Here is a 129,981-nt window from a genome sequence, read left to right as displayed (position 1 = left end):
ATGGGCTTTGGAGCCATATTCTAATCTCAGCTCTGCTGCTCACTAGCTATGTGACTTTGGGCAAGTTACTTAAGCACTATGAATGTCAGTGTCATCATCTATAAAAATAGGACTAGTACCACCTACCTTTCAAGGTTGTGCTAAGAATTAAATAAGCTCGGATGCCTGGGTGGCTCAGTCGGTTAAGCGTCTGCCTTCGGCTCAGGTCATGATCCCAGGGTCCTGGGATGAAGCCCCGCATCGGGCTCCCTGCTCAGCGGGGAGCCTGCTTCTCGCTCTGTCTGCCACTCCCCCTGCTTGTGCTCACTCTCTCTCTCTCTCTGATAAATAAAGAAAAGTCTTTAAAAAAAAAAAAAAAGAATTAAAGGAGCTCATATATATGAAGTGCTCAGGATGGCACCTAACACGGTAGGCATTTGACATGTGTCACTGCCCCTCCTTAGGCTCTGATTCAAAGTACATCACTTGATTTCTTCATGCCTCGACGTGTCTGACCTGCAAAACTGGCGAAATGTAATAAAGCCTGTGAATGCCGTTAGGATAAGTAAAATTATGTGGGAAACTTATAACACAAAACACAAACCAAAGAACTTTCATAACATTCTGCATTAGTGCCTGCTGGAGTGTGGTGAGCTTAAGGCCTGCCGTGGACCACCTATGAATACTATCAAAAGTGTGTGATCTGTGATAAACATTTTTCTAAAGTGAGACAAAAGTATGTATTTGATATGAAGAAAAGCAAAAGCCAGAGAGAGGAAATGAGTGAAGAGGTAGGAGACAAAAAATAAGGAATGGGCAGAATGGGGGCAGACTGCAGGGGGAGGGTGTGCTGCAGGCCCATTTAGGGGTTGGCAGAGGAGGGACAGGGGAGCTGAGGGCTGAAGACATCTATCTGTACCTCACAACATTCAGACTTTTTTTGAGTGTGTGGGTCCTCTCACTGGTGAATGCCACCAGGACTGTGCTCTACTTGCCCTGTATCCCAGCAGTAGGCTCTTGTGCATCTAGGTTTCTTCCTCCAAATTATCAGGTATGGTCTAAAATAGGACCCCACTATTGCCAACCGGTCACCGCTCCTGGTAAAGACCCTTTCATCATATTTAGTAATTTCTGAAGTGAAATATATTTTTCAAGGCAGCATAATAATACCAGTCAAAGTGAATTATGTTTCTTTGTTTCTTGATGTCGGGGCGGGGGGAGGCATCTGCCCACAGAAAAGACTAGTTTCTTTTCAGAGGTTTTCCTGTTTTAAAAAAATGCTTGGGTTAAAAAAAAAAAAAGTGTGTGACATCTGCTCAGTTTCTCCTATAGGAATTAATCGGAAAGGGACTCAGGGTCCAGAGCTGCTAGATAGGAAGGAAGACTAAGTCTCTAGGGCTGGAAAAGGTAACCTGCCTGAAATGCTCAGAGATTCCAGTCTGAGACTATGTGGTAGGTCTGATGCGTGTGGGGCCAAGGAGCTTCTTGGAGCAAAATGTTAACCCACAGACAAGGGTACTGCTTACACTCTCTGTTCATCCTTCCTTCAGCTGGCCTGGCCCCACACACGGTTCTTGGCAAGAGGTGATGGACATAAAAGGGTGTATTGCTGAGTCCTCACTGCAATGCACGCTCCATCAGGTCCTTCCCCCACCAGACCCCCTCACCAGCCCCTCCATCCCCCTCTTCTCCGGGCAAGTTCTACCCACCATGTCTGTGGGAAAGACTATCACTGAACTTGGGCCAAGGGAGGGCTGAGGTCACAGCACAGGCGGACGCAGAGCTGGCCGCAACCTTGGACAGCCAGCATAGGTCAGGTCCGCGCGTCTCCACCTCCGCCGGCCTCCTCAATTCCCCGCCCCGCAGGCAGATTGGCTCGCTAAGCAGTTTTCTCTAAGTAAGGGTTCAATCGGGCTTTCCGAGTTCTCCACGTACCCCCCATACCTTTGCAACCAATAAATCCTCTTACAAACCTGAGGCGGCCAAGTAAAAGCCAGCGGCCGGCCTGGATCGCTGCCGCTGGGGAGAGTCACTTCCTGGTGCGCGCGGCGGCTCGACTCCCGACGCACACGCAGCCAGCCCGGGGCAGGCGCGACGGGACGCGGGGCTCCTCCCAGGCGCGGGTCAGCCGGGCCTGCCCGGGACAGCCAGTTTCGGGGAGCCCTCCTCCCTACCCTAACCGGGCGCTTCTCTAGACACCTTCCTCCAAATCACTCAACGCCCTATTGCCCCCTTCCCCGCCCACAAGGTCCCCTTTCCTCCCCTCCTAGCGACCCCGCCCACCGCCTGCTCTTCTCCCCGTCCCATTGGTGGATCTGGATAAGCCTCAAAAATCACAAAGAAATTTGAACTACAGCGTGAATAGTGCTACCCATCGCAGGGTTGCTTGCGATTTAACCCAACCAAAATTATAGGCTCAGATCCATGATGGCTTGGAAGATTGGGAGATGAAGGGTAGGGTGGTGTCTTCAAATCGCAACTTTTTGTAAAAGTCGGCCCTTTTTGGAGCCCTAGGGTTTTTCAGGCGTTCGTTCTCCCTCTATTTTATATTGCTTCAGGAAAGTGTTACGTTCTTATGACAAGGTAAACCTGTTTGGTTTTTTTTAAAGATTTTATTTATTTATTTGACAGAACACAAGCAGGGGGAGTGGGAGAGGGGGAAGCAAGCTTCCCGCGGAGCAGGGAGCCCGATGCGGGGCTCGATCCCACCTGGGATCATGACCCCAGCCGAAGGCAGACGCTTAACGACTAAGCCACCCAGGCGCCCCATAAACCTGGTTTCTTAAGTGGATCCCACGCAGGGCTGCTAAATCCTCAGGGCAAGAATTGGTTTTCAACTTCAAAAGACAGAAGGAGGCTAGATACTGACGTGGGAAAGAAAGGCAGAAGGAAACGTAGATAAAATTAAATGTCCTTATAACCTGCAGCCCAATGACAAAGCTCCCAACTGTCTTAAAGTTAATGCCTTGCTAGAGGGAAAAACAACCTTAGTTTGACAGTAGCAAGACCTCCAGTATCTTGTGAGTCTTCTTTAGCATATGAAAATCCTTTTGGAACTTCCCTTATCTTTACTTCCCTGAACCCCAAAGTATATATAATCAGTTGCTCCTCACAATCCCGAGGCTACAGCAGCTCTTTCTGCCCATGGGTCCTGTCCTGTGCTTTAATAAAACCACCTTTTTGCACCGAAGACATCTCAAGAATTCTCTCTTGGCCATTGGCTCCGGACCCCACCAACACAACAACACTACTCCAAAAATACATCAGATACCACTAATTCATCTACCAGCTCCTGGACTACATTCAGTGATTCCTCTAATTTTTAGAGGGGTCAGGAGCCCAGCCAAATGAATAAGAGAATGTTGAAGTATGCACACATGTGTGTGCTGTAAAAAAAAAAAAAAAGTTTTTAATAAAATTAAAATAGTAAGTCCACATTTAATGACACTTAATTTTTATATTTAATAGTAATTGGACTTTAGTGGAAAGCACTTTATAGCTAACATTTCAGTTATTTATTTATTCAAAGTATAACATGCCTATTATGTGCAAGGCAGTGCATTAGTACAGCAGTAGGTTAAACATGGCCAAATACCACAAATAACAGCAAATATTAAGTCAGCCAGACCAAAGTTCAAAGCCCAGACCTGCCAGATATAAGCTGTGTGAACTTGGGCAACTTACTTAATTGCTTAGTGCCTCAGTTTCCTCATCTGAAAAAAATGTCCATAATAATTGCACCTACCTCACAGGGTTGTGATAAAGAGTAAATAAGTTAATATATGTAAAGTACTTAGAACAGAGTAAGCACACACTCATTGTTAGCTATTATCATCCAAAAATAATTTTATATACTGTATATGTACACATACATGTACACACATGCATATACACCCTTTAAAAAAAGAGAGAGATCTTTTAATCCCCATTCCAAAGGCTTGAGCAGGTAAAGGTTTGCCTCAATTCAGGGCCTTTCCTAGCCACTCTAACGGTTCTTAAGCATTATTTGAACTAAAACCATTGCTTCAGGTTTCTAGGCTTGCACATTGCTATCAAGTGAGACCAGGCTGGAGAATGCACCTTTGGTTCTCTTCTCCCTTTCTTTTCTTTTTTTTAGTCCCCTTTTATGCAGATAGCCAGCTCTAGTCCTTTCTCCACCTCTTCTTCCCTTTTCTTCTCCTTCCCATGCTCTTCGGCTCCATTATCATTTCTCATCTTGGCATTTATTGTTGTGCCTAGCACAGAGCCTGGTGCCCTAATGGGGCTCAATGAATATTTGATGAATTGAATTGAATCCTCCCCTGGTCTACTTGAAAGGGAAAGGGCATATTTTCACTCACCCCCACCCCCACCTGTTCTGAGCATCCAAGTGAACTCCTTTAAAGCAAGTTTGTCATTTGAGAAGGCAGAACCCTGAAGGGTAAAGAGAGAAAAGAAATTAAGGAAGCTATAATGTAATTATTTAGCCATTAACCCTTTTATATTTATTTAATCTGATAAAGCATGTTCTTCTATAAAACAGAAATCACCACATTTGTAAGAGGGACAAGAAATATCCCATAATAAATAAAAGGTTAGACTCTTCAACTGGAAAAGTCAATAAATGGACATGTCAGAGGTGACAAGCAATATTGTTAAATTAAATAAGAGCTGAAGCCAAGATAACTTTTGCTTAACTTGGTTAGCAGCAAACCAAATCACAACGTGAAGTTTCTAGAAATTTGTCATTCTCACTTTGGTCCAGAGGAGATTTCTGAGAGGCTACAGCATTAGCTTTCAGAAATAACATGTATTAAAATCACTTCCATTAACCACATTCTTCAGGTGTGACTGCGTTAGAGGCTGAGAGGAATAGATGCACAGACCACGCCCTCTAAATTGTGTGACCCCATGGGAAGACTCACAACGAAAGAATACGCAATAATGGGCTTTGGTAATTCTAACAAAGCAGTGAAAATCCGGATAGTGAGGGAAGGAAAAGAATGTGAGAATTGAGTTGAATGCTTAGGATTTGAATAACCTGAGAAGAGGTAGGAGCTGCAGCAGGAAAACAAGAATGAGCAATTTGTGTCCAAGGCCCAGGAGGAGGCAGGCCGGGCTAGATGGGAGGGCTGTACGGAAGTTGTTAGCTTTCTGGCCTATTAGGTCACTAGGTCAGGAAAGATAATGAAGGGCCTGGAGCGCTGGATGAGGGGCTTGATCTAGTTTCCTTAACAATAGGCAGCTAATGAAGAGTTTTTCATGAGATGTTTCTGGAGCAGAACTCTAGATGCTGTGTGTAGGATAGATTTTAGGGTGTAGTGGCCTGGAAGTTGAGGGAGACTGCTACAGTCATCCAGATGGGAGGCACTAAGTCTCTGTACTAAGGCAGGTTACACTGCATTCTGTAAGAATTTCTCAAAATGTGGGCTGCGCCTGGGTGGCTCAGTCCCTTAAGCGTCTGCCTTCGGCTCAGGTCATGATCCCTGAGTCCTGGGATAGAGTCCTGTGTGGGGCTCCCTGCTCAGCAGGGAGTCTGCTTCTCCCTCTCCCTCTGACCCTCCCCGCTGCTCATGCTCTCTCTCTCAAATAAATAAATAAAATCTTTAAGAAAAAGAATTTCTTAAAAATGGATAAGGGCCCATCTGCAATGTAATCAGCTGGGGTGATTGTAACAAATGCAGGTTCGTGAACCCCACCCCATACCTACAGAATCAAAATCTCAGGGGGATAGAGTTCAGAAATATTTGAGTTTTTAACAAGCACTGATAGTGATGTCCATTAAAATTTGAGACCTACCACCATGCATCAACTGAAATACTAGATGATTAGTTGAAAGTTCAAAAAAATCAAATCGAAAAAGCCCTAAAATAGAATATAGATAATTATGCATCTGAAATTTGGACATAGGAGGACTTTCTAAACTGAAAACCAGTAGGGAAAAAAAACACCAAGTAGGTCGAGTTTACTACATAAACCCTAAGAATTTCTATATGACAAAGATATAATTAACAAATTAAATAATACATATCAAAGAAAAAAGATATACAAGTATGGCAAAGGGTCATTATCTTTATTGTATAAAGAACTTGTATAAACAGATAAGAAAAACACAGTGACCCTAATAGAGACCTTGGCAAAGGTTTGAAGAAATAATTCACAGGAAAAGAAATATAATTGGTCAAATAGTGTTTTGTTCTACCTCACTAGTAATAACAGAACATGCAAAGTATATAGATTGGCAAAGATTTAAAAAGATCTGTTATTCCTCGACGTAGACCATGGACAGTGAGGCAGATGCTCTTGCACATTGCTGGTGGGATTGTAAATTGATATAAAGTTCCTGGAAAGCAATTAGAATCAAGAATCTTTTGGGGTTCCTGGGTGGCTCAATCGTTGGGCGTCTGCCTTCGGCTCGGGTCGTGATCCTGGGGTCCTGGGATCGAGCCCTGCATGGGGTTCCCTGCTCCGCGGGAAGCCTGCTTCTCCCTCTCCCACTCCCCCTGCTCGTGTCCCCTCTCTTGCTGTGTCTCTCTCTGTCAAATAAATAAATAAAATCTTTTAAAAAAAGAATCTTTTAAAATATCACACCATTTGCCCTGAAATTCCACCTCAGGAAGTTTATTCTAAGGAGATAGAGATGTGAAAGGTCTTACAGTTAAAAATTAAAAAAGCATCGGGGCGCCTGGGTGGCTGTCAGTTAAGCATCTGCCTTCAGCTCAGGTCATGATCCCAGGGTCCTGGGATCGAGCCCCACATCAGGCTTCCTGCTCTGCGGGAAGCCTGCTTCTCCCTCTCCTTTCTGCTTGTGCTCTCTCTAGCTATCTCTGTCTCTCTCTCTCAAATAAATAAATAAAAATTAAATTAAATTAAATTAAAAAGCATCTTTAAGGTCCAACATTGGGAAAATAGGGAATGGTTATTACATAAAATATGGTCTGTCCATAGACTACTGCAGAGACACTAAAAATGACACTCACGGTATGGTGTTAGAATTCAGAAGGGTGTTACCTTTAGGGTGTGGGGAGCGGCTGGCAGGGGGAATGAGGGGGCTTCTGAGGTGCTGATAATATTCTATTTCTTCATCTGGGTGCTGGTTATAGAGGTGTATTCACTTGGCAAAAATGGATCAGTCTGTACTCTTGATATGTGCACTTTTCTGTATTTATGTTACACTTGAGGAAAAATTTAACTTAAAATTGTGTCTTTGAAAAGTTCGTAATGGCATGGAAATATGTGTAGAAGGCAACCTTAAATGAAAAAGGCAGGATAAAGAATTATGCATTCAGTACGATCCTGTACGTATAAAGCAAAAAATGCATTGGAAAGCAATACAACAACTCTTTACAATTGTTGCCTCTAGATAGCAGGCTTAGGAATGAATCATTTGTCAGCTTATTTTTCACTTCTGTACTTTTCAAATTTTTTTTACAATGGACAGGCATTACATTGATAATAAGGAAAAATAGTAAAATATCAGAGAAAAAAAGTGAATTGACGCATCTTGGTAAAGCCCGCATAGTCCAGACTGAAACTGAGAACTAGATTTTATCAGTTCCTGTGGAGGTGATTTAGACTCTGAGGGACTAACTTACATGTAGCAGATTTATAGGCTACTGGCTTACAAGCCAGTTTCTAGTGACCGAAATATTCTTATTTCCTATCTAGGGTTATACCTACCAGCTATTTATGTACTGGAGAAACCAAACTAGCAATCAGAAGGTTACTTGCAATTTAAACAGAGATGAATGGTTTCGAGAGAGGTCTTTGGGTTAATTGTAACATGCTTTCCAGACCAGCGTTCCTGTTACTTGAAGAGTGTTGGATAAACACTGACTCTCCACTGTTCTTTTTTCCATCACCTCTAACTACTCACCAGAATTTTCTGTCATTACAATATTACCTGCCTCCTATCCTCATGTCACAGTTGCCAAGGTAACAGCTCATCTTACATGAATTACATTCTGGGTTGGGTGCTCCCAGGTGAGATATTGGGAAGCATCTTAATCTCATCTGCAGTATATCTACAAATTATATTTACAAGAAGTTGCTTCAGGGAAGAGTCACAGATGGCTAGTTTCATTCACTGTGAGCTTTTTTAAAAAATTTTTTTTCAATTGAAGAGTCTATCATTTCCTGATTTATGTTTCTAATTTTTTCTAAACTGTATCTCTTAGGTTTGGAGATACATATTACTTTTGGGGCCCTTCAGTTCCCTGATAAACATCAAGGGTTTTTGAAGAGAGTACTTAGGAGAATGGCATTGGCACTTACAAAAATAAGGAAGTCAGAAAGAGAGATTTTTGAGAGAGAGAGATGATAGTGGAACACTGAGTGAGGGTCCAGTGGGCTTATAGAGAAAGAGTTAACATAATAGGAAAGCTCTCATGTTGTATGTGGGAGGAATTACCCTGGAAACTGTCACCAAACTACCTAGCTACCTTTATGTTCTGGTTTCTAAGGTAACACAGATATTTACTACCTCGCATTTACATGGCTGGTGCTGATGTTCACTTTCTCACTTAAGGTCCCAACCCTTTGCTTTTTATAGTGTTGAAATTTGCAATTCAATATTAATAGCATTCCAACACTGGCATCTCTTCCCTCAGAGCTAGATGTAGAGAAATAACAGGGGGACACCTCTCCCATGTCCTGGTCCACATTGGAATGCCATCAGTACCTGAACCTCAGCTTCATGCCTGGGACTCAGCCCAAGGGCACAAATTCTGCAACAACCTAGAGGCTACAATTTCCATCATCTCCAAATCACCATCCCCAGCAAATCTTCAATACTAATGACGCTCATCTCTACTTTCTTTTCCTGATGCTATGCACCTGGATTTCTTTTAAGAGCCATTACCAGGTTGAATGGAATGGTAGGACTAGATTGTTTTTAAGATGTCCCCCTATGCTTTTATGTTCCATGATTCTGTGAAGAAATGTAAGTGAAATACTTTCTGCCCTGTCCCCACTGAGTTGTTTAAGATATTTTGTTTGGTTTCTGATCTTGTAATTAGGATCTTTTCCAAAGGAATCCAATTATGTTGGAAATAAAAGTGATTATCCAGAACAGCCCTAATAATAGTAATAAAATAATAATAATAATAAGTATTCAGCATGTATTGAATCCTTATTTTGTGCCTCACTCTGTGCTTGGCGCTCTATGTGCATTATCCCATGTAAGTACCTATTTTACAGGTAAGAAAACTGGTAGCTGTATTTTACAGATGAGGTAACTGACATTTAGTGAGGGATCAATAACTTGCCCAAGGTCATGCAGGAAGTGGTGGAACCAGAACTTGAACTCAGCCGTCTGATGCTTGTGTCTCCACTTTTAATCTTTCAGCTTTTCATTGGTGGTTCTCAAATTTTAGTGTGCCTCCAAATTCCCTGGAGGACTTGATAGAACAGATTGCTGGGGCCCCTTTCCAGAGCTTCTGATTCAGTGGGTATAGGGTACGGCCAGAAAATTTGCATTTCCATCAAGTTCCCGAGTGATGCTGTTGTTGCTGGAGCGGAGGACCTGTACTCTGTACTCTATCGCCTTCCGTCAAGGACAGAAGAGCCTCTAGCTGTAAGAACATGAGAAAGCTTACACTCTCCTCATGGCTCAGTGCTCAGGGACCCTGGGGATGTTCTGAACTGCAGGTTCCAGTCACTGCCTCTGCCTCTCCAGGAAGACCAGACAAGAGATTCCACCCTGGGGGAGAACACAGTGCAGGGGCTGTGCTCACAGAACACAAGATTGCTGCATATGGACACAGCCTGGGTTAGGCTCAGTTTCTAACCTGGCTCTGACAGCTGGTTCTTTTGTGGAAGTAACTCAAAGAGTTAAAATCGAAGAGCAGTATTTGCCGAGTATAGCTACCTGTCAGTTGGGATTTTGATAAAACTGACACATTCAGTCCAATGCTGTAGAGGGTCTCGATTAGCACTATTTGTGAAGCTCAGGAAAGAGCCATTACTGTGCAAGCTGTCCTCAGAGCTTGCTGTTCACACCTACCTCATAAAGAACATATGTAGGCAGAGGCACTCACCCCACCATAACCTTGTTTCTCTTTTCACTTTTCACTCTTTTCCCACCATGTGCCTTGTGTTTCCCTGAGATACCGCTGAGGTCGCTGAGTTTTGAGGCAACAGAGTCCAGGGTTCATTAGCGTGGTCGCACATTAGAATCAGTTGGAAAGTTTTTTTGAAAATACCAGCGCTGGGGACCCACCCCAGACCAATTAAATCAAAATCTCTGCAGATGGGCCTTGCTTATATGCCTTAAAAGGAAATTTCCAGGTGATTCTAAGGCCAGCCAAGGTTAAAAACCAATAGTGGTCCAAAAAAATAGGCTCTGCTGTTAGGCAGACTCTATTTCTAGCTCTGCCACTCATGAGAAGATGACCTTGGGCAAATGACCTCACCTCTTTGAGCCTCAATTTCCCCATCTGTAAAAATTGGCCTAATAATAGAACTCACTAAACAGAATTTTCAGAGCATTCAGGGACCACTATACAAAAAACTTAGTATCTGTTGCCTAATATCTCATGGGATTTACATGAACTCTTCATCCTCTGTGAGCATGTGAGTTCAGGACCCCTGGTGTAGTCACCACCCAGAGACCTCTACAGGTGGAGCAAAAACCTACAAATATGCAAATGAGAGGATGTAAGGAATGGTACGGATCAAGAATAGAATTTCTCGGGGCGCCTGGGTGGCTCCTTCGGTTGGGCATCCGACTCTTGGTTTCTGCTCAGGTCATGATCTCAGGATTCTAGGATCAAGCCCCACGTTGGGCTCCATGCTCAGCGAGGAGTCTGCTGGAGATTCTCTCGCTCTCTCCCCCTACCCTTCCTCTCTCCCTCTCCCTCTCTCTCTAAAAATAAATAAATAGATCTTAAAAAAGAGAATAGAACTTCTCATGCCCTAAGAGACAGCAAGGAGGGCCACCTCTTTGTAGGAACCAGGCACTGGATCTCAGGTCAGTTTCAAGTTCAAGTTTAAAAATCCAGTGTTCTATTTTGCCTCCAGAGCCAAATAAAGATAAGAATCATCTCAAACCAACAGCTAACATTATGATAAATGATAAAATAAAAGTTAGCATGATGTAGCAGTTAATAAAATGGACTTTTTTCAGACATACCTGGGTTTCAAATCCCAGCTCAGTAACATACAGACATGTGACTTTGAGCAAGTTACTTAACCAAACAAAGCCCAGTAATGATGGCTCCTATTTTGGGGTGTTGCTGTAAGGAATGAATGAGATAATGTATGTAAAGCACTTATAATGGCATTTGACACATGGTAACCCCTCAGTAAATGATAACTCTTTATTACTAAAAGCATTCTTACTAGGATTGAAGACAAAGCTAGACTGTTGCCATTTAAAAGTGCTTAGAAATGTTCCAAGCAACCAGTACTATTCTCAGACCTGGGCAAGAGGGGCTTCTGTTCTGGCACCCACAGTTTAGAGGATCCCTCATATTACAAACACATAAAAATAAATTTATTAAAGAAGACATGGCCATCTGTGTCACTCAGGATCCAGTGCTCAGTGTGGCACAACACATAACCCTAACCCTCTGCTCTCATAATTAACATCCTTCAAATGCAAGGGGAATACTTCCTATCGCTTGCCCTGTGTGCTTGAAACAAAAGGCAAATGCATCTGAATGCCTTGAAAGTTTGTGAGTTATGCTGCTGCTGATATCAGACACTGCTTTAGTGTGCAGGGAGAATTTGAGCAGCAGAAGTGCTTAGTAAGAGAAAAGATAAATCAACCTGTCAAGTCCTTCCTCTCTCAATAGCAATAGATTCTTCCATAACAATGATTGTTTCCCAGTAGTAACAAGCATTGGCTTTCTGGCTTCTCTTTGTGTTCCAATTCACGGTTCCTTGACATGTGGTAAGTGGACCTCCATTTGTACTCTTGCCCCAGGCCAGGCAAATCTTAGAAGCTGGCCTGTAGCTAGCACGGTAAGATGTGAAAAAGGAATGAGGTATAACTATTGGAAAAGGAAACAAAAACCATCATTATTTGTAGCTGATTCATTTGTCACTCCAGAGAACACCCAAGGGAATCAGTTGAAACACTCAGATGTAACTCAGAAAAAAGAGTTCAGGAAAGAGTTCAACAAAGTGGCTGAATAGCAATCAATAGTTTTCCTATAAGCCAGCAACAACCAGTTAGAAGATATAATGGAGAAAAAAAAATCCATTTGTGATGATGACAAAAAATAGCAGAGAATCCCTAGAAATAACTTTTTTTTTAAGTTTTTATTTATTTATTTGACAGAAAGAGATTCCAAGCAGGGGGAGCAGCAGGGAGAGGGAGAAGCAGACTCCCGCTGAGCAGAGAGCCTGGCGTGGGGCTCGATCCCAGAACCCTGCTTGATCCCAGGACCCTGGGATCATGACCAAGCCAAAAAGAAGACACCCAACCGACTGAGCCACCCAGGCACCCCTAAAAATAACATTTTTTAAAAGGCATATGCTCTACACAAAGAAAACAAGGATATTTGTATATCTCTCAGTAACTAGGATTTGAATAAATGGAAATTGATGCCATATTTCTAGATGGGAAAGCTAAATTTTGTAAGATGACTGCTTTTAAAAATTAATCATATGTTTAATTTAATCCAGTCAAGATTCAAAGTTATTTACCATGATAAAGTGATTAGTGATTCTAAGTTCACCTAAAAGAATAAATAAGGAAAATAGCAAAGAAATTTTCAAAGAAAGAATAATAATGATGGGATACTTGGCTTATGAGATATTAAAATGTATACATAAGTTATAATATTTAAAACATTATAGTATTGTCACAAGAATCAACAAACAAATCAGTGGAATAGAAGCCTTGAGACTGACCTAGTAAAAAGATAAGAACCCAATATACAATAAAGGAAGCATCACAAACCAACAAGGACAGAATTCATCAACATATAAAATGTAAAAAAAAAATGAAAGCATAAAAAAGCTTTAAAAAGTATAAGCAAATGTTAAATTTTGAGATTGGGAAGAATTTTCTAAGCGAAAAAGCAATGGAAAAGTCATAACAGTATTGCTAGACTTGACTCCGTTAAATTTATTGGCAAAAACAAAGTGGGAAAGATATTTTTTTATTTTTTTAAAGATTTTGTTTATTTCTTTATTTGACAGAGAGAGAGGGAACACAAGCAGGGGGAGTGGAAGAACGCGGGGCTCGATCCCAGAACCCTGGGATCATGAGCTGAGCTGAAGGCAGACACTTAAAGACTGAGCCACCCAGGCACCTCTGGGAAAGATATTTAAAACATAATTGATGTCAGTATGATATAAAGAGCTCTTATGAATCCATCAAAAACACCAACACTCAAAATAAAAATGGAAAAAGACATAAACAGAAAGTATACATATGACCAACAAATATATGAAAAAATGTTCTAACACACCAATAATCCACAAAATACAAATTTTTATGAATGAAATTGGTGAAGATGAAAAACACTGAAATCCTCAATGCAGAAAGATTGTGTTTTTGAAGAAAGTTTAATGATACAGAAAAATGCTAACCATTGAAAAAAAAAGCAGGGTATAAAACTGACTCTATAGTAGGATCAAATTTTGAAAAACAAATTTATATGTGTTTTGTACATAGAGAAATATTTAAGAAAAAGGTCAATTAGAATATTGACCAGTCGGGGTGCCTGGGTGGGCTCAGTTGGTTAAGCATCTGTCTTCAGCTCAGGTCATAATCTCAGGGTCCTGGGATAGAGCCCTGTATCTGCATCTGCATCAGGCTCCCTATTCATTGGGAATCTGCTTCTCCCTCTCCCTCTGCCCCCCCCCCCCCCCCCCGCTCATGCTCTGTCTCTTTCTCTCTCTCAAATAAAGAAATAAAATTTTTTTTTAAAAAAGAAAACATTGAAAAGAAAAAAAGGCAGGAAAAAAAAGAAGGCAAGGAACTTGTCAAAGATGATTATTTTTAAAAAAAGAAGAAGAATATTGACCAATCAGAATAACAATGTTCATCTCAGCATGTTGGGATCATGAGTTATTTTTTCCATATATTTATTATTAGTATTATTATTATTCAGTATTTTGTACATTTTATAATTAATATTATTATTCCCATTATCATGTAATTTGAAAGCAAAATGGTATATAATTCCTACAGTGCCTAATTCACTTGTATGTGCATTGTACAACTCAGTAATTTATAGGTCTAATCATAATCACGAAAGCCTGAAATTCTTCCACAATAAGATGTAACTGATTCCTAAACCTTAAAGCGTTAACCACTCCCAGGGATAATATGTGCATTTAAATTCATCAGTTTCCCCCACCCCCAAGGAAAATTTGTTAGGATCTGGTGCACAAAAAGTATTGTTCTAGGTACTGTGGGGGATATACAGAAGTTGTTCCTACCTTTGAAATGCTTATAAGCTACACTAACTGTGGAGTAGATTAGGAAGACAAAAGAAGCAAAAAGGGAACTACATCATTATATGTTAGACACTGTGCTAGGCAATTTACTTATATCGAATTCTTACAACAAACTTTTGAGGCTGAATTTTCATAGACATTTTATAAATGTGGAAATAGAGGCTCGGAGAAGTTAAGTGACAAGTTCCCAGAGTTAGTGGCAGAGCTGGCTTTTAAGCCCTGGACCTTCTGGACCTGACTCCACACTATTATCTCTCTTAATGAACACTGCCTCATGAAAAAGGTGTGTGTGTATGTGTGTGTGTGTAATTACAGTGCAAAGCAGAATCAGGTCAGTGCCATACTTATGATGCAGAGTATGAAGTATATGGAGAGGCAATAGAGCAATGGTTAAGAACCTGGGCTCTTTTTTTTTTTTAAGATTTTATTTATTTATCTGACAGAGAGAGCGCCCAAGCAGGGGGCGCGGCGGAGGGAGAGGGAGAAGCAGGCCTTCCACCGAGCAGGGATCCCGAGGCAGGACCATTGGATCACTACCCGAGCCGAAGGCAGCCGCCCAAAGACTGAGTCACCCAGGTGCCCAAGAACCTGGGCTCCTAACCCAGGTTAAAACTGCTTAGGTTTGGGGGCGCCTGGGTGGCTCAGTCGTTAAGCGTCTGCCTTTGGCTCAGGTCATGATCCCAGGGTCCTGGGATTGAGCCCTGCATCGGGCTCCCTGCTTCGTGGGAAGCCTGCGTCTCCCTCTCCCACTCCCCTGCTTGTGTTCCCTCTCTCGCTGTGTCTCTCTCTGTCAAATAAATAAAATCTTTAAAAAAAGACTGCCTAGGTTTGAATTCTGGCTCTCCACTTGCCAGCAGGTACTCTTGGGCAAGTTACTTATTTCCCTGTGCCTCAACAATGGTCCATCCATAAAGTGGGAGCTCATACCTAGCTTGCAGTGTTGCTGTAAAGCTAATGAGTTAATACAAGTAAAGGGTGGTTGTCTAGCACTAAGTAAACAGTAAACAGATATTGGTTATTATTTCAGGAAATCAGAGGAGGGAGAAGCCATATCCAGCTGGGACTGGATCAGGAAAGGCTTTGCGGAGATGACATTGAAGAAAAGGTTGAATGTTAAGGAATAGTGATGGAGTAGGGAAAGGGAATGTAGGGGAGGTGGGAAAGCTCAGGTTGTATGGGGCCCTGAGTAGATAGGAGAGGAGGGGAGGCATGGGAGCTATTGGAAGATAAACTTCCAAAGAGAGGCAGAGGTCAAAATGCCAAATCTAAAACTCTGGCGTTAACGACTGGACAATGGGAGCCATTAAAGGTTTTCCAGGCAGAGAAAAATAAACCTTTCTTCAGGAGCAACGGAGCCTGACAACTTTGCAGTTTTATCCTTGAGTGTTACCCACTGCAGAAACAAATAAACTGAGGACCGCTGTTTCGACTGAGGGAAAGGGAAAGGGGAGAGAAGGAGGGAGGTTGCAAAAAGGGAGTGAATAACTAGAGGACTATAGAGATGAAAAGTGCGCCTGGTGGGAAGTGGTGGGCAGGAGGTCTCCCCTGATTCCTCCTTCCAGAGGCAGCCCAGGAACTGACCTCAAAGCATAACCTACTTTCCTCCCATTTTAAGACGTGAAGTATCCACCTCAGTTTAGGTCTTTAACTTCCAGACTATGCTTTTGGCCAGGAGTAAGCGTAGGGCATTAGGACCCAGAGATTGTTGTAGTGAGAGAGGTTGAATCTCGATCTCTCAATTTTTCTCTCGAGCTCCCTCCTCTCCCTCTCTTTGTCATTCTAGCTGCCTGCTGCCTCCGCAGCGTCCCTCTAGCTCTCTCTGTGCTAACTGCCTGCGCCTTAGACAGACGGGGTGCGCCCAGCGGAAGGATTAGTTGGGACCTGCCTCGGTGACCCCATGGCATCCCCCAGAACCATAACTGTCGTGGCCCTCTCAGTGGCCCTGGGACTCTTCTTTGTTTTCATGGGAACTATCAAGTTGACCCCCAGGCTCAGCAAGGATGCCTACACTGAGATGGTAAGTGAAGCAAACGGGTGACGAGGGACGCACCCCCAAGGGATTGTGAGTACCTCTCCCCTTCTTTCCTTCCCAGTCCATGGTCCGGTCCCCTTAACCCCTACCCCCACCCCGGACCATACCTTCTCCCCAACAACTTTGCGGCTCTGAAGGAGCAGCTGGACAAGAGCGATTTCATTTGTGGGCTATGCTGGGAGCAACTGTTTTGGAGCCACTGGATGCCAGTTGGGGGAGGGGTCGCCCAGCGAGTACACCCCACCTCCAAGTAAACCAGAAGGCTGAGACCTGCGTAACACCTGTCACTGGCAGGAATCCTTCCCTCCTTCTAGCACACCCGAAGTCCGGGCAACCAGTCTGCAAGTCTGATTCCTTCCCTTGGAGCTAAGAGTTTAGCAAGCTGGAGAGTTTATTTATCTTAGGGAAGAACAAAGGGGAAGGAGGGAAAGATCTGGAGGAGAACGGGCTACTAAAACAAGCGATTCCTAGGGGCAGGAAAGGTATTCCTCATCCCTGGTGGAGAGCTGATCCCCTAGCCGCCTTGCTGTGTCTGTATCCTTGAGACAAAGCAGTCTTGGCCCAAATAAAGGTCATTGAGCGCCTGCTTCTGCCCCTTCTCTCAAGGGAGACCTGGGTGTTTTGTTTTGTTTTGTTTTGTTTTGTTTTGTTTTGTTTTGTTTGTGGGCTAACGTGCAAAGTCTGCCTCCTTTTTCCTGCAAAATAGTCCATAATTCCCACCTTGCCTCCTGTGGATGCCCGGGGTCAGGTCCTCTGCAGGTTTTCCCCTCTGCAGAGTTGGAATCACCGAAGGTGACTGGCCAAAACATTTCCTCTGCAACCTGGGGGCTGGGCTGCTCTCCCCAGTTGGGCGTGAAGAGGACTTGTTCCTATGCTGTGGAGTGTGAGGAGATGGCAGGGGATGTTTCCAGCACTTTCGGTCTCTCGTCTTTCGTCTCTCCCCCTGTCACTTTGCCTCTTCATTTCCCCGCCCCAGCTGAAGAGAACCTGCTTCTCACTGCCTTTGCCTGACTGCCTGTAATGGGAGGGAACCCATTACTGGGCTCTCAAGGTCAAGAAGGAAAGGAGCTTAGGGGAGGAACAGGAAGGGGGAGAGAAAAGAGGCAAGAGGGTCTCCCCGTTAGGGCTGAGGCAAGGAGGTCTAGCCCCACATGTTGGCAGGAATAAATAGCGCTCTCCTGGAGCCCACTGCGGAGCCTTCCAGAGCCCCTCAACGTGAGCTGCAAATAGATGGAGACTGGCAGATTGTAGATGCTCAGAAAATGTTTGCAGGCAGCCCTGGCTTCTGTCTCAGGGTTTGAGCTGGTGCTTTCCATGTCTCTCTCACCACAGGATCACCCTGGGGTGGGGGAGGGTGGCTAGGACTCAAGGGCCTAGGTCTAGCCCCAGTGGCAAATACTAATGTATTTCTCCTTCTCCCTTCCCCTCCTCCCAGCATGTTTGACCAGATGGAATTGAAATCAGGTCAAAATGAGTATCCAAGGCAGCCTGCACTGGGGAGGGGAGGGGAGGTGGGGTAGCAGAAGCCACCAAAGGCAGACGGACAGTGTGGAGGTGAAATGCCACTATATTTTTGTCTTGGTGGTAGTAGTTTAGTATTAGATTACAAGTAAATGAATATGCTATTGCTTTTCTTTACTTTTCATATATACATGTATTAATATGTTTGTGTGTGCACCTTAGGTATTTTTGACTTTTCCTTTTCCTTAGGACATAGTATCCTTCTTCAGTATACTCCCTGGCCCCCAGGCCCTCCTCAGCTGTTTTAGAGGCCCCCCCACCCCACGCTGCACCCTAAATACAATGTTAGGCTCTGCAGGCAATCCAACTAAGATGGAGTCACCGGGAATCTTCCTACCAGCTTGGCAGGAGCTCACAAGGAGGACCAGCCACAAATGGGTTTATAGTAGGTTTCTTCCTAGGGAGTGGAGCTGTCTATTGCAGTCTACTGAAAAGCAGAAGAAACCAATATCAAGATTTCATATCACAAAGGAACATATTTAAATAGGTATAAGCTAATACAGCAGTATAGAACTATTGTGCGTGCGCGCGCGTGTGTGTGTATGTGTGTGTACACACAATTCTGTGCTTATGTGTTCGGGGGCATGGAAGAACTATGTCTAGCTGGGAGGTAGACTTCACAGTAGTATGAAGCTTGAGGAGGATTTTCAGATTGCCTTTTCCAGGGTCCCTTCCTGCATTGAACATTGGCCCCAGGCTGGGGATGGCTATTCAGCACAGGACCCACGGCACCAGTCCTGGGCTGGCCAAGCTTTATTCTTAAGTCCATAGGAAATGGGAAAAACTCAGTTCTAGTACAAAGAAGGGGCTCAATTTATATTTGTTGAATGGATGAGTGAATGAATGAGTCATTGGAGCATTGTCTCGGCTGGTCACCACCCTTCAGAGTTCTCTGGTTGGATCTTGATTATGTAGTTCAGGAGGCATTTCTTGCTCTTAGAAGGGGGTATGGCCCCTTAGGACCCCAACTCTAGATCAGCTAGGTTGATTATCTGGGATTTTCTGTTTTCCATTTAGGAGTAATTCCTCTGCTTTGACAGTCATGCATTGCCTGCAGTAGCTTTTCTTACAAGATCTCAAAGTGTTGTTGTTTAAAGATTATTTGCTCTTTAAAACATATCAGTGAGGTAAATTCATTTTATTAGTTATTCTTATTTTACTGATGGATCAAACTGATCCAGTATCATAGGATAAGCTGTTGTGGGAGCAGAGATTAGAAACCAAGCCCGTGACTGAATATTCTCAGTAGAGGAGTCATTAATGATTACAACTGCCTTTTTGGATGTCAGAACTTGCAACTGATTCTTGAAAATATCTGGCATATTTTTGCTTCTTTTTCGTAACAGCTCAACTACACCAATCCATATTTTTACTTTGAAACCAATTTCAAATTTAGATTTTTGGTTTTTTTCTTTTCTGCCACTTTTTTATTTCTTGTTCTAAAACCATTAGCGTTATGCTTAGGTGTTGTCCCCTCCATAAAGAATCATTGCTAAAAACCAAACAGACAAATGACTAGTAGCTTCTTTCCTGTACTGCAGAAGCCAGGAATGGTTAATGTAAAGAACACAGGCTTTCAGTCGTATAGGTTTGTGCTTGAGTCCTGACATTCCTACTGCCTCAGTTTCCTCATCTGTAAAATGAGGATAATAATTCTTCCCTTAGTAGGTTGTTGTAAATATTAATTGAGATTATATATGGAAGCATCTGGTACAGTGTTTACATATAGCAAATGTTCAAGAAATGCTCTGGGTGAAGTGATGGTGATAATTGATTCCACATCATGCAGTGGCTTCCTGACTAATTTGAATGGTCAGTTTAAGGGATTGAAATCAGGCATTTAGGGGCGCCTGGGTGGCTCAGTCGTTAAGCGTCTGCCTTCGGCTCAGGTCATGGTCCCAGGGTCCTGGGATCAAGCCCCGCATCGGGCTCCCTGCTCCACGGGAAGCCTGCTTCTCCCTCTCCCACTCCCCCTGCTTGTGTTCCCTCTCTTGCTGTGTCTCTCTCTGTCAAATAAATAAATTAAATCTTAAAAAAAAAAAAAGAAATCAGGCATTTAGAAGAGCAAGATGCTATTTTCATGTGCCCTGGTGAACAGACCTTTATGCAATTAGCTAATTTTGAAAACTCCACACTTGCTGCCGGTTAATGCACAGTGGATTCCATGCAGAACTTCCAGATGTCACTCTGAATTGCCCATTTGGTGTGTGTCGCCCCATACCTCCTCCAGATTTAGCAAGTGTCATTATAGAGTACTCTAAAGCCCACATGAATTCAACATGACTGATCACTCCCTTGACTAAATGCCTTCATTAATTCACTTGAAATTGGGAGACAGCACTTACAAATGCTGCTAAGCAGTTTTCTGTGCAGTGATGGGGAACATACAAAAGGTTGACTTGCTCTAAATTTGTTATCCAGCTCTTTGTAGCAGTGGTTCCGTTCTGTAATCAAAAGGGGCCACATGTAGAATGGTGAGAAAATACCCAAAAATCCTGTCGCAATGAAGCCAAGGGATTTTGGCCCCAAGGAAAACAGGGCAAGTCTCTGCTTCTTCGCATCCCCTCAGAGAGAAGCTTTGTTGATTTGGTTGATTGGCTTATCTATAGTTAAATGCTGTCCAGTTTGTACAACCCTGGGGAAACACTCCAGATACGTTTGGGCAGTTTATTTAACGTCCTTAGGTAATCTTTTATGCTTCCAATCACCGCCATTAATTGCTTTCCAGCTAGGTGATAAGATAGTGATTCACTGATGCTTAGACTGCTCTCTGAGGGGGTACAATACTTTTATTCCCTCAGAGAGGAAACTGCCTCTGAGTTGTGAAGTGACTTTGCCTTAGTTCATACAGCCAACCATCCCAAGCTAAACTCTACTGGAGCTGATGCCGGGGCATTGGAGCCTTTAAGGTCTCAATGGCCAACAGCTATGCTTGTTACAGAGCTACCTTTGGGCCTCAAATGCAATCTGGGAAGGATCCAGTTTGGTTAGTAGGACCAGGTTTACCAGCTTCCCCTGTAGGTAGGTACTATATGACAGTGGGAAGTAGAATTGCTTAAAATGTGTTTATCATTCACATGGATATTTGGCAATTAAACACGTGATGGCTTTTTATTGCATTTAAGAAATAATCGATAACTCACATGTGGCTTTTTCCCCTACAAAAATGCAGGAAAATCATACTGGAGTCAGTAAACTTTGCAGAAGTTATGTAGCCTTTATGGTCTAAGATAGCAATGAGGCTGAGAATTTTAGCCAAAATGTATTTTTGTCCGTGCCCTCTTTCGCTTTCATAGTTTTTTTTTCTCTCTGTAAATTTTAGTGAAGTGTGACATACATTCTGAAATGTGCATCTAACATAAATGTACAGTTCAAGGAATTTTCAGAATACTCCTGTGTAACCAGCACCCATATCGAGAACACAGAACATCAGCTCCCCAGAAACCCCCCTCATGGCCCCTTCCAGTTACTACCTCCCCAAGAGTTATTATTTTCTGACTTCTAACAATATAGGTTAGTTTTACCTGTTTTTGAACTTTATATAAATGGAATTCACAGTAGATTAACCTTTTTTTTCTTTTACCCAACTGGCATAAGTATACTGAAGTGGACCAAACCACTTGGTCTCTGTTCCCATTTTGTCCTGTTAGCTGACTTGGATCAGTTATTAATTGTAATTGAAGATAAATGTAATTAGACAGTTTTGAGTTCTTCAAATAAATGTCATTAATATGAGATCATGGACCCTGGGGTGTTGTGAAGAGTAAATGACAAAAAGAAAAAAGGTATGATTAAAGAAAGGCTCCATATGCTTTTGACTCATGTCTGAATCATATCTTCTCATACCATAAGAAAGGACCTGTTTGATTCACCACTATTATCATTAAAATAATCACTGTGGCTTGCTTGCAAACACATGGACTTCTCATTATTGTATGGTTCATTAATAATGAAATGTGTGTGTGTGTGTGTGGCCCTTGTTTGATGCCATGATGCTATGTTTTTTTTTTTACTAAATCTCCAAAATGTTCATTTAATTTACAAAAAGGGGAAACCCAGATAATAAAATGCTTAGTAATTTTCTCCAAGCAACTTAGGGGCAAAACTAAAATTGAAATTTAGCTTAAGAATCTCAGCCCAAGGATACTGTTGGATGATTGCTTTCGATTAAAGGGATTTGAAACATTTGACTGAACACTCCTCTTCCCTGCTTCCCTGCCCTATAAAGAAACTAAGGTTACAGGGTCTGGGTCATTGCAATGGAAGGGAAACAGACCCAACAAAGTGAATTGTGAGAGCCTTTTGGGAGAGTGACTCAGTCAACTCTCTTTATTCTTACTATCAGAACAATTAAAGTCTTTAGAGCTCTAGTTACTATAGATTCAAGACATGTGAACCTTCTATTGTTAGAACTGAGGTGGCCCAGACCAAACATTGATGCGGCTGGCAATAGTAGGATTCTTCTGATGTCTCCATCCTACTCCACAGGAGAAAGAATAAAGGGCTTCCTATAATGTCAAGACTCCATCCAAGCTTAGTCCCATTTCTAACATTCCCTGTCTGGAGTCCTGGAGAATAGATGCTATCTATACCTACTCAGCTTTGAACTAAAGATTTGATGAGATGGCTTATCCATGTGCAGTTTCCTCTGGAGAAAGGAAAGGGAAAAAAAGAGGCAACAGCTGCATAAAAGAGCCACAGCTGTAGTTTAAGAAGTTAGATAAACAACTGAAAAAGTAAAATGAAGTTACACCAAATGTAAAGAAAAAAAATCACCCAAGTTCTAGGAACTTGATTTAAAGACGTGGAATTTGGCCCCAGGCTACAGATTCCACTGTAGTATAGTTAAGAATCTATTCTTGAATGATGGGTGGTTAGCCTTAGCCAAAAAAGGAGCGTTTCCAGAAGCCACTCAGCCAGCATCTGGAAGTCTTGGCTCTGAACTGACTGTGGGAAACTCATCTTGCCTCCTGCGCTCATCATGTCAAAAGCTTACATTTAGGGTTTAGGAACTGCCTCTTGGGAAGCTTTGTGCTGTTAATTAGAAATAGTCCTCACTTACGAGTGTTAAGGAAGCCTCTTGTGTCTAGATTTCTTTCCCTAATGTTGCCCTGTTACTGTTACCAGAGTGCAGAGGGGGAGAGAGTGGGCAGGTGGCATCTAGTTTAATAGTGAGAGGAAACGGGTACACTTTTCCCCACCACCAGGTGCCCTAACCCTCATCTCTGCTCTGCTCCATGTGGGTCTGGCTCAGTTCAGCCCGGAGTTTTACTCTGCCGACTAGTCAACGTCTCTACTAATTTCTCTGAAAGTCCCTGATTTAACCTAAAATGGGAAGAGGGAGGAAGAATGACTAACACTCTGTGTTTCCTTTACATGCTCAGGAACAGGATAGGGACTAGGGTGAGGTGAAATTTTAAAGACAGGATCTGACAGGGCCAGGATTGGGAAGAGATAAGGCAGGGTTGTATAAGTGCAGAGCTGGATCTTGCATTATGTAAAAGCTTTGATATTTTGCTCATTAATGATATTATCTACCTTAATCAAGAAATGTTTTTGGTGCCCTCTTAAATTTTGCATTCAAGGCAAATAGCCTGGCTCATTTCACTTTAGTCTTAACCCTGCTCAGGAAAATGACGCTCAGAGAGGTCAAATAATTTGCCTATGGACACCCAACTAGAAAGTGACAGAGATGGGATTTAAAGCCAAGTCTGTTTGAATCAAAACCCATGTTTGTTTGTTTTTTTTCACTAAACCATTGGTCTTTTAACAGTCCTCATAGAGGATTATCTTGTGCCACTCATGATAATTAATCCATGAAATAAGGTGCATTCACTTATCCAAAAGTGAGAGAAATGACTTCACATTTGTTCCAAACTTAGAGTGTGTGAACACTATTCTAAGTGCCAGATGCTTCTAAGAGGTCAAGTTGGCTTTCTGCCTGATTCTTATGATACTTGCCTCGCATCTGGAACTTTTGACTATTCTCTTCTTGAAAACCTTGGGCCCCATGACCCTGTCTCTCTTGGTTTTCCCCCTACTTTTCTGACCACACTCTCTTCTGTCTACTTTGTGGACTATCTTTCTCTTTCCATTTCTTAAATGTCTGTCACACAATTTTTCCCACTGTATATATACATTCTACCTGGGATACTGATGACTATCCATTCTATATCTTTATTCCAGACCTCTCTTACTGAGCTGCCTACCAGACATCTCCACTTAGATGTCTTAGAGACACTTCAACTAAAAAACCCAAATTGAGTCCCTTACTCCTTCTTACCCTTTGCCCCACCCCCAACCTGTTCTTTCAGGTGCATGCCCAAACCTGGAGAATGGTAACACCCTTCTACCCAGGTACCCAAGCCAGAGACCAGAGAATCTTTCTTTACTTATCCCTTACCCTCAGGTTCCACTTCCAGTATAACACTAAATTCTGTTGATTTTGCATTAAAGGTATCCTTGACTCATTCCCCTTCCCTATATCCCTACTGTCATTACTCTAGGTCTCTTACTTGGTCTCCTTGCTTCCAGGCATACCTCTCCCAATCCATCCTCCACACTTTTTCCAGAGGGACCTTCCTCAAAAGCAAATTATGTTGCTCCCCCTGGCTTATAGGATAAAATCCACCTCCACAACACAACATATATAGTTCCCCATGATCTCATAGTGACACATATATAGACATATATAAGAGGACATATATAGTTCTCATGATTCATGATTCATATCTATCTCCCCTGTCTCATGTCTCACTGTCACCCCTCCCTCTCCCAACCTATGCTGAACTGGGGTGGTGTTTGAAACACCCAAGTCTGTTTTGTGCTTCAGGGCCTTTGCTTATCCAGTTTCCTCTGCCTGCAATGCCCTTCCCTTATTGATCTTGCAAACACCTGGTCTTCCTTTAATATTCCACTCTAGCTTTTCTCCATTTCCATCTAGGGAAACTTGACCACTCTGGTGTGGCTCCACTGTATCTGCTGCATAATTTTGTTCAGCACCCATAACTTTTCTTCATATAAACTCAAGCTTCAGGAAGGCAGGGCCTTTGAATGATTGACATCTGTACCCAAAGTACCTAGTACAGTGCCTAGCGCAAGGAAGCACTTAATAAATATTGAATGAATTAATGGGTACTTACTGAAAACAAAGCAGTGGGCCGACATAATAAGACACTTGATAAAATCTCATCGATTTACTACAGGCCAATCTGAATACAGTGAAAAATATGATTATCTATTACCCTAAGGTCAATATAATCTTATTACTTTGTAATATATCCAGTGACTCCCTCCTCTGTTCTATGATGTCTCCCTTTGGGCTACAATTAGACCTTGTACAGACGTCTATTATGTGTCACTAACCATGTTGCTTTATACTGGTGTTTTGTGTATCTGTTTCCCCCCACTGGATCAAGAGCTTCTTGACCCTGTCTTATTTACCTTTTTATCTCCATTGCATAATCCATAGTAGGTGTTCAATACATATTTGTTGAATTAAAATTAGTGAACTTGCACCAGGCTAATCAAAGTAGTGTCTTGTAAAGGCCTGGGACTTTATCTCATTGACCATGAGAATGATTTTTATCTTACTATATTTTAAAGATATATAAGGGGCTAACATTTGCACACATTTTTATTTTTCTATTTACTTAGTACTCACTTTTAATTTTTGCAGATTCCACAAATATAAACTCCTGCTCAGTTTTTTTCTGAATTATCACAGATTCCAAATTAAGGAAGTCCGAATTAGTGAGGCTTTATCATACTGTGCCTTGCCTTGTTTCATTTTTGTTGGTATTTGTACACATCTGGGTTTGGACGAGGCAGGCACTAGAAAATGTGGTTGTGGCTAATCTGTACCAGACTTCATGGGCCCAATAAATTTTCTTATAAATCCTTTTAGTGTTGTTTATGATTTATAATCAGAAAATAATTTTTAACTATAAAGCCAAATTCTCTTTGGTGCTGTTACTAAGTCTTATTTATTTTTAAAGATTTTATCTATTTATTTTAGAGAGAGAAAGAGAGCGCAAGTGGGGGGGGAGCAGAGGGAGAGGGACAAGCAGACTCCATGCTGAACGCAGAGCCCAGCCCCACAGTCATGCATGACCTGAGCTGAAATCACGTGTCAGACCCTCAACAAACTGAGCCACCAGGCACCCTGCTGTTACTAAGGTTTAAATCACAGGGACCTCAGAAGATTGCTTGTTTTTTTCATATCTTAATTACAAGGCTTTTATTTAGGGGCCGCAGTAAAAAAAAAAAAAAAAAAAAAAAAAAAAAAAAAAAATGGGACCTGGTGGGGACATGGAAAGGGAATGGTGGGGAAGGAGGCCCTTGCTTGTGTGTTCTTCATTCTAATTTTAAAATCATGGTTAATGTGGCATTCCTTGTGGTATTTCACTCTAGAAACGTGCTTATAAGAGCTATGTCCGAGCCCTCCCTCTGCTGAAGAAAATGGGGATCAATTCCATTCTCCTCCGCAAAAGCATTGGTGCTCTTGAGGTGGCCTGTGGCATTGTCATGACCCTTGTGCCTGGGCGTCCCAAAGATGTGGCCAACTTCTTCCTACTCTTGCTGGTGTTGGCTGTGCTCTTCTTCCATCAACTAGTCGGTGATCCTCTCAAACGCTACGCCCATGCTCTGGTGTTTGGAATCCTGCTCACCTGCCGCCTGCTGATTGCCCGCAAGCCTGAAGACCGGTCTTCTGAGAAGAAGCCCTTGCCACCACCAGGGCAAGCAGGGAATGCCGGGAACGCGGAGGAGCAGCCCTCTTTATATGAGAAGGCCCCTCAGGGCAAAATGAAGTTGTCATAGGAAAGCAGAAGTGCAAAAAGTGAACCTTCCAGGCAGTTGCCTCCATGACACCCAGGAAGATGTCAGTGTGTTTTTCATTTGATTTATTTATCTTGAAGGAAAGGGAAAAAATATAATCTGCAAGTTAATGGTCCTATTGGCTTGTGTACACCTATACCCTAAAATGACCTCCCCACATAGACATATGTGCACCACCTTTAATCACTTTGGGGCAACTCTCACATCTTGCTGCATGTACATGTATACGGCTAACTGTTGAAGTGTATTTGTGAGATGGACTCCAGCAAGCATGTGACTATAAGATTATGTGTGGGAAAATGTATTTACTGTCCGTGTGTGTGTGTTTGTGTGTGTGTGTGTGTGTGTGCACGCACGCAGGTGCGAGGAGAAGGCTCTGATCTTGAACTAATCCTGCGGAGGTATCCTTCCCTTTATAGACTGATTCTAGTGAGGGCAGAATAAAATAAACCTCCTCTAAAGAGAATCCTACTTACTTCTGGTATAAATCAAGTGATGTATTCCTGTGGGATGAGGGAAATTAAGTTGAAAACTTAAATTTACCACTTTAGAAGAAAGTTCCTTCAATTTGAGACATTGAGTTATACTGATTAGCCTCCACTGTAACAGTTGTTGAAATTTTAAATACTCCATATTGAGTTTAATTAAAATAAGGGATATATGCAGTCAACACATAATCTAATTCTTCAAGTGATAAAATTGGAATTTTACCTTGCCTTTGCCCCAAACCAACCTACTAAGCTCCTTTGCTCACAGTTTGAAATTGAAGCAGTAAACTTGTTACCAGACATCTCTTTTTTTTTGGGGGGGGGTTCTTAAGCCAAAAGCTGCCTCACTTCCTACTATTCTCAGCAGAGAATCCCAACCAGGATTCGGCAGCTGCTCTACTGTTGGGTTGAGGGAGCAGGGATTAGTCCCGTTAGAAGTCTGTGAATCTCAAACTCTAGCTGTTCTCTTCAATCATCTGAGACTTGACAGAGGAGCTCTATCCAGGGTTTCCCTGCCAGACAGATTCATTACTCCTATTGACTCTTCACTGAACTTTGCTAGTGTAAGCAGAGATCCAAGTTACTCCTTTGGTTGTCTCCTCTACACCTCTTTATCATTATGGTGGCTGGAGTTCAGCAGGGGGAAGGACATTTGATATGGATTGGTTGGATTGAGCAGTATGAAACTTTGCTTTCTTCATTCCATACTGCTGTTTCTCCTTGTGAGATGTGCTTTGATGGTTTTAATATTATTGTGCCAGGGATGGGGAGAGGGGTGGGGGCATTGTGTGTGGGGGGAGTACAAATTATTGTATTTTCTTCAGTGTCATTGTTCTTGTTAATTGATACCTCTGTCTTATTTCTCTCATTCTTTCAAAATAAAAATTTTTGAAATTTGGAGGAAACTGTCTGGACAGATAATGAAAATCTGGGACGAAAGGGTCATATGAAGCAATTCTGGCTCTTTAATTTTTGATTCTGGATGAGGGAGAAGAAAGAAAAGGAACAATATAATCACTTAGTATACTAACGAGGTTACCACACTTCGGTAACATCAGCACATAAGACAGAAAGCCAGAGAATTAGGATCAATACAATTTTCAGGTTTGGGAAGTTCTGCTTCACTAGGTGATGCCAAGGGAAGGTGGAAGAATGAGTTCAGAGAAAATTGCAGGTGTATGAAACAAAGGAGAACCAGTGCTCTCTCACTATGTGTATCCATAAAGTGGCACACGTTCCAGTGCCACAGACTTGTCATGTTAGGCAAGTTATTTCACCACTCAGAGCCCCAGTTTCATCATCTACAAAAGAGAAGGGGATTGAAGGTTTAAAATCCATTCCAATTCACAGTTGAGTCTATGAAATCATTAAGAGTATGAAAAATGACTCGAGAAACTTTCAGTTTTCCTAGATAAGAGCAGTTTATGTACTAGATAAAATATCACTCAATTCTCATGCATGATTAAACAAGAGTTCGTGAAAGTACTCTGAAAATCATATAAGATGTGGTAAATAGTAATTTCTGGTGTAGTCTTTCCCAAATATATCAACTTAATCTTTGATTCTTCATTTCTCCCTAAGATTGCAGTTCCCTCCTACAGTTTTGCCCAGTTTGTGGATATGTTTTGGCCTCAAAAACACAGTGAGAGCCATTTAATTTACCTTTCCTCTTTAATTCCTACTCTAGTAAGAGATTAAACTAGGGACTAGGCTCAGGTCTCAAACTAAACCCTTGCTGCTGTTTCAGCCAGTTTCTTTAAGACTCACCAAAGTTAGAAATCTGTACGTGTTGCCTGGCGGGTTACGTGCAAGGTGCCACATCTAGCTTAGGACCCAGGTTTTTGGCAAACCCTGGAAGATATGAATGCCCACCCTCGGTAAAAGGAGGGCAGATCCAGCCGTCCTTTCCTCCCACCCCAGAGCTTCGCCTGGGAAAAGCGACAGCTTCAGAAGTCATAGACTCAATAACCTAAGTCTCTTGTCCAGCAAGGTTCATATTTTCCCTATAGATTCAAAGTCCCGACACTTGCGGGTCAATCTGGGCAAAATTATCACTATAATTACTCTTGTTAAATTCAGGAATCAGGACACTAATTGTCGAGTTTTACGCAAAATGACGAATGCGAACATTATCAGGACAGTGGGAACGGCAGCCAATCAGCTAGTTCCAGCAGCAACGGCCCACAAGGCGCGGGTCCCCTACCCGGGGCGGGCGGGCGGGGCAAGTGGTTCTCGGGATTGGGTCTGCGTCAGCGTCGGCGCGCGTGCCTCCTCGCGCCGTTGAGGTGCAACCCAACCAATCAGGCTTCAGCAAAGCGCGCTGCTCTGCCTACTGCAGCCTGGGTCTCTGCAGAAGCGCATGCGCGGGGCGGGGCCCGTCCTTTTGAATCCGGGAGGCGGTGTTGGGATTCCGGAGGCTTTCCGACTGAGGAGTGTGTTAGGTGAGGTACTTTTACTTTTAAGACCGGGCAAAATGGGGGCTCTCAGAGCGGAGGGAATCTCCTGATTTCTGAGCAGGATTCTCCTGCAAGGTGTGGCTGGGGTCGGGTTTTTCCCCAGCTCAGGAATCTGTCCAGTGGGTCGGTCGTCGTGGCCGAGTTCGCTCTCTGCCGTGGCAGTCTGTGAGGGGCTGGCTTCCTGAGAAGCAATGGGACGGTTCAACTGGATGGGGTTAGAATCTGCTCTCCCGCGCTGCTTTTTTAGGACCCTAGGAAACTACCAGAACTCGGAACCTCCCAGTGGGTTAGATAGACATATCGCTTTCCTGCTCTGGCCTCATATGTTCTTAGGGAGGTGGGGTCGAGTAACGGTCATTCCAACGATTTCCTTAGTTTTTCCCATTTGAAGCCAAAACTTAAAAGTCTTTCTGGGTTCCTCTCTTTCCTTTTCCCTGCATCCAGTTCTTTTATCACGGCCTTGCCCAGTCTATCTCCAAAACATATCAGTCATTTTCTACCTCTTCCCCTGCTATCTTAGGCCTAGTTCAGACTACAGTTATATTTCTTCTGGACTCGAAGGCTTTTTTAAAAATTCGTCTGTTTTCACTCCTTGACCCCTCACATTCTGTTCTCCACACTGCAGCTAAAACGGTCTTAAATCAGATGGTATCGCTCCCCTCTCTCACACTCCTTCCCACCCTACCCCCATAAGTTTCACGAGAGCAGAGACCTTGGCTGTTTTATTTTATCCCTAGTAAGTACAACTGTGCTTTGCATATAGATGATGTTCAACAATTATTTACTGAATAAATGAATTACTTAATAGGGAACAATTCTGTTGTGAGAATCCTTAGTTTGGTCACCAGTTTGACTTTGGAACCATGCCGCTTTAACTTAGCACTCAGGAAGTGGAGAGCATAAAAGATTAAAAGCAAAATCAAGGTGGGGGGGGGTGGAGAAAAATAGTGGAAAAAGTAAGACTGAATGTAGGAGATGGATTAGTTTTGGATTTGATTATGTGATAGAGCCATTTTAAGAGGACTTGCTATGTTGCTCGTACTCAGTTTTTTTTCCACAAGAAGTCCAGTTCAACTGGTAAATGTTACCCTGGAGAGTTGTTTCTCCCTATTCCTGTTTAAGTCAAGGGCTTCTGTGAAAGTTAACCTTTTTGTTGCCTGAATCATTGTCAGGGTTTGTGTGTGTGTGTGTGTACTGTTTGTATGCTAGGTATTGTGTACTAAATGTTGGGAATACAAAGCAGATATGGTTCCTGTCTTTGTGGAGTAAAAAGGGATGGTTTGTTTAATGGTAACTGGACACTTGTTTCTGTATAGAATATGTGTAATAATGTCATCTCAAAAGAGAGTGAAGGACTCTCAGGCTCAAAAGAGGACTTCACAAGTTAGTGATACTTATGAGACTAATCTCCTGGCCGGGGAAGAAAAAGAGGACCTGAATGACTCAAAGCGCAGCTTGAAACATGGACAAAACAATACAGCGGACGATTATGGACATGCTGATGATCAAGGAGAAGATGCTCTGCAAATAGCAGTGAGATACTTTGAGAAAGGTAAGACAGATAATTTTCCTTACGAAAGTTCTATTTCTGTAAAAATGTCTTAGACTTTTTCTTATGGATTTTTAAAGGAAAGCATATTTTTGCTCATTCATGCTTTTGTTTATTTGATAGGCATTTATTGAGCGCTTCCTAATATCACTATGCTGGGTACTAGGGATACAACAACAAAGAAAATTCTTGGCAGGGTGGTTTCCAAGCTGTTACACATTGGGGTTATCTGTGAATCTTTAAAAAACCTGATGCCTGGCATCCACTCTAAGACATTCTGATTGTATTGGCATGGAATGCAGTCTGGGCATCAGGATTTTTAAAAGGCTCCTCTGGGTGATTCCGATTTGCAGAAGAGTTTGGGAACTACTATCCTAGTATTGAATCTGCTTATAGTCTAAGTTCAGTGCTTTTAGTTAGTTTAGAGCAGAGATGCCAGGGCATGATTCAGTTTTCCTCACTGAAGGTGCTGTTGCTCTATTGCTGTTAAATATTCTAGAATTTTAAAGGCTTTGAAAGGTTTGGGGGAAGACATTTTTAACATAGAGCTATTTGTTTAGGAGCACCTGGGCTCAGTTGGTTAAGCATCTGGCTCTCGATCTCAGCACAGGTCTTGATCTCAGGATTGTGAGTTCAAGCTCCATGGTGGGCGTGGAGCCTACTTAAAAAAAAAAAAAAAAAAAAAAAAAAAAACGCTATTTCTTTCAAGTATCCCAAGTTGTAACTGTTGGGGTTGAGGACTGAGAGAATTTTAAAGGTCCCACTATTTAATATTGTTCCTTTTTCCAGGTCCTATTGAAACTTCACAGAGTAAAGATAAAATCTTGGAAAAACACTTGAAAACTGTGGAAAATGTGGCTTGGAAGAATGGGTTAGCTCCAGAAGGAATTGACATTCTCTTAAATGTGGCACTCAGTGGCAAATTTGGTATGTTGAGGGGATACATTTGTCATCAGTTTGCTATTAGTTTTGCCTTCCAGACTTTGAAATAGATTGCTTATTGGAATCAGTTGCAGTTCTTTATTTGTACCAAATTCTTCATAAAACCAATCTGGTAAGATGATAAAATGGGCCTTTCTTATGTTTAAGCTACCTTATGAACCAAAAGTTTCTATGTACATATGCTGAGAATGGTTAGTTATTACATACATGTCTTTACAAATAGAATGTATAGGCTCTTGTCACCAAATACATGGGAGTCATTTTTAGTATTTCTCTTAAGAAACATAGATAAGGCAGCTTAAGAGATCATTTAGTCTACTTCATTGCTTTTAGGTTCACTTACCTATGGCAAATTCCTTTTGAAACTGTCTCCATTCCAGTGTGTATGACAGTCAAGAGGCTTTCTCTTTTGTGATAATGCTTCCTTTCCTGTTCTAAGTGCATTTCAAATGGAGGGGGAGAGGTTCTTAGAAGGAAGGAACACCTGGCCAGTATTCTTTTTTTTGGCCAGTATTCTTTTTGCTTGAGAAGAATCTTTTAACCTACTCTCACCCAAATTCAGACTCAGAAGGTATTTTAGGCCTTGAACATCCTCATTTTAAAGGCGAGGAAACTGAGACGCAGAGTGGTTAAAGAAACTTATTTAATGTCAGAGCTAGAACTGGGGAACTCAGATCTCCTAACTCCCCTTGTAGTGTTTATACTGTACCATACTACTACTGGGTTTTCTACTGTTTTTTTTTTTTTTTTTTGAAATACTAAGACATCTATCAAAACTGGATGCTTTATATACTATTTCCTGGCCCTTGCATATTGGATTCCTTTGTGTATGCCCTAGCATCATGTTTTGCAGGGGTGTTGTTTTAAAGCAACAACACATTACTAGCCAAATTCAAAATATGACTCTCAGGTATTTTAGTTCTCTACTTTTACTTGATTAGTTCTCTGTGTTTTCCTACGAAGCGAAATTTGACCTGATAAAATTGGCTCTTCTTCTTTTAAGTGGTTCCATATTGTTTGGTTCTAATATCTTTCCAGGAACCCATGTTTAACTGATGAGTGTCTATTGAGAATTCTCTCTCTCTCCCTTCTCCTCTTAAAACATGTATGGGATGTACAGGTGTTTTCTGTTTTGGAATTTCTCTTTTTTGATATCTCAGAAATTAATGGTTAAAAGGTTTTCATGATGTTTGCCAGGTCTTGTGACAAATGCATGCCTCAGCCTTGGAAACTTGTATGTAACAATTTTAAACACAATCTCTGGCTTTCTATTCTAACTTTTCATTTTTCCCTTAAGCTGGAATTGGTGATGTCAAATATGGCCTCCTTAATTGTTTGTCTCCTTTTAGTTATTTCTGTGATACCCTCCATCACTACTGTATCTTTACCTGTAGCTCTTTTGCTAAGTTGAAATTCATATTCAGGGGCAGGTGTGCTTGCAGTGTCATAATTAAGTATAAAAGGACTTCAGACACTTTAGAAATTAAAAAGTTGCTGGGAAGTAAGTATTGAGCCTGTACTGAATTGACCCTTTGAATTTGGGACATGTGTGAAGTGTTAGGGTCGGACTGTTTTAAACTTTAGAAGGGTTAGGGGATGGGAGTGGGGGAGAAAAGAAAATGAAAACAAGAAACCATAGTGGAATACAGAAATTTTTATTCTTATGATTCATCACCTGCCCTCACTGCTTCCTTCTCCACAGAATGATGGGGTAGAAATTGAGAATTTATGTAGCATGAATAAATTCAGAGATCTAATATACAGCATGATGATTATAGGTAATAATATTGAATACTAGAAATTCGGTAAGAGTAGATTTCAGGTGCCCTCACCACACACAAAAAATGATAACAACATGAGATAATATGTAAATTAGCGTGGCTGTAGTAATCATTTCCACTATGTATTTGAATATCATATCATCATATACATCTGAAATATACACACCTTTTTTTTTTTTTTTTTAGGATTTTATTTATGGTCAGAGAGAGCACGAGCATGCACAAGCAGGGGGAGCAGCAGGCAGTCCTAGGTTTATGACCTGAGCTGAAGGCAAACGCTTATCCTACTGAGCCACACAGGCATCCCTACACACTTTTTATTTTAAAAATAAAAAAATAAAGAGAGGTCTTCACCCTCAGGAAAAAAAAAAAAAGATGTCCATAAGATGTTTCTGAGAATGCTACTTGCAGGCAAAGTTAAGATCAGTGATATTTCTGAATGGATGTGATCATCATGCTATAATACATATAAAACAGTGTTTAAAGACACATATAAGATGTTTCTAAGAATGCTACTTGCAGAAGTTGAGAACAGTATGATTATAGTGAATGGATGTGATCAGCACACTGTAATGCATGTAAAACAGTGGTTAAAGACACATGGATCCAAGATGTTTTTGAGAATTCTATTTGCATGAGAAGTTAAGAACAGTGTTTTTTCCGTGAGTGGTTGTGATCACCACATTATAATGCAAGTGAAACAATGTTTACATACCCCCAAAATTGATGAGATATACATTTAATTCTTGAAGCCTTAATAAGCAGAAATTGATATAGGGTATATGCAAAGGTATTTGCAACATCACTTATATTACCAGATGGGAGAATACCATGGGAGCCCAGAGCGTATGATGGAAAGATTGGACCAGTATAGAATATTACTGCTAGCTAATTCCAAGAACAGCTATTCCATTCTGCTATCCTCCCCACTTTTTGGGAGGGATGGAGAACACAAATATATTTATTTAATTTATTTATTCTTAAATGAAGCAGCTCATGCAAGATGTCTGTCAATAGTTTTAAATAAGTCAGAATCTGTTGTGCTATTAAAAAATAATAACAAAATAAAAAATAATCTTGGGGTGCCTGGGTGGCTCAGTCTGTTAAGCGTCCAACTCTTGGTTTTGGCTTAGGTCATGATCTCAGGATCTTGGAATTGAGCCCCCTGTCAGGCTCTGTGCTCAGCAGGGAGTCAGCTTGAGGATTTTTCTCCCTCTCCCTCTGCCCCTGCCCTGCTCAGGTGCTCGCTCTCTCTCTCTCAAATAAGTAAATAAATCTTTAAAAAAAAATCTCTGAAATTTTCCTAAGACTTTTTTGAAGTATATTCACATACCATAGAATTCACTCTTTTATTTTTATTTATTTATTTTTGAAGATTGTACTTATTTGAGAGAGAGCGAGCAAGAGAGAGTATGAGCAGGAGGGGGAGGGGCAGAGGGAGAGGAAGAAGCAGGCTCCCCACTGAGCAGGGAGCCCAACATGGGGCTCGATCCTAGGACCCTGGGCTCATGACCTGAGGTGAAGGCAAACGCTTAATCGACTGAGCCACCCAGATGCCCCAAATTCACTCTTGAAGCATGCAGTTCAGGATTTTTTTTTTTAGCATATTCACAGAGTTGTACAACCATCACCATTCTCTAATTCCCAAATATTTTCATCACCCCAAAAAGAAACCCTGTAGGCATCCTTCCTTTTTAAATAGAAATACAGAGCCAGAGAATTTGCTTTATAGTTATATTAGAACTTAAAGTTACATTTTTGTTTGAAACTATGTTTTGTAATGATGATAAGGGATATATCAAATATTACTTTTTTATTGCCTTCAGTATAAAGTGAAATTTTTAGGACTAAGAGTGAATAATAGTAAAGGAACAATCAGGATTCTAAAATGTAGTTTAATTTGGAGTTTGTCTGCTTTCTAGGGAGTGCTGTAAACACTCGGATATTGAAGTGTATGATTCCAACAACTCTAATACCAGAAGATTCTGTGGTTAAGGCAGTCTCCTGGCTTTGTGTTGGCAAGTGTTCTGGTAGCACCAAGGTAATCTTTTTAAACAGTTTGATGATAAGTCCTTCAGAACCACTTAAGGGCTGGCAAGGAAGAGCCACTTACGGAGTAATAGCAGTGGCCTTTTGTGCAAAGCCTGTAGTTTTGGAACAATATAGCTTGATGCAGGGACTTTGCTCAAGCAGAAATTTTTACTGAGAAATAAAATCTATTATCCTACTTTGTGCTAGAAGCTTCTAAAACAGCCCTGAGTGGGGAATTAAGCTCTCTCCTGTGCCAGTTATATTTCTCTAAAGATAAGCATTTTGTCTTGCAATAGGTACTTTTTTATCGTTGGCTGGTTGCAATGTTTGACTTCATTGATCACAAGGATCAAATTAACTTGCTCTATGGCTTCTTTTTTGCTTCATTGCAAGATGACGCACTGGTAAGTAAAAATTGGACAATGTCATGCATCAATCAAATGGTACGCTCTCTTGTATGTTGATGCACCAGGTGTGCTTCAAAGAGCTACACAATGCGTTTTTCCTTATTTTAAAATACATCAAATGTATAGAAAAGTAGAAAGCATAACATAACAAACACCCTTGCACTTGTCTTTCATATTAACAAATACAACATTTCTACCATATTTGATTTATATCTTCTTTTAAGGAAATAAAAATGTTATAGATAGAATTGACTCCACATTGGAGTCTCTGCTAATTTAAAGCAGTGATTGCTATCTTTTCCCTTTAAAACCACTTCAGCAGGGTCCTATGGGTCACTTATTCTACATTTTTTTGATTAACACTGCAAAAACCTCATCAGAACTAATGAGAAAGAGAGGATTGCTTTTGATGAGATGCCAGTGGACTGATTTTGATTAAATAGCATAATTATTCCCATTGAAAACATTAATAACTCTAAGAAGTCAATCTACTGTCCACCCGGAAGACTTTCAAGGACCATCAGTAGTTCATAGTCCCTGTGAATCATTCATCTAAACCAAATTCCTCTTACCTTTGGAAAGGGAATTCATTCATTGATTTCATTTTTAAAAATTGATGTTTTCACTGTCTTTGTTACGTTGTACTAGGCACTGTAGAAGACTCAAAGTTTTGGGGCGCCTGGGTAGCTTAGTTGGTTAAATGTCTTAACTCTTTTTTTTTTTTTTTTAAAGATTTTATTTATTTATTTGAGACAGAGAGAATGAGAGAGAGAGAGCACATGAGAGGGGGGGAGGGTCAGAGGGAGAAGCAGGCTCCCTGCCGAGCAGGGAGCCCGATGCGGGACTCGATCCAGGGACTCCAGGATCATGACCTGAGCCGAAGGCAGTCGCTTAACCAACTGAGCTACCCAGGCGCCCCGAATGTCTTAACTCTTAACTCTTGAACTCAGGGTTGTGAGTTCAAGCCCCACATTGGGCTCCACACCGGGTGTGGAGTGTATTTAAAAAAAAAAATTGGGGCGCCTGGGTGGCTCAGTCGATTAAGCGTCTGCCTTCGGCTCAGGTCATGATCTCAGGGTCCTGGGATCGAGCCCCGCATCGGGCTCCCTGCTTGGCGGGAAGCCTGCTTCTCCCTCTCCCGCCCCCCCCTGCTTGTGTTCCCTCTCTCACTGTGTCTCTCTCTGTCAAATAAATAAAATCTTTAAAAAAAAAAAATTTAGCAGAGAGTTTCTGTATTCCAGGGATTTATAATCCAGTTGGGGGATTAAGGAAAGCATGTAAAGTTAAATAAACAACTCAGGAGTTAAATTATCAAAGACAGTATATGATAATGTGAGGATAATAATTGTGATATTTCCAGGAAGGAAGAGAGCACTGTAAACCAGTGATTAAAAAAAGGATCATAAATAATTTGGGCATCAAGCTAGGCCTTGAAGGTGGAATAGGATTTGAGATTTGATAAAAGGAAATAATATTTCATATGACAGGAACATTTCATGCAAAGTTATGAGCTGTGTAAATTTTGTTTCCAGAGACCTTAAATAGATCAGACTGACTTAATTACAGTTGTGTCAGGGAGTGGTGGAAGGTAAGGCTGAAAAAGTTGGATGAGGAAAAATTGTAGAGGTCTTTGAAGGTGATGCTAGGCAATTTGAATTTTATCCTCTATCCAGTAGGCAGGAAATCACTGATAATTTTTGGGCAGAACCTGTTGAAAGCGGAATTACAAGAAGTTGTGTTTAGTAATGCCAAGCAATATGAATAAGGAGAGAGACTACTGTTGGGAAAACTAGTTAGGAGACTAACATGATAATCCAGGTATAACATGATGAAGTCCTAGACTAGCAATTCTCAAATTTGATCTGTGGGCCCCTTGAGGCTCCCTGATCCAGGAGTTCTGAGAGGTCAAAATTATTTTCATAGCAATATCAAGCTGTTATCTGGTATTTTCATTGAGTTGACATTTGCACTGATGGTGCTAAAGTAATGGTGACTAAAACTGCTCGTGCCTTAGCAAGAATCAGGGTAGTGGGGCCAAACTATTAATGGTCATTTTATTCTTCACTATAGTAAAAAAAAAAAATGCTAGTTTCTCTCAATGTCCCAAATGAAGCAGTAAAAATTAATTCATTAATTTTATTAAATTTCAGCCTTTGAGACATGTCTTTAATAGTCTTTGTGATGAAGTGGGAAGTACAAATAAATCCCTTCTGTATACTGAACTGCAGTTGTCCTTAGGAAAAGCACTTGCGACATTGAGTTGTGGGCTAAACTAGCTGCTTTCTTCATGGAATACCATTTTTACTTGAAAGAATGACTGACATATAAACTATGGTTATCCAGAATGGGTATTTGGCAGATGTTTTTTCAAAAACAAAAAGCCAGCCTGTCATTTCAAAGAAAACAACTCACAGTATTTGCTGCCAATGATAGGATTTGAGCTTTCAAGTGAAAATTATGAGTTTGGAAAATTTGTATCTAGCACTGTGAACTTGACAGCTTCCCAGTACTTAAACTTTTCTGATGAGATTGGTAACAGTATTAATGAATGTGATTTTTAGATATTGTATAATGAAATTTGTCAATATTTGGAAGGTTGGTATAACTCATTGAACCAGTATTTTCCAGATGACCAAGTATGATGTTGTAAAATTATGCATGGGTAAAAGCTCCATTCAAAATGTAAGATATATCAATGAATTTTATGTTTATATGTATGTATTTAACATTTTTTCAATAGACTTTAATTTTATATAGCAATGAATTGTAATGGAACAGTACAAAGAGAATTCATTGGTAAGGTTTCAGATTCCACATTGCAGCTAACTCTTAAGAGACTACCATTTATCAAGACTAATATACAGTTTTCTGAAAAGGCTACTAAAATAGTGCTTTCTTTTCCAACTACATATATCTATGTGAGGCTGGATTTTCTTCATGTACTTCAATTAAAAGAACATAACAGGTTTAGTGCTGAAGCAGAGAATCCAGTTGTATTCTATTAAGTCAAAAACATTAAATAGAATTTAGAAGTGTAAAACTATGTCACTAGTCTTTTTTTTGGAAAATATAGTTGTTTTTCATAAAATCTGTCATTTATGTTAGCATGTAATGGGTTTATTATTTTTTTAATGGATTAATAAACATTTTTAAGTTTCTCAGTTTTTATTTCTAATATGGTGAATATCAATAGATATAATCCAGATAAACAAAAGCTCTGTGGGATCCTCTAATTTTAAGAATGTGAAGAGTCCTGATACCAAAAAGTTTGAGAATTACTGTCCTAGTCTAAGGAGGTGGCAGTGGGAGTGAAAAATTGAAAGGGCAAATTGGAGGGGAAATTATAAAGGAAGAATTGACAGGATCTGATCCCTAAACTGGATTAAGGGAAGGGTAAGGAGATAAAGATCTGAGGTTTTTAAGTCAGCATGGCTCAGAATGATGATATCTTTGACCATAAAAGGAAGTTTGTGAGAAGAAGGTAGTTTTGGAAGGCATATAATATATTTGGATTTAGATGTACAAAGGTGACAAGCCGTCCTGTAGAAGTTCACTTAATGAACATTTATTAACTATATACTATGCCAGACATTGAATTTAGTATCGGGAATACAAATATGAATAAGACATAATAGTTAATTTATGTGAGGCCTGTATGCCAGGTACTAGGTGCTTTATATACACAGTTATTTTATCAACTCTAAGATGCCATCATGGTAAGATGCATCTTTATTTTATGAACCACTACAAAATAATACTGTCATTAAAACTGTCAGATGACATCAATTATAAGATTATTCCTGTTTTCAGAGATGTTAAAATGTAAAAAAAAAAGTTAGACTATGTAAAGTATTTTTTTTTCTGGTCCTGGGGTTCTGAAAGTTCTTTGTATTCTGACATCAGTATTCCTTAAAAAATATTTATTGAGGTTCTCCTGGCTGGCTCGGTCAGTAGAACATGAGACTCTTGATCTTGGGGTCATGGGTTCAAGTCCCATGTTAGGGTCTTGAAGTAAGTAGAGCTTACTTTTTAAAAAATATTTATTGAGCACCTATTTTCTGTACTTGAGCTGTCCAGTATGGTAGCCATTAATCTCATGTGACTAGTGAACAATGGAAATGTGGCTGGGCCAAACTGGAATGTGCTGTAAGTATAAAATACATACCTGATAAAATGTAGTTTTAACCCATTTAAACCTCTTGACAACCTTACAAGGCATACATTTCTATCCCTATTTTATTTTATTTTTTAAAGATTTTATTTATTTATTTGACAGAAAGAGCACAAGCAAGGGGAACGGCAGGCAGAGGGAGAGGGGAGCCAGGCTCTCTGCTCAGCAGGGAACCTGATGTGGTGCCCGACCCCAGGACCCTGGGATCATGACCTCAGTGAAGGTAGACCCTTAAACAACTGAGCCACCCACGCACCCCATTTTTATCCCTATTTTAGAGATGAGGAGTCTCAAGGCACAGAGAAGTCAAATAATTACCCAGGGTCACATGACCAGAGCCAGGATTTACGGTAAATTATATCATTCCCATTTTAGAGAAGAGACACCTGAGGCATGAAAAAGTTAAGTAACTTTGCTGAGGTAAGCTACCTAGTAAGAGACTTAACCTGGAAGATCTTTAAATGTAGTAAGGGAGAAGATAAGTATAGTGTGATAAATCCTATTATAGTATACATAGGGTTCTGTGAGCGTACAGAGGAGAGGTAGCAAAATAAGACTAGGAATCAGAGTTAAAATTACAGGAATTTGCTTTCTATAGGAAAAGAGATACCTCTCCTTACAAGCAAAAAGGATGTGTGTTGTTGGATAAAATATTATATTTGAGGAGACAGTATAAATTTTGAAATAGCTCCTGATGGAAATGGGAATAGGAGGTGATTAAAGACAGAAGTTTTGAAGGCCCAGATGGGGTTAGAGAGCATGGATATGTGATGTTACTAATATGCAAGGACAGGCAGTTTCTCCAGGGTTGGACAAGGATGCATGAGAGTGATTGAGCTGTTGGACCAGGGAGTTGAGACAGAAAAGGGAAGAAGGTGAAGACAGAAGAGGGCAGATTGGGAACATACACACACAGCTGAGGTTTGGGATGCCTTGGTGATAGTCAAGATATGTAGTGGGATTAAAAGCTGGACTAATAGGAAATTGTAGCATTCGAGTTTAAGATTTCAGGAGGGGATGGTTCAATGTGATGACAAGATTCAGAGTGACCATGGGGTGAGAGCTGTTAAACTTTGAGTGAGAGAATGAAGGTTATTGGAATTGAAATTTTGTTTCCTTACGGATTTGTTGTTGTTGCTGCCCATCTACGGGTTACTGAATGAAAATGTTGAAAATCTCCCACTGTGAAGGCAAATTTGTCAGTTTTTCTTGAAAGCTCTGTCAATTTTTGCTTTATATATTTTGAATCTGTTATTAGGTGTATATACAATTATAGTTTTCTTATTCTGATGAATCAAACCTGTTATGGAGTAACTCTTTGTTAGAAATGCTTTTTGTTTTAGTCTATTTTGTATGAGATTGACATTGCTACTCTGGCTTTGTTTTGGCTGGTAGTTGCTTGGTATATTTCCATCTTTTGGGGTTTTATTTAATCTTTTTTTGTCCTCATGTCTTAGATGTCTTTTTTATTTTTTATTTTATTTTATTAAAGATTTTATTTATTTATTTGACAGAGAGAGATAGCAAGAGAGGGAACACAAGCAGGGGGAGTGGGAGAGGGAGAAGCAAGCTTCCTGCAGAGCAGGGAGCCCGATGCGGGGCTCGATCCCAGGACCCTGGGACCATGACCTGAGCCGAAGGCAGACACTTAACGACTGAGCCACCCAGGTGCCCCTAGATGTCTCTTTTAAATAGCATATAACTAGATTTTATTTTTACATCCTGTTTGAGGATTTTTCTTTAACCTGGAGAATTAGTTTATTTACCTATGTAGTGATTATTGATATAATAGGAATAAATTCAAATATCTTATTTTGAGCTTTCTAAATGATCTGCTTTTTTTCTGCTTTTTTCCTTCTTTCTCTCTTATTTTGGATTGATTGTGGTTTTCCCCCTATTCTAGTTTGGAAGTTAGTTATACATTCTGTGTATGTTCTTTTAGGTGTTATTGTGCCTATTTTAACATGCATACTTAATGTAAAAATGTACAACAATGTCACTCTTCTTACTATTTTTCTTTTGGCAGATATAGTTATTTTTCATAGAATATGTCATTTATGCTAGCATGTAATGGGTATATTATTTTTAAATGAATTAACAAACATTTAAATTTTTCTCAGTTTTAATTTCTAATATGGTTTTTCTTAGAGCCTAAAGGTAACCAGTATCTTTACCTTCATCTTAAATGAGGCAAGGACTTTAGAATGCTTTGGCTCTGGTCACAGCCCTCGCAGATGATATGCTATTTATCTGGTTTTAGTTCTAGCTTGTTCTTCTCCATCCGTCTCCACATACGTGTGAAGTAGGCATCATTATTATCTTCACAGTTGATGTTTGTTTTGATTTGCCCACATATTTACCAATATCTTTGCTCACCATTTATTTTTGCATCTCAGACCTTCAATCTGAGATCATTTTCCTGTGTAGAAATATATACTTTCGAATATTCTTTCAGTGAGAATCTTTTGATAGTAAATTGTCTTTGTCTGAAAATGTCTTTACAATGCCCTTGTTCTTGAAAGTTGGTTTTGCTGTGTGTAGAACTCTAGGGTAACAGTTAAATTCTCTCAGGACATTGACAGTATTATTCCACTGGCTCCTTTCCATTGTTTTTGGGTCAGTCTAATTGTAATCTGTCATTTATTCTTTTCTCTCTGGATACTTTTTAAGAACAACTTCATTGAAATATAATTCACATATGATACAATCCACCCACTCAAGGTATACAAACATGAAAACATGGTTTTCAGTATGTTCACAGATAATGTGCAACCATGAGAATAGTCAATTTTAGGACATTTTCATCACCTCAAAAACCCCATACCCTTTATCATTCCCCCATCTCCCTATTCAGGGGTTCCTAAAAACTCCTAATGTGTTTTCTGTCTTTAAAGATTTGCCTATTTTTAATCTATTTTCTGTCTCAGATTTGCCTATCCTGGACATTTCATATAAATGAAATCATATGTGGTCTTTTATGACTGGGTTCTTTTACTTAGCATAATGTTTTTCAAGGTTCATCCATGTTGTAGCACGTATCAGTGCTTCATTTTTTAACCTGTTACAGTTTTTCATAACTTAAAATTTACCACTTTACTATTTTGAGTGTGTCATTTGTTGGCATTCACTGCATCACTACTGTTTCCAAAATTTTTTCATTACCCTAAACAGAAACTCTACTCATTAAGCAGCAACTATACATTCCTCCTCCCTCCAGCCCCTGGTAACTGCCTGTCTACTTTCTGTCTCTGTGAATTTGCTTGTTCTAGGTACCTCATATAAGCAGAATCATATAATTTTTGTGTCTGGCTTCTTTCTCTTAGCATAATGTCTTCAAGTTTCATCCAACTTATAGCATGTTTCAAATTTTCATTCATTTTTATGACTGAATAATATTCCATTGTATGTATATACCACATTTTGTTTATCTGTTCACTCGCTGGTGGACTCTTGGGTTGTTTCCACCTTTTGGCTAACATGAATAATGCTGCAGTGAATGTTGGCATACAAGTAACTGTCCAAGTCCTGCTTTCAGTTCTTTGGATATATACCTAGGAGTGGAGTTGCTGTATTATATGTTAATTCTGTTTTTAGAACTTTGAGGAATCACCAAACTGTTTTCCACAGTTTGGACCATTTTACATTCCCATTAGCAGTGTCCTCGGATCGAGGGAGAGGGAGAGGGAGAAACAGGCTCCCCACTGAGTAGGGAACCCAATGCAGGGCTCGATCCCAGGACCCTGCTCGATCCCAGGACCCATTAGCAGTGTATGAGGGTTCCAATTTTATCCCATCCTCATGAACACATGGTTTTGGTTTGCATTTCTCTAATGATTAGTGACATTGAACATCTTCTCATGTGCTTATTGGCCATTTATATATCTTTTTTGGAGAAATGTCTATTCAGGTCCTTTGCCTATTTTTCTAATTGGGTTGTCTTTTTATTAATGGGTTTTAAGTGTTCTTTCTGTATTTTAGGTACAAGTCCCTTATCAGATATATGGTTTTTCTGGGAAGTACAACTAAGCTGCAGCCACTCTAAATTCTTCACTTCAGGTTTTCCAGGTCATACCACTAGTGTTAAGTCCAAACTGCAGGCCTATATAGGACTGGTTTGTGGTTGCATATTCTTTGGAGAGGCTTTATTTTCCTTTTACCCAAACCCAAGGCCAAGACAGCCAAGTTTACTTGCTGTCCTTTTCAGCACAGTGGGGTGTGTTTTTATTTCACACCCATACACTTAGGGTGTAGCTCTTGAAGTTCCCAGTTTTTTAAAGATTTTATTTATTTATTTGAGAGAGAGAAATGGCAAGAGAGAGCACAAGTGTGGGGGAGGGGCAGAGGGAGAGGGAGAAACAGGCTCCCCACTGAGTAGGGAGCCCAATGCAGGGCTCGATCCCAGGACCCTGGGATCATGCCCTGAGCTGAAGGCAGTCGCTTAACCAACTGGGCCACCCAGGCGCCACTGTTCCCAGGGTGGGCCCTAAGCTTTACCATCTGCTACCCCGCTCCTACCTCCCTTTGTAGCTATTAAAGCTCAAAGTTCAAGATTTTTAAGGTTTGGCAGAAATCTTGGGGAGAGAGCTTGTTCAGTATTCAGTGTTTCCTCTTAAACTTTGTGTTTGGGAACTGCAGTTTCTTTGCTTTCATGCCAGCTCAGAAATGTACTTAAACAGCTAGATACAAGCAGGCGGGTTTATTCAGGGTATCTAATATACAGCATTTCTATAAATGGTAATCAGGTCATTAGAATTGAGAAGGTCAATAAGCTCTAAGGCCAAGGTGATTTGTTGATATAGACACTAAAATCTTCTGGCATGTTATTGGGATTAGGGTTAGAGTGGAAGACTGGATCAGATGTCTAAGTCCTCTGCTCTATGAGCTTTTGGAAGTTACTAAGAGGCCAGCAGTGAATAGATAGGGTATAGGTAAGTTGGAGGAAATGAGGTTGGGTGGACTAAGTGTCAAGGAAGTCTCTCATATAAGAATGAAAGAGTAGTACCTTGAAGTAGCAAGAGAAAGTAAGAATGCTCATTCCTCCCGCTTACCCTGTGGTACACAGGAGTGGATGAATGATGAGTAGTATGTGATTGACTCCTCCTTACCTTTGACATCTCTCTTGACCTCATGTTTTTCTTTTCAGATTATTTATTTATTTATTTTTAAGATTTTATTTATTCATTTGAGAGAGAGAGCACAAGCAGGAGGAAAGGCAGAGGGAGAGGGAGAAGCAGACTCCCCACTGAGCCGGGAACCTGATGCAGGGCTCGATCCTAGGACCCGGAGATCATGACCTGAGACAAAGGCAGATGCCTAACCATCTGAGCCACCCAGGCGCCCCTAAGATTTTTTATTTAATTGAGGGAGAGAGAGAGAGAGCGCAGGAGCAGGGGGAGGGGCAGAGAGAGAGGGAGAAGCAGACTCCCTGCTGAGTAGGGAGCCCGATGTGGTAGTGTGAACCCAGGACCCCAGGATCATAACTTGAGCCGAAGGCAGATGCTTAACTGACTGAGCCACCCAGTTGCCCCTCATACTGTTTTTATTCATAAACTAACCAAATTGCAAAACAAATGAATTTTGTGTTTAAGCATACTTTGTAAAGAGTGAGAAATACTAAAGCATGCTTTCCTTTTCTTGTAATAGCTTAATAGACTGAGACTGAGTTCTTCTAGGCAGGGACTGAGCCTTTATAACCCAAGAATTTAGTAACACTATTCATGGCACATAGAATATAAACTTCATAAGATCAGGCCTTTTTGTCTGTTTTAGTCACTGCTTAATAATTTTTGTTTCATGAATGAATGAATGAGTGAATGAACAGAAGATACTCATAAATGTCAAATCAATTGCAGTATACTTGAATAGTTTTCATGATGTTGATGAGTTTCTTGCTCAGCTTGGCAAGCAGGAAGGAGACCTACTTTTTTTTTCTTTTCCCTTTTTCTGTCTCTTAAAAATATTTATTGACGTATGATATATGTAGAGAAAATAGCTTGTATCATAGGTGATCAGCTCATTTAATTTTCATAAACTGAATACATTTGTGTAAATATCACCCCGATCAAGAAATAGGGAACCTAACTTTTAAAAGTGTTACTTCTGAAAGTCATTTGCATATAATTTGGTGGGAGCCTGACTCTTTAGTGACTCAGAGGCAGTGGTTACTATTTGTCAGAAAGGCAATTGTAAAGTTTTAGATGTATACGATGTGATTAAAAGGGGACGTCAGACTTACTATAATGCTGGAACCTAGAGCAAGTGATTGTGTGACACTCATTTCGTACACAGCATGACAAATTGTGTTGCTAATGGTTTATATCCTAGGGATGTGAGGTTGTGCGTTTTTACTGAAAGTTACTGTATTTTGTGTAAGATATATCAGACTTGGTCATAGTATTATGTTCTCTTAAAAAAAATCCTGTATCTAAATTCATGCTTTTTACAAGTATGTCCAGACTCTGAACCCATTTCTAAGTAGAGGATAGGCAATATAGAATGCTGTACTTCAGACTTTAAATGATACAAATTTGTTTAAAGAAAGTCTTTGCTTTCATTGTATTCTCTAGTTCCATTACGTAATTTACTTTTTTGATTTACTAACATCTAAAGCAAGTGTTGGCGAATTTTTCCTTAATGTGCCATGTAGTAAATATTCAGGTGTAAGGGCCATACTGTCTCTCACAACTACTTACTCCGCTGGTGTAGTGTGAAAGGAGCTATAGACAATACATAAACAACTGTGGCAGTGTTCCAATAAAACTATATTTATAATAACCAGTGGTGGGCTGGATTTGACCCGCGGGTTGTTGTTTACTCATCCCTGCAATAGATTATGTCCTTATCTGATAAACAGATGTTCTTAATTTAATGATCTCCCATTTATGGAGGCTTTTTCTTTTATGTTTTATTTTGTGGCTATCATTTTATTTTCTTTTCTGAAAGAGAAAAACTGCCACCCTCTGGTCATAAAGATTTTCTCCTCTGTTTTCTTCTAGAACAGGTAGTGGTAAACTTTTCCTGTAAAGGGCCAGATAATAAATATTTTTGGCTTTGTGGGCCATAGAGTCTCTGTCAAAACTACTCAGCTCTGCTGTTGTAGCGAGAAAGCAGCTATAGATGATTCATAAATGAATGTGTGTGGCTATGTTCTAGTAAAACTTGATTTACTAAAACATGTGAACTGTAGTTTGCTGACCCCTGGTCTAGAATAAAACCTCAAGAAGTGGACCCTCAAAATGAAATGGTACAAAGGAACCAATCATTCAGCAACTGAAGTAACAGATTTATTGAGTGTATGTTATTTGCCAAACAGAACTAAATGGTTAATTAAGTTATAGTATGTCCACTCCCTGGAATGTTAACATCATTGAAAATGATCATTTGAAGACCAAACAACATGGGAAAATGCTTTTTTTTTTAAAGATTTTATTTATCTGACACAGAGAGAGAACAAACAGGGAGGAGGAGCAGAGCGAGAGGGAGAAGCAGACTCCCTGCTGAGCAGGGAGCCTGACACAGGGCACGATCCCAGGACCGTGGGATCATGACCTGAGCCGAAGGCAGACATTTAACCGACTGAGCCACCCAGGTGCCCCAGGAAAATGCTTTTGAGTGGGGAATCAAGATAAAAGTTTTAACTTTGTATCTTAATAAATATGGACTACTGGAAGGAATACATGAACTTTTGTTAGGAGGATCTTTTTCTGTTTTTCAAATTGTCTGCAGTGTTTCTATATTCCAAAAGTAACTTAAAAATGGTATAATGAGGTACCAATTAACACTATTGGCTTTTACCACTATGTTGTAGTATGAAAAAGGGAAGCTTTTAGAATTATTGTTCAACAAAATCCTGAGGCCTTTTTACTTAATCAGAAGATTGACATTTGAGGAAAATGTGTTGCCACTCTGTTCAAGATATATTGTCATTTCTCTTTTTAAATTTTTTATATTTTAACAGTGCCCTTATGTCTGCCATTTGTTATATCTACTTACCAGAAAAGAGAATGGTGAGTATTTTCATTCCAGTTGTATTACATTTACTCTGTGGAATTAGCATTTGTATTGGCCTTTATAAAGTTAACTAGTAGCATAGTTCTATGCCAAGATTTTGTGGGAATTGTTTTTTAGTACTTTTATCTTAGAGCATCTGCTTACTGGTTTAACTGAACAGGGTGTTTGTATTTTTGATGTGTTGTAAGAAGATGACACTGTATGAGCCACATGGTTTATTTTTATTCTGAACCCCATTCATTGTACTTTTCTTTACCTTTTCTAGTTAAACCATTTCGCGTGAGAAAACTGCTTGATCTTCAGGCCAAAATGGTGAGTACCAAAAAGCCCTAAAATTGGCCAGTGTACTCTGTGTGTTACTGGGCTTTGGGGATATAAAATTGAATGAGTCATGGTCTTCAAGGAACTTACTGTCTGAGGAGCTTAGTCAACAGAATAAAAATTCAGAGTAGTACTGGAGTCAAGGAGGAGTGGTGATGCTTGAGAGAAATTTTAAGGGATTAATATGATTTAACTAGGCCAAGGAGGAAGAGAAAGGCAGAGGGAACAACATAAGCAAAAACACATAGGTGGCAAACAGCAAAACTGTTTAGGGAACTGGGTTGCTACGGCTGGAAAACAAGTGTCAGGGAGTAGTCAAAAACTACTCCTCTATTAAAGTAAAATGTCTGGTTTATTTGTTTGGTTATGTTTTTGTGGATGTGATCTAGGAAAGCATTCCTTTCTGGACACATAAACTTCAGTATATTCCCTGACCGTTATCTCTTGTCCTTACAGCTCTCTTGCATTGTTATTTCAACTACACTTGTCAGGTAACAGAAGTCTGTGAAGCTTTGGATATGAAACAGTAGGAAGTTGTAGTGTCTATCCTAACTGCTGGAGCCTGCATAACCTACCTGAAGGCATTCAAATTTAATGAAAAACACAAACACATGTGCATATTCATTCTCCAGTGCACATAACATGCTTTCCTGTTAGTACAATTCAATGATCGTTCTTGTTTCATAGCTCCCTGTTTTGGTTCTATCAGTGCAATATCTTCTCTTAGCTCTCTGAAGATATCAGTGATAATGTTTCTGTCCAAATTGAATTTTATTTCACAGTATTATGAATGGTGAAAAAGTTGTACATTTTTCCATGTGAACAGCAAAGCATTTCAGGAGAATACCAAAAATCCTTAGCATAACTAAGATCTTATCGATTTGTATTAACTGAAACAACAGCATATGTTCAAGTTTAGAAAATGATTTAGTACATGATTGTGTAAAAATTTTAAACCCAGACATTAAATGTATGGCTTCATTAATAACATTTTATACAGTACATTATTAAATTATTCCATTATCAATGCCCATTTATAAAGATGCATTTTTTAAAGATTTTTTGTTCATTTGAGAGAGAGAGCAAGAGCATGAGCAAAGGGGAAGGTCAGAGGGAGTGGGAGAAGCAGACTCCCTGCGGAGCAGGGAGCCTGACGCGGGGCTCCATCCCAGGACCCTAGGATCATGACCTGAGCCAAAGGCAGACGCTTAACCAACTGAGCCACCCAGGTGCCCCTATAAAGATGCATTTATAATTGTTTTGATTAGCTGAATTTTGGTGAATTTGGCCAAGTCCAACAATATCAAACCAAGAAGGCATAGTGTGCTCACATGTAACCCAACATGTATAGTGGTTGCAAGCATAATCTGCAGGTTGGAGCAAATAAATTGAATATGTGAATTTCTGACACCTGCAAGGGCATGTACCCCCTCTATACCCATTCATTCCCTATAATTCCCGATCCATGAAGGAAACAAAATACAGAAATTGTCTTTCTTGTGGCAAGCATGAATGGTGGGAAGTGGAGCAGGCATGTAGTTATCACACACACACCAGGCCCTGTTGCGACCAATCTTTGGAACATGGGTGGGAGTTAGGTCTCATCCTAAGGGTTGGTAAGGATGGTTTTTAGGATTCTCCAGAGGGGAGAATGAGCGGCATGAGCCTATGTGACTTGGGCTATGATTTTTTTTTTCCTATTTCCAGCTTTTTCTCTGCTTCCTCAGAATTCCTTTCTTTAGTTAGTTTGGTCTTTCACAGTAGAGGCCTTTCTCAAATGCCTGGCAAACCTTGTTTGTCCATATTTAATAGTAAAGAACTAAAATGGTGATTGGAAACTTTTGTATGTGAGCAGGACTTGTTCATTGTTGGATCTTGATGTTTCGTTGGGGAGCCCCACAGATGGCTGTGTCACTTTTCCCAGAGAGGAATTTTCTTGTTTCCTACCTAGGGGTTGTATTAGGCTTCTCTAGAGAAACAGAACCAATAGGATGCATGTATAGATATACAGAAGGATATTTATTATAAGGAATTGGCTTGCATGATTATGAAGCTAGCAAGTCCATAATCTGCAGGGGGGCCAGCAGGCTGGAGACCCTGGAGAGCTGATGTTTCAGTTTGAGTCCAAAGGCAGTCTGCTGTAGAACCAGAAAGAGCTGGTGTTACAGATGGTCTTGTAAGTAGGCTGCTGGAGAATTCCTTCTTGCTTGGGGGAGGCTGGTCTTTTTGTTCTATAAGGGCCTTCAACTGATTGAATGAGGGCCACACAATTATGGAGGGCAGTCTACTCAAAGTCCGCTAATTTAAGTATTAATCTCATCTAAAAACACTCTCACAGAAGCACTCAAAATAATGTTTGACTAAATATCTGGGCACTCTGGGGCCCACCCAAGTTGACACCTAAAATTAACTATCACAGGTTATAAACTTGGCTACTAGCACTCTGGGATGTAAGCAGTGGAAGGGGGTGAGGAAGGGTCCTGGTACCCTCCCTCAGCTGTGCCTGTTGTCTAAACTCAGTTTCATCTTCAGAGAGTAAAACCTTGATGTTTGTTAGTGTGGTGAAGGAATTTGGGGCTCTAACTGCTTCTTAGGTTTTCAACCAATCCTCCTGTTTTCTGCCCCTCTTGCACTTCTACTATCTCCGCTTTTCAGAGGTATCTGGTCCCTCAAATTCCTGAGCCTTTTTGAGAGTTCTCAAACCTGAATCTGCTGCTTTTGAGCCTTTTTCTGTTCTACTTTAGGTTTTGTTTTCTCTCTTTTGCTAAGTTGGTTACTCTTTGTCCATTTTCATTCTAGGTTCCAAAATCTTGTTGGGATCTCTCATTTGCTGTTGTGTCCTCTCTTGTTCTCTTTGAACTTGTGCTTTATGCCTTTTTCATTCCTTTAGTTTTCAGTGGGGCTTTGGGAGGACCCAGAGTTAAATCCATATGTTCAATATGCCATGTTTAACTGGAATTCTTTTTAAAAAAAGAGTGTCAACTTTTTAACAACCAAGATATGTTTAGTTAACTAGATGATAAATTCTAAAGGTCTCTCCTCCACTAAATATACGCTCTATCAAAAACCATTCCAACTCAAAGCAAATACTGATACTAATTGACAATGAGTACAGAGATTGGAAGGTATTTCAGCATAGATAAACTGGATTATTTTGGTTTTGTTATAACAAATTTAATTTCAAGAAGCTGTTATAAAAATAGGAATACTGTATTTCTAAGCCCCATTTTCTGCCTTCCTTATTTTGTACACTATTTGATTCAACAAAATTGTAATATAATAAAACAGTTTGGTTATTTCCTTGTAATTCATTTTAGTGGTATGATTTCTCTGGGTAGCCAGATCTATCTAACACAGGTATCCAGCAGTAATGACTTTTGTCATTATAAAATTAATGTTTTTATTAAGACTTGTTTTAGTTCTATCAAGCTGCTTGACTACTGCATACCAGTTGTTGGATTTCCTAGTGAATTTTCCAGTAATTATGATAAGGTTTTAATATTTTCTTTACCCTGTTTTCTTGGCTTCCCACCTTTCTGTCTAAATCAAAAATGAATCAACTTTGAGTCCTGAGTATGCTACCAGTGAAAGTAAGCCATGCTAGCAGGTATGACTGGTAGAACTAAGGCATGGACAGAGAAGAAGAGAGAAAATATAAAGAAGTAAAGCAGGAGAAAAGGTCATAAAAGACAAGTCCACAGGCTGGCGAGGGTAGTTTTGTGACTGTTGATTTAAATGTCTGGTTATCTATTCTTTGATTTTCAATAGCATCTTCCTATAGCCATATCACATAGTAAAATTAGGGTCTGAATATACGCTTAATCTGTTTACTTTATCGTTACTTTTTTTCCTTATGCCATAGGATTGAAAATTGAAAACTCTTATTTCATTTCAGGGAATGCAGCCTCATCTCCAGGCTTTGTTGTCACTGTATAAGTTCTTTGCTCCTACTTTGATTTCTGTATCTTTGCCTGCAAGGAAGAAGGTAAGGGATTAAGGAGTGGAAAATCATATTGAGATTGAAATATGTTATTTTGATTAAGTTAATTTGCAGATTTGAACTGAAATGTTCACAGCATACTGATTTAAGATCTAGTATTGCGGCACTGTTTCTGGAAAGTTTTTTTTAGGGATTGGCACTTTGTTTTGATTCTATTTGATGTATTTAATAGGTTCTTGATCAGAAAAAAAAACCTAAATGGATTTGCATGGCTTCAAAATGTTTCATAATTAATATACTTTCAATTAATGAAGAGTTTGGGATTTTATATTGCTTTGGGTTATGGGTACCTGCTCATGTACTTTAATCCAATTTTTTAGATCTATTTTAAGAATTCAGAGAATCTGTGGAAGGCAGCTCTATTTGCTGTGAGGCAAAGGAATCAGGGACCCCCTCCTGAACCTCTAAAGTTGATGTTAGGTCCAGCTCAGGTCCATCCTGTAAAAAGAGTAAGTATCTAAAACCCCAAATGATTTGTGCAGCTTTCTTAAATCCAAACAATAACCATTCGGATGTTTGAAGAGATTATAGATATTTAAATACATTTTAATTGCCCAGGATTCTATGCAAACCACATTCAGACTTCATTAATTGAACCACCTCAACAATTGCTTTTACGTTTAGTTTGTAGTCTGTTTAGTCTATTGACAGATTGTTTTATTGTCTTCCTTCTTTAGAAATGGAATTCTTGCTCAGTTATACCAGTGCTAAATTCTAGTAGCTGCAGTAAAGAATGCGGGAAAAAAGGGATGACTCTTTCTGATTATCTCAGTAGCAATGGATCGTTTCCACTAGAACAGCTTAAAAGCTTCCCTCAACTCTTACAGAACATCCACTGCTTAGAGGTATGTGACTGGACCATGTGCTTATCTGCATTTTCCATTTGATCTTTATACCCTTTTATTTTTGTTATATATTTGCTTTCTGATGATTTCCTCGTTGCTATAACCTACTTTTCATATACTTAACAGTTTACTGATTGATATCTCTTTGCAGCTGCCTTCCCAGATGGGTGCAGTGTTGAACAACTCTCTGTTACTTCACTATATTAACTGTGTCAAAGACGAGTCTATCTTACTGAGACTCTATCACTGGTTGAGTCAAACATTACAAGAAGGTAAAAATTGTTACTTAAAAGCATTGGGTGAATGAGGAAGGAACAAGATAGTTCATATCTTTTATAAGGGTGACAAATTCTAAATAGGAGGAGCCTTCATATGCCGTAACTGTTTCTCTGATGATCATATATTCAGAGCCGGTATGCTTCCCTTGTTGTAATTTTAGAAGACAGTAAGAAAGGAGGTGTGTTAAGGAAACATTGCTGGATGGCCACCTAAACTCACTGGGTGGCTCCATTTTGATGACCATCACAGTCCAAAGCCTCTTCATCTATGTATGTCCAGAAACTTGCTGTTCAGGCCCCAGAATCATCAGATTAATGCTAACCACACTCAGAGAAGACTAATATATAAGTCAGAATATCAACTTACTATTTCATAATAGAAGTAATTCTTTTTGGTGACCAAAATGTTCATGTCTGCCAACAATAGTATCTCCTCTCTGCTATCAGTATAGATGGGAGCCAAATTAGTCATTAGAAGATTTCTTAATTACAGAATTGAAGGAAAGAGCAGTAAGGGAGTTTTTCATCCAGGCCATAGTAAATAAAGCCTGATCATTTCATTCCTCCAAGGGGGTCAGTTTTTCTAGAGATCATATTTCTGTTGACCAGATTGTTTCTTTCCTGGGTAAGCAACTCCTAACTCTTCAAGTATTTAAAGTTGGTTTTAGTTGGTTCCAGGCTAACTCTCCTTTTCCTGCCCAGTTTTTCTTTAGATAGGATATGATATAATTAGATTACCACTTACTATAGTTCTACCACTCTGAGATTATCCCCAGCTCACCCTAGTTGAAGTTTGGGGTGTTCTTAAACTTTTAATTCATACATGTATAGTCTCTTGGACTACTATGTGACTTAAGCTAATCACATTTATTATATGTCAATTTTACTAGTTTATTTTTTCACTATAAGCTTTCCCTATATCATTAAGTTCTTGAGGATCATTTCACTATCACTTCCACATACATGTTACAGTCTGCAGTGCAAGTTGGTTAGGGTATATAAGACTGATTACTTGTTTATATTTGTCATGTCACTTTAGAGTAGTGGTAATTATGTTTTGTATAGTTTTTATTGTCATGTACCCATATACTTATGCTTAATATTTCTGCTCCAGAGTGTATTTGGTACAAGATGAATAATTATGAACATGGAAAAGAATTTACCAACTTCCTGGACACTATCATCAGGGCAGAGTGCTTCTTACAAGTAAGATTCCACTTTTTTCATATACACTCCACCACTTCTTACTAAAATTTATTTCGATATCCATTGAATATCTTTTCTTTAGTGCTCGGCATCATTTGTAAACAGTATTTGCACAATTCAAAACTCGTTATAAATAGAGTTGAGTTGAATTGACGTTTATCTCTGTACTGTTGGATTTGAGGAAAGAATTTGTTAAATTATGCAAATAAGAGAGAAAGGCCTGTAAGAGAACAAACTGAAGGTGTAATTGAATGCATTCAACTAATTGAATTAGCTGCTAACATAGATCTCATAGGGTTACTGTGTTCTCATAATCAACAAATATTTTTTAATGTTCTAGCCAATTAATTATTTGGCATACGTAAGTAACCCTAGTTGTACTTTAAGCTGCAGCTCAGTTATCAGCACCATCAGGAAGCCTATACTCATCACCCTCATCTGGTTTAGATGTTTGTTTTATATGCTTCTTTAGATCACTGTGTTTACCTGTATCATGGCACTTTCAGATCTGTTTTTCCACATATTATGAGCTCCCAGCTGGTGGGAACCATGTCTAACTTTTCTTCATGTACAAGTATTTAGCTTGGTACCTGGTACAAAAAAGATGCACAATGTGTTGACTAAATCTTAAGGATTTGATGTGAAACCATTGAATTGGAAGTTGGATGTGGAGTATGGTGGTGAGGATAAAGGGATACATTTCGGTTGACTTTTAGGTTTCCTGCTTGGGAGGTAAGAAAGGGGATGTAGAAGGAACAGGCTTGGAAGGAAAGAAATCTGACTTGTTTTTTGAAGATTTTATTTATTTATTTGAGAGAGAGAACACGAGCAGGGGTACGGGCAGGGGACAAGCAGACTCCCCTCTGAGTCGGGAGCCCAATACGGGGCTCAATCCTAGGACTCTGGGATCATGACGTGAGCCAAAGTCAGACGCTTAGCCGACTGAGCCACCTAGGTGCCCCAGAAATTTGACTTAAAAGATGCCTGTGGGATATCTAAAAGGTCATATCCAGTAGTTAGGTAATGAGTCTAGAGCTGAGGAATGAGATTTGAGCTAGAGATATAGCTTTAGGACTCCTCATGATATAGGTGGTGGTTTTAGCTATGTTATAGATGAGATTGTCCAGATAATTCATGTCATGAGAAGAAAGTCTAGGATGGAGTCCTGGTGCATGCCATTATTTACACAGGGGGAAAAAAAAAGGAAAGCTCTGGATCTTCGGTGAAAGCATAAGCAGTCTACACACTCAAGTGTTCCTTCAGATGGAGCTGCCCAGAGTTTGGATTTGGTCTATGGCCTCTAGAGAAATTATAGCCCTATTATAACATTGTATACATTTTTTAAAAGATTTCATTTATTTATTTGCAAGAGAGTGAGTTGAGCAGGGGGAGGAGCAGAGGGAGAGGGACAAGCAGACTCCCCTCTGAGTGCAGAGCCCTACACAGGGCTTGATCCCATGATCCTGAGATCATGACCTAAGCCGAAATCAAGAGTTGGACACTTAACTGACTGAGCCACCCAGGCGCCCAAACATTGTATACATTTTATTGACTGCGCAAGAGACTGTATATACTCCAGAGTAGTACAATTTCATTTATCTTTAAAAATATTCCATTACTTGACTTTTTACCTTCTTTCCACTTGATATTTTATGGTATTTGAGAAGTATGTTGATGAAGCTGGTAATGTGTCTAAACATTAATTATCTGGTCCTTTTTATGAGGAACTCTGGCACCTAACCCAAGGCTTTTATTATACTGATGACAAAAAATTTAGTCTAAAACAACTATAGCACAGAATAAACTGGTTGTTTAGAGAGTAGTTATGGACTGAGGAGTTTCATATGAGTTTTTACTGTTGACTTTTGTTATAGGAGGGGTTTTATTCCTGTGAAACATTCCTGTACAAGAGCCTTCCTCTCTGGGATGGCTTCTGTTGTCGATCACAGTTCCTTCAACTTGTGAGCTGGATTCCTTTTAGTAGCTTCTCTGGTATGTATCATGAAAATTTGGGGTCCTTTAATTCAGTGTAATATTAATTAAAATAATCTTGAATAATCTTTTTTTTTTAATTCCTAGAGCTGAAACCACTTCTTTTTGACCATCTAGCACAGCTCTTCTTTACATCAACCATTTATTTCAAGGTAAAAAAAACTGTCTTGCTTAGACTGAATAGGAAGTACTGTTTTATGGCCAGTGGTACATGATTCCAAACCCATACTGAAGCGGTGGTTTTCCAGCAGGATTCCCTTGGACCTGGACTTGAGGTGCTGCATTACTCAGATCAAAGTTAATGCATAGAATATTCTGTTTTAAAGATTTTGTTGCGTACAATTTTCCTGAACTGTTCCACTTGTAGCAGATGACAAAGTGAATGAACAGGTGGCAAATTAGTGTTAATAAAAACAAAGTGGGAAATGCTTAACCATACTTAGTTTGATTGTTGTGGTTGATATTTTTATAGATAGACTTATTTTACAAATATTTATTGAGAACCTACCATGTACTAGATGCCCTTCTTAACACTGGGAATACAATAATGGCCAAAGCAAACAAAATCCCTTTGACATTCATATTGTATATTTAGAACATACTCATTTTCTGCTAATAAAATTGTTCCAACCTTATATGATAAAATTAAAATGTGTTACTATTTTGGGGTATTCCCCAAAAAGACCACTGTGGTTTCCAAGAGTTTTACCCAAGTGAGTTTGAGAACCACTTTGTATAGAATGGTTATTCCTATTCCAGAAGAATGACGATAAAAGCAGTGTTTCTTTTGTAACATTGTTTTCCCCTTAAATCACTTACTGTTGGCCACATTTACAGGAAAATGTTTTGTCCTGGTTAGTGTTTGTCATATTCAAATGGCACTTTATTAATTACCTGTCACAATAACTTGGATTTGAGGTTTATTTATATTATTTGTGCTTACTACCTGACCAATATCATCATTCACGTGACAGTACATACCACTTCTCCCAGCTAATGCATTTTTAGGGACTTCATTTTGCAGCCTTTTGTGATTTTCTTCCTCTCTTATAATTGGGTTATTTTTTATCTTTTCTCTTATTCCACCAATCTAGAGAGCTGTTTATCTATAAATACTAGGTTGAACCATACGAAATTGCCATTTTTATAGGTCAAAGATGTTTGATCAATGGCAATTTCATATGGTCTAACCTAATAAATATGCATACATTTATACACACATACATATATTTATATTTGAGAATGGGAGTCTGCGGAGAAAAAGGGATACAGGAAAGGAAACGGTGGGCCAAGGACAGAACTCAGGGGAATACTCAGTATTCTTAGCTAAAAAGGTGAGTCTGTTTTCCCTTCCTTTTCCTAATGTCCTCCATGCTATTCCTTATGTTCCACATGTAAGTGAAACCATATGATAATTGACATTCTCTGTTTGACTTATTTCACTTAGCATAATCCCCTCCAGTTCCATCCATGTCGATGCAGATGGTGGGTATTCATCCTTTCTGATGGCTGGGTAATAATCCATTGTATATATGGACCACATCTTCTTTATCCGTTCGTCTGCTGAAGGGCATCTCGGCTCCTTCCACAGTTTGGCTATTATGGACATTGCTGCTATGAACATTGGGGTGCATAGGGCCCTTCTTTTCACTACATGTGTATCTTTGGGGTAAATACCCAGTAGTGCAATTGCTGGGTCATAGGGTAAAATGAAGGGGGGGAAATCAGAGGGGGAGATGAACCATGAGAGACTATGGACTCCGGGAAACAAACTGAGGGTTTCAGAGGGGAGGGTGATGGGGGGATGGGTTAGCCCGGTGATGGGTATTAAGGAGGGCATGTATTACGAGGAGCACTGGGTGTTATACGCAAACAATGAATCATGGAACACTGCATCAAAAACTAATGAAGTACTGTATGGTGACTAACATAATAAAAAAAAAGAATAACTCAAATACAATCTCAAAAAATAAAATAAAATAAAAAGATGAGTCTGTGAAAGAACCTTCTCAAGAGGTATGAAAAGAACCAGAAGAACAACAGTGCCAAGGAAACAAAGGGAATACAGGATATCAAGAAGTAGTGAAGGAATAATGTTGCCATATATCCCAGGAAGATCCAGAAAGATAAGGACCAAAGAGTTTCTTTTGAAATTGATAATACAGAAGTTTTGTGCTACTTTTGTGAGCAGTTTCAGTGAAATGTGGGGGTAGAACCAGATTTCTTTTTTCTTAAAGGGAGAGTCATTTTGATTTTATATTTACCTTCTCAAAGAAGAGACTTATATTCATGTTAGCAGTGGGAAGCAAGGGCAGTGCTTAACCTCCAGATGTTGAAGTGGGATATGGAAATGTATTCAGAGGAAACATTGTCCTTGGGTGGTGAGGGAAAGCCAGGATCTGACTATAATAAGACAGAAAGCATACTCTGAAGAATATTGAAGGTATAGGTTTAGATTACCATGGAATAGAAGTTCTGGAAACTGTAATTGAAAGATTTGGGAAAGATGAGATTGATGAAAGGGGGAAACAAGCACAGAAAATATAGAGTATAAGAAAGGATAAGTGACCAAAGGGGCTTTCATTTTGGGAGGTGGCTAAGGATAACAGCAATGTGACATGTAGTAGAATTAGCTAAAGATTCATTTAATGAGGCTTTTATTATTATTATTATTGTATTAAATTTATGTGGGGGGGGGAGCAGAGGAAGAGGGAGAGAGAGAATCTTAAGCACACTCTACGCTGTGTGCAGAGCCCAATGTGGGGCTCTTATCTCATGACCCTGAGATGACCTGAGCCGAAATCAAGAGTCAGATGCTCAACTGAATGAGCCACCCAGGTACCCCAGTTTATGAGGCTTTTAAAAGGCAAAAGATTATATGATCTGAAGAGAAACCAGAGTATAGTTTATGAGTTTTTTAATAAATTATTATTACTTTAGCTATTGTATAGCTTGATTATCCAGTTTAATATAATAAATAGTATTTTTAAAAGTCTATTAAAATATTTTCACATTTTCAGTGCTTTTGTTTGTGCTTAGCCAGTTATGTCTATCAGCAAACAACTTTTTTCACTGAAGAATTTTGAACTGAGAAAATTCCACAAATCTACTGTAACAATGCTATTTTCATTGTGGCATGTTAATTTTCTAATTTCTTTCCACATTGATTTATGTCTCCTGTATAATTACAAAAACAGTGGACATAAATTTAAAAACCAGAATACAAAATTCGTCAAATATAGTCAGATATCTAGTCATAGTCCATAGATGTTATACCACAATTAATTTTTTTCTATTATTATTTCTAATTTGTTTCTTTGTAGGAATAGATAACTATATCGATCATCTTCATAGTACAGATTTCTTTATTCTGTCAGCATACATTTCCAGGAATAAAGTTACTGGATGAAAGGAAGGAGTTTGAACATTTTTTATGACCTTGTTACATGCTGTTACTCCTTTGCCATACACAGTTCTTTGAGGGCAGATAGATATAATGGGTAGAGTACTTAAATAACAAGGGTCTGGCAGCCATGGAGAAAGAATTGGGGTTTGGGAGATGAGACTAGAGTAAAGAAGACTGACTAGGAGGATAAAGTAATCTCAGAGATGTGAAGGCCTGGGCTAAGGTAGTTACAGTGGGATTGGAAGGAGATGGAAAAGTTGGACATTTTGAAAAAAAAAATGATAGGATTTGGTGATGAAGTAATGCATGAAGGACACTAGATGACTTTACAATTTCTAGCTTGGTATAGTAAAGGAAGCAGGGATATTTTGCCTGGAGGACTAAGATTTTGTGGGTCCCTTCAAGTAATTGATGGATTGTCCCATGGAAAGAGCAGAAGCCTGTCTGACTTCAGGAGGCAAGATTAGATATAGGGCAGTATCTTTTTACAGGTAGAGCAAACTAAAAACGAAATAAATGACCTTGGGACATAGTATATTTCCTTAGTATATTTCTTGGTGTTAGAGTAGGTTAAGCATAGGCTTAATGGCTATATCTACTGGGGATATTTATGTAGAGAAGTTTCATATGTAGGGTAGATCTGTGCTTCTCAACATTTTTTTTAACCCACATTCCTCTCATAAACAAAAGTCTCATTAATGTGGTGACTGGGTGGATTAGAATAGGTGAGTGGGAAATAAAAGGATTTAAGTTTTCTGAATATGACAGTAATACTGACTACCTTTTCAAATGTTCAGATCCTTGACTGACACTAAAATAGAACATTGTTTTAGGTGATTCCAAGGTCACTTTCAACTTGAACATATTTATAACCTGAATTCAAGGTGTCAGTTTCTTTAAAAAGTATTAATTGAACTGTTCTATGAAGTGAGCATCCTATCACTGGAGATACTCAAATAGCATCTAGGCCATTATTTGTTAAGGATATGTAATAAAGGTTTCCTATATTAGGTTTTGGGATGATATGGAGAGCTTTCAAATTTATAGATTTATCCTCATGAATGCTCTGGGCACATCTCGGTCAAGACTGTATTTGTATGTAAATGAGGCCCTGAGAAATCAAGGCAAAGCCTGAGAAAGGAAAGACTAGAATTGTTTGTTTTCCAGTTACAGAAGGTAAGATAAATTTTATGACTGTCAAAAAGGGAGTAAATTATAGTTGTGACACAAGGTGAAAAGGATAGGCAACTCATTTCCATAGCAACTTCAAAGGATCTCTGAGGGGAGACAGGAAGGAGTGGGTGATACTGTATTTGGAGATGTAATATATGTTATAAATGAATGTAATTTAGAGAAACGAGAGTCTGTTCCTGGGCTGATAAGCTGGGGGCAGTCTTGTAGAGAAAATGGCAAAATAAACTTGTACTCATATTCATCTGTCTCTCGGAGACTGATCAGGCTGGAGTAGCAGCTATTGGGCTCTGATGCAGAACCCAAGAGCTGGATGCAGTCATCTCCACGGTCCCTTCCACCTCTAAGCCTCTGGTTTAATTTGTTAGTTCTCAACACTAAAGTGTGTCTGAATGATTTTATGAATGATTTTTGTTTTGTTTTGCCTTCTCAGTGTAGTGTTCTCCAGAGTCTGAAAGAACTACTGCAGAATTGGCTGTTGTGGCTTTCTGCAGACGTCCACATGAAACCTGTGATGAACAGTCCTCTGTGAGTTCTCTTACAACACTCCACAAGAGATGATCTGTACAAAAATGTTTGCATGTAGAGTTTAATAGTGTGGCATGAGACCTTATTGTAAATGCTTAGTCATAGTTTTCTAAAAATTTTTTTGTTACTTTTCGTTCCTCCCTACAATCCTGTGAGGAAGGGTAGTTCTTCAAGTTCAGTTCTGTAAATCAGCAAACCCTAAGCCTCTAAGTGACTTGCAAGAGTTACTGTAGCAAAACATTGGAGAGGTGACATTAGAACTTACATCTTTGGCTTCCGTTTAGTTTAGCTCACTTTATAAAACATGTTCTTACTTAAATGTAAAGTCATTCTGATAATGGCTAGGAAAATCTGTAACTTTGCTGTACAGTTTTGTGGGGGTTTTTTTGTTTCTTTGGTGTCTTTTGATTATATACATTAATCAGTCAATTAATTGACTATATACATTATTTTCACTTTGGAATAAAGAAAGAGCCCCAGATTTCCATTATGTTGATTATTGTTAAAGGTGTGCTTTGACTCTTTCTACTAAAATCTTTTGTTTCTCCTATATTATCAGCCACATTATTCTTTAACATTAATTTTTAAAAATGTTCTGTTGTAGAAAAATTGCAAATATAATCAAAAGTACAGAAAATAGGGGGATTCTCTCTCTCTCTGCCCCTGCTCATGCTCTCTTTCTAAAATAAATAAATATAATATTTTTTTAAAGATTATATTTATTTTTGCGAGAGCGAGAGAGAGCGAGCGGGGAGGGGGAAGAGGTGGGTGGAAAGAGGGAGAAGCAGACTTCCCGCCCAGCAGGGAGCCCAATGCGGGACTCAATGCCCAGGACCCTGGGATCATGACCTGAGCTGAAGGCAGACACTTAACCAACTGAGCCACCCAGGCGCCCCAAATAAAATCTTTAAAAAAAAAAGTATAGAAAATGGTACAATGTTGCCCCTATATATGCATCATCTAACTTCAACAGTTACCAGGTCATGATTAATTTTTTTTTAAGATTTTATTTATTTATTTATTTGAGAGAGAGAGAGCATGCACACGCACAAGCTGGGGGACGGCCAGAGGGAGAGGGAGCAGGGAGCCTGACTCGGGGCATGATCCCGGACCCCGAGATTATGACCTGAGCTGAAGTCAGATGTTTAACTTGAGCCACCCAGGTGCCCCTAATTTTTTTTAATCTCTAACACTCCTCACTTTCTTCTTCCTTTGTTCTAGATTTTCTTAAGCAAAAAGCAAAACCCAGACATCATTTCAACTGTATAACCAGTATAACACCAAATGAATTAATAGCTTCATTTTATCACCATTTAAAAACATTTTTTTTTTTAAGATTTTATTTATTTATTTGAGAGAGAGAGAATGAGTGAGAGCACGAGCAGGGAAAAGACCAGAGGGAGAAGCAGACTCCCCGCCGAGCAGGGAGCCCAGTGCGGGACTTGATCCCAGGACCCTAGGATCACAACCTGAGCTGAAGGCAGACACTTAACCAATTGAGCTAACCAGGTGCCCTAAAAACATTTTTAATTGAAATACAGTTGATGTGCAATATTTTATTAGTGTACAACATAGTGATTTGACAATTCTGTATATTGCACAGTACTAACCATGATAAATGTGGTTACCATTTATCACCAAAGTTACTGCTATATTATTGACTATATTCCCTATGCTGTACTTTTCAACCCTGTGACTTATTCTATAACTGGAAGTTATTATACCTCCTAATCCCTAATCCCCTTCACCTGTTTTGTCCCCACCCCCACCTCCATTTCTTCTGGCAGCCATCAGTTTGTTCTCTGTATTTATGAGTCTGTTTCTGGTTTTTTGTTTCTTTATTCACTTGTTTTGTTTTTCCACATATAAGTGACATATGGTATTTGTCTTTCTGTGTCTGACTTATAAAGAACCAATAGTTCTTAATATCTTTAAATATCTAATCAGCATTCAAATTCCCTATATTATCAGTCATAGTCTTACTTTATAAGTATAAGGATCCCTTAGCTTCAGTTGCACGTAGTTAGTGGTTAGCTTGGTTAGATTAGCTCCTACTTTTCTATGTGTTCTTATCCTTTTAGTGATCTCTTACTTTGAGAGGAGCATGGTGAATAGAAGCTTCTTGGGAGTTGCCTGGAAATGGTTTTTAGTTCTTCATATTCATTATTGCAGTGTGTCCATAGATCATGTATGTCTGGTTACTTTTAGAAGGAAATGGAGCATTATGAGTAGTGAAAGGATCTTGTAAGGCTGTGCTTCTCAAAGTCAGGTCCCTGGACCAGTAGCATCAGCATCACTGGGAACTTTAGTTAGAGATGCAAAGTCTCAGGCCTTAACCTAGACCTACTGAAGTAAATTCTGGTAATCTATGTTTTAACAAAAGCTCTCATGATTTTGGTGCTAGCTAAAGTTTGAGAACCACGATCATAAATTAAATGTTTAGCCTCTTCAAACATCCCAATTCTATTAAGGATAGTATGTTTGAGTTTATAATCTTCAGGCAATTTGCAATGTAAGTCTTAAGGCACCCCGATATAGGAGCTTTACAATTTCTGTATTTCCAAAAATCCTAGAAGCCTTTTTAAATTAGTGTCCTAAATTTTGGGAGGGTATTTATTTATTTTTATTTAAATTCAATTAATTAACACGTATGTTAATTAGTTTCAGAGGTAGAGTTCAGTGATTCGTCAGCCTTATATAATGCCCAGTGCTCATTACATCATGGGAGGGCATTTTAAAAGGAGCTTTGTTGGGTGTCTGGGTGGTTCAGTCTGTTGAGCATCTGCCTTCGGCTCGGGTCATGATCCAGGAGTCCCAAGGTTGAGTCCCGCATTGGTCTCCCTGCTTGGCGGGGACTCTGCTTCTCCCTCTGCCCCTCACCCCACTTGTGCTCTCTCTTTCTCTCTCTCTCACTATCTTGCTCGTTCTTGCTCTCTCAAATAAATAAAATTTTTAAAAAATCTTTAAAAAAATAAAAACTTTGTTTTCTAAAATTCTTAAGCAAATGGACATAAATGTAGATAACTTTAATGTCATAATACCATTTGGCATTTTTTAATACAGGGGTTTTTTTGGGTGCAAAATGGTGGTTTTATTACAGCACGGGGACAGGACCAGGGGGCAGAAAGAGCTGCTATCTATAATACAGTTCTTAGGTTCTCAGTAACTCCTTTTATTTTGGAGATACGGATGTAATGCCATGTCCCTCTCGTGACCATATGCCACATGACTGTCAAAGAGGGACTAAATTGTAGTTGTAGATCACAAGGAGAGAAGGGTAGGAAACCGTTCTCAGAAGTGGTTCTTCATTGGGCATTTTTGGTTGGTGCAGTGAATGGGAAGAGTGTGCTACCATTATTTAGTAGGTGGGAGCCAAGGATGGTGAACGTATTACTGTGGGTGGGGAGTAGGAGGCAGTCCTGAATAGGGAATTGTTTCATCCAAAATGCCTCTGGTGTCCTGTGGAGAAAGACTTCAGAGGATGCTGTTCTGAGCCGTCATCATTGTTCAAATTATTTCAGACACGTTTGCCTGGTGCTGCCAAAAATCATAGTTAATACATAGTTTGCAAATGGCCAGCTGACTATATGGATGCCCACCTATGTGAATGGTCTCCTAATCTTTCCCTGCTCACTCTGGCACTGAGCCATCACGGTGGTGGGTCGTGGTAGAGTCATCATTTCTCTGGCTCTAAGACTATATATGCTGTTCTTTATTTCTTGTGCATAACCACTGTTGGCTACCTAGATCAGAGGGTAAAGCTATGAAATCACATTTCTAGGTCTTTTCCTAATCCACTCAACAGTGGATTGAAGGACAGGGGTAGTAGATGGATGAATTGAACCAGTTATACACATGTGTGATTTAAAGAGATACAGTTCATTGATTTGGGAAGAATATGAAATATCCACATTTGGTTTTTAGTGGAAGATAGAAAGATGCCAAAAATTTTTCTAATTTAGTGTTAGGATTGAATTGAATTCCAGTTAAAGTGAAAATATTTTTAATAGCATTTCAGCTCAGGGATTCAGGTAAAACTGGGTCTTGATTTGTATACTCAGAAACTAATTTGCTAAATGCTATGGTTCCTGGACATTGGTAATATTATCTAAAGTCTTTCTGGAGCATAATCCTTTATTTCTCTGGTATTTAATAGAGTGGTTGCTGAGGATGTTCTGTGAATTGATCTTAATGATTCTCTGGAGAGCTGTGTAGTTTTATGGTTAATCACTGTGGTTTAAAAAAAAGTCAATTATACATTGGAGCACTGATCGTTTTCTGAAATCCTCAACAACTTTTTGCTATGTATTATTTACCTCTAGCTTGGAAATTGTGAAAACGTTTGCTGATGTGTATCCGAATGTCACAATTTCTTATTGCAGAGAGACAACTTTAGGTGGATCCATGAACTCTGTGTCTGAACTGATTCAGTATGTGGGGCAGCTGTCCACTACTGCAATGCGCTTGGAAAACAACAGTACTTTCTTACTGCACTTTATTTTGGATTTCTATGAGAAGGTAGTACACATCCCATTTTTTTCTATTTAGATTTTTGTGATGGCTATCTGCTTTACTGCTCTATTATTTAAATTTTATGTACAACTCTTAGTTGGGTTTTGACCTTATTAGCATAGTTAAAATAAGCTACTTATTTTGAAGTTAATGATCATATTCTCACCTGAATAACTGACTTTCATAAAGTGGATAAACAAGTGCTTTTTGTGAAGGTTCAGGAACTGCTTCAGTGGACATTCCTTGGAAGAATGCTGACCCTAGACAGAGTCTGTCTCTAGCATCACTTTTTGCTCATTCATTGTACATCCCAGACCCCTGGCAAAAAAAAAAAAAACAAAAAAAACACCCTGTTGTTTCTTCAGCTCTCCACTTCCACCTTTCAACCACCTTATTTCTCATAGTACCTATAATTCTGGTCTTCTTTGATTGTTTTATAAACTATTTGATGTGGACAGAACTATTATCCTAGAAGTACCCACTAATCTCAGTTTTCCTGGCTTCCTCCCTGCACTACTTGTCTTGTGTTATATATTTACGCAGAAACATGGTCCTTTGTTTTCCAGGTTGACAGCTAACTAATATGATAAATCAGTATTAATGGGACTTAAGGTGAAAGAAGTGCTCCCTTCCCCTTTCTTCCCAACTTGAAGATCTCTTCCCAGAAAAAAATAGAATATTTTAGTAATGACCTTGTAGAAATAATCCTCTATGGCAAGTGTTATGTTTAGTGAGGTACATTTTTAAGCAGGCTTGTGGCTACCTATTCTATTTATGAATCAGGCAGGCCCAAATTTTATGTTCTATTATTGCTTATTCTCTATTGCTAATTCTTTGGGTGAACTTGGTTGAGGGCATCTGGGGAATAATCTATATACTGATGTTATCATTCTTCCCAAAAGGTGTGTGACATATATATAAATTACAACCTTCCATTAGTGGTGTTGTTTCCTCTGGGGATCTTCTATTCTGCTCTTCTCAGCCTAGATTCCAGTATCCTGAACCAGCTATGTTATATCATGCACAGGTACAAAGCATTTGTATTGTTTTATAAATGAACACATCATACTTCTATCTTTGTTTTTCAATTGTACAATAAATTATAATTTATAAATACACTATAATAAACTTATTGTATATAATATAATAAAATATTAAATACAATAAGGAACTATTTCCATTTTCTGCCAGAACCTATGGAAATAAGAAACATGTCTTTCTTTTGGTAATGACCTTCCAATATGGGGCTATTTTAACTGTGTTTTTGAGATATCACTGTGGGGGATATGGATTTTAAAAATTCATAGTTAATGGGAATAAAAGGCACAGCATAGGGAATATAGTCAGTGATATTGTAATAGCATTGTATGGTAACAGATGATAGCCACAGTGAGTGGTGAGCATAGTATAATGTATAGACTTGTCAAATCACTGTGCTGTGCACTTGAAACTAATGTAACATTGTATATCAGCTACACTCATTTTTAAAAATTAAAAAATATTCATAGTTAAAGAATCTTGTGCAGTGGTACTGATGCACTCAGCATTGTTCATTCTCATTGCTGTATCTTAAAGAAAAATTAGTCATTTGCTGACAACTGATTTGGGTCTACATAACTTCTCTGATAAAAAGAACATTTTCTGGGAGATTAGGGGAGCTATTGCCAATTATATGAAACTAAGTATTATTTCTAATCCCCTCTAGTTTTTCATTTATAGGCTGAAATTACTCTTTTTAGTCCACAAGTGTTATAGACCCTTTTGGCAAAACTTGTAGGATTATGCCAAGGTTAGAATGTTTGTAAACTAATTAATAGTTCCCAGGCAAGAAAAAACATTTAAAGATTTTATTTATTTTTTTGTCAGAGAGAGAGAGCACAAGCAGGGGTAGCGGCAGGCAGAGCAGGTAGAGGGAGAAGCAGGCTCTCTGCCAAGCAAGGAGCCCGACGCGGGACTCGATCCCAGGACCCTGGGATCATGACCTGAGCTGAAGGCAGATGCTTAACCGACTGAGCCACCCAGGCGTCCCAAGAAAAAAACATTTTTAAGTTTCTCCTTTATTCTTTCTACTGTACCTTTTTTCTACATTAAGAAAACATGTTTTAAATCAGTGACTGCTCTTTTTTTTTTAAAGATTTTATTTATTTGAGAGAGAGAGACAGAAAGCACGAGCAGGGGGAGGGGGAGGGACAGAGGGAGAGGGAGAAGCAGACTCCCCTTTGAGTGGGGAGCCCAACGCGGGGCTCAGTTCTAGGACCCTAAGATCATGACTTGAGCTGAAGTCAGTTGCTTAACCTACTGAGCCACCTGTGTGCCCCATCAGTTTCTGCTCTCGAACCTCTATTAATTTTTTTATAATGCAACATTAAGAGCATTTCATTGTTTTTTATTTTTTATTCAGGCATAATTTACATACAGTCAGGTGCATATCTTAAATGTATAACTTAATGTTTGAGCCTCTATTTTTATTCTTTGAGAAGAGTGTAGCACAGAGGAATAAAAACCTTAACTAGACAGCTGGGTATTTGTGTATGTGCACATCTGCATATATTTACATTTAAAATGTACACTTTTGTTTATGTTTACATTTCAAAAGCATTTAATGTTCAAAATTTCATTCTATTCTCCCTTTTAGGTATCGTAACAATTTGACTGCTGCCAAGAAAAATGAGTTGGTACAAAAGGTATGGATGGTAAAACTCTGTGTTAAATCATCAGTGTTTGAAAATTGAGTTTTGGATATATATGATCTACTGGGAGTAAGAAGGAAAGGGAGAATAGGTGATAATGAGAATATTTTTTTTTCTTTCCCAATAGACAAAATCAGAGTTCAATTTCAGCAGCAAGACCTATCAAGAATTTAATCACTATTTGACAGCCATGGTTGGTTGCCTGTGGACATCCAAACCTTTCCAGAAAGGATTATATATTGACCCTGAAGTCTTAGAAAAAACTGGAATAGCAGAGTATAAAAACAGTTTAAATTTAGTTCATCACCCTGCTCTATTGAATTATGCTGTTTCCTTTCTGCTACAGGTAAGGGCATTTAAAGGATTTTTAGATTTTATATAGGAATATTATAATAACAGAAATAGGAAATGCCATAAATTTAGTGTGTCTGAATTGTAAGACGTGTTCAGTCATTCCTTTTTAAGTGTCAGCTAGATTTTGGGCATTGTGCTAGGTTCTGGAGATTCAAAGTTAATTTAAGTAAGTTTTTTTTTTTTAATTTTTATTTGTTTAATTTATTTTTTTTTATTATGTTCAATTAGCCAACATATAGTACATCATTAGTTTTTTTTTTTTTTGATGTAGTGTTCCATGATTCATTGTTTGCGTATAACACCCCGTGCTCCATTCAATACGTGCCCTCTTTAATACCCATCACCAGGCTAACCCATCCTCCCACCCCCCTCCCCTCTAGAACCCTCAGTTTGTTTCTCAGAGTCCGTAGTCTCTCATGGTTCGTCTTCCCCTCCAATTCCCCCCCTTCATTTTTCCCATCCTACTATTTTCTTTTTTTTAACATACAATGTATTATTTGTTTCAGAGGTACAGGTCTGTGATTCAACAGTCTTACACAATTCACAGAGCTCACCATAGCACATACCCTCCCCAATGTCTATCACCCAGCCACCCCATGCCTCCCACCCCCCACCACTTTTAAGGAAGTTTCTACCCTCCCAAGAGCTTGCTTGGGCTTGTGGCAGACAGACTTGTAAATGTTACTGTAATACAGAGAGGTGAAATGAGAAAAGGTACAGTCATGAGAAAGCTGGGGGAGTGATTATTAGTTCAAATCTGTTTGGGTAGAGATGGTACCAGGTAAGAAAAGGCTGTGGAGAAGTAGAAGCTCTCATAAAATTCTTCTAGACATGATGGAAAATGTAGGCTAGATAATATTATAATTAGAGTTGGAGTCTTCACCAAATACTGTTGATTTAATGGATATCAATATGCTGGAAGGGAGGGAATGTGGTCTTCTCAGGACTTTATCATCAGCCCTGTCATTTTCATTCCTTACCATAGTGTTAGGTCTTTGTTACTTCATTCCTTTACCAGTGACTTGAGGAATTCAAATGGTGTGCATATCAAACATGTGGATGACACAACAGGATGGGATTACAAATACACTGATAGAATCTAATTCAGAATTCCCTTAACAGATCGGAACATTGAGGAATCAAACAAAATGAAAAAGAAATGTACAGAACGGGGGAGATACTCATTGAATAATTGCTTAATATGTGCATGCAATGAACCAGGCACTGTGGTGAACAAGACACATCTGGGTGTTGTCCTCATAGAGCTTATAGTCTAGTTGGGGAGGCAGTTGTTAAACAGACATCGTAGAATAAAGAATGATGAGTAATACAGGGAAAGTACAGAGGACAATGAAAAAATGTACAGGGGTGCTTACTCGATTCAGGCTTTACAAAAGTGATGCTAATCAGAGCTTTGAATTATGAGCATGATCTTGTCAAGATAGGAGCAGTATTTGAACAAAAATGCAAAGATAGAGCAGGGGACAGTAGATTTTTTCTGTTAGAAGGCTAGATGGTAAGTATTTTAAGCTTTGTAGGCCATGTTGTCTCTGTCGAGACTACTCAACCTTGCCAGTGTAGTGTGAAAGTAGCCGTAGACAGTGGATAAACAAATGAACGGAGTTGTGTGCTAATGAAAGTTTATTTACAGAAACAGGTATTGGGTTGGATGTGAGCCATGGGCTATGGTTTGCTGGCTCCTATTTAGAGCTTGTCATGTTTGAGGACCTTAAGTAGAACTGTAGGGTTTAAGCAGGGGTTCTACCCTAACAGAAGTACCTAGGGTGCTTTTCCAAAGTAGACATCCTTGATTGTTCCCACCCTGAGACTCTGATTTAGTAACTCTAGGGTGACATCCAGAATCTCCTTTTTTAATATAATTATTCTGATATACAACAAGGGTTGAGAACCACTGGGCTAGCCAGTAGCATGATAGGAGATGAGGTCTTGAAATGTAGTCAGGGACCAGATGGTGAAAAAAGTAGGCCTTCAAAAGCATACTGATTGATTTCAGTATCTGAATAAAAATTACGTTTTTAAGTACATAGAGGGATTTCAGAGCTGTAGAGTTTAGTGATTTTCTGATATTCTTTCTTCTTTTTCTCACCTTCATAACTTGTCTGATTTATCATATATAAAAACTTGTTTCAAATTAATAGTATTTATATTACTATTAATAATGAGACTACTGGATGAAATTTGAAATAATTTTAGTTCTTTTTGCCTCTGGACTAAATCCTACTAAAACTGTACAGTGCATATACTATATTTTATATATATTTCGATATATTGGTTTCAGTTTCTTTTCATGCTTTAGAGGTTGCTTTTAAAAATTTAATTTCATTCCTAGAATATGTAAAGCATTTACCTGATTCCAAATTCTAAACTATAGAAATCTCGCTTCCATCCTTGTCTCCTTCTTTTCTCTTCTTTGTCTGTAGGTAGTCATTTTTATTGCTTCTTGTTTTTCCCATCTAGCGTTTCCTTTCTTTAAACTTAGTAAGCATTGTTTGGGGCATCTGGGTGGCTCAGTCAGTTAAACGTCTGCCTTCGGCTCAGGTCATGATCCTGTTGTCCTGGGATCGAATCCCACATCGGGCTCCCCCTGCTTTGTGGGGAGCCTGCTTCTCCCTCTCCTTCTGCTGCTCCCCCTGATTGTGCTCTCTCTCTCTCTGTCAAATAAATAAAAATCTTTAAAAAATAAATAAACTTAGTAAGCATTGTTTTGTAATCTGTGTCTGATAATTCCAGTATCAGAAGTTTCTGTGTGTATCTGTTGCCTCTTTTTTCTGCTGCTGCTTCCTCATGTTGCTTGATTTCTTTATGTGTCTGGTTATCTTTGGCCATGTGCTGGATACCTGGAATATTATTTGTAGAAGAAATCAGAAGATTAGAGTGAGATCTTCCTACAGAGAGAACTTTCATTTGCTTTCTACAGGTACCTAGGAGTGCTCTTTGTCTGGGACTACCCTAATCCAAGTTCTTTGCCTAAGGTTCCTTTGATCATAGGTGGATAGACTGCCAGCCTGTGAGAAGGCTAATTTACTTCTGGTGAACTCTTACCTTGAAGGTATAGCCTTTTGGGTTTCCAGTGTAAAGTGGGGGTTGGTTTATAAGAGTTCCCACTTTTGGCAAACCCTGTGCTTTGACTTTAGTTACCTTAGTCCTTTGAAGCTGTGGAAGTGCAGCTCAGTTTTGCAGCTGATTCCTCTGGACTGGCAAATTGGTAAAAGCCAAGAGTGACTGTGAGAATTAGGTTTACCCATTTGGGTTCTCATCTTCTAGATATTGGCTTACCTTACCATAGATTTTGGCTTTCCTTACCATAGAGTTAGGTCTTTTTTACAAATTTTTTTTTTTATGTTGTAGATTTCAAACATACACAAGTACAAAGAATAGTACAATAAACCCCCACATACCCATCACCCAGCTCAGTCTCTACTCCCACCCTGTTTTACTACCCAATAATTTTGAAACAAATACCAAATGTTATACAATTTTGCTGTGAATGCTTCATTATATACCTATAAAAGATAGGGGCACTTTTTAAAAAATTGTCTTTTTAAAACCGCTTTATTAAGATAAAATTCAAATACAATACAATTCACACATTTGAAGTATACAGTTCAGTGACTTTTAGTATATTCACAGAGCTGTGCATCATCATAATATATTTTATAATATTATTATCCCAAAAAGAAACCCTTATAACCCTTAGCTGCTACTCCTGTCTCCCCATTCCCCACCCCCATCCTGGCAAATACTAATCTATTTTTTATATCTGTGCAGAGTCACTTATTTTGGAAATTCATAAAAATGAACTCATACAATACATATTATTTTGTGACTGGCTTCTTTCACTTAGCATAATGTTTTCAAGGTTCATCTATGGCATAGCATGTATCAGTACTTCATTTGTTTTTATTGCCAAATAATATTTTTTAGTACAGATGTGCTTCATTTTGCTTATCCATCAGTTGAGGGACTTTGGGGTTATTTCCACTTTTTGGCTATTATGGATAATGCTTGTATAAAGATTTGTGTACAAGGTTTTGTGTGAACATGTTTTCCTTTCTCATGGGTATATACTTAGGCGTGAGAATGCTGGATTATATGGTACCTCTATGTTTAACTATTGGAGGAACTTCCAGACTGTTTTCCAAAGTAGCTGCGCCATTTTACATTACTACCAATAGTGTGTTTCCAAAGTAGTTCTGCCATTTTACATTACTACCAAAAGTGTGTGAGGGTTCCATTTTCCCCATATCTTCCCAAAGACTTGTTATTCTGGTTGTTTTTTTTTTCTTCTAGCCATCCTAGAGGGTGTGATGTAGTAACTTACTGTGGTTTCAGTTTTCATTTCCCTGATAGCTGTTTATGTCCAGCATCTTTTTATGTGCTTATTGCCCATTGCCCATTATATATTTTCTTTGGAGAAACGTCTGTTCAGACCCTTTGCCCATTTTTATTTTTATTTATTTTTTAAAAAGATTTATTTATTTGAGAGAGAGAGTGAGAGAGAGAACACGAGCAGGGTGAGGGGCAGAGGGAGGAGCAGACTCCCTGCTGAGCAGGGAGCCTGATGTGGGGCTCGATCCCGGGACTCCAGGATTATGACCTGAGCTGAAGGCAGACGCTTAACCAAGTGAGCCACCCAGCCACCCCAAGACCCTTTGCCCATTTTTAAAATAAGTTATTTGTCTTATTGTTATTGTCTCATTGAGAGTCATTTCTATATTCTGGTTTCAAGTTACTTATCAGATCTATGATTTACAAATGTTTTCTGTGGGCTCTCTTTTCATTTTTTTGTTCATCTCTTGAAAGACAAAAGTTTTTAATTTTGGTGAACTTTTAATTTATGAATTTTTTTCTTTTGTCTCTTGTGCTTTTTAAAAATGACTTTCTTTGTCCCCATCCCCCCAGCCCCTGGCAACCACCATTCTGCTGTTAGCTTCTATGAGTTTGATTATTTTAGATTCAACATGTAAGTGGTATCATGTATTCCGTCTTTGGCTTATTTCACCTAGCATAATTTCCTTCAGGTTTATCCATGTTCTCATAAATGGCAGGATTTCCTTCTTTTTAAAGGCTGCATAATATTCCATTGTATGTATATACCACATTTTCTTGATCCATTTATCAGTTGATGGATATTTAGGTTGCTTCCCTGTCTTGGCTATTGTGAATAATGCTGTAGCGAACATGTGAGTTTAGATAGGTCTTCAAGATCCTAACTTCAGTTCCTTTGGATGTAAACCCAGAAGTGGAATTGCTGGATCATATGGTGTTCTATTTTTAATTTTTTTTGAGGAATCTCCATACTGTTTTCCATAGCAGGGCACCAATTTACATTCCCACTTACAGTGTACAAGGGTTGCCTTTTCTCTTCATTCTTGCCAACACTTTTTATTGTTTGTTTTTTGATAAAATTAATCTTAACAGATATAAGGTGATATCTCATTGTGGTTTTGTTTTGCATTTCCCTGATGGTTAATGATGTTGGGCACCTTTTCATGTATCTGCTAGCCATTTCTATGTCTTCTTGGGAGAAATATCTCTTCAGTTCCCTTGCCTGTTTCTTAATTGGGTTATTTGGGGTTTTTTGCTGTTGAGTTGTAGGAATCCCTTATGTATTTTGGATATTAACCCTTTATTAGCTTAGTTTGCAAATATTTTTTTTCGTTCAGTATGGCTGACTTTTCACTCTGTTGATTTTTTCTTTTCCTGTATAGAAGCTTTTTAGTTTGATGTTACCCCACTTGGCTATTTTTGCTTTTGTTGTCTGTGCTTTTGGTGTCCTATCCAAGAAATCATTGCCAAGGCCAATGTCCAGAAGCCTTTTCCCTATGTTTTCTTCTAGGAGTTTTACAATTTCAGATCTTACATCTAAGTCTTTAATCTATTTCAGGTTAATTTTTGTGAGTGGTATAAGGTAGGGGTCCAATTTCGTTCTTTTGCATGTGGATACCCAGTTTTTCTAGCACCATTTATTGAAAAGACTCTCCTTTCCCAGTTTTGTGTTGTTAGCACCCTTGTAATTTCTGAACTCTATTCTGTTCCATTGGTTTGTGTCTGTTTTTATTTAAGTACCATACTGTTTTGATTACTGGGACTTTGTTATATATTTTGAAATCAGGAAGTATGATTTCTCTAGCTTTGTTGTTCTTTCTCAAAATTGTTTCAACTAATCAGGGTCTTTTGTAGTTCCCTATGAATTTCATGATTTTTTTCTTTCTGTAAAGAATGGCATTGGGAGAGACCCCTGGGTGGCTCAGTCGGTTAAGTGCCTTCGGCTCAGGTCATGACCCCAGGGTCCTAGGATCGAGTTCCACATCGGGCTCCTTGCTCAGCGGAGAGCCTGCTTTTCCCTCTGCCTACTGCTCCCCCCTGCTTGTGCTTTCTCTCTCTCTGACAAGTAAATAAATAAAAGATTTTATTTATTTATTTGACAGATAGAGACATAGCGAGAGAGGGAACACAAGTAGGGGGAGTGGGAGAGGGAGAAGCAGGCTTCCCACCGAGTAGGGAGCCTGATGTGGGGCTCGATCCCAGGACCCTGGGGTCATGACCTGAGCCAAAGGCAGACGCTTAACGACTGAGCCACCCAGGCACCCCAATAAATAAAATCTTTTTTAAAAAAAGAATGCCATTGGGATTTTGATAGGGATTGCATTGAATCTGTACTGTTGCTTTAGCTAGTATGGATATTTTACCAATATTAATTCTCTGAATCCATGAACATGGGATAGCTTTAAATTTTTTGCATATATTTTAATTTCTTTTACTGGTGTTTTATAGTTTCTCAGTGTATAAGTCATTCATCTCCTTTGGTTACATTTAGTCCTAAATATTTCATTCTCTTTAAAACTATTGTAAATAGGATTTTAATTTCCTTTTTGAAGATTTTATTTATTTATTTGAGAGAGAGAGCATGAGCAGGGGGAGGAGCCGAGGGGGAGGGAGAGAGAGGGGCAAGGAATCCCAAGAAGACTCCACACTGAACACGGAGCCCGACATGGGGCTCTATCTCATGACCCTGAGATCATGACCTCAGCTAAAACCAAGAGTTGGATGCTTAACCGCCTGAGCCACCCAGGTGCCCCTCTTAATTTCCTTTGTGGATAATTGGTAGTTAGTGTATTGCTTGTGCTTTTTATGTCATAGCTCAGAAATCACTGCCTAGCCCAAAATCATGAATTTATTCCTATGTTTTGTGTAAGAGTTTTATAGTTTTAGCTCTTATATTTAGATTTTTTTTAATCTATTTTGTGTTAATTTTTGTATAGGATATGATATAGGTATCTAACTCGATTTTTTTACATGTGGCTTGTCAGTTTTCCCAACACCATTTGTTGAAAGATTATTCTTTTCATATTAAAATATCTTGGAACCCTCAAAATCAATTGATCATAGATGTATGGATTTATTTTTTCTTTTCCATTGATCTGTGTCTATCCTTACACCAGTACAAAAATGTCTTGATTGTAGCTTTGAAATCAGGAAATACGGAACCTCCAGCTTTGTTCTTCTCCAAGATTGTTTTGGTTATTCTTGTTCCCTTGAAATTCCATATGAATTTTAGAATTAGCTTGCCAGCTTCTACAAAGAACCAGCTGGGATTCTGATAGGTAATCCCTAGGTCAATTTGGATAGTATTGCCATCTTAACAATGTTGTCTTCTGATCTGTGAACATAGAATGTCTTTCCAATTATTTAGGTCCCCTTTAGTTTTTGTCAACAATGTTTTATAGTTTTCATAGTGTAAGTTTTATACTTTTGTTAAATTTATTCCTGATTATTTTAGTTTTTTGATGTTATTATAAATGGAATTGTTTTCTCTTTTGAGTATAGTTGACACACAATTTTATGTTAGTTTCAGGTGTACAACATAGTGATTCAACAAGTTTATACATTATGCTGTGTTCACCACAAGTGTAGCTACTATCTGTCCCATTGCATGGCTATTACAGTATCATTGACTATATTCCTTATGCTGGGCCTTTTATTCACATGACTTACTCCTTTCATAACTGGAAGCCTATATCCCCCACATCCCTTCACCTAATTTGTCCAATCCCCCCACCCCCTCCCCTTTGGCAACTATCAGTTCTCTCTATTTATAGGTCTGATTCTGCTTATTGTTTATTCGTTTGTTGTATTTGTTTTCTGTTTTGTTTTTTTTAGGTACCACTTATGAGTGAAATCATATGGTATTTGTCTTTCTCAGACTGACTTATTTCACTTAGCATTATACCCTCTAGAGCCATCCATGTTATTGCAAATGGCACGATCTCATTCTTCTTTTATGGCTGAGTAATATTGCAGCATGTGTGAGATGTGTGAGAGATATCTATCTATATATACATCTATCTATCTATCTATATATACACACACACACGTGTGTATCCCATATCTTCTTTATCCATTCACCTGTGGATAGACATTTGGATTGCTTCCATATCTTGGCTATTGTAAATAATGCTGCAGTAAACATAGGGATGCATGTATCTTTTCAAATTAGTATTTCTTTGTAAATACCCAGTAGAGGAATTACTGGATAATGTGGTGATTCTATTTTTAATTTTTTGAGGAACTTACATACTGCTTTCCACAGTGGCTGCACCAGCTTGTATATCCACCAACAGTGTACAAAGATTTCCTTTTTTCCATATCCTTGCCAATATTTATTTCTTGTCTTTTTGATTTTAGCCATTCTGACAGGTGTAAGGTGAATATCCCATTGTGGTTTTGATTTGCATTTCCCTGATAATGAGGGATGTTGAACATCTTTTCATGTGTCTGTTGACCATCTATATGTCTTTGGAGAAATATCTATTCATGTCCTCTGTCCATTTTTAAATTGGATTATTTCTGTTTTTTGGTGTCGAGTTGTATAGGTTCTTCATACATTTTGGATACTAACCCCTTATCAGCTATATTTATAAATATCTTCTCCCGTTTAGTTAGGTTGCCTTTTTGTTTTGTTGAAGGTTTCCTTTACTGTTCAAAAGCTTTTTATTTTGACATAGCCCAATAGTTTATTTTTTAATTTAATTTAATTTTTTAAAAGATTTTATTTATTTATTTATTCATTTATTTATTTGAGAGAGAAAGAGAGAGCACGAGCCAGCTTGGTGGGGAGAGGGAGAAGCTGATTCCCCTCTGAGCCGGGAGCCAGATGCAGGGCTCAATTCCAGGACCCTGAGATCATGACCTGAGTTGAAGGCAGACACTTAAGCTACTGAGCCACCCAGGTGCCCCCAAATAGTTTATTTTTGCTTTTGTTTCCCTTGCCTTAGGAGACCTATCTAGAAAAATGTTGCTATCGCCAATGTCAGAGAAATTACCTATGTTTTCTACAAGGGTTTTTATGGTTTTAAGTCTCACATTTTGGTCTTTAATTCATTCTGAGTTTATTTTTCTATATGGTAAAGTGGTCCAGTTTGATTCTTTTGCATGTAGCTGTCAAGTTTTCCCAGCACCATTTGTTGAAGAGAATGTCTTCCTCATTATATAATCTTGCCTCCTTTGTCATAGATTAATTGACCATATAATCATGGGTATATTTCTGGACTCTATTCCATTGATCTATGTGTCTGTTTTTGTGCCAATACCATACATTTTGATTACTACAGCTTTGTAGTATATCTTGAAATCTGGAATTGTGATACTTCTAGCTTTGTTTTTCTTTTTCAAAATTGCTTTGGCTACTCTGGGTCTATTGTGGTTCCATATAAATTTTAGGATTATTTGTTCTAGTTCCATTAAAAATTGCTGTTGGTATTTTGATGGGGATTGCATTAAATCTGTAGATTCCTTTAGGTAGTATAGACATTTTTTAAAAATTATTTATTTATTTATATATTTGTTTGTTTCAGAGGTAGAATTTAGTGATTCATCAGTTGCATATAACACCCAGTGCTCATTACATCAAGTGCCCTCCTTAATGCCCATCACCCAATTATCCCTTCCCCTCACCCACCTCCCCTCCAGCAACCCTCTATTTGTTTCCTAGAGTTAAGCGTGTCTTATGGTTTGCCTCCCTATTTTCATCTTATTTTATTTTTCCTTCCCTTCCCCTATGTTCATCTGTTTCATTTCTTAAATTCCACATATGTATGAAATCATATGGTATTTGTCTTTCTCTGACTTATTTCACTTAGCATAATAACCTCTACTTCTATCCACGTCATTGCAAATGGCAAGATTTCGTTCTTTTTGATGGCTGAGTAATATTCCTGTGTGTGTGTGTGTGTGTGTGTGTGTGTGTGTGTGTGTGTGTGTATCACATCTTTTTTATCCATTCATCTGTTGATGGATATCTGGGCTCTTTCCTGGTAGTATAGACATTTTAACAACATTTGTTCTTCCAGTCCATGAACATGGAATGTTTTTCCATTTCTTTGTGTTATCTTCAATTTCTTTCATCAGTGTTCTATAGTTTTCAGAATATAGGTCTTTCCATTCTTTGGTTAAATTTATTCCTAGGTATTTTATTCTTTTTGGTGCAGTTATAAATGGTGTTGCTTTCTTAATTTCTCTTTCTGCTACTTCATTATTGGTGAATAGAAATGCATTGGATTTCTGTATATTAATTTTGTGTCCTGTGACCTTACCGAATTCATTTATCAGTCCTAGTAGTTTTTTGGTGAAGTCTTTAGAGTTTTCTGTATATAGTATCATGTCATCTGCAAATAGTGAATGATCATTTTAATGTATTGTTGTATGCAGTTTGCTCATATTTTGTGGAGGATTTTTGCCATCTGTGTACATTAGGGATATTGGTCTGAGGTTTTCTTTTTTTGTGGCGTCTTTGTGTGGTTTTGGTATCAGGGTAATGCTGGCCTTGTAGAATGTATTTGGAAGCTTTCTTTGCTCTTATGTTTTTTTGGAATAATTTGAGGAAAATAGGCATTAAGTCTTCTTTAAAAGTTTGGTAGAATTCAGGGCACCTGGGTAGTTCAGTTAAGCGTCCAACTCTCGGTTTCGGCTCAGGTCGTGATCTTGTAGTCGTGAGATTGGCCCCGTGACAGGCTCCATGCTCAGCACAGAGTCTGCTTGGAATTCTCTCTCTCTGCCCCCTCCCTGCTCTCTCAAGTAAATAAATAAATCGTTATTTTTAAATTTTTTTAAAGATTTTATTTATTTGACAAGGAGAGAAAGCGAGAGAGAGAGCACTAAGCAGGGGGAGCAACAGGCAGAGGGAGTAGGAGAAGCAGGCTCCCCGCTGAGCAAGGAGCCCGACTCGGGGCTCAATCCCAAGACTGGGATCATGACCTGAGCCAAAGGCAGATGCTTAACTGACTGAGCCACCCAGGCGCCCCATAAATAAATCTTTAAAAAAAAACAAGTTGATAGAATTCACTTGTGAATCCATCTGGTCCTGGATTTTTATTTTTTGGTAGTTTTTTTTTATTACCAATTCAGTTCTGTTACTTGTAATTGGTCTGTTCAGATTTTCTATTTCTTCCTGGTTCAGTTTTGGAAAATTGTATGTTTCTAGGTATTTATCCATTTTTCTAGGTTGTCCACTTTTTTGACATCTAAGTTTTCATAGTTATTCCCTTATAATCCTTTGTATTTCTTTTGTGTTAGTTATTACTTTCTCTCATTTCTGATTTTATTTATTTGGGCCCTTTCTCTTTTTCTTGATGAGTGTGGTAAGGGTTTATCAATTTTGTTTATCTTTTCAAAGAACCAACTCTTAGTTTCATTGATTTTTTTCCTTTTTTTTTCTTTTTTTAGTCTCTGTCATTTCTGCTTTCATCTCTATTATTTCATTTCCTCTACTCTCCTTGGGATTTGTTTGCTCTTCTTTTTCTAGTTTTTTTAGGTGTAAGGTTAGATTGTTTTTTGAGCTTTTTCTTGTTCTTGAGGTGGGCCTGTATGGCTATTCATTTCCCTCTTAGATGTACTTTCACTGTGTCACAACGATTTTGGACTCTTGTGTTTTCATTTTCATTTGTCTCTGTATCTTTTATTTCTTCTTTGATTGCTTCATTGACCCATTGGTTGTTTAATATCATGTTGTTTAGTCTCCATGTGTTTGTGTTTTCTCCAGTTTTTTTCCTTGTGATTTTTTTTCTAGTTTCGTACCATTGTGATTGGAAAAGGAGCATGATGTGATTTCAGTCTTCTTAAATTTATTGAGGCTTGTTTTGTGGCCTAACATGTGATCTGCCCTGCTGAATGTTCCATGTGCACTAGAAAAGAATGTGTATTCTGTTATTTTTGGCTAGAATATCCTGTGTATATCTATTATGTCCATCTGGTCCAATGTGTCACTCAAAGACATTGTTTTAGAATTGTTTTCTTAATTTCATGTTCAGATTGCTCATTAATGCTGTATAGAAATGCAGTTGATTTGTTTATATTGATCTTACATCCTGAATCCTTGTTGAATTCATTTTTTTTGTTAAACTCATTTTTTAATTTTTACAACTTTTCAGTGGATCCCTTAGGATTTTCTATACACAACACTATGTTTTCTGCAAACAGATAATTTTATTTCCTCCTTTAAAATCTAGATCTTTTGTTTTTTTTTTTTTCTTGCCTAACTAATTGCATTCCCTGGAACCTCAGGTACAATTAATGTTGAAGAAAAGTGGCAAGAATGGACAAGTTTGGTTTTTTTTTTCTTGATTATTGGGGAAATAATTTCATTTTTCTGCAGTGTGATATTAGGAATTTCCATGGATGCCCCTTATCAGGTTGAGGAACTGCCTTTCTATTTTTAGTTCATTGAGTGTTTTTTTTTTTTTTTTAATATTTTATTTATTTATTTGACAGAGAGACACAGTGAGAGAGGGAACACAAGCAGGGGGAGTGGGAGAGGGAGAAGCAGGCTTCCCGCCGAGCAGGGAGCCCGATGCGGGGCTTGATCCCAGGACCTGGAATCATGACCTGAGCCGAAGGCAGACGCTTAACGACTGAGCCACCCAGGCGCCCCAGTTCATTGAGTGTTTTTATCATGAAACAGTGTTGAATTTTGTGAAATGCTCTTTTCTGTATCTACAAATGTGATCATGTGGTTCCTACCCTTTCTTCTGTTGATAATGTTAATCTGCTAAATCCCACTTGGTCATGGAGAACAATCCCTTTTAGATGTTGCCAGATTTGGTTTCTCGATAGCTTGTGGATGATAAGGGATATTGATTTTTCCTTGTATGTCTTTGTCTGGTTTTGGTTTCCGGTTAATTCTGGCCTCTTAGAATAAGTTAGGAAGTATTCTTTCTCCTACTGTTTGGAAAAGTTTGTGAAGGATTGGCATTAATTCTTCTTTAAATATCTGATTGATTTTACCAGTGAAGCCATCTGGTCATGGGCTTTTATTAGTGGGACGATTTTAAATTTCTATTCAACCTTTTGTTATAGTTCTCTTCAGCTGTTCTGTTTCTTCTTGGGTCATGCTCAACATTTAGTTGTTTATCTAGAATTTGTCCGTTTCATATACTTTATCTAATTTATTGATGTACCTTATGATACTTTTATTTATGTAAAGTTGGTAGTGATTTCCCCCTTTTCAATCCTGATTTTAGTGATTTGAATTTTCTCTCTTTTTTTGTGTGTATTTAGCCTAGCTAGTTTGTCAATATTGCTGACCTTTTCAAAGAACCAGTTTCGTTTCATTGCTTCTCTATTTATTTTTTTTTAATTGTAATTGTAATTAAATACACAATAACATAAAATTTACCATCTAATGACATTAAATACATATACGTTGTTGCGCTACCATTACTACTGTCCATCCTCAGAACTCTTTTCATCTTGTAAAACTGAAACTCTATTAAACAATAACTCCCTATTCCCTCCTCCCCATAGCCCTTTGTAGCCTTCATCCTATTTTTAGTCTGAGTTTGAGTCTACTCTAAGTACCTCATATAAGTGGAATCATACAGTGTTTGTCCTTTTGTAAATAGCTTACTTCACTTAGCATGTCTTCAAGGTTCATCCCTAATATAGCATGTGTACAAATATCCTTCCTTTTTTAAGGCTGAATAATATTCCACTGTATGTGTATACGACATTCTGTTTATCTGCTCGTCCTTTTTTTTAATCTCAATCCCTTTTTATTTAATTTTTTTCATTTTAGTATAGTTGACACACATGTTACATTAGTTTCAGTTGTACAACATAGTGATTCAATTTCTCTATACATTATGCTATGTTCATCACAAGTGTAGCTACCATGTGTCACCAAAATGCTATTACAATATCATTGATTATATTCCCTATGCTGTACCTTTTATTTCCGTGATTCATTTCATAACTGGAAGCCTGTATATCCCAGCTCCCTACCACTCATTTTGCTTATCTGCCTTACCCCCTTCCCTCTGGCAGCCATCAGTTCTCTGTATTTATAGATCTAATTCTGTTTTTTGTTTGTTTATTCATTTGTTTGGTTTTTTAGATACCACATGAGTGAAATCATATGGTATTTGTTTTTCTAAGTCTGATTTATTTCATTTAGCATAATACCCTCTTGGTCCACCCATGTCTGTTTTATCTTTTGATGGATACTTGGATTACTTCTCATTTTTGGTTCTTGAAAATAATGCTGCTATGAATATGGGTATAGAATTATCTGTTCAAGTCCTTGCTTTCAGTTCTTTTGGTTATATACCCAGGAGTAGAATTGCTGAATCATATGGTAATTCTATTTATACTTTTTTGAAGAAACACTTGTACTGTTTTCTATAAGTGTTCCCATATTGAGTTTATATTCATATCAGCAGGGCAAAGGGGTTCCAATTTCTCCATGTCCTCACCAGCACTTCTTATTTTCTGTTGTTTTTTTTTTAATAGCCATCCTGTGGATGTGAGGTGGTATCTCATGGTTTTGATTCTCATTTCCCTAATGATTAGTGATGTAGAGCATCTTCTCATGTGCTCATTGGTCATGTGTATATCTTTGGAGAATGTCTATTCAAGTCCTTAGCCCATTTTTTTCAAATCAGGTTATTTGTTTTTTTTTGTTGTTGAGTTGTAGGAGTTCTTTATATAAAAAGTCTTGGGGCACCTGGGTGGCTTAGTTGGTTAAGCATCTGCCTTTGGCTCAGGTCATGATCCCAGGGTCCTGGGATCGAGTCCTGCATCGGGCTCCCTGCTCCATGGGGAGCCTGCTTCTCCTTCTGCCTCTCTGTCTCTGTCTCTCTCTCTCTCTCTCTCTGTCTCTCTCTCTCTCTCTGTGTCTCTCTCTCTCTGTCTCTCATGAATAAATAAATAAAATCTTTAAATAAAAAGTCTTGATAATTACCCCTTATCAGATAAGTGATTTACAAATATTCTCCCCCATTCCATAGATTGCCTTTTCATTCTGTTAATTATATCCGTTGATGTGTAGAAGATTTTAAGTTTAAGGTAGTCTTGTTTTTTTTTTTTTTCTGTTTTTGCTTTTGTTTCCTGTGTTTTTGGTGTCATATCCAAGAAATCATTGCACAGTCTGAGTCATAAAGCTTTTCTCCTGTTTTCTTCAAGGGATTTTATAGTTTTAAGTCTTATTTTTAGGGGTTTTTAAAATATTTATTTATTTGACAGAGACAGACACAGCGAGAGAGGGAACACAAGCAGGGGGAGTGGGAGAAGGAGAAGCAGGCTTCCTGCTGAGTAGGGACCCCGATGCGGGGCTCGATCCCAGGACCCTGGGATCATGACCTGAGCTGAAGGCTGATGATTAACCGACTGAGCCACCCAGGTGTTCCTGTTTTTCTATTCTTTATTTCATTTATTTCTTGCTCTAATCATTATTATTTATGATTGACCCTTGTACAACACAGGTTTGAACTGCATGAGTCCACTTCATGCAGATTTTTTTTTAATAAATACAGTATAGTACTGTAAATGTATTTTCCTTATGATTTTCATAATAACATTTTTTAATTTAAATTCAATTAGCCAACATATAGTACATCATTAGTTTCAGATGTAGTGTTCAATAATTCATCAGTTGCGTATAATACCCAGTGCTCATCACATAATGTGCTCTTTCTTTTCACTACATCTGTATCTTTGGGGTAAATACCCAGTAGTGCAATTGCTTTGTTGTAGGGTAGCTCTATTTTTAACCTCCTGAGGAGCCTCCATACTGTTTCCCAGAGTGGCTGTACCGGCTTGCATTCCCACCCACAGTGTAAGAGGGGTCCCCTTTCTCTGCATCTGCACCAACATTTGTTGTTTCCTGTCTTGTTAATTTTAGCCATTCTAACTAAATTTTGAATTTTGGTAACATTTTCTTTTCTCTAGCTTGCTCTATTGTAAGAATACAGTATATAATACATATAAAATATGTGCTAATCGATTGTTTATGTTATTGGCCAGGCTTATGGTCAACAGGCTGTCAGTTAGCTAAGTTTTTGGGGAGCCAAAGTTGTACACAGATTTTTGACTGCACCAGGGTTGGCACCCCAACCGCATGTAATTCAGAGGTCACCTGTACTTTCTTCTTACTTTGGCTTTAGTTTGCTTTTCTGTTTCTAGTTTCTTAAGGCAGTAGGTTAGATTATTGAATTGAGATCTTCCTTCAGAGACTTTAAATGCTGGGTTTTTAAAAATAGTCTTTGCCAAATTTTCTCATTTTCTGGGGAGTGGGTCCACAGAACTCATGATCTCATCCTGGAAGTGGACCTCTATGTGGACCCTTTTTATCATAAAGCAACCACATTCAGTTTCTTGAATATCCTTCTAGAGACATACTGCATATTTCTGTGTAAATAATCTTTACAACACTATATACTATATTTACTTTTCTGCCTCTTGAATTTTTGACTTAATATCTAGGCTTTTGTTTCATTTTTGTATGTAAAGGCTGCCTCATTCTTTTTGATGTCTCCATAGTATTCCATCATATGAATCCATATTAAAGTTAAGCATGTAAGTTGAACATTTAAGTTGTTTCTAGTTCTTTTATGAAATTATACTCTAGTGAATATTCATAAACCATATACATTTCATACATATATAAGTATGTCTATGGATAAAATTGCTCTAAATGGAATTGTTTTCATAGTGTATATCTTTTTTATTTTGTTGGGTATCATTAAATTTTAGGTTTTAGGGGCACCTGGGTGGCTCAGTTGGTTAAGCGTCTGCCTTTGGCTTGGGTCATGATCCCGGGGTCCTGGGATCAAGCCCCATGTCAGACTCCCTGCTCAGCGGGAGTCTGCTTCTCCATCCCCCTGCCCCTCCCCCTGCTCATGCTCGCTCTCTCTCCTTCTCTCTCTCAAATAAATAAAAATCTTAAAAAAACCAGATTTTAGCTTTTAGTAGAAGTTATACAAATTTACATTACTGCTAACAATGAATGGTTTGTTGGTTTCTCCATACCCTGTCAACATGGTTGCATCCAGTTCTTATTTGGTAAAACTTGTAATGAATTATAGATAGGGTAGGATTGATTTTCATAAGTGAAATAATTTTTTCTTCTAGACTGTGTGTGTGTTAGAAGACTCAGTCTCTAAAGTAGTAAATATTATCAACTTGAACATAGGTAAGCAAGCTCATTTTGGAGGATCAGGAATTGATTGATATATTCTTTTAAATCAGAAAACAGTTTTTAAAATGTTTAAGGAAGGTTGGTTCTGACTGAAAGGTTTAAATTCTAGTAGCATAGAGCACATTTGGCAAAATGTAAAACTGCCATTTTTATAACTGATGATGTTTCTATATAGTTCTGAAAATACTAGGTTTTTAATGTCAAGTTGTGTTTTAAAAGAGTGCCTTTTGAGCCCTTGTCGCCAACTAACTGCTCACTAAGTATCTTACCTTCAAGATGGTAAAAATTACCTCTGATACCATGGCAGTATGATTTAATGCTCACATTTTTATTTTATGGAATTTTAACATTGTAAATATTGCAAACTAGTCAGCTTTTTAGAGATAATTTAGTAAATTTAATTTGGCCAATCCATTCTCAGTATCAAAGAGCTCCACTCAGTTAATGAGTCAAAATATTTTGAACATTTGTAGAACCTACATTTCAGGAAATTCTGAAGCTCTAGATTTTATTATAATTACCTTTGAATCAGTAGTTGCTTCTTTATTCATTCAACAAATATTTATTTTGTGTTCACTATGCTCACACTGGGAATATAGTACCTGAGAAGACAGACACCATCTCTGCCCAAATGGAGTTTATATTCAAATAAGAACAAATAGTAAATAAGTTATGAAATAAGTAAACATGATAATTTTGAATTTTGAGAAATGCTATGAAGGACATAAACAGGGTGGGGTAAGAGAAAGAGTGACTGGGGAGTTGTCAGGAATGGGTGTTCAAGAAAGGCTTTTTGAGGAGGTGGCATTTGGTCTGATTTCTTCTAAAAGATGAGAATAAGCCAGCCTAGGAATAGCTGGAATAAGAGCATTCCAGGTGGTGGGAATAGTGGCTCAAGGGGTTCAAGGAAACAAGGCCAGTATGGCTTATAGCTTAAGGAACAAGAGTGAGAATGGAGTGAAATAAGATGGGCAGAGATTCAGGGGCTCTCTCTCTTACAGATCTGTTGGGATTGCCATGGGAAATGATTGAAAATTTTTAAAGCAAAGTCATAGTATGGTCCAAGTTTATGTTTAATAGAGATCATTTTGGCTTTTTTTGTGGAGCATAGAGTTATAAGAGGCCCGAGTGGCTGCAGGGGCACCAATTAGGAGGCTCTTGATAGAGTCTAGACAAGAGATACTGGTAGAGATTTGTATACATATGGTGGTAGTAGAAATGGATGGAAGTGGACTGATTTGAGATATATTGCAGAAGTAGAACAGACCGGACTTGATGAATGGCTTCATTAGAAGTGAGAGGCAAACTATAAGAGATGCTGAACTCTAGGAAACAAACTGAGGGTTGCTGGAGGGGAGGTGGGTGGGGGGATGGGGTAACTGGGTGATGGGCATTAAGGAGGACACTTGATGTAATGAGCACTGGATGTTGTATGCAACTGATGAATCACTAAATTCTACCTCTGAAATTAATTTAAAAAAAAGTGGGAATGAGAAAAAGAAAAGGACTTTGAGTTTTTTTAATTGAGCAACTGGGTTGAGGGTGGTTCCATGTATTAATAAGAGGAATACTGGTGAAAGAACAGGAGAGGTTATTTTGGTTTGGGGGGGGGCAAGCTGAGACTCAAGTTCTGTTTTGACCTACATAAGTTTGAGATGCCTGTTAGACATCCAAGAAGTTTAAGTATAGGCAGTTTGAAGCTGGGCTTGGAGTTCAGGAGAGAAGTTGAAACTAGAGAAATAAATATGGAATATATAATCGGTAAAAACACATGTTCTTTTTTACTTTTTAGCTTCTCAGAGATCAGGATTCATCTTGTAATTGATGTCAGCCAGGCAGCAATGAAAATATAGTTGTCATTTGCTGTTTTTGAGTGTGCCCAGGCAGATTACCAGAATCAGACCTTGCAAGATGGTTGTCAGCAGGTTGGGGAAAAAACTTGGAGAAAATATTGGAACACTCTTTTAAGCCCCAAAAACCAAATGTCTTAGAGAAAGAGGGCAGGAAAGCAGTGTACCATACATGTTATGGACTTTCCTTGAAGCAGGAGCCAAAAGTAGGTTAGGTTTATGTAATTGGGACCCCAACACTGGTATCTTTTAGTTCTTTTAAGAAATGTTGCATTGCCAACAGTCTGGCACAGAAGATATTGTGTGAAAAAACATAATTATCTACAGCTCTTGAGTAGAAAACTAATTCAGAAGAGTAGGACTCCAGGGCACCTGGGTGGCTCAGTTGGTTAAGCGACTGCCTTCGGCTCAGGTCATGATCCTGGAGTCCCGGGATCGAGTCCCGCATCGGGCTCCCTGCTCGGCAGGGAGTCTGCTTCTCCTTCTGACCCTCCTCCCTCTCATGCTCTCTGTCTCTCATTCTCTCTCTCAAATAAATAAATAAAATCTTTAAAAAAAAAAAAAAAAGAAGAGTAGGACTCCAAATTAGGGAGAAATATGGAAGGTTATAGTGAGTGTTTACTCAAAAGGAATGCAAGAGTGGTAGTAGGAATAAAATGTAGCAAATGAATCAGGCAGTGAAGAGACGTCCTAATTTTCTGGTAATTTTTGCTAACCAAATATTTTCATCTCCTGTCTCCCCATTTTTTTTTTTAAGGAATGGCCAGAAGAAAGGACAGTAAGCATGAGCTCTATTCGGGTAAATAAATTTATTTTCATCATGTTCAGGGATTTACTATAGCTTCATTTCATCAAAAAATTTATACTTTTCCTTTTCTCCCAGTCTTAAGCCTGCTGCCTCCACAAAGGCAAAGTGAAATGTTTGCCTCCTGAGTTATTTCCGGTGACTTTTATGTGAATTTATTGGCACATATCCTCTACAGTCTTCTCTCATTGTCTCATTTTATAGTACAGTTGCATGTATTCGAAGTGTGACTGTAATGAGGCTGATTTAACAAAACCTAGCACAGTTGTCTCGTTATTATAGAAACTCTGCTGTGTAGATATTTAATGTAGGCAGTAATATAATAATGTCTGCTCCCATGTTATCCATTTTAGATGTTAAATTTCTAGAGCATGTGGATGATGACCCATTTCCATTTCATAGTACTTGTTCAGTTGAACAGCTAAAATTTTTTGCCAGTATAATCAAAGGAATGTTTAGCCCTTAAATTTTGGGTACTTTCTGGTTTGGATGTTACTCTAGTGCCTGAGTTCCAGTTAGGAACTTGGCCCCTCTGAGCTAACTCTTGGTATGTGCATTCAGGACACTGGGAACTTTTCCTAGGGAAAAAAGAGGAGGTAGAGAATAAGCATAGTAAATATTTGATAAGTAATTTTCCCTTTTTTGTGCCTGCAGGGAAAGAAATGGAACTGGTATTTGGACTATTTATTTTCAGAGGGGTTACAAGGCTTGAAACTTTTCATAAGAAGTAGTATTCATTCTTCTGTCCCCTGATCAGAGAGCATAAACCACAGCATCAGCATTAAGTGAATTTTGACTGAAACGAACTGACCATACCGGACTAAATTCTTTTCCTTGTTGCTAGAGAGGCCAAGTGGTTCAACTTGAGTTTCCATAATCTTTTCATCAACAGACTGCCATCCTCAGGGAGTACCTGGACTGGCCTTCTGTGCATTGTCCAGGAGAGCCTCAGTGTGGCTAACTTTATTTTTCAGGATCTAGATTCTTTAGCCCACTAGTAAAAAATGACTTCATCATCAGGCTCTGCCTTCTACCAAATTATACATAGATACATCTGTTATGTGACAGGATTTTTCACATTCTTGTGGACTGTAAGTTGCATTGATGGAAGAGAGCAGGTAATATATGGTGGCATTTAAGCCACAGACATACTCTTGCAAAATGCCCTGCCTCTGAAACCTCTGGGAATATTGCCATTTTCCTTATTGTGAACAACAATGTCAGCATCAAGTTAACAGGATATAACATTTCTTTTTTTTTTTTTTCTAACTCTAACTAGTTGGTAGCTTCCTGGGCCTTCACTGGTAGCAATTTGATAAGAGAAGGAAGTGGAAAGGATTGTGGGGTAATCTAAAATGTTCCTATTTATTCCAGTTTGATTTCACAAAACTATACTATTTTGTGTGTGTATGTGTATGTTATATATATCCCATTTTTAAGTGGTCAGGCCCAAATAAACAGACTTTATTTTCAGTGATAATTCTGAAGCTTTTAAAAAAAATTTATAATAGCTAGAATATTTTGCTGAAAATTCAGCCTCACTACTACTGAGTAACTTTTCCCCTTTTAATAAAATTCATATCATTTGAGAGAAATTAAGCTAAGTTTACTTTTGTTTTTAAGGGCACATTCCTTGTGGGTTTTTTTTTCCTTTAAAGCAAAACAAAACTCTGTATTATTAGGTAGTGTTCAGGCTAGAATCCCATTCATTTTTTGATTCAATACATATTTATCTAGCTTACTATGTGGCAGATACTCTTTTGTGTGCTGGCTGTGTAACTGTGACCAATACAAAGTACTGCTTTTGTAGAATTTACTACATCCCTTTGGAGAAGGCAGACAATAAATATATAAGCAAAAATATGGTATGAGGTGCTATAAAGAAGAAGCAAGGAATAGGGGCAGAATATTGAGCGGGTTGCTACTTTAAGGCCTGTTTGAGGAGGTGACCTATGCAGAAACCCTAATGAAATAAGTGTATGAGCCATGTGAATATTTGGGGAAAGAGCATTCTGGGCAGAGGTAAAGGCAAGTTGTGAAAGGCTTAAAAATGTTAACTTAGTTGGCCCATTTGAGTAATAGCAGAGAGGCCAGTAAGGTTACAATACAGTAATTAAAGGAGAAGAGTGGTAAAAAATGAAATAGGAGAGAAACCAGAGAGTAGTTCATGAAGGCCCTTATAATGTGTTACAGATATATAATAGGAAGCCATTAGAAGGATTGAGAGCAGAGTGATATACTTTGATTTACCTGTATGGAGCTGTAGTTTGAAGGTTAGACTGAAGAAGATTAAGGGTTAAAGTAGAGAGACCAGTTAAGTTATTAGAGTTCCAGACAAGAGTCTTAGACTAGTGTGGTAGATGATGGGGAGGTGGTTAGATATTGGATTTAGGCTCTACCTTAAAGGTAGAGAAGATAGGATCTGCTGTTAGCTTGGATATGAAGAGAGGGAAAAAGAGGAGTAACGGGTGACTCCTAGGTTTTTGACTGAGCAACTGGGTGAGTTCTGGAATGCAGAAATGAGGCATCCTGGAGGAGGAACAGATTTGGAGGAGTGTGGACTCAGAAGTTCTGTTTTGGCCATGGTAGGTTGGAGATGCTGAGTAGGCAGGTGGATATCCAGGTCTAGAGTTCAGGGTACACGTTGGGACTGGCAAAATTAATTTGGGCATCATTAGTGAATAGCCATGACATTGTATGGGATCACTTAGTGCAGCTAGAAAAAAGAAGATAAAGACAGCAAAGGACTGAGCCCTGTGGTGTAAGCCAACATTAAGAAGTAGAAGAGAAAAGGAGGAACCAGCAAAAGGCTGAGAAAGACCCACCAGTGGCTAGAAGAAAAGTGAGGAGACTGGTTGTTGTGCTGGAAGCCAAGTAAAAAAGTGTTTAGAACAAGAGAGGGAGTATTTATTGGTGTGGAATGTTGCCTGTATACCTGGGTAAAAAAGTTTTAGCTGCTTTGAAGTAAATGTGATAGTGTCCCCAATAGATAACCTTTCTCACTTAGAGAGTTCTCTTTTGTTTTTAAGTTTGCAGTCCAAGTAACTTTCCATATTGTTATTCAGAACATGATATCTTGGTTGTTAAGATCAAGTGGAACTTTCATTTGTGAGAAGGGATTTAATTATTTTTCATGAAATTTAATCCCTAACAATCTTCCAGTCATGGAAGAAATTTCTGAACCTAAGTTTTTGTTCCAGGAAAAAAATATTTTTCCCTTAGGTTTGTCTTTTTGTTCAGTAGTGATTTCCTGGGTATCTTTTCTGTTCATATTCTTCTCTTGATCCAGTTTTTTAACCCACTTAAGATTAGATGTGCAAATAAGCCACATCTAGTTATTTGAAAACTCTTTTTTGAAGAATGTTCATGGCAAAGAAAAAAAAAGATTTAAATAAGAATAGCTATTTAGCTGTAGAGCAAACATTGCCTAGAAAAGAAAAACAGAAAATTTGATTTATTATCCCAACTGTACAGAAAGAATACTTTCTTTACCTAGTATTTATGTAAAATTGTTGACATTATAAATATTGACTTAATAATGTTCAATACTAAGTTGCTGTTAGATTTCTAACATCTTGGAGTCCCTGGGTGGCTCAGTCTGTTAAGCAGCTGCCTTCGGCTTGGGTTGTGATCTCAGGGTCCTGGGATCGAGTCCCAGTCAGGCTCTCTGCTCAGCGAGGAGTCTGCTTCTCACTCCCTCTGTACTCTTCCCCTCTCTCAAATAAATAAATAAAATCTTTAAAAAAAAGATTTCTAACATTTTATTTTTCTTTTTATCATAACTTCTTCCTCTTGGTCTTGAGGATGATCTGGAAAGAAAAGTAGGTAAGTCTGTGGTGTCTCACATAAAATTTCTGTTGTTTGCAGACATTCTCTCTTTATATCAGATACATTTTATATCACTCAATGGTTTACTAGAAATAAGAAAAATTATTCTCTAAAATTGATATTATATTGGGGCACCTGGGTGGCTCAGTCGGTTGAGCATCTGACTCTTGATTTTGGCTCAGGTCATGATCTCAGGGTTGTGAGATTGAGCCCTGCCTCAGGCTCCCCGCTTAGCTGGGAGTCTGCTTTTCTCCTTCTCCCTCTCCCTCTGTTCCTCCCTCTCCCTCCTGCCCCTCCCCCCAATTGTACTCTCTCTCTCACATAAATACATCTTTAAAAAAGAAAATAAAATTGGTATTTTTAAAATCTCTTTTCAGTTGATATAACTTTGTACTTCATTTTTTTGATATAGAAAGACTATTTTTGTCATATAAAAACATTCTGTTTTTTATAAAGATGGATGCTATGGACTGAATGTTTATTTCTCCCAAATTCAGACATTTAAGCCCTGACCCCTAATGTATTGACCCCTAATTATATTTGGAGGTGGGGCCTTTGGGAGGTAATTAGGTCATGAGGGTGGAGCCTTCATCAATGGGATTAGTACCTTTATAGGAAGAGACAAGAGAGGTACTGATCTTTCTCTCCACCATGTGAGAATACAGCAAGAAGGTAGCCATGTACAAGCTAGAAAGAGGGCTTTCACCGGAACCTATCCATGTTGGCATCCTGATCTTTGGACTTCCAGCCTCTAGAACTGTGAGAAATAAATTTGTTTTTTAACCCACTCGGTCTATGGTATTTTGTTATAGCTGCCTGATCTAAGACAATGACCAACAATGTTTAACAGAATATATTGTTGACCTGAATCATCAATGCTTTATTTTTATAATAACTCAGAAAAGGATGTCTTCCCAAGGAGCATAATAAGTACCTGTGAATTAAAGTCCACTTTTAAGTATGTAACAGGAAAGCAAATTTTTTCAACTTTCGAGGAAGAATATTAGCTTATTTGCTGCACAGAGTTGAAGGCTTGATGTTAAGGAGTCCTTTCATTGCTTCTAGTTCTAGGTTTATCATTAATGAATTGTGTGACCTTGGAAGACACTTAAGTACTTTGCCTCTTGATTCCCGCTTTGGTAAAATTTAGATTCTAATGTCTATCTTTCAAAGGTTTGGTATATAAAATGATAGAAAATCTGTGAAATTTCATTGAAAAGCCATAAAGGGGAAAAAAAGATATAAAAGTTTTTCCTACCTTTGAAGTATATCAATTCAAAGTATAACAATAGAATGTAAATGAAGACTGTCCCAGAAGGTAGTAGCTTACTGAAGTAGTACGCATTTTTCTATACTTTACCTTCTGATTGAACAGAGTTGCGTGAGCCTTTCTGGAAAAAGTGCTGAATATATGAATAAGCATTTATTCAAAAATTTGACATCCTGATCATTTATGAGTATTCCAGCCCTGGATACAATAACACAGTTAATATCACATGAAATTGAACAAGACTGCAATTTTTATATGCTTTACTTTCCCCTTGTATCTATTTGTAGACAATTTTCTGTTACCTGAGGTAATGAGAGAGAAGATAGTATATAATTTTTAAAATTAGATAGTACTCTTAGCTTTAAAAAATTAGAAATCATTTTTCTATTTACAGTCAGCTTTGTAGCTAGGTTAAATTTGCAAACATGATCACCAGTTTCTGCAGTCAGTTGAAAATTAAAATGGGGAGGTTTTCTGGATGGCAATGTGAAGAGTTCATTGGAACTCCCCAGAGAATTATCTAATTGGTCAAAATTAGACTAATCATTCAGTCTCTGGAGAATAATAAAAGGATTTACAACAAATTGAGAACCATTTATTCAAAATCTACAGAATTCAGTAATAGTAGTAGTAGGCTGTAACATCTGAAGTAGAGGCTACACCCATTCACCCAACTCTGTTTCAGGAGAGGTATTCTGGGAGGCTTGGAAACCAAGTGGCAGCTCCTCCCAGATACTGTTCTATACAGAGGTTCTGCAAGGGAGGGGTCAGAGAAAACCTCAAAGACTGGCAACATGCTGGCCTTGGCCTGAGGGGCCTGACTTTTTTTAGATAGTGGAGCAATTTACGCCTCCAAGGAATTGTTCAAAATAAAAATCAGCTAACAGTTACTGGGGGCCAAAAGCATAGTATGATACCAATGGAGGCAGATCAGAAATTTAACAGGGAGATCAGAAAGAGACAGCAAAGGAGGCCTGATGATATAGAATAATGTGCTCTTACCTAAGGCCACACTTTTAGGAGCAACTGGAGAGGAAACTGCTTTGCTATTAGTCCTTGGCTAAATGTGGAACAAACTTGTAAACTCCCTGTAATGTGAAAGCAGTCTCCAAACCACGCAGATCACACAGCAAAAAATGAAAACCTTACTGGCTCAGGGGCTTCAGTACAACTCGGATCAATCAGTGACTGACTGCTAAACTGTAACGACCCAGGGATGACCCTTAGGATGCCAGGTTTAAAGATAAAAGCAAGAAAAAATCCAAACAGGCAAAGTAAGGGCTGCATACTGTGGAGGAACAGACTTCACAGACTTAGTGTAGCCAAGTTACTAAACAACAGCAATAAACCCCAGAGCAGGGACAATCAGTATCCAGAGCTGCTACAATATTTTTTTTTTTAAGATTTTATTTTATTTATTTGACAGAGAGAGAGAGAGACAGCTAGAGAGGGAACACAAGCAGGTGGAGTGGGAGAGGGAGAAGCAGGCTCCCGGCAGAGCAGGGAGCCCGATGCGGGGCTCGATCCCAGGACCCTGGGATCATGACCTGAACCGAAGGCAGATGCTTAATGACTGAGCCACCCAGGGGCCCCGCTGCTACAATATATTATCTGAACTGTTCAGTTAAGAGAGGCAAAGAAACAGGAACATGTGACCCATACACAGGAAAAAAAGTAGAAATTTCCTTTGAGGGCATCAGATGTTGAACTTGGTGGATAAGGACTTCAAAGCAGCTATTATAAATACATCTAAAGAGCTTCAACCATGTTTAAGTAATTAAAAGAATATATGATGATAATGACATGAAAAAGAAAATACCACATCAAAAACTAATGATGTATGGTGACTAAAATAATAAAATTAAATTAAAAAAAAATACCAGTGAAGGATAGAATGCATACACCAAATGAAAATTCTGGACTTGAAAAGGGTGAAGAAAAATGAACAGAACCTCAGAGAAAGTGGTACACCATTAAGCACACAAACACACTCATAATGGGTATACTGGAGGAGGAAACAAAGGGACAGAAAAAATATTTGAATAATGGCTGATAATGTGCCAAATTTGTTGAAAACAATCTACACATTTATTAAGTTCAAGGAAATACTAGCAAATCAAATCCAGGAGTGCCTGGGTGGCTAGTTGGTTGGGTGTCTGCCTTGGGCTCAGGTCATGATCCCAGGGTCTTGGGATTGAGCCCTGCATCGAGCTCCCTGCTCGGCAGGGAGCCTGCTTCTTCCTCTTCCGCTCCCGTTGCTTGTGCTCGCTCTCTGTCTCTCAAATAAAATCTTTAAAAAAAAAAAAGGCAAATCCAGCCACATGAAAAGCATTATACTCCATGACCAACTGGGATCTATCCCAGTCATGCAAGGTTGGTTTAACATCAATGTAGTACCTCATATCAAAACATGTTTAAGGGTGCCTGGGTGGCTCAGTCGGTTAAGCGTCTGCCTTCGGCTCAGGTCATGATCCCAGGGTCCTGGGATGGAGTTCCACATCGGGCTCCCTGCTCAGCGGGGAGTCTGCTTCTTCCTCCCTCTGCCCCTCCCTGCTGCTCATGTGCTCTCTCTCACTCTCTCTCTTTCAAAATCTTTTAAAAAAACTGTTTAAAAATACATATAATAAATTGCAAAGACATCCCATGTTCATAGATCAGAAGACTGAATATTGTTAAGATAACAATACTCCCCAAACTGATCTACAGTTTCAGTGCAAGCCCTATCAAAACCCTAGCTGGCATTTTTGCAGAAGTTGACAAGCTGGTTCTGAAATTCAAATGGAAATAGGCCACGAACAAAATAATACTGAAAAAGAACAAAGTTGGAGGCCTCACATTTCTCTATTTCAGACTTTGCTACAAGGCTACACTAATCAAGACAGTGTTGTACTAGCATAAGGATACACATAGATCGATGGAATGGAATTCAGGGTCCAGAAGTAAACCCATTCATGTAAGGTCCGTTTGATTTCCAACAAGGATGCCGAGACAGTTAATGGGAAAAGAATAGTCTTTTCAGGAAGTGGTGCCAGACAACTGGATATCCACATGCAAAAGAATCTGGTTGGACTCCTATATCCCATCATGTACAAAAATTAATTCAGATGGATCAAAAACTTTAATATCTAAAACTGTAAAACTAGGGCACCTGGGTGGCTCAGTCGGTTAAGTGTCTACCTTTGGCGCAGGTCATGATCCCAGGGTCCTGGCATCAAGTCCCACATCAGGCTCCCTGCTCAGTGGGGTGTCAGCTTCTCCCTCTGCCCCTCCCCCTGCTTGTGCGCTCTCTCTCTCTCTCTCTCGTGTGTGCACACGTGCAAAAATAAAAATAAAACTGTAAAGCTAGACAAAAACTAAATCTTCATGACCTTTAGTCATTTTGTAGCTATGATAACAAAAGCAAAACATTAAAGAAAAATTCATGAACTTCATCAAAATTAGAAACTTTGTGCTTTAAATGAGACCACCCAGAAAGTGAACAGAAAATGCACAGAATGGCAGGAAATATTTGCAAATCGTATATCTGAGAAGTGTCTTGTATCTAGAGTATATAAAGAACTCATGACTCAATAATAAAAAGACAACCCAATTAAAAAATGGGCAAAAGTTCCAGATATTTTTCCCCAGAAAATTCTGTGAATGGATAATAATAACATGAAAAGATGCTCAACATCATTAGTCATTAGGTAAATTCAAATCAAAACCACAATGAGATACCACTTTGCAACCATTAGGATGGCTATAATAAAAGAACAAGTGAGGATGTGGAGAAATTGAAACACTCATACATTGCTGACTGGACTATAAATGATGTAGCCACTTTGAAATACAATTTGGCAGTTCCTCAAAATTTTAAACAGATACTATATGACTAATTCCACTTCTGACTATATACCCAAAAGAAATGAAAACATGTCCTCACAAAAATTTGTGCACAAATGTTCATATGCATAATGCTATCAAATAACATTATTTATAATAGCCAAAAGAGGAATCAACCCAAATGTCCAACTGATGAATGAATAAATAAAATGCACTATTTCCATATAGTGGAATAGTGTTTGGCCAAAAAAAAAAAAAGGATTGAAGAAGTGATACATACTATAGTATGGAAAAACCTCAAAAATTTATGTGAAGTGAAACAAGACAGTCACAAAAGAGCACATATTGTATGGTTCTATATATATGAAAATGTCGACGATAGGCAAATCTGTAAAGACAGAAAGTAAAGTGGTTGTCTATAGGGCTGATGGGGAAAGGGAAGCAGATAATGGCTAATACTACAAACTGAACCTTTGTGTCCCCCCACCTCCCAAGTTCATATGCTGAAACCTAATCTCCAATGTGATGATATTTGAAGGTGGGGCTTTTTTTTTAAAGATTTTATTTATTTATTTGACTGATAGACATAGCGAGAGAGGGAACACAAGCATGGGGAGTGGGAGAGGGAGAAGCAGGCTTCCCTGCAGAGCAGGGAGCCCGACACGGGGCTCAATCCCAGGACCCTGGGGACATGACCTGAGCTGAAGGCAGACGCTTAACGACTGAGGCACCCAGGCACCCCATGGAGATGGGGCTTTTAGGAGGTGATTAGGTCATGAGGATGGTGCCCTTATGAGTGGGATAAGTCCCCTTATAAAAAGAGGCCCCAGAGGACTCCCTTGCTTCTTTCATCCAGTAAGGTTATAACAAGAAGATGGCTGCCTATGAACAGGAAGTGGGCCCTTACCAGACACTGAATCTGCCAGCAACTTGATCTTGGACTTCCCAGCCTCCAGAATTGCGAGAAGTAAATTTCTGTTGTTTATATGCCACCCAGTCTATGGTATTTTGTTCTAGCAGCCCCAATAGACTAAGACAGGGAGTGGCTGCTAATGGGTTATGAGGTTTCTTTTTAAGATGATGGAAGTGTGTTCTTAACTCTGTAAATATAACAAAAACCACTTAATTTTATGTAATTTTAAATGGATGAATTTTATGTTACTAAGTTATACCACCAAAGTTGTTTAAGAAAACGTGTAAGGACTGTTTCAGATCTGTTTTGGAAAAGGATGAGATAAGTAATCTTTAATATATCATTTTTGCATAATGATTACCCTAACTGTATAATAACAAATGTAGAAAAATTATAGTCATAAAATTATTATTTGCTTCTCTTCTATCTCATACTTTGTCCTCTTCCAGTCTAGGAAATTAGGAATATACAAACAGAGTTATATGTGAGAATTATGCAACTATCAAGTATTTTTAAGAATCTTTAGGGGTGGGGCGCCTGGGTGGCTCAGTCGTTAAGCGTCTGCCTTCGGCTCAGGTCATGATCCCAGGGTCCTGGGATCGAGCCCCGCATTGGGCTCCCTGCTCCGCAGGAAGCCTGCTTCTCCCTCTCCCACTCCCCCTGCTTGTGTTCCCTCTCTCACTGTCTCTCTGTCAAATAAATAAAAAATCTTAAAAAAAAGAAAAAGAATCTTTAGGGGTAAATATCAGATTTACATATTTATTTGAGACATTTTAAAAGGGTCAACAAGGAAAACAGATAATGCTGAAGTAATTTTCTAAAATACAGATAGATAAGTAGAACTAGGTAATGAGATCATATGTGGGTAAAAATCATTGTAGTGGGGTGCCTGGGTGGCTCAGTCGTTAGGCGTCTGCCTTTGGCTCGGGTCGTGGTCCCAGGGTCCTGGGATCGAGCCCCTCATTGGGCTCCCTGCTTGGTGGGGAGCCTGCTTCTCCCTCTCCCACTCCCCCTGCTTGTGTTCCCTCTCTCGCTGTCTCTCTGTCAAATAAATAAGTAAAATCTTTTAAAAAAAAAATCATTGTAGTATTATTTCTCTTTCAAAAGTTTTTGATCAGGCACTTGGGTGGCTCAGTCAGTTAAGCGTCTGCCTTCAGCTCAGGTCATGATCTCAGGGTCCTGGGATCGAGCCCCACATCGGGCTCCCTGCTCAGCGGGGAGTCTGCTTCTCCCTCTGCCTCTCCCCCCCACTCATATTCTCTCTCTCTCTCTCAAATAAATAAATAATCTTAAGAAAAGTTTTTGATCAATGATAGAGGCACTGGCATATTTTTCTACCAAGAATAAAATATATAATATAGCTATAACGGCTATATTTAAACAAGTAAGACACAATAGATTTCTAAAAAACAGTTTAGTTAATTTCCTCTATCCTGAAAGAGGATACAACCAGGGAATGATATTTTAAACAGAATTGGGAAGCTCTCATGTTTTTAGGTGGATCATTGTTAAAAATATATACATTAATTTATTTAATTTCAGGTGAGAATGATAAAAAATAGGCTTATTTCAAAAACTTGGAACCCAGTTTCTAATATATTCTGTGTAAAAACTCTTAGTCATGTTTAGAATTCCATGTTATTGTTGCAGAATCTAGGATAATTTACCATCTCTCCCTGCTGGACATTTATCCCACTACAAGGAAGTAAGAATTTGACCTCTGCAATTTAGCCTCTACACGTGCAGAGAAAGCTAGAGTAGGGAAAATGAGTATATTGAGCTGAACAGGGAACTAGAGGACAATTACGGTTTTCTGCTTTTCCAGACTTCAAAGAGCCATTTCCCTTGTATTTGGAAGTGAATTGAGCTGAAGACAAGAACTTGAGGCTTCTTGGCCTGTGACTTAGGTTCTAAGGGGTTAGACAATAATTAAATCTTGCTGGGATCTACACTTGAAAAACTCTACCCCTAACAATCATTTACGTAAGAGTAGACATTGGCTAACAACTACATTAGCTCTTTTTAACCTAGGTCTCAGATTTCTCCTTGACCTTAATGAGCATTAAATATTTTTTGTAACATTTTGTCTTACTCTATCACCAGTAGGTTTAACTTTGACTTCTTAAACATTTTATAATTTGTACTTTTATATTATTAGGTTTCATTAAGCACTTTTTAAGGCTAGTTTTGGTAAGATAACTCTTTGTTTTACATTTTACTACTTTTTCTTATCCTGGTAAGATATACACAATACTTACCATTTTAATCATTTTTTTTTTTTTAAAGATTTTATTTATTTATTTGACAGAGAGAGACAGCGAGAGAGGGAACACAAGCAGGGGGAGTGGGAGAGGGAGAAGCAGGCTTCCCGCGGAGCAGGCAGCCCGATGCGGGGCTCGATCCCAGGACCCTGGGATCATGACCTGAGCCGAAGGCAGACGCTTAACGACTGAGCCACCCAGGCGCCCCTACCATTTTAATCATTTTGAAGTGTACAATTCAGTAGCATTAAATACATTTACAATGTTGTACAACCATCACCAATATCTAGTTTCAGAACCTTTTCATCACTTTCCCCAGAATGTACCCATTAAATGATTGCTCCTCATTTCCCCCTCTTCTCCCAGCTCCAGGAAACCACCAGTCTGTGTTCTTTCTATGGATTTGCCTATGCTGGATATTTCATATAAATGGAATCATACAATATGTGGCTGTTTGTGTCTGGTTTCTTTCACTTAGCATAATGATTTCAATGTTATGCAACATGTATCAGTATGTCATTCCTTTTTATGGCTGAATAATATTCCTTTGTATGGATATACCACCTTTTATTATCCATTTATCATTTGATGGATATTCAAGTTGTTTTCACCTTTGGCTATTGTGAATAGTGCGGCTGTGAACATTCAGATTTTTATTTGAACACTTGTGTTTCAGTTCTTTGGGGTATAGACCTAGGAATACAATGACAGGGTCATATGGTAATTCTATGTTTAACTAATTGAGGAACTACCAAACTGTTTCCCAAAGTGTCTTCACCATTTTACATTCCCATCAGCAATGTATGAGAGTTTCATGTTTTCCACATCCTCACTAACACTTGTTATTTTTCATTTTTAAAAAGTTATAGCCATGCTAGTGGGTATGAGGTGTTATCTCATTGTGGCTTTGATTTCCATTTACCTAATGACTAATGATGTTGAGCATCTTTTTGTGTCTTGTTGGCCATTATGTATCTTTTGGAGAAATGCACATTTGAGTCCTTTGCCCATTTTTTAAAACTGGGTTGTTAGTCTTTTTGTTGTAGAGTTGTAAGACTTCTTTATATATTCTGAATACAAGATGCTTATCAAATATATGATTTGAAAATAGTTGGTTGCCTTTGCACTTTCTTGATAGTGCCCTTCAATGCACGCAATTTTTAAAGATTTTATTTATTTATTTTAGAGAGAGCACAAATGGGAGAGGAACAGAGAGGGAGGGAGAGGGAAAGGGAGAGAATCTCAAGTAAACTCCACGTTTAGCACAGAGCTGGACATGGGGCTAGATCTCAGGACCCTGAGATCATGACCTGAGCTGAAACCAAGAGTCGGACACTTAACCGACTGTGCCACCCAGGTACCCCACAATGCACACCATTTTTTTAAAAAAAGATATTATTTATTTATTTGACAAAGAGAGAGCACAAGCAGGGGGAGTGGCACGCAGAGGGAGAGGGAGAAGCAGGCTCCCCGCTGAGCAGGGAGCCTGATGCGGAGCTCGACCCCAGAACCCTGGGATCACGACCCCAGCTAAAGGCAGATGCTTAACGACTGAGCCACCCAGGCACCCCAATGCACACCATTTTTAAACTTTGATGAAGTCCAATCTAGTTTTTCATTGGTTGCTTGTACTTCAGGTGTCATGTTTAAGAAATTGTTGCCTAATCCAAGGTCATGAAGATTTATATCAATGTTTTTTTCTGAGAGTTTTATAGTCTTAGCTTAGATCTTTCATCCATTTTGAGTTAATTATTTTATATGGTGTGAGTTACAGGTACAAATTTATTCTTTTGCGTGAAGATATACATTTGTCCCAATACCATTTGGTAAACAGGCTATTATTCCCCCCATTGAATTGTCTTGGCATCCTTGTCAAAAATCAATTGGCTATAGAAGTATGGGTTTATACCTTTAGTTTTGTTCTAATGATCTATATGTCTGTTCTCATGTCAATACCACACTGTCTTGATTAGTGTAGTTTTGTGGTAAGCTTTCAAACTGAGAAGTGTGGATAGTCCAACTTTGTTCTTCTTTTTCAATGTTGTTTTGGCTATTATGGGTCCCTTGCATTTCCATATGAAGTTTAGGATTAACTTTTTAATGGCTGCAAAGAAAGGCAATTGGAATTTTGATTGAGAACAACTTGAAACTGTAGATTAATTTGGAGAGTAGTGCTATCTTAACAATTTTAAATCTTCCAGTTCATGAACACCAGATGTGTTTCCATCTATTCAGGTCTGCTTTACTTAATTTCAACAATGTTTTGTAGTTTTTAGTGTACAAGTCTTGCACTTCTTTTGTTAAATTTATTCCTGTTTTATTCTTTTTGATGTAAATTGTAAATGTACATTGTAAATGGAATTGTTTTCTTAATTTCATTTTTGTATTGATCATTATAAGTATATAGAAATACAGCTGATTTTGTTTTTTTTTACTAAAACTTTGTACACTTTGAATATTACCCTCCTATTCCCAGTCCCTTCAGTCCTTCACAATACCATTCTACTCTCTTCTTCTACAAGTTTGACTATTTTAGATTATTCATGTAAGTGGTATCATGTAGTATTTGTCCTGTGTCTGGCTTATTTTATTTAGAATAATGTCCTCTACATTCACCCATGTTGTCACAAATGGTAGAATTTCTTTGTTTTTTAGGCTGAAAAATATTCCAATGTATGTATATACCATATTTTCTTTATTAATTCATCCATCAGTAGACATTTAGGTTGTTTCCATGTCTTGGCTATGGTGCATAATGCTGCAATGAACATGGAAGTGCAGATATCTCTTCAAGATCCTGATTTCAATTCCTCTAAATATATACCCAGAAGTGGGATTGCTGGATCATATAGTAGTTGCACTTTTAAGTTTTTGAAGAACCTCCATACTGTTTTTTATAGTAGTTGCACCAATTTACATTCCCAACATTTTACAAGGGTTCTTTTTTTACTCTCCATATCCTTGACAACACTTGCTATCTTTTGGTTTTTGTTTGTTTGTTTTGATAATAGCTATTGTGATAAGTATGAGGTGATATCTCATAATCATTTTTTAAAAGATTTTATTTATTTATTTGTCAGAGAGCGAGAACACAAGAAGGGGGAGTGGGAGAGGGAGAAGCAGGCACCCCGCTGAGCAAGGAGCCCGATGTGGGGCTCAATCCCAGGACCCTGGAATCACGACCCAAGCCGAAGGCAACCGCTTAACCGACTGAGCCACCCAGGTGCCCTGGGATTCTATTATTAAGAAAGAAGGATAATTGGTATAGAATATATGTTACACTTTTATACCTAAGGCAGCTAGAAGTACTCAGAAGTACTGACTGAGCCACCGAGGCATCCCTTTCATTATAATTTTGATTTGCATTTCCCTAATGATTAGTGATCTTGAGCACGTTTTCATATACTTCTTGGCCATTTCTATATCTTTCAAAGAAATGTCAATTCAGTTTCTTTGCCCTTTTTTATTTTTTATTTTATTTTTTTAAGATTTAGTTATTTTTAGAGAGAGAGAGCCGGGGTGGGTGCAGAGGGAGAGGGAGAGAGGGTCCTAAGCAGACTCCACGCTGAGCAAGGAGCCCCACACAGGGCTTGATCCCACGACCCCGAGATCGCAACCCAAGCCAAAACTAAGAGTCGGATGCTCAACTGACTGCACCACCCAGGTGCTCCTCTTTGCCCTTTTTTAAAAAATCAGGTTATTTGTTTCCTTGCTATTGAGTTGTAGCAGTTTTGAAATACAACTGATTTTAGTATTTTGATCTCGTATCTTGTAGCCTTGCTGAACTTATTTAATAGTTCAGATAGTTTTTTAAAAGATTTATTTATTTATTAGAGAGAGAGAGCTCAAGTGAGAGGGGCAGAGGGAGGAGAGAGAATCCCAAGCGGACTCCACACTCAGCATGGAGCCTGACTCGGGACTTGATTTCATGACCCTGAGATTACGACCTGAGACGAAACCAAGAGTCAGAGGCTTAACCAACTGCCAGGCGCCCCTCAGATAGAGGATTTATTTTGATTATCTATATACAAGATCATGCCATCGGCAAATAGAGATATTCTTACTACTTTGTTTCCAATCTGGATACCTTTTATTTCATTTTCTTGGCAAATTATCTTGGCTAGTAGAACCTCCAGTAGAATGGTGAATGGAAATGGGGAGAGGGGACATCTTTTTCTTGTTCCTGAACTCAGGGGGAGAGCTTTCATTCTTTCAGAATTAAATATGATGTTAGCTGTGGATATTTAGTAGATGTTCTTTATAAGGTTTAGAAAATTCCTCTCTATTCTTCATTTGCTGAGTTCTTTTATTATATAAAAGGGTGTTGAATTTTGTCAAATGGTTTCTCTGCTTCTATTGAGATGATCATATGGTTTGGTTTTTGTTCTTTATTAATACCATGAATTACATTGGTTGTATTTGTATGTTTACTCAACATTGCATTCCTGGGTGCAAATCCCACCTGGTCATGGAATGCAATACATTTATATGTGGCTAGATTCAACTTGATAGTATTTCATTGAGGATTTACAACATCTATATTCATGAGTGATATTGGTTTGTAATTTTCTTGTGATACCTTTTTTTTTTAAAGATTTTATTTATTTGACAGAGAGAGACACAGCGAGAGAGGGAACACAAGCAGGGAGAGTGGGAGAGGGAGAAGCAGACTCCCGGCTGAGCAGGGAGCCCGATGCAGGTCTCGATCCCAGGACTCTAGGATCATGACCTGAGCAGAAGGCAGACGCTTAACGGCTGAGCCACCCAGGCACCCCTCTTTGTCTGGTTTTGATACTGTGGTAATACTGGCAAAAGAATGAGTTAAAACATGTCATCTCCTATATTTTGGAAGAGTTTGTGAAATATTGGCATTAACTCCTTAAATTAATTTAATTTAATAATTTTAATTTAATAAGTTAATATATTTAATTATAAAATTAAATACTTTAAATTCTTTGGAATTTACCAGTGAAGCCATCTAGTCCTGGGCTTTTCTTTGTTGGGAGGGTTTTGATTACTGACTCAATCTCCTTACTCATTGTTGGTCTGTTCAGAATTTTCTATTTCTTCAAAATTCATTCTTGGTAGGTTGTACGTTCCTAGGAATTTATCCATTTCTTCTAAGTTATCCAATTTGTTGGTATATAATTGTTCATAGTAGTCTCTATGATCCTATATATTTTGTGGTATCAGTTGTAACATCTCTTTCATTTCTGATTTTATTTATTTACTTTTTTTGCATCTTCTCTTTCTCTTGGTTAGTGTAGCTAAAGGTTTGACAATTTTATCTTTTCAAAAAACTAGTTCTTGGGGCGCCTGGGTGGCTCAGTCATTAAGCGTCTGCCTTTGGCTCAGGTCATGGTCCCAGGGTCCTGGGATCAAGTCCCACTTCCGGGTCCCTGCTCAGCAGGGAGTCTGCTTTTCCCTCTCCCTCTGCCCCTGCTTGTGTTCCCTCTCTCGCTGTGTCTCTCGCTGTCAAATAAATAAATAAAATCTTTAAAAAAAAATTAGTTCTTAATTTTGTTGCTCTTTTCTATTATTTTTCGGGTCTCTATTTCATTTGTTTCTACTCTGATCTGTTTTTCCTTCCTTCTGCAACTTTTGGGCTTAGTTTGTTCTTCCTTTTCTAGTTTTTCAAGGTGTAAGGTTAGGTCATTACTTTCATTTCTTTTCCTTAATGGAGGCATTTATTACTTCCCTCTAAGAACTGCTTTTGCTGCATCCCATAGTTTTGATATATTGTATTTTTATTTTCATTTGTTGTGAGATTTTAAAAAATTCCCCTTTGATTTTTTTCTTTGATCCATTGATTGTTCAGGAGTGTGTTGTTTAATTTCCACATATTTGTGAATTTTCCAGTTTTCCTTCTGTAATTGGCTTCTAGTTTCATATCATTGTAGTTGGGAAAGACACTTTGTATGATTTTAGTCTTCTCAAATTTGCCAAGACTATAATGTAATATATGCTGGAGAATGTTCCATGTGCACTTAAGAAGAATGTATATTCTGCTGTTGTTGGATAGAATGTTCTGTATATATCTTTTAGGTCCATTTGGTCTTTAGTATTGTTCAAATTCAAAGTTTTCTAATTGTTTTTCTGTCTGCATGATCTATCCATTGTTGAAAGTGAGGTATTAAAGTCCCCTGCTATTATTGTACTGTTGTCTATTTTCCCCTTCAGATCTGTTAGTATTTTCTGAATATATTTAGATGCTGCAATGTTGGGTGCATATATGTTTATGATTGTTGTATCTTCTCCTTTTTTATTATTGAAATATAGTTGACATACATTATATTAATTTCAGGTGTACAACATAGTGATTTAACAATTATATGCATCACTCAGTGCTCACCATGATAAGTGTATTCACCATCTGTCACCATACATTATTACAATACTGTGGACTATATTCTCTATGCTGTACTTTTTATCTCTGTGACTTATAACTGGAAGTTTGGACCTCTTAATCCCCTTCACCTATTTCACCCACCTCTGTTTGACTTATTTCACTTAGCATAATGCCTCCAAGGTCCATCCATGGTGTTGCAAATGGTAAAATTTCCTCATTTTTTATGGCTGAATAATATATATATATATATATATATATATAACAACTTATTTTTCCATTCATCCATTGATGAACACTTAGGTTGTCTCCTAAGTCTTGTCCAATGTCTTGGCTATTATAAATAATGCTGCTATGAACATGGGGGGTGGGTGCAGATGTCTTCTTGAGTTAGTGTTTTTGCAAAAAATCCTTCCCATATTTTTGTGTTTGATATCACAGTTTACCCCTTTCTATATTTTGTATTTATTAAAAAAATATAGTTATTTTAATACTTTTGACCTTTAACCTTTATACTAGAGTTAAGTGGTTAACACACCATCATATTACAGTATTAAAGAATTTTGAATATGACTGTATACTTGCCTATACCACTGTGTTTTATATTTTCATGTTACTTGTTAGTATCTTTTAATTTCAACTTGAAGATCTCCATTCAACATTTTTTTAAAGATTCTCTTTATTTATTTAAGAGAGAGAGTGTGTGTGTGTGTGCGTGCACAAGTGGTGGGGGGCGGGGGCAGAGGCAGAGGGAGAAGCAGACTCCCCACTGGGCAGGGAGCCTGACACAGGGCTGGATCCCAGGAGCCTGGGATCATGACTTGAGCCAAAGGCGGATGTTTAACTGACTGAACCACCCAGGTGCCCTCATTCAACATTTCTTAAAATGCAGGTGTAGTGGTGATGAACTCCCTCAGCTTTTGTTTGTCTGGGAAAATCCTTATCTATGCTTGATTTCTACAGGATAACTGCCAGATAAAGTATTCGTAGTTGGCAGGGTTTTTTTTTTTCCCAGCACTTTGAATATATCATCCTACTTTCTCCTGGCCTATAAGGTTTCTGCTGAGAAATCCATTGAATGAGTTATGGGGGTTTCCTGATAAGTGACAAGATTCTTTTCTGTTGCTGCTTTTAAGATTCTGTCTTTGTCTTTGACTTTTGACAGTTTTATTATAATATGTCTTGAAGAAGATCTTTTTGAATTGAATTTGTTTGAGGACCTATGTACCTCATGAACTTGGATAGCCAAATGTCTACCCAGATCTTTAAATAAACTTTATGCCCCCTTCTCCCTCTCTTTTCCTTCTGGGACTCCAGTAATTCATAGATTGTTTCTTTTGATGATATCCCATAGTTCAAGTAAGATTTTTTCATTCTTTTTTCTTTGTTCTCATGTGACTGGATAATTTCAAAGGTCCTTCCTTTGACATCACAGAGTCTTCTGTTTGATCCAGTCTAATGTTAATACTGTCTATTGCAGTTTTCATTTCATTCATTGTATTTTTCAGCTCCTGAATTTCTATTTGGTTCTTTTCTGTGATTTCTTTCTCTTTGTTCAACTTCACATTTTGTTTGTGTGTTATTTTCCTGATTTTGTTGAATTGTCTTTCTGTGATTCGGGCTGGCTTTCTGCATGTGCTCACTAGCTGTCTGCAAAAGTTTGATCTCACTGTCATCAGGAATTTCCCCAGGGAGCTGGCTAAGGGGTTAGGGAGAGATGTGGGTGGAGTTTACTTGGTTTTTCTGTTAGACATGAATTTTTCTTAAATACTGTATTCTTTCTCTATCTCCATTTCCTCCACCCAATGTACACAGAAGTACATTGAGGCATCATACTACGGCTAATAGTAAATTGAGGAAAGAAAAGTAAATGGAGAGAGGTGTGATTGAGATCATTGTACTCATTACAGATGGCTGAAATTCTCCACCAAAAATCTTAAGATAGAATTTGAAGGCTCTGAGAGAGCTTTTTCATCCTATGATTTTCTAATAATGTCAGATTCCATACCTCTTTCTTTAATACGCTTAGATTAGGGGAATAAATTTTAGCAAAAACCACTTTGGTTATTAGTTATCTCTGCCACTTAAGCAACCCTGTTAGTACTTTGGCCAGCTTATAAAAGAAGAACCTCTGGTACTGTATTTAAGGAGGTGGTAGACTAGAAGAGGCTTTTTCTTAGCAGAATTTCAACATGAGGCTCCAAAGTCTAATGGTATATATAGCCTTTTGCGTTTATTCATTATTCACAAATTAACTCCTTCTCTAGAGGTTAATTTTTACTATGTCTTTAATTCTGTTTAAGGATCTCATCAGAAAATTTTTAGGAGCCTCATTTCTGAAAAAATTATACAGACTAAGTCCTGGTTTGGAACTTCAGGCTGATTCTTCTGAGCGTTCTTTGGAACCTTGTTTTTTTAAAGCTCATCTTCTAGTTTAATGTACTTTGGAGCTTATAAAGTACTTATATTTACCTTATCTTGTTTGAACTTTAGAACTCTGTAAAGCAGGTAGCGTTAGACAAACATATACACACAGAAGCTCCAAGAAATTTCTGCTGGCTTTCCTCTAACTTTACATATTTGAAATCACCTTTTTGTTAGAAAGTTCCCAACATTACCTAGTATAGGAATTGATTTTTAAGATTAGTGTAAAACTGAAAAAAAAAAGATTAGTGTAAAATTGAAATGGCAATTTTCCAATTCAGAAGTCTTCACATCATTTAGTTCTCATGATTGGTATGGTCAGTATCTACTAGAGTTTCTAGCCTATCTTTTCTATTGATTTGCCTCTGCTTGCTCCAGCTGAAAAGTTTCTCTCAACAGAAAGCTTGCAGAAAATGCTGAGATGAAGATTATTTCTATAACTATTTTATTGCATTTAAAAACCCTGTGCTCAGGCAACTAGCCATACAGATCATTTTAATTTATCCATATTTATCTCCAAGAACTTTATGGGACAACAAGGACAAGAATATAATGATAAGATGGCTGAAATATTTATACCATCTACCTATTTGTCCTAATTCTGCCCTCTGAAAATGCAGAGAATAAGTTCAGTTCCTCTTACACATGGTAACTCCTTAAAAATTTTAAGACAGCTGTAGTTCCTTTTCTTCTATGCCCTAAGCCTTCTATTTTTCCAGACCAGTGTAAACGGCTAGACCTTTACTGTCTTGCTCATCCTTCCCAGCATGCCATCTAGTTCATTGATATTTTACTAAATGGTACCTACTTTATTAATACAGCCTACAGACCAAAACAGATCATGTTTGGTAGCCATGTTTGTTCATACAATAGAATATTATAGAGCAATAAAATGCATTAATTACAGTTCCTTGCATCAGAATGGATGAATCTAACAAAAATAATGTTGAGCGAAAGAAGCCAGACACAGGATGCCTGGGTGGCTCAGTTGGTTAAGTGGCTGCCTTTGGCTCAGGTCATGATCCCATGAAGGTCCTGGGATCGAGTCCTGTGTCGGGCTCCCTACTCTGCGGGGAGCCTTCTTCTCCCTCTCCCTCTGCCTGCTTGTGCTTTCTCTGTCAAATAAATAAATAAATAAATAAAATCTTAAAAAAAAAAAAAGAAGAAAGAAGCCAGCACAGAAGTATACATATTGTTTGATTACATGTATATAATGGTTCAAAAACAAAACAAACAAAACAAAAACCCTAAGCTATTAATGTTCAGGCATTACCTAATGATTAATGCTTAGGTGGTAAAGCTATAAAGATGACATGATTTTCATAAAAGTCAGGTTAATGGTTGCCTTTGTGGAAGAAAGAGGACTTAGTGATTGGCAGGGGGATTCTGGGGTGTTGGTAATGTTCTGTTTCATGACCTGGGTTCTGGTTACATGGCTGATTCTCGGTAAACTATTGAGCTATATATCTCTGTGTGCTCATTTTTCTGTATGTGTTATTCTTTACAATACAAAAGGTGTTTCTTAAAGTACAGTGTTTCACTGCTTTCAGTTTTCTGATGCTATTCCTATAATTGTCACTTTCTCAAAGATCATTTATAGGGATCCAATAGTCTCATCACTAAGTTCTTTGGGGTCCTAGGGTCCAGCCAGATAAAAAGAAATTACTCCTTGTGTTTCAAACAGGAAATTTGATTTAAAAAAATTAGTTAAAAAGATTTTGAAAAGAATGTAGAGCAAAAGGGAGAAGGGGAGGAAAAAGGAGGAAGAGGTGATACAGAGATCAGAAACTAGTATTTCTGAAGTGAAGCTTGTACCTACTATTGCACTATGAGAGACATTATTACAATCAAGTATAGATCTACCGAAGTAGTATCAACTTAACCAGGTCTAGAAACTAGTATTGCTGGCACTACAAGTCCTACCAGCAACTGCCTTCAATCAGAGCCAAAAGCAGGAAGCATCTCTCTTCCACCTGCCGTGTGATCGCCTGCTGGTGCCTCCTATTGGCAGATCCTAAGAGCAAGCTAAGGTGGCAAGAGAGCCTGGGAAATGTACAGAGCAAAGTGTAGAATGGTAGGAGTAAAGTTGAGGGGCAAAGGGTAAGTTACAGGCACAAGTCCCTAGAATTTCATTTTTACAGATTGATGAGATGTTGTCTTTGGAGTTGCTTAACTCATTTTTGGATATAACATTCATACCAGTAATTGTTCTACCCTTCCCAGACCAATGAATAATCATTTTCTAACACAGAGAAAATAGAAGATAAATTGGTACTGGGTAATTCTGCTTTCTCTGTTTCATTCTTTCAAGTTTGAGTGTTTGAAAGCTTTGAACAAAAACTTGACCTAATAGTATAGTGGTTAAGAAAGCACATTCTGAAGCTAGATTGCCTAAGGTTCAAATCTAGACTCTGCCATACTCTAAGTATGTGGCCTTGGGCAAGTTATTTAATCTCTCTGTGTCTCAGTTTTCTTATCTATAAAACAGGAATAATAATATCACCTTCCTTTCAGGGTTGTGACAAGAATTATATGAATTAATATATGTAAAGCACTTAGAACAGTGCTTAGTATATAATAATCACTTGATGAATGTTAAACATTATTATTATTGCTTCTTCACCCAACTTATCATCATTAAGTACATTAAGTACCTAGGGAAACATTTTGCTTAGAATGATAGTAGTTGATGGACTCAGGATTCTTTTATCTAGCAATTCTCCTTTGAAGTGAGAATCTTAAGATGCTGAGGATTTGCAGGGAGAAGTTGTGAGATTGAAAAAATAGTTAACTTGGTTCTTGTTAATGGTTGCCTTTGGTATATATTGTCAGAAAAAAGCATCAAGATACAATTGACAATTCAGTGACTAGCCACTAAGAAAAATAAATAAATAAAGGGAAGCATTGGAAGGTAAGTGGGAATGAGATGTCAACGGTCTACTTTTGTTAAGTAGGGATAAAGTTGTCTGTGGGTTCTATAGCTACCAATAGAAGAGTTCTAGGGCAGACATTTAGAGATGAAAGAAAAAAGTACTTGAATGTCAGAATGCTTCATCACAAGCCTGCAATTACTGAAATTCTATAATCAGTACTATTCCTAATTTTATAACATCTCAATGAATATATTCCCTCTTTTAGAGAAACTCGGATTGTAGAAGATGTAAAGCTGTGTCATCTAGGTTAGTTTCTCTGAATGCTTGTCCTAGGAGGAAAAACTTGTTCGACTGGACGATAGTATAACCAGAAAAGAAGTTTCCATCTTACAACATGAACTAGTTTACCTATGAGAATTTTTTTAAGATACACGGTAGAATGAGAAGAGTGTCCTAATTATCTTCTGTTGTGTAACAAGCCCACCCAAAGTCAAAACTATTTTTACCTAACACTTTTGTGAGCTGACTAGGCTCAGCTGGGCAATTCTTGGCTAGTGGTTAGATTCATCGAAGGACTCGATTGGGCTGGATATTCAAGATGGCTCATTCACATCACTGGTGGCTGATGCTAGCTAGCTGTGGGCTAGGAATTTAACTGGGGCTGTCAACTGGGGCAACTACATGTGCCTTTTCCATGTGGCCTGAGTTTAGCATAATGGCCGGGTTCTGAGTGGGAGTGGTCCAAGTTGCTCAGGTAATAGGGTAAAGCTTCTTACAACCTTGCCTTAACATTCACATAGTTACTTCTATCTATTGGTCAAAAAAAGTCACAAGACCAGCCAAGATTCAAGGGGAAAGGAAGGATATGGGATAGGTCACATAGAGCATGAATATAGGGAGGCTTGGGCTCAGTGGGGGATGACCAAGGGAAGAAAAGATAATAATGCATACATTTTGGCTTATACAGAAGTGTCAAAGCAACAAAGAAATAGAATGAAATAATGCCACTGAGGAATTATTGGAGAATATCCAGCACGGGAAAGAGGGAAGGGAATTAAGTATCATGTGTCTAACTATGAGTAGGCACGGTGATTACAAAGATGAATAAAACTGCCCTCCAGGAGTTAAGATCTTTTGGGGAAATATTTTGAAAATATCTCCTGCCTATTGCTTTGCACTATGTGGTGGACGGGTAGTCGAATGTTACCACAAAAAATAGTGGTTTTATTTTCTTTTATTCAAATAGAGGGAGAATTATGGGCAGGGGCTTAGTCTTAAGTTGCCCTTTGCACTAAGCTGAGGAACTCAAACTCGAGGCACCTGGGTGGCTCAGTTGATTAAGCTACTGCCTTCGGCTCAGGTCATGATCCTGGAGTCCCAGGATCAAGTCCCATATCGGGCTCTCTGCTCAGCAGGGAGTCTGCTTCTCCCTCTGACCCTCCCCCACCTCGTGCTCTCTCTCTTTCATTCTTTCTCTCTCAAATAAATAAACAAAATCTTTAAAAAAAAAGGAATTCAAACTCATCTTCAATGGTATGGGAACCACAAAAGGTATTAAGTAGTGGAGTAACATGATGAGATTTGGGTTTTCAGAAAGCATCCACTATAGCATGAATATATTGGAAGGGACTAAACCAGAAGCAAGAAGACCAACAAGGAGACTTTTGCTGCAATCAAGGCAGGACCAGGGCCTAAATCAAGGCAGTAGCAATAAGAACAGAGACAGATTAGGAAGATATAAGAAGTAGAATCAATATCAGACTTTGTGACTGACAAGATAGGAGTGTGTTATTGGCCTAGTACTCTCAGGTTTCTAACCTAAACTACTGGGTAAAAAATGGTACTGTTCACTGAGTTTGGTTTAATCAGAGTGCTTTGGTTGCAAACAGCAAAAAAAAAAAAAAAGAAATTTAAATTTAAGTGGAAAAAAACTCTGACTGACTTAAACCACAAAAAATGGAATTCATTGGAAGGATAGGTCACAACTGAAGGAAGAGCTGGGTCAGACCTTAGAAAGGACAGGATAAGAGCAACTATAGGTTTCTCTGAGAGCAGGAAATTATGGATGTCTCTTTAGGGTGCTGACATTAGATAACCAAACCCTAGCCAACTTTCATCTCCATATGCACTTGAGATTCAGTTTTCTAAGAGAGTCCAATCTTGCTTGGATCACACACCCCACCGCTGTGGTGGAAAGGGGGAGGTGCTGTATTCATAATTCCACAAGAACCAGTAAAATGGTGGAGGGCCAGTTTCCCCCGAAGAATGATACCTGCTTTTTGTAGAAGCAGGGCCAGTAAGATGTTAGGTAGATAGATGTCTACTCAGGGGAGGAGGATGTGTGGTGGGGGGGAGGTGGCTATATGGAAAGGAGCTATGGGGAAGAGGTACTCAATTTTAAGCATGTTGAACTTGAGATGCCTGTGGAACACCCAAAAAGTTATCATCAGGAAGTACATTTATTATTTTTTTAAAGATTTTATTTATTTATTTGACAGAGAGAGACACAGCGAGAGAGGGAACACAAGCAGGGGGAGTGGGAGAGGGAGAAGTGGGCCCCCCGCGGAGCAGGGAGCCCGATGCAGGGCTCGATCCCAGGACCCCAGGATCATGACCTGAGCCGAAGGCAGACGCTTAACGACTGAGCCACCCAGGCGCCCCAGGCGCCCCAGGAGGTACATTTAAAAGGTGGAAAAGAGTAGTCACTAACTCATTGTGTTGCTGTGGAAATTAAATAAGTGAATGCATGTAAAGTATTTCGAATGGATGCTGACCCATAGAAGAATCAATAAATGTTGCTTCCTATTATTATTACATGGTCATCCTTCCAAAACGTATTTATTGAATATTTACTATGAGCTAGGTACTGGGCTAGATGCCTAGGGTTGCTATGAGAAGGAAATAAGAGAATGCATAAAGAGCAGTTAGCACAGTACCCCCAAATGGAAACATGCAGCAGCCAAGAGGTAGAGAAAAGATTATTGAGCAGAGGATGCACCCTGCTGGTTAGTAAGGGTAAAGAAAGGGAGATGAGATACAGATATATATATATATATATATATATATATATATATTTTTTTTTTTTTTAAAGTCAGACAAGAGTTTAAATGTGTGATTTCACTTATAAGATAATATGAACTACCTCCAAGGCTTGTAGTAAAAAAAATGAATACTATAGTGGACATATTGTATAGCACAGAAGATACTCAATATATATTTGTTAAATTAATAAATACTTTTCTAATTCTCCCATTGCATTCCCAATGTCATAAGTAAATCAAGAATGGAGGAAACAGAGTAGGAAGATCCTCAGGAGAAGATATTTCTGAGGCTTGGCTAGTGATAACCTGTAAACCCTGGCAAGAAACCCCTTCCTAGCCCTATAGAGAGAAGCTTTTCTCCGAGAAAAATCCACCATCAAAGATCTCTCATGTGGAGCCTTCTTTAACTCCCATTTTTTCCTTCTGTCCCTACCAGGTCTTATCTCTGAAAAAGAGTGTTTCCAATATAAATGTTAAGATCAGTCCTCATTCATTCAACAAATATTTACGGTCTGATACTTGGGTATTGGTCAGCTCAGGCTACCATAACAAAATACACAGACTTGGGGCGCCTGGGTGGCTCAGTCGGTAAGTGTCTGCCTTCAGCTCAGGTCATGATCTAATGGTCCTGGGATTGAGCCCCACATCCGGCTCCCTGCTCGGTGGGGAGCCTGCTTCTCCCTCTCCCTCTGCCCCTCCTCCCTGCTTGTGCTCTCTCTCTTTCTTAAATGAATAAATAAAAATCTTTTTAAAAAGCTTAAAAAATACCATAGACTTGGTGGTTAAACAACAGACACTTACTTTCTCGCAGTTCTGAAGGCTGCAAAGTCCAGAATCAAGGTGCTGGCTGATTCAGCTTCTGGTAAGTTTTCTTCCAGATTTGCAGCCACATTCTCGCTCTGTCCTCAAAAGCCTTCCTTCAGCAAAAAAAAAAAAAAAAAAAAAAAAAGAGAGAGAGAAAGAGAGAGAGAGAGTATGTACCATCCAAAGGCAGGAGGGCCTTGCTGTGGCCGGCTCTGGTTGGAGATGGTAAGAAAATGGAAAAAAAAAAAAGGCAAAAAAAAAAAAGCCTTCCTTCAGTGAGTGCACATTGGAGGGGTGGTTGGAGAGAGAGATGAGGAGAGGAGAGAAAAAAAGAAAGAGGGTGCAAGTGAGCAAGAGAGTGCTCTGGTCTCTCCTACTCTTCTTATAGGGACACTAAGGTCCCTTGGATCAGGGACCTACCCTTCTGACCTCATCTAACCTTAACCTCCACCAAGGCCCTATCTCTACATACAGTCACACTGGGGGTTAGGGCTTCCACAGACGAATTTTGGAAAGACACAAACATTCAGTCCATAGCATAGGTCCAGGCATTGTGATGAACTAGAGTTAGAAAGATAAAAAAGTCCCCCATGGTTTGTCTCCACAGCACGCATGTAGTATAGCAACGTGGTTTGGGGATCGAGCAGGCTTAAGTTTGAGTCCAGCTGTGTGCTCTTGTACAAGTAACTTAACCAATTTGTGTTTCATTGCTCTTATTTATAAACTGAAGAAAACAAGAGCGCCTAATCCATTCATTCATTTAATAGATATTTGTTGAGTGACTACGATATGCCAGCTATTCTGCTAGACCCATAGGGTCCTTATGAAGGGGAAAGAATATTCTTAGTATAGTGTTAGTATTCCATTAACGTGGGTTATTGTTACAAGGCAGAGCCTCACTGAAAATTGAATTTCAGGGCTGGCACTTCCAACTCAACATTGTTAATTCCCTCCTGGTATGCCTCTCACCTCTTAGCCCTCCCCCATCCCCGACAAACAAACAAACAAAATCTGGTTTTCCTCTGCAGTTCCCTCTCTCCATTCATTTAACATCTAAGGAGTCATCCAAATGAGACACATCCATTATCTTTGATTTTTCTCTCATTTCCCCCACATCTAACTGGTCACTTCATAGGGACACACTGGCTCAAAAGAGCTGATTGAGCTCTTCTCAATTTCGCGTCCCTTGATGTCCGGTTTGTGCCTTGAGATCTGCCAGGGGGGATGTATTTACAAGGCGGAAATCAGCAAACACTATAAATCAGGGCTTTTTTTTTTTCTTTTCTGGTGTTTACCAGCGTACCCCTGCTTCTTAGTGTTGCTCAAATCTGCCACCTTTCAGTCCCCACTACCGCTGTCCTACGTATGGCTCTTATTTCTTAGCTAGCCCTTTGCTAGAGCCTCCTAAATGGTCTTACCTTTGCCTCTCAAACCTCCATACTGCTACCAGAGCTCATTTTGTAAAAGCGGATTGGATTGTGTGTCATTTGCTTGGAACACCCCATTGCCTAGAGGAGGGGGTCCACCTCCTCCTTAACGTGCCATTCAATGTTCTTTACAATCTGCCCCCACCCTGCCTTGATCTAGTCTCTTGGACATCGCTCTCACTGCTCTGATACCATCCACTGTCAGCCCACTCAGCTATTCGCTTTCTTTTTTAAAAATTTAAAAATTTTTGGGGCGCCTGAGTGGCTCAGTCATTAAGCGTCTGCCTTCGGCTCAGGTCATGATCCCAGGGTCCTGGGATCGAGCCCCACATCGGGCTCTCTGCTCGGCGGGAAGCCTGCTTCTCCCTCTCCCACTCCCCCTGCTGTGTTCCCTCTCTCGCTGTGTCTCTCTCTGTCAAATAAAATCTTTAAAAAAAATTTTTTTTTAATTTTTATTTATTTTTTATTTTTGAGAAAGAGAGAGAAAGAGAGAGAGAGTGCATGTGCCTGCAAGTGGGAGTGGGGAGGTGCAAAGGGAGAGGGAGGGAAAGAATCTTAAGCAGGCTCCATGCCCAGTGTGTAGCCCAATGTGGGGCTTGATCTCATAACCCTGAGATCATGCATGACCTGAGCCAAAACCAAAAGTCGGGCGCTCAACCAACTGAGCCACCCAGGTGCCCCTGGATAGTTTGGCCTTGGTGGGTTTGAACAGAAGAAAAGAGGACAGCATGGGTGCTAAACCTGGCTCATCTCTTGTGGGAGTCAGGAAAGGTGACCAGAGATTCACATAGCTGGAAGAAATGGTCTCTTTGCTTTCAGCAGAACGACACCTAACCCACCGCAGACTAGCAAAGGAGAACTTTTTGAGAATGTCTTGTAAAAGAGAAAAATAATCATAGAAAAGTACTTGGCCTCGCCTGGTCCCTCCCCTCACTGTTAGCCTTCTTACCCAAAGTGGGAGGTGCAGGGAACTTGGACACAGGAATCTGGGGCGTGTATCAGTGTGTGGGTTGGTGGCTTGTTGGTGTTTAGGGTTCATTATGCTCGGTCTGCTATTGCCCTGGTTCCCTCACGATTAGATTGTTCACAAATGGTTGTTCCTCCTGCCCACTGTTTCTGAGGCTCAGCCTGTCAGGAGTGGAAAACAAAAACGGGGCCTCCAAATGGCAAAAGGACTTACGAGAAAACAGCAGAGATGTCACAGGAATGCCCAGTGATGTTACCCCACTGTGTGTATGTCCCTGGGCCCTCCAGCCCGACCCTGGGAGGACTAGAGATATTCCACTGGGTTGGTTGCTGTTTCAAGACTATGGAATGCCCGTCCAATGAGAGACCATAAGCAGAGAATTTTACGCAGTTCTGGCTACAATCCTGTAAGAAACAGGAGTGCCCACGCATGGTTTTAGGTCACTCTCTGAATCGAGTTCAAGAGGCCCTCACTCTAAGTGCTCTATATGTAAAATAAAGACAGTTAGTGCGGCTGTTATCATTGTACTCCTCAGTCTGCAATTAAGGTACAGGCAGAAAATGCAGAGTATTTCTCCCACTTCAGTTTAATCGCACTTTGGAAGCAGGAAGCTCTTCGTTGCTACCTTGCTGTCTCTCTTTCTTTTTTCTTTTTATTAACATATAATGTAGTATTTGTTTCAGGGGTATAGGTCTGTGATTCATCAGTCTTACATAATTCACAGCGCTCACCATAGCACATACCCTCCCCAGTGTCCATCCCCCAGGCACCCCACCCCTCCCACCCCCCTCCACTCCAGCAACCCTCAGTTTGTTTCCTGAGATTAAGAGTCTCTTATGGTTTGTCTCCCTCTCTGGTTTCATCTTGTTTCATTTTTCCCTCCCTTCCCCTATGATCCTCTGTCTTGTTTCTCAAATCCCACATATCAGTGAGATCATATGATACTTGTCTTTCTCTGATTGACTTATTTCACTTAGTATAATACACTCTAGTTCCATCCACGTCATTGCATATGGCAAGATTTCAATTTTTTGATGACTGCATAATATTCCACTGTGTGTGGGTATGTGTATATATATATACACATACACACACCACATCTTCTTTATCCATTCATCTGTTGATGGACAGCTTGGCTCTTTCCATAGTTTGGCTATTGTGGACATTGCTGCTATAAACATTGGGGTGCACATGCCCCTTCGGATCACTATATTTATATCTTCAGGGTGAATATCCAGTAGTGCAATTGCTGGGTGGTAGGGCTACCTTGGTGTCTCTTAACAAAGCTTTGCACTACTGCGCACAGAGTAGATGCTTGATAAACATGAAAGCCAGGAAGGGGGTTAAAGATTCCTGCCTGAGAGCCATCAGCCATTAACCTCCACTCCCCACCCTCCCCCGTTCCTTTTGAGCCTTGCCCCAGCCAAAGACCCTCCCTCTACCTGCGCAAGGTGGTCCGAAATTAGTCCTCTCTTCCGCTGGTTCATCCATTAGATTTTCTCTTGGCCACAGTTTTGCCTTTTCTTAGGGACATGTAGGGTACCCCGACTTGCAGGACCAACCCGGGGAAAATGCTACGGGAAGAAAGTTGGAATGACTTGTCAAGGGTCCGGGGCTTTGTACCTAAGAATCACTGCCCCTACGTCTGCATTGCACTCTTTGTCATGTGATGGAAAACAGGACTGGGAGGGGCCTGGCTGCGTTAGAGGAATCCTTTACCTTAGAACAGAATGTATTGCCATGCAATCATTTCCACTTCGGTGTTGACATTCTTCTGAAACTTCAGTAGGTGCGAGAAGCAGCTCTCTGGCATCCGAGTGTCATTTTCATTGCCCTCCTTCAATCAGGGCACCTTTCCTATCACTCTTCTCGGTCCAGGCCTCTTCCCCAGAGCAGTTCCTGCAATGGGCCCATGAAACTGGCTGAGGCGCTGTACAATTTTACTCCCATCCGTTGATCCTTGACAGGTTTGCTGTGGTTCTGCACAAAGAGCCACAGTAGCTAACATTTATCGAATATTTTCGGCGCACCAGCCCATGTGCTGGGCGCTTCACGGGGAGCTCTCATGTCGTCCTCGATCCTACCCCCTGTCATGAGTAATTCCATTATTTTCATTTTACCAAGAGGGAAACTAAAGCCTAAAATAAGCAGGCGTTAAAGTCAGGATTTGAACCCTGGCAGCTGACCTTCAGCACCCGTGCTGGTAACCCTGATGCTATGACGACAGTGAAGTATTAAAATTAGTAAGTGCTCAATAAATATTGGAATAAATAAATAAATGAGGTCTCTCTTTTCCAAAGGGCTTCCTCAAGGCCTCCCTCGGGCGGAATCATGTGTTTTCACAACTCCCTGGCCCAGCGCTCCGAGCAGGGTTTAGACAGATGGCTAAGAGCAATGAGGTTGTGCTTGACATTTTTCAAGCACAATTGAGTCCCACTTCAGAAAAGTAGAGAGCAGTTCAAAAATGAAATTACCTTCTCTGGGCTGTTGAATATGAGTTAGCTCTGCTCAGGCAGACGGCTTACTCTTAACCACTCTCAGGAGAAAGGCTTAAGACTTGGGGAGTAGGTAGCCCAAACTCACAACCTTCATAGCTGCAGATTTCCCATGGGTAGAGGTGATGGTAAGACAGGGAGAACACCCAGAACCTCAAGTCTGATCGCGTGATTTAAAAAAACAAAATTATTCGGCCATCTAACCTCTCGGTGCCTCAGCATCTCCATCATGGAATAGGAGTGATCTCTCCAGCTTGCTTTCTATTTCCAAAGCAAAATCCCGAATCAAAGTACTTGTAAGACTGCAAAAGCCCTCTGAAGGTGGAGCTGCTTGTGAGCATTATCTCCAGAAGCTGGGGGTGTGCTGCAAAGAGCCATAATGGGAATGATTCAGGTAAAATAGGAGAGTGACGAGGGGGCAATGAGAGACTGCTGGAGTAGGACTTGCGTGTTGTTGGTAAGAAGGTGGCAGTGGGAGATTATTATTCATAATGCACTTCGGAATTACATAGCACTTTACAGCCATTCTTCAGTGCAGTCCTACAAATTGACAGAAGACTGAAAGTAATGAGGCCAAGTCTGAAAGAGCCAGTGGGTAGTAAGTATGAGGAGTAATGGAAAGGAGAAAGTGACAAATATATGTCTCGGGCCCAGTGCAGTATATCTCTAAGAGCCTTGTTCCCCGCTCTAATAGCTGTTTCCAAGAAGACTCTGACCTCATGCTGTGGCTGCGGAGGGGTGGAGAGCTGGGCTGCTTGGGTGACATTTGGGGCTGCACAGCACCCTATTTTGGGAGGACTGCATCGGACTCGCCCCAACACCCCTCTGTACTCCCATTGCCTTAGAGCACGTCTCTCGTTCTCCTTTGTTTTGTGGTTGTTTGAGAAGACATCTGCTTCCCCTATTAGAGAAGGAGCATGGCTTAGTCATCTCTGTATCTTGGTTTGGTGTTGGAAACGCTTTACAGGACAGGCCCTCCCTTACGTGCCCCCCAACCCCAGGATCCAAATCAATTCAAGCTGATCTCAGTCCCGGATGGCCTCATAATGGGCAGATCAAGCATATGATTAGGAAACCAGATAAATAGAGGCATTAAAGATTTTTTTTTTTAAGAATTAGATATTTGGGGGCGCCTGGGTGGCTCAGTCGTTTGGGCATCTCCCTTCGGCTCAGGTCATGATCCCAGGGTCCTGGGCTTGAGCCCTGCGTCAGCCTCCCTGCTCAGCGGGGAGTCTGCTTCTCCCTCTCCCTCTGCTCCTCCCCCTGCTTGTGATCTCTTTCTCTCTCTCTCTCTCTCAAATAAATAAATAAAATCTTAAAAAAAAGAATTGGATATTTGATATTTCAAAAAGGGATGGACACAATGAGATACCATTTCATATGCTCTAGGATGGCTGTAATAAAAAAAGACAACAATAAATGTTGGTGTGGTAGGACTATAAAATGGTACAGCCACTTCGGTAAACAGTCTGGCAGATTCTCAAAAAGTTAAACACGGAGGGGCGCCTGGGTGGCTCAGTCAGTTAAGTGTCTGCCTTCAGCTCAGGTCATGATCCCGGGGTCCTGGGATCGAGCCCCGAATCAGTGTGGAGTCTGCTTTTCCCTCTCCCTCTGCCTCTCCCCACACTGGTGCTCACTCTCTCCTCTTTCTCTCTCAAATAAAAAAAAAAGTTAAACATAGAGTTTACCATATAACCTAGCAATTCCATGCCTAGGTATATACTTAAAAGAACTGAGAACATATGTGTGTACAAAAATTGTACACAAATGTTCAGAGCAGCAATACTCCTAATAACCAAAAAGGGGAAACAACCCAAATGTCTACCAACTGAGGAATGGATTAAGTAAAATGTGGCAGATCCACATAGTGGAATAGCATTCAGCCATCAAATGGAATGAAGTACTGATATGTGCTACAACATGGGAGAACCTTGGTAACATTATGCCAAGTCAAAGAAGGCAGACACAAAAACATATTGTATGTGATTCCACTTATGTAAAATGTACAGAATAGGAAAATCTACAGAGACAGGAAGTAGACTGGTGGTTGCCTAGGGCTGGGAGGGGGGTGGGAGTGACTGAAATGGGGGTTTTGGCAGAGGGAGGGTGATGAAAGTGTTTTAAAATTGCTTGTGGTGATGATTGCCCAACTCTGAATATACTAGGAGTCATTAAATTGTATACTCTTTTTTTTCCAAATTTATTTACTTGAGAGAGAGCAAGCACAGAGGGAGAGGGAGAAGCAGACCCCTGCTAAGCAGGAAACCTGATGTGGGGCTCGATCCCAGAACCCCAAGATTATGACCTGAGCCCAAGGCAGACACTTAACCGACTGAGCCACCCATGCGTTCCTGAATTGTATATTCTTCAAGATTGAATTATATGGCAATAAAAAAAGAATTACGGTAGTAATTATGGGAAAGATCAGATTTTTGTTGAGCCACTTTATACTTATTTTACAGGTTGGTATTATTTTTATCTTAAATTCTATATGGGTGTGTGGGGTTTATAACATGATCTCTTCGGTGCTTTGGGTTTCTAAATATCTTGATCTGGCCCTGCTGGACTCTAGCTGCCCATCAAATGTCACATTGAATCTTTCCCTCTCCCTTCCCCTTCAAAGCCATTTGCCCTGTGTCTCCTACCTGTCTGGTGATTAGAATGAAAGTGATAAACTAATGAGGATAATGTATAGTGACTGAAGATAGCACTTATATTTTGACAGATGCCTTAACCTGAAAGAAGTGATTAAGAGGGAACCGTAGGCCTCCTGGCAGGACCAGTGCGGGAAGTCATTTTGATTAGTAATAGCATTTCAGTCCTCCTTAAGCCATACCAAGTCGGTACCTACGGACTCTACCCACTCCTGTAAGATTTAATTTAAGACTGAAGCAGAGGGGAGGCTAGAGTTTGATTGGCTATTGGCTGAACAACACTGTGTGAGGCATCCTTTTATCACTGACCGATTCTCACCTTGAAATTTTAATTTTGCCTCTGCCAGGCAAGTATCTTGCCTTTCTTCTGTGTGCGGTAGGGAGATCACTACCAGATGTAAAAGATTGATAACTCTTGTCTTTTGGGCCCAGGCTTGCTTTAGATTCCAAAGCAACTTAAATTTAAAAGTATTTCAGAGTATCCTCAGAAGGGGCTTCTACCTGTTGGTGACCAAGGGACTGGCCAGATGTTATGCCACTATGTGCTTTTGAATGCGCTGAGAAGTGGTGATTTCTAGGATGTGCCCTACTTTTAATATTGAGGCCCTGTCTGGAAGGAGAGAAGTTGGAAGAGCATCAGCATTGGAGTCGGATGGAGTTGGGACAGAATCCCAGCTTGAGTTTCTTACCAGCTTAATAAACTTGAACAAGTTACTTAACATCACTGAGCTGTAGTTTCATTGTTTGTAGAGCTGGGAACACGAATCCTTACCTCCCTCACCAAGTCCTTGTGAGAATCATAGGAGGTAACACAAGGCAAGTGCCTTACACTGTGTTTGGCCCAGAGTGTGAGCTCAAAAATGTTAGCTCTCTCCGCTCTCAATGCAAGTTCTGAGCAAGAAACGCCCACCTTGCCCCAGCAACCTCAACATAATCAAAGTAGAAATCGGTAGCTGTTCTGTGTAGCCTAGAAAACCAGTGGTTCTTATTGCATTGTATATCCTATCCTGGAGTCTCGTACGTAAATGTTGTTAGTATGTGTGCGTGTGTTTGGCATCCTGGGCTGGCCAGGGGGATGGGGAGATTGATAACGTGAGGGATGATTAATAAGACTCTGAGTGCCTTGTTGGTATGTCCTCTTAAAGCACCATAATATCTGATCTATCATGGAAACCAGAGCTAGTTACATTCTTGGCACTGCTATCTTTGCTGTAATCTACTCTGGGTCTTTATGTCTTCTTCTTCTTTTTTTTTAAGTTTTTATTTTAATTCCAGTTGGTTAACATACAGTGTAATATTAGATTCTCTGGTCTTTATGTCTTCTGCAGATAGGAAAGCCACTAGGACCTTGAAGCAATGGAAATCACAATCTTTTATATTTGAATAGCACTTCACAATTTCAATATATTCAATATATGTTCACATTCATTATCCTGTTTGATTCACAACTTAATCAAGTGAACAAGGCAGATATTATCCTCTAGCTGGAAGAGGAAAAAAAAACCCATGGATCAAAAAGGTTAACAGCAATACAGTAGCAAATTTGGGATTAAAACCTTTGTCTTCTGACCCCTAATTCAGTGTTCTTTCCACTTTAACTGTAACTGAAATGATGGTGGCCTAAATGGAATATATTTGAAAACAAACAGAACATAATATTTGGTTATATAACATCCCAGCTGCTGGCTCTGATTTAGCAGAAGCTTTAAGAACAGTAGAAGAGGGTGGAAGGTAACCAAGTGTGTAAGATGAGTTCTGCATTTTGAGATGTTCAACAAAAGCCACAGAGGATGCTCAGAACATCGACTGGGACAACACTGAGACTTCAATTCTCCGTCTGTCATGCCTTTGCATTGTTCCTTATCAACTCCAATGACAAAATCCAGCCTTTTCAGCATTGTGCCCCGACATCCTAACGTGTTCCTCCAACATGTCTCCTAATTTCCTGCTTCCTTGTCTATGTCATAAACACTTGATGAAACCCCTCCTCCTACTGTCTGACTCCTTCTCACATCCCAACTTCTCCTGAGGCATTTCACCTTCGTCTGTCCCTCTACTTAACCCTTTTGGTTTTGTTGCATGAAATCCCGCATTCATTGGAAGCAATCTTTGCTAGATAAATAAAACAAAGTGGTAAAAACCACTCTGTGAATAACTGACAGAGGTTTATTATTCTTCTTTCTTTATTTTTTAGGGGGGGAGGGAGAGAGGGAGAGAGATTCTTAAGCAGGTTCCATGCCCATTGCAGAGCCCGACAAGGAGCTCAATCTCATGATCCTGAGAAGATGACCTGAGCCGAAATCAAGAGTCGGATGCTCAATGGACTGAGCCACCCAGGCTCCCCAGAGGATATTATTCTTACCCTCTGCATTTTCTTAATGCTGCTTTTTACTTCCCAGCCCGACCTAAAACCTGGGAATTCTTTGCCCTGATGACTTTATTTCCCTCTAAACCCTCTCCAACTTGTCTGTAAAAACAGTCTTGACGCGGTTATGTGTGTGTGGTGGGTTGCGGCAAGGGGGTAGGTGTGAGGGGGCCTTTCTCTAGGGAAAGATTCTTCCCACTTCTCAGCTCACAGAAGTCAGCAGAATTCCTGCTCCTCACATGTTTTTAGACAGCAGGGAAAGTGTCAGAGGCAAGGAAAAGACTGAAGATGAAAGCAAGAGAAAGAAAATTTATGGAAAAAGTCCCAGAGGAGATAAGAAGAAAATGTTGTGAGATAATGAGCAGAGGTATTGACCTTAAGGAGGGGGAAAATGGGGGTTTGCTTTGTCTGGGGATGATAGAGGGGGAAGAAAACTGGAAGAAATTCTGAGGCAGAAAAGAATTTGCAGGAGTAGCTCCTACCTTCTCAGTAAAGCAAGAATGGAGATTATTTGCTGAAGTAGGTGGGCTCGGGTTGGGCGTTTGAGAAGAGTAGAAACAATCTGAAGTAGTTTTGATAAACATGGTCAGGGAGCCAATGAATAAGGTTGTGGAACGGCAATGGACATTACCTAGGTTACCTCTCCCCCCACGCACCCCCCCTCAAAGGACGAAAAAACTATTCACAGTTTATTTCGCTTATGACTATTAGCAAATAGGCTAGGAAGAAATGAAAAAAAGGAAAGGATCATATGACGAAGATCCACTGGGAGAGGGTACTGGTTTTTTTTTTTTTTTAAGATTTTATTTATTTATTTGAGAGAGAGAGAGCACACAAGCCGGCAGAGAGGCAGAGGGAGAGGGAGAAGCCGACTCCCCACTGGGCAGGGAACCCCACCACGGGGCGGGGTTTGATCCCAGGCCCCTGGGATCATGACCTGAGCTGAAGGCAGACGCCTATCCGACTAAGCCACGCAGGCACCCCGAGAGGGTACTGTTTCACCCTCACTACCAACTCCTCTGGTTCAGACCCCCAGCAGATGAGTACCTGCAACCACCTCCTACTCAGCATCCAAGCTTCTGGCCTTTCCCCCCCTCCAATTCATCCTTCATTGCACTTATCATCCTATTGAAATGAAAGAATAATATTTCTAAACCATAAATCTGATCATGCTGCTTGCCTTTGAAAATTATCTTGTATGACCCTTAGCATAGTGTTCTAGCACCTTCTCGTGTGCTTCCATAGCTTCATCTCCTGCCACCTCCCATTTCCCACCCATATCCCTACCTTAACTTAGCCATACTTAACTAGTACTTGCAGTCCCTTAGCAAGCTGAGTTCTCTGCGCTTTGTGCCTTTGCACACGCTTTCTCTCTACCTACCGAGAAATGCCCGACCTATTGTCCACCTAGCAGAGTCCTGCTCAGTGATACCAGGATGGGTCTCAGGCATCCTTCTACAGGTTATCAAGGTGAAGCCGCAGTCAGAGCTTATGGCCCAAACTACTTCGATTTTTTTCTGCCCTCCTCAGGGAAATAGTTAAAGCTAGCCTATGTGCTTGCTCTTATTTGTCCAGATGTCCCCTGGGTGCGAAAGAGTCTCCTTGGGGTTTAGATGTCAGAGCGGACTTATGTGTCTAGTTGGTAAGGAAAGATCTTACCTCTCCTGCAACACAACTAGAAACTCTGTCTATCCCAACACCCTCCAGGAAACAAAACACACAACTCTTCTCCAAATGCCTCAGGAGACCAACAACAATAAGGTATGTACCTTCGGTGGCCTGTGAGATGGCACATAGTGAAAAGCCCACAGGAGCTAAGCAAGTTGACCAAATACAGGAAAGTAGAGAAGTACCATGGGCTACGTGGGAACCATGGCAAACCGGAGAACTCCATCTCATCTCAAGATCATTTGTCTTTTCCTTTTCATACTCCATGCACGGCCTTAACCAATTTCTTTCTTTAAAAAAAAAAAAGATTATATTTCTTTATTTGACAGAGAGAGAGAGGGAGAGAAAGTGCACAAGCAGTGGGAGAGGAAGAGGGAGAAGGAGAAGTAGTTTCCCCCCTGAGCAGGGAGCCTGATGCGGGGCTCGATCCCAGGACCCCAAGATCATGACCTGAGCCGAAGGCAGATGCTTAACCGACCGAGCCACACAGGCGCCCCTCTTTCTTTTTATTTTATTTGTTTATGAGAGAGAGAGAAAGAGCAGGGGGAAGAGCAGAGAGAGAGAGGGACAAACAGACTCCACGCCAAGCGTGGAGCCCGACACGGAGCTCGATCCCAGGACTCTGAGATCATGGCCTGAGCCGAAACCAAGAGTCAGATGCTCAACCGACTGAGCCACCCACATGCCCCTTAACCAATTTCTTTTGTGGGGTCTGCTCACTTGGAATTCTTCAGGGAGAGAACTCTGGCCTCTAA

The 129,981-nt window shown here is 39.3% G+C and overlaps 2 protein-coding genes across 3 annotated transcripts; both read left to right on the top strand.

Moving 5' to 3' along the window:
- Positions 1 to 16,099: 16,099 nt before the first annotated feature.
- On the top strand, positions 16,100 to 28,203 carry TMEM35A (transmembrane protein 35A). Its single transcript, XM_032390086.1, has 2 exons — positions 16,100 to 16,390; positions 26,339 to 28,203. Exons 1-2 carry the CDS (start codon positions 16,271 to 16,273, stop codon positions 26,744 to 26,746), a joined length of 528 nt encoding a protein of 175 aa, XP_032245977.1. The 5' UTR covers positions 16,100 to 16,270; the 3' UTR covers positions 26,747 to 28,203.
- Positions 28,204 to 29,570: 1,367 nt separating this feature from the next.
- CENPI (centromere protein I) lies at positions 29,571 to 93,523 on the top strand. Of its 2 annotated transcripts, XM_032390056.1 has the most exons (21): positions 29,571 to 29,693; positions 31,025 to 31,260; positions 32,047 to 32,184; positions 35,903 to 36,021; positions 36,308 to 36,415; positions 48,547 to 48,595; positions 48,865 to 48,911; positions 52,816 to 52,905; positions 53,241 to 53,369; positions 53,598 to 53,765; positions 53,917 to 54,037; positions 55,158 to 55,249; positions 57,124 to 57,241; positions 57,329 to 57,393; positions 62,272 to 62,366; positions 66,749 to 66,884; positions 67,781 to 67,905; positions 69,514 to 69,562; positions 69,696 to 69,914; positions 90,021 to 90,062; positions 90,723 to 93,523. In XM_032390056.1, exons 2-21 carry the CDS (start codon positions 31,038 to 31,040, stop codon positions 90,819 to 90,821), a joined length of 2,232 nt encoding a protein of 743 aa, XP_032245947.1. In that variant the 5' UTR covers positions 29,571 to 29,693; positions 31,025 to 31,037; the 3' UTR covers positions 90,822 to 93,523. The 2 variants fall into 2 exon arrangements, with proteins under 2 accessions (XP_032245947.1, XP_032245948.1); XM_032390057.1 differs by lacking the exon at positions 53,241 to 53,369.
- Positions 93,524 to 129,981: the final 36,458 nt, after the last annotated feature.

The sequence above is a fragment of the Phoca vitulina genome, unplaced genomic scaffold, assembly GCF_004348235.1.
Source record: "Phoca vitulina isolate PV1807 unplaced genomic scaffold, GSC_HSeal_1.0 scaffold57, whole genome shotgun sequence".
NCBI classification, from domain to species: Eukaryota; Metazoa; Chordata; class Mammalia; order Carnivora; family Phocidae; genus Phoca; species Phoca vitulina.
Note: the sequence above shows the minus strand (reverse complement) of the source record. Positions and strands in the feature narration are given on the sequence as shown.

Bases quoted from the DNA above. Each gene is read 5' to 3' on its own strand.
- CENPI (XM_032390056.1), top strand. From the start codon at position 31,038: ATGTCATCTCAAAAGAGAGTGAAGGACTCTCAGGCTCAAAAGAGGACT. The intron at 55,250-57,123 runs GTAAGATTCCAC...CTTTTGTTATAG, and splicing joins GGGCAGAGTGCTTCTTACAA to GAGGGGTTTTATTCCTGTGA. The intron at 57,394-62,271 runs GTAAAAAAAACT...TTGCCTTCTCAG, and splicing joins CATCAACCATTTATTTCAAG to TGTAGTGTTCTCCAGAGTCT.
- TMEM35A (XM_032390086.1), top strand. From the start codon at position 16,271: ATGGCATCCCCCAGAACCATAACTGTCGTGGCCCTCTCAGTGGCCCTG. The intron at 16,391-26,338 runs GTAAGTGAAGCA...ATTTCACTCTAG, and splicing joins AGGATGCCTACACTGAGATG to AAACGTGCTTATAAGAGCTA.